The sequence below is a fragment of the Molossus molossus genome, unplaced genomic scaffold, assembly GCF_014108415.1.
Source record: "Molossus molossus isolate mMolMol1 unplaced genomic scaffold, mMolMol1.p scaffold_m16_p_5, whole genome shotgun sequence".
NCBI classification, from domain to species: Eukaryota; Metazoa; Chordata; class Mammalia; order Chiroptera; family Molossidae; genus Molossus; species Molossus molossus.
In genome coordinates, this window is record NW_023425388.1 from 103348592 (window position 1) to 103492770 (window position 144179).

The following is a 144179-nucleotide window of genomic DNA, read 5'->3' on the forward strand; positions in this document are numbered from 1 at the left end:
TAGACAGTCAATTAGAAATTTTTCTTGTTTTTTGAGGTAGGCCTGTAGTGCTATGAACTTCCCTCTCAGAACTGCTTTCGCTGCATCCCATAGATTTTGTGTTGTTGTGTGTTCATTTTCATTGGTTTCCAGGAAGTTTTTGATTTCTTCCTTGATCTCCTCGGTGACCCATTCATTGTTTAATAACATGCTATTTAGCCTCCATGTGTTGAAATGTCTTTGCATGTTCTTGTTGCAGTTGATTTCTAGTTTCATGCCATTGTGATCTGAGAAGATGCTTGATATGATTTCAATCTTCTTGAACTTGTAGAGATTTAGTTTGTGTCCTATCATGTGGTCTATCTTTGAGAATGTCCCATGTGCACTTGAGAAGAATGTGTATTCTGTAGTTTGGGGGTGTAATTCTCTGTAGATATCTATTAAATCCATTTGGTCTAGTGCTTCATTTAGAGTCTCTGTTTCCTTGCTAATTTTTTGCCTAGAGGATCTATCCAGTGCTGTCAACGGGGTGTTGAAGTCCCCAGCTATGATTGTATTGTTGTCGATTTCTCCTTGGAAGTCCTCCAGAAGATTTTTAATATATTTTGGTGCTCCTATATTGGGTGCATATATGTTTATCAAGGTTATATCTTCCTGTTGGATAGATCCTTTCAATATTATGTAGTGACCGTCTTTGTCTCTAGTTATGGTCTTCATTTTGAAATCTATTTTATCAGATATGAGAATTGCTACCCCAGCTTTTTTTTGCTTTCCATTTGCTTGGAAAATTTTTTTCCATCCCTTCACTTTCAACCTATGTGAGTCTTTTGTTGAGAGATGGGTCTCTTGTAAACAACATATAGATGAGTCATGCTTTCTTATCCAATCAGCTACTCTGTGTCTCTTTATGGGAGCATTCAGTCCATTTACGTTTAAGGTGATTATTGATATGTACTTATTTATTGCCATTTTTGTTTAGTGTGGTTCTATTTTTGTTCCCATTTCTACTGCTAATTACAGCAGTCCTTTTAACATTTCTTGCAGTGCTGGTTTGGTGCTAATGTATTCCCTTAGCTTTTTTTTGTCTGGGAAGCTCTTTATTTGATCTTCTATTTTGAATGATAGCCTTGCTGGGTAGAGTAGTCTTGGATTCAGATTCTTGTTTTTCATAACTTTGATTACTTCATGCCATTCCCTTCTGGCCTGTAGTGTTTCTTGTGAGAAGTCAGCTGAGAGCCTTATGGGGTTCCCTTTGTAGGTAACCTGTTGCTTATCTCTTGCTGCTTTTAGGATTCTCTCTTTGTCTTTAATTTGTGGCATTTTAATTACTATGTGTCTTGGTGTGGGCCTGTTTGGGTTCTTCTTACTTGGGACTCTCTGTGCTTCTTGAACTTGAATGCCTTCTTCCTTCACCAAATTAGGGAAGTTTTCTCTCACTATTTTTTTGAATATATTCTCTATCCCTTGCTCCTTTTCTTCTTCTTCGGGGACTCCTATGATGCGAATATTATTACGTTTCCAGTTGTCCCATAGTTCTCTTAAGCTGTCTTCCTGTTTTTTAATAGTTTTTTCCTTTTGTTTTTCTGATTGGTTGATTTTTTCTACCCTGTCTTCTAATTCGCTGATCCGGTCCTCAGCTTCCCCTACTCTGCTTTTTAAACCTTCCAATGTGTTTTTCATTTCGGATATGTCATTTTTTATCTCTTCTTGTTGGTTTTTAATTTCCATTTGGCTTATTTCAGTGTCTCTATGTCCTTACTCATGCTGTTCAGCTTCCTCAAGATCATGGCTCTGAATTCTAGCTCTGTTAACATGCCTAATTGCTCCACATTGATCTCATCTTCGGTGGAGGTGGTTTGCTCTTTCATTTGGCTTCTGTTTCTGTGTTTCACCATTTTAGCTATCACTCTGGGCTTTGGAGCCTGTCAAGTTCTCCCTGTGGGTGTTGGTGTTCTGCTGTTTGTGGCTCCCTCTCCTGTGTTTAGATGAGCGAGGGAGGACCCGCGTTGAACACCACTGTCAAGTCTTACTTTCCTGGTTAAAGCTGCCAGCCCAGGAAACGTACTGTTATCCTCTAGCTTTTTGCCTGGAAGCTAGCAGTCTAGGTTAATTGATGAGTTTTGGGTTGTCAGTTGATTGAAAAACTCCCTCTGGTGCTCAGCCAAGGGGCTTTCACGAGGGTGGGGCAGATGCTGGTCCTTAGTGAGCCTCAATTAACACTTCAATGGCCCACAGGGTGGGGTTGGATCTCCGAGGGAGGGGCTGCTGCCTCTCTCAGAGCCCTGGGAAGAAGCAATGTGGCCACCGTCCTGAGTGGCTGCACTCAGCCAAAGCTCCGAGAGCCCTCCAAACCCCGAGTGTCCCGACACAGTTCCAGTCCAGTCTGCCCTCCCTCTGCCGGAGCCCAAGGTGAGTGGCTGTGGCTGTTTCAGCCTCTGTCCCGGCTGCGCTGTGGGGCCGCCTGGGAGTGTAACCCGCGGGCGCCGCTTATAGCTAAGGCCGCTGCTGAGCTGCCGACCTTGGGCTCCCAGCCCCGTCTCGCGCCTTCGCAAGCCTACCGGGATGGAGTCAGTGTCCCTCGTTGTATGGTCCTCGCAAGCTGCTTTTCTGTTGGTTTTTCCCGTCGATTTGTCTGTGTTATAGTTGTAATTCCAGTTTGGTTCTGGGAGACGGTCTGTGTAGCTCCGTTCACTCCGCCGCCATTTTTCGGTCTACTTGGTTTCTTTATTTCTGATATATACATGGAAGATTAGTTAGATGAAACCTTTAGACATTTTAGAATTTGTCATATTACATATTTAGTAATCAACTTAAAAGACATTTCTCCCCAGTTGGTGTGGCTCAGTGGTTGAGCATCGACCCAGTACCAAGAAGTCACCAGTTTGATTCCTGGTCAGGACACATGCCCAGGTTGTGGGCCAAATCCCCAGTGGGGGGCATGCAGGAGGCAGCCAATAGATGTTCTCTCTCATCGATGTTTCTCTCTCTCTTCCTCTCCCTCCCTCTCTCTAAAATCAATCATGAAAAAAAATTTTTTTTAAAGTTGTATCTATATTATGATGAATATGAGCTCTTTTATTTTATTTTATTTTTTTGGTACAGGCCCTTAGCGGGAACTGAACCCGGGACTCTCTGGTCCGGAGGCCAACACTGCTGAGCCAAACCGGCCAGGGCGAATACGAGCTCTTTTAAAAAATAAATTAAAACTATTAGTTTTATCACATAGGCATCATAGCAGAAAAAGCTTCTTACTGGACTAAATCTTTCAAGCAGTTGCGTTGAGTGCACAGAGAAATGGCCAGCGCGTCTCTTCTCGCAGACTTGACGAGCAGCTCGTGTGAGCGAGGCTCTGGATCTACAATCCAAATGCAGAAAGATTACTCACAGCCCTACAATACCAACAATTATCATGATAGAATTATAGGTGTTTATGTCTCCTACAACACTTCATAAATATTTTACCTGTATTTTAAAACCTGTTTTGAAATGAATCCAAGTGACTCTTAGAATCTCTCCTTGAAACTACTCACCTTACTATTATGACATTTTACTTTTTTAAAAAAGAGGTACATTTCTAGTCTTATAAAAAATTATGCAGGAAATGGCAGAACAGTCAAGCCGTCTGGTCCATAACGAGCTGTATTAACTGAAAACTGAAGATTGATGTTAAACGTTGCACTTCACCTAGGCCAGGAGGCGAGTGTGAAATCTCAGAGCCCACCTCCGGGCCCTACTTTTGTGTTATAATGAGTCACTCTGAAGAGGAACACTGCTTGTTCTGTTGCAAAAATCTTCTGTGTGCATATTTTAGCCTTCTTTACAAGGTGTGAATTGAAACTCAACTAGCTGAGAAGTTTTTAATAACTTCAACCAATTAGGTAATAAGAGAAGATATTCAGAGCAAGCATATGAAGCTGCAATCCTCCTGAAAAGTAGGGCACTGAGAATGTTCCCTGAGAAACTCTTCTGACCTCTGAAAACCAGTTTTGATAACTTTTCCCAGAGTTGTCTACTGAGCCGACTAAATAATCCAACAGAGAAAGCGCCCCTCCTGACCGCCCATCTGCTCAGCTGCAGGTGTGCGTTCCACCATCCTGATGGCCCTCGGAGCCATCTGGGCCATCCACTGCCTGAAGAGCGCGTTTTCGGGGAAGCCTTTCAACTGATCTGGGGAGTGTCCGCCTTTAAATCGAAACTGATGAAAGAAACGTAAAAAGAGTTGAGATGAACGAATGTGAGATATTGTGAGTTTAAATAAAAGAATCAAATAAGTGAAGAGAAATAATAGTGTAAGGACAATAAATTACCCACCTTAGATTTCTCTTGGGCACTGGCTCACAGAGATCATAGTTTCTGACCACTGCTTTTTGCCCATGTTTTTACTCCTCTTTTACCTTTCAAAATACCTCTTAGCTCATTCTAGAACATATTACTAAGAACTTGAAGCTGTCTGTCAACTAATAGGGAGAACAAATTGCTTCTGTGGGTCTGACAGTTGCACTTTTATTGTTTCCCTTCATTTCAGGGCGATAAACCCAAGTGCTGTCAGGTGGTAGCTTTTCCCTTGTTAACGTGAAGCAGAGGAACAGAAGCAACAACCACATAAGACTCGTATATCAAGTTAAAAACATTGCCTTGTCAATTAAAAAAAAACGAACAACTATAACGCTTATTTTCCTGTCTTTTTCAATAATAGCATACTGCAATATTTAATTTGTCTTCTTTGTATAATGAAATCATTGCCAGGTTTTCTCTAAATAGTATACTCTCTATAGCAAGTTGTAGTTTTGGCAAAGTAAACTTGAAAATAGTTAAATAGACTAGAACATTCCTCACTGAAATACCTTATTTTTGAGAAGCCAATTAGACTCTGGCTGAGAGTCAGACTGCTCTGTATTTCACAGTTGTAGCTGACACCAGTCTCACACTCCCGCATTCGCTCAGGCTGACCAGGACAGGCAGGGGTTCCTATCAAAACAGAAAAGTCTAGAAGAGGCCGAACAGTTGAGATAAAAAAATTACTACAGAATTTTTCTCCTGTGGTTGTTATTGTCTGATCCATCTTCTTCCATGACTCCATCCATTTCTGAGATTCAGTGGGGCTTTTGAACAACCACCTTGACTTGTCCTTGGTTAGTTATTTCCTCCAAGTTTTTTATTCTGGTCTGGACCTCTGACCCTCTAATGTCTCCTGCTGTGTGATTTATTCGACCCTGCTGTTTCTCACGGTCCGTTTTCAGCCCTCACCTTTGGGACAGGGGTCTTCCTTCCAGCTGACGTCCGCCTGACTCCCGAGCAGCTCTGGGAAGCTCCTGAAGGTAGCGCAGTCCCCGGACCTCGCCTTTGTGACTGCCGACCTGTCTTTGCTTCGATAGTTCTTAAACTTTGGTATGCTTAGGTGAAGCTCCTTAAAAACATGTAGTTTAGAGCTACAGCCACAAACATCTTGGTCTGTCTGACTTGGTTCCCAGAAATCTGCATTTATACCAAATGGAATGGTTCTGTGATCCAACGACCACGTTTTAACAAGCATCACACCCTCCCCCTTTGTATATACACTATTCTCCTTAGGTAAGGAAAATGGATGAAGGGTTCCGGGCAATGCCAAGTGGTTTTTGAATTCAATGGCAGAAGTTTACTTAGTCTGGGAGCCCTGTACTTAGAATTAGCTTTTGTGGGAGTGTCTCATGCTGCCGCAGGCCTTGCCCGCCTTCCTTGACCGTTTGAGGGGGGAGCTTGGTTCATGTCTTAATTCTGTCTACTCTGAGCACCTGCCTTCTTCCCATTCTTCCAGAAATCGGATTCAACCTCTCTCCCTCTACATGTGTGTATGTAAGTATTTTCCTGCCTGTCTATTATCTCGTCCACTGCTTTCCTGCTTCTCTCCTTCTATTTCCCATCTCTTTTTATACAAAACCTTCAATATTCTGGGCAACAATGGCCAGGAATGCATTTATCAGGTAATAACTTCTTTTAGGCTCCACAACAGAAACTCCTTCCAACGTCACAGACACATAACGTGGAACTATGTCTGGATATCACACTGGAGGGGAAATAATAAAGCAAATAAAATACACATTAGTATGATATGTATTTTAGGTAAACATCAAAGTGTTTTTCTAATAAAATTGACCAGGTATTTAAATCTGCATGCTTATTAATGTGTTTGTTTTAAACATATTTAAGTGTTTTATTTGTTATTTTGATTGTTAAATATTTCAGTCATTCCCATTTAGTATCTACTGTGAGCCAAGTACAGAGAGAAAATAAGAAAAGACAGACACAATCCCTGTCTTTATGCAGGTTAAATTTTAGTGGTCACAGGGATGGTCAACAAATTATCATAAGAAAAAATGTAAAATGGAAAGTACAATATATGTTCTATTAAAGCGAGACGTAGAATACCCTCGACCGCTCACACTAGCATATAGATTAGTGAGAGCATAAAATCCGAAACCATGGCCTGATTTCAAATGCTAGTTCTGTGACTTTTAACCTGTAAGATCTCAGGCAAGTTGCTTAACCTTAGTTTGCTGGAATATAGTTGTCTTTATTTACTTATTTATCCTCACCCGAGGACATTTTTTTTGTTGTTGTTTTTTGTTCAGATAGAGTGGGAGGGAGAGAGAGGAAGAGAGAGAGAGAGAGAAACATCGATGTGAAAGGGACACATCGAGTGGCTGCCTCCTGCAGGACCCAACCAGGGCCAGGGACAGACTGCAACCGAGGTACCTGCCCTTAGCGGAACCGAACCCGGGTCTCTCCGGACCGCAGACCGACGCTCCAACTGCTGAGCCAAACCGACCAGGGCGGAATATAGTTGTCTTTAAAATGGAGCTAATAGCCCAGCTGGTGTGGCTCAGTGGTTGAGCATCGACCCCTGCACCAAGAGGTTACCAGTTTGATTCCAGGTCAGGGCACATGCCCAGGTTGTGGGCCCGATCCCCAGGGGGGGCATGCAGAAGGCGGCCGATCCATGCTCCCTCTCATCAATGTATCAATGTTTCTCTCTCTCTCTCTCTCTCTCTCTCTCTCTCTCTCTCTCTCTCTCTCTCCCCCACACACACACTTTCTCCTTCTCTAAAATCAATAAAAGAAAAAAAAAATGGAGCTAATAATTGTACCTACTTCATAGGGTTGCTTAAGTGATAAATGACTCAAAATATTTAACGTCCCAAGAACGAGTACTTAGCTGATTTTCCATGGTAAAGATATTATTAACCATTCCATTTTTTAATAGTTTTTTTTTTCTTTAATATTAGAATATACTTCCTTCTCTTGCACATTCCCCTGTAAAGCCACTTACAACGAGTGCAGCACTCGGCCCTGGGGGTGGCCTTCCGGTGCTGGAAATAGTCCCCACATCTCTCCGCAGTCTAGACCAGTCTCGTTCCCTCAATCTGCCTCGGAACGATTTCATGATCTTGCTTTGTCTTATCACTTGTTTTTGTTTTCAGATACCATCCAGTTTGGTCAGCATTCATACTGTTGTAAATGATCAACTCTTGTTCTAGACTGTATTTTCTTCTGTTGATGAAACCCAAGATCAGATTAGTTTCATTTTCTTTGCATTTGTTTCACTGTTGACTAAAATTAAATTCATAGTCAGCAATAGCTCCTAAGTCTTGTTCCCTTGTGTTGACATGCATTTTTATCCTTTTTTAAACATGAGCAGTTAATATTTTAGGTGCATTTTCAGGATTTTACATTACTAGCTGCCATTTGAATTTTCCTCTCGTGCTTTCTTGGCGACCTGCTGAGTAGGTGTACATAGGAGTCGATATATTCCTCTAATCTGTTTCCACTACAAAATCATATTAGAGTTATTGTAGGAAGGTTTTAAATTGAGAAATGCATGATCAACTTACATATATATTTTGGTTGATTTAATATTTATATATTTTCTTTATTTTAAAAAATGTAGAACCGTTAAAAACGTGTTTTGTTTTTATTCTTAAGCCAATTAGTCTAAATTAAGAGAGTAAAATATCATCTTAAATGTAATGATATTGTACAAAATTTATAGTTTTATAGCCATAATCTATCTTCTACAATTTCACTATGGCATATTATAAAATATCACTAGCATCCATAAGAGCAAAATATACACCATAATTTATAAACACATGTTCTCCAAAAAGAGTTTGACAGCTTGTTGGAGGAAAATCCTTCATTTATCATATTTAAATTAAGTTTTATACATATCTTATATAAACAACCTAGTTTCATTATGATCTTATTTATTTCAAAGCACTAAAAATTGACGTTAATGTATGTGGTACCAAATTCAAGGGACTATTTAATGTTATTGTAAAGAACATGTTTGTTGCACAGTAAAATTTCTGGCACTTATTTTAAGAAACGTGATTTGCAATTAGGGACTCATAATTTTGTTTTTGATAAATGAAATATTATGAGATTGTAGCGATTTTGGAAATTGTCTTTTTAGGTTACCCAATAGAAGTAAAAGTTTCAGTTCACCACTAATGTTAAAATTTTTTACAAGAAAACTGAATAGTAAAATAAAAAGGCAAGATGCATACTTATGTCCTTGTACATAACAAAGAAAAGGCAAAATAATGAAGAGAAAACAATTTCTATATTGTTTAGAAAAAAATAGCCACATCAAAAATAGAATATGGTATCTGAAAATTACTATGAAGCTAATTCTACTTATGAATATATAGGGATGAGCAAGACCATTGCTATGACTTTTATGGTGGCATCAATGAAACTTTTTGAAATAAAACCTTTATAAGTGCACTCTGGGGTTAAATAATGAGGTTCAATATATTTATATATGATATACAATATATTAATACTTATTTTATATGTAGGTCATATGCACATTAATTCAGATATGACGGATGTAGATATGTATGATTTTTTTTTTAAGCTAAGTATTGGGCATCAATCAGAAGAAAGCAGGGAACCTTACCAGTTACTTGTCACACAGAGAGACTAAACATTTCTGCTTATTGCCTCTTGGTATTAGAGTTACCAAGAAAAATACAACACAGTCAGTCACTGGCTTGAACACACTTTAGTACATGGAGAAGAGACAGAGCAGGGTCAGCTTTAGTGGTATGCTTAGGTCCACCAGGACCAGCAGGACAGTCCCAGTAAACACTGCAGGGCAGTTTTGCTGCGCACAGCCCACTCCCCAGGGAGGATGATGTAACAGCGGGGCTGGCCAGGTACCCTATGATGCACACGCTTCACTTCAAGCACAGAAAAAAAGCATTTATTAAGCCTGAAACGAAAACATATTTTCACACAAGGTGATAAGCCTGGCAACAGGCTGTGTGGGTCTTTAGCTATTAGTAAAGAAGTGTTGCAAGCACACCCAAGACCTATTCACATATATTTTTTATTTTATTTTTTGCACCACTATTTATTCCCTCTATGCCCTCTTCCACCTTCATGCACCCCCTCCCTGCCACAATCACCGCACTGCTGCCCATGTCCATGAGTTCTCTTTTCCCCTTTTTCTCAATCAGTCCTCCCTCGACCACCAGTGCTAGAGCTGCCTGCTCTCTATCTGAGTCTGTCTCTATTTAGCTTAGTAGTTCAGTTTGTTCATTAAATTCCACATGTGAGTGAAATCATAGATACCTGTCTTCCTCTGATGAAAAACAAGGATCTACAACCAAGGCTACTTGACCCAGCATGATTGTCAAGACCTATTCATCTTACATGGCTGAGTTGGAGCCCAGAGACTGCACTCCCAACATTTTGTACATAAAAAAATAATAATGAGTGGGGCTCCAAGGCTGAAATAACTAGATAATAGTTGGTCTCCTATATGTGTTTAAGTAACTGCGATAAGGCAAAGGAAATACAATACATCTGACAATAATAACACAGACACTACTGAGGTTATCAACTAAAGAGGTTAAAAAACCAATCATTACCAGTAAATTAGGATCCTCCCCCTTCACATTCTTTGGACAACGTCTTCCTCACTCACCCCTGCCACAGTGGGCAGCACTTTTGTTGTTGTTGTTAATCTCTCTCCTGCCGTTTCTAATACTAGCTTTGTTGTAGATGAATTATTTACTTTGCCAGTGAAACTTAATATGAATGGACACATATTGTAAGTGTATTTCCGTGACTCCTTCCTTGCTTCTGTATTACTGATATTTATTTATGTTGATGTATACAGCATTATTTAGTTTCTGTCATCTCTGTATGTTTACATTTTACCATTCATGGACATTTTATTTGCCATTAGTTTAAAATAACGAAGTGTAAGCAAGGCTGTTTGAGTTTTTTAATATATTTATCTCCTGATGCTTATATTTATGAATTCCTTTGGGATGTAAATCTGGGAGTGGTATTGTTTGTAGGACACATGAATGTTCAAATTTCTCAGGTAATGCAAAAATCTTTCCAAAGCTGTGGTTTAAATAACACTCTTGCCTGCAGTGAATGAGAATGTCAGCTTATCAGTGTCCTTGCAAATGTTCAGTACTGACTAGCTTTTATATTTTTGCCAATCTGGTAATTTTGAAATGGTATCCTGTTGTAGTTTTAATGTGCATTTTCTTTACATATTTATGGGTTATTTGGATGTCTTGTTAAATTAAATATTTATTCAGAATTTTGCCCATTTAAAAAAATGTTTTTGTTTTCTCTCTTATTTTAGATCATCAGCAGTCCTTACATTTAGACTTAGTATTATTCTTAGGTCTGTAATATCTTCTGTTGGTTTGTGATTTCCTTTCTCATTCTTTTTATGATATCATTTCATAAAAATAAGTTATTAATATAGTTGAAATTAACACTATTTCTACATAATTTGTAATTGTGTGATTATTTATAAAAATTATTTTATCTCATGGTGTGGTCTTCTAACATTTTATCATTTGGGTTTATGTTCAAATCCTTAATTTACCTAGAATAGATTTTTGGGATTGGTGTGAATTAGAGATTCAGTTTAATTTTTTTTCATATGGACCACTAATTTTTCTGCTTTTATTTACTAGAAAGTCCATCTTTTCCTTTGCATTGTCTACTATCATATATCAAGATTCCATATGTGCCTAATTATTTTCCTGTGTTCTGTATCGCATTCCATATGGAAGCTTTTTTCCATTTAAGGAGCAAAACCGTTGTCTAAAATGGAATAAGTTTTTATATTTAGTAGAGTAAATTCCCCACCTTGTTATATTCTTTTTTTTTTAATTTATTCATTTTTTATTAATTAATTTTTGTTACAGATGTTTCTCCTTTTCCCCCTACTGATTCCCCCCTCCTCCTCCCTCCCTGCCCTGTCCCCAGTTTTTTGTCCATGTCCACTGTTCATGCACACATGCATATAAGTTCTGTAGTTTTCCTCTTCCCCACCACCCCCTCATTTAGGGGATTGTCAGTCTGTATCCCACCTCGGCGTCTCTGGGACTACCCCCTTCCTCAGACTGTTATGTTCATTATATTCCACAAATAAGTGAGATCATATGAAACTTGTCTTTCTCTGTTTGGCTTGTTTCACTTAGGATGATACTTTCCAGGTCCCTCCATGTTGTCTCAAAGGATAAGAGGTCTTTCTTTCTTACAGCTGCGTAGTACTCCATTGTGTATATGTACCACAGCTTTTTTATCCATTTGTCTACTGATGGACACTTGGGCTGTTTCCAGATCTTAGCTATTGTAAATAGTGCTGCTATGAACATGGGGGTACATATATTCTTTCTGATTGGTGTTTCAGGCTTCTTAGTGTATATTCCTAGAAGTGGGATCACTGGGTCAAATGGAAGTTCAATTTTTAGTTTTTTGAGGTAACACCATATTGTTTTCCATAGTGGCTGCACCAGTCTGCATTCCCACCAGCAGTGTACTAGAGTCCCCTTTTCTCCACACCCTCGCCAGCACTTGTTGTTTGATGATTTGTTGATGGCGGCTATTCTGACAGGTGTGAAGTGATACCTCATTGTTGTTTTTATATTCTTAACCCTTTGTCCATGTGTATTTTAGAATAAGTTTGTCAAGTTCAGTGGAACATACTAATGAGATTTTTCATCGATATTGTATTGAATCTTAGATCAGTTTGTTGAGATTTTATACCATTGTAATATTTATTATTTAACCAAAAAGTATGCTGTATATTTTTCCATTTTCTTAGATATTCTTTAATATCTTTCCATAAAGCATTTTTATTTCTTTCATAATGGTCACGTATATTTTTCTTTAAAAAAATGTATTTATGAACTTACTGATTTTTATTATTATTGTAACTGGTGCTATCAATATTTTTGCTGATGTTGTGAGTATATTTTAAAGGGTGACTTTTTAAAAATTCATCAGTATTGCTAAGCTACTATTCTATCTAAATATTAATTTATCATATTATTCATAGGTTCTTTTGGCTTTTGAATTTTTCTAAAATGTTAACAGTACAGAAAATAGTTTTATACACACATAGCTCTACTTCATAAAAATATTAATATAATTTTGATTTCCTTAAACTAGTGTCCCTCAAATGTATTTAATAAGTGACTTGGGTGCTGCAAAAGCAGGACCTACTACCAAAATACAGGGTGTCCCCCAAAATGTATTCGCACTTTAACAGCTGGATAGCTTAATTGATGTTTCTTTCTATTTACATTTAACCCACTGGAATTTATAATTATTTAAAGTGTGTATACATTTTTTGGGACACCCTATATATTCCATAGGTCCAAGCATGGGTAGACCAAATTGACCCCTTAGCAATCCTGTATTAAAATATAAATAAAAACATGATTAGTTACATTATTTGCAAAGTCTATGAGATAGATAGAAACCAGATACACAGGAAAAGCCTGAGAAATTTCCACCAAAATTCTTCATTAAAAGATACTCAGAAATATATGAGACTGTATGTTTTATATTATCACCGCCATACTGTGATATATTATATATGAATTTTCTTATGTCTCTACTCAGTTCAGGTAGATAGTATTCTACCAAAATGCAATTCAGGGAAAGAAAATGTATTAGAAGACTAAAGAATGCTACATGGATAACTCTTAACAGTTTGAGGTAATCCTAGGATGTCATCTAGAATATAAAGATTAGGATGGACTGCATATATTCAGGCAGTTCTCTGTGAATGTGATTGATTGATTTATATTTTTTTATCTTGGCAAAAAAAAAACAAAAAATGACTGAAGCAGCTGAGAGATTATATTTTCCTTTAAGGAGCAGGACTGCCGTCATTCTATGTTGTGGACTGAGTGTGTAATAATAAACCACTGAAAACTGGTTCAATGACATTTTTTTCTCTTAGAAAAATAGGGTTTTTTTGGTGTTTTTTTTTTAATTTTCATGGACGTCAACCTCTGAATTCACTGTGATCAGCATAACTTACTTGGTGAAATCAAATTCTGATATGCTTATAGCAGATACATTTATAGAAGTATTGCTGTGTTAAATACAAAATCATTTTATGTTGTGTTAATAAATTCAACCAATTTTAAAGTAATCTCTGGAGCCCAGATTCAGACCTTTAGAGTGTCCTACCTATTACTACTTCTAAATCATTTTAGGTTTCTTTTAACTTTCCTTTACAAGCAATTTACAGACTCTAGGAAATGAGATTTTTTTTTCCTTTTGACATACTATATACATGTGGGTGCACCAGAGCCATATCATTATATCTAGGATGATCAGTTTATTATCTTTTTTCTGAGACTAGTAATTCAAGATGTGGTTATTTGAAGGACTAAGGAAAGTAATAATCAATTTTCCCATGCTCTTATTCTGTTTTCTTACTGTGAAAATATATAAAACATCTCTAGCTCCATAGCTTATTCCATAGAACTGAATCATTAAAAGATGCTACAAAAATAATATTTTTATTAATTTTAAAAATAATTGGTTGTGATTGTAATAAATGATAATTGGGTCTCCATAGAGGAACACATAGATAGTTGAAATCATACAGATACAAATAAATATACAGAAAGCGCCAGAAAGAATGACAAAATATAGCCTAGTGTTCAATACACCAAAAATACAACTCACTGATTCATTAATTAGAGTTCTGTTTATAGTTAAAAACATCAAGACTCACTGAATGCCATTTTATGTTAATTATTATGTTAACAATTTCCTTTTAAAAAGATGGTTGACATTGTCTGTTACTAATAAATATAATTTACTCTAATAGGTTTTTTGAAATTCAGTCTTAACATCTCTTATTGAGAGACTCAAACAACCATATTTAAAAAGATTTCCATAATAACATATATGCTTTATGGTTGGTTGACAACAAAACAAACATAACTTTATTTAATACATGCAAGATGAATTGTTTTCTGTGTAAAACTCTAATGGAAATGAATATTCCCTATTTAGTATTTTAAAATATAAAATACATCATTCATCTCTTGAAAATTTGGCCAGAATGACTGTGAAAATAGACTAGAGCCCTAACTTCCTATGTTGCCCTTCTAAGCCGACATCGGAACACTGTGTTCACCAACCACTTTCTTCACTATTTTAAAAGCTCCTATTCCTCTTCTGGACCCCAACCTTGGCAGGAGACCAATTCTTAATTCCCCCTAAGTGTCCGAATTTTCTCATCTCTGTGCCTTTGCTCAATTCATCCTAGTTTAACAACAACCCAAAATAAAACTCCTGTTTTGTATTAGATTCTAAGGGAAGAAAATCCAGGCCAGCCAGTAGCCAAGTCCAGTGGAGACACCAACCGACAACTCAATTGCTGTTCGAGCTCAGAAGAGCGTAGGGTAACGTGTTGAGGACAAAGATATCCTTGTCCTCGAGGGGGAGCAGCAAAGGCTAATGGATCAGCAATTTTAACCTTACTTTAGTAACAGCTTCCTAGCATTTGCAATTTTTTTCCAGCTGGTTTTGAAGTTGAGTAAAAATAATGAGCAATATTTATAATGAGCGAAAGGTCATCAGACGGAAGATGAAGCCTAGACTAGATTATGATGTCTCTGGGAAACTACAAGTCGATTGGCATGTCTTGGGTAAGAAGAGCAAGTCAGAGGAGATGGGGCTGGAGAGAAACTGAGTGCAGTTGGCGATAAACTGTTCTGTGGCATACTAAAGGGATTTTATTGTACTTTAAATCAGTGTGGAGCATGACTTTATGCTATTTGTCTCCCTAAAAGATGACTCTCACATTAATGTGAAGGATGGCTTGGGTGGGGTTCAGAATGAAGACTCTGGTGGTGAAATTAGAGTATTGGAAATATTTTCCATTCACTTTTCCATGCCTGGAATGCACGCTGTCTTTCAGTTCACTGTGTTGGAATCTTGTCTATCTTTTCATCTCTGGCTCATATGTGACCCCTCAATAATATCTTCGTAGATCTTTCCTGCATCAAAATATTGCCTCTCTTGATTATTCCTGTATCCCTTTCTTCCTCCTCCTCTCCCTCCTTTTCTCTCTTTATCTCTAATCTTTATTGTAGCTCTTGAATTAGAATTGTTTAAAGGCTGTCTCTCCATTTAGACTTGAACAGGAATAGTCACACAATGACTATTTTCAGAACTGGAACTTTTCATTTGGTTTACAAAAGACATAAATTTTTGAAATCTGAAAATGTTGTATTGATATAAAGAGAGGAGAGATTTTGGAAACCATGTAAGTAAAATTGATTGTAATAGTTTATACTGTAACTATTAAGTTTGTTTCTGTTATTACTTCATCAGCTCTGGTGTACACCGTTTGGGAAGGAACTTCCTTTTATATCAAATAATTGTTGATTTTAGAAAGTAAAAACACAAACTGTCCTCTCAACTTAGCATTCTATATTCGTAATACCCTTCATCTTTCAGTTCAGTGTGTTGGATGCCTGGCTATTCTACTGATAGTCCAGGTTTCTAAACTCCCTGAGATTGCAGTGACATAATGAGGGAAATGAATCAATGCTTAAGTTAATGGTTTTGTAGCCATTTAGAATATTAAGAAAGAGCTTTCAGGCATCATTGGAATTTGCCAGACCTATGAATTACTTTGAGCTACTTACTATTTCCTCAGGTAGCAAACACCAGAGTCAAAACTCTTGTGGAAGGAAAGAAAAAATAAAAATGATCTCCTTGGTTAATAATATTTTTACATAGCCACATTTTAAAATTTTTATTTAAGTGAAAATAAAGGATTTTGATCAACATAATGTAAGGGAATACTGGTGATAATTTTGAAGAAAAAAATACAATTTGCTATTATCATTCTCCATAAAATGGGAAATGAACTATTATTGTGTTCCCTTCCCTGGTTTCTATACGGGTACTTAAAAATTCGCACCAAGCGAATCTATATTTATAAGTACCAGTGACCTTGTGTAAGAATGCTTTGTTCTATACTGATAAGAATATTTTAAAACATAAATATTCCAATTTTTGTTTTCTGGGTTTATTTTCTCATCCACATTTGATTTAAGGAACTTTAAATTTTAATAATGCACATTTGAATTTTTAAAAACTGCATTGGGTGTAGATAGACATTGTTTTGTACTGTTTTTTTTTTGAAAATAATATGGCATAATGTAGTGTTAATATAAATTGAAATAGAAACTTTGGTTGCCAATATCAAGAATCTTAAGATTAAGACTCTAATAGTTATAAGAGTATGTCTTTGGATCATGAATTAATCTTCCAAGAATAAAAAGGAAATAATAAATAGTAGACATTTATATGATGGAATATTAAAAATCATACTTAAAAGACATGTGTAAATAGTTTATACAACCTTAAGTGAAATAAACACTGAGGGATGGATTGAGAGATAGATTTCCTCATTTATGTGTCTGCATTATATTAGCATTTATTTTATTTCAAAGACTGGAAAGAAAAACACCAGATGGTTTATAGTAATTATGGTTGTAAGATTCTGATTGTTATTTTCCTTCTTTACTTTTCTTAGTTCTGTATTATCCAAATTTTCTTTAAGGGCATGTGTTTTTTTTTGTTGAAGTATAACATACATATAGGAAACTAGACAAATCCCAGTTATACAACTCAATGAATATTTGCACCATAGACAAACCTTCTGTGTGTTCAATAAATTGAACATTAGCAGCTCACCAGCAGTGCCTCTCATGCCCCACCCTAGTTACTAACTCCCCCTAAATGTAACGACTATCCAAATGCCTGTAACTGTGGATTCATTTTGCTGTTTTTGCACCCTGTAGAAATGAAACACAGTACGTATTTTTTGTGTTCAGGGCTATTGCATTCAACATTTTGTGTTTGAGAGTTGTCCGTGTTGTTGTGTATAGTATTTTATTGTATGCATGAGTCACAACTTACACATTTTATTTTTGATAATTATTTGTGTAGTTTTAGTATTTGACTACCAATATATCTTCTATGAATATTCTTACAAATATAGTTTGGTTAGCATATGTATAAATTTCTAAAGGTAGTATATTTTTGGGATTATAGGATATTTTGGTAGATAATGTCTGTGCTCCTTTTTGTCAACAAAAGGAAATAGAAATGAGGGGGGAAGGGAGAGAGATGGAGAGAGAGAGGAAAGGAAGGGAAGGAGGGAGGGAGGGAGGGAGGGAGGGAAGAAGGAAGGAAGGAAGGAAGGAAGGAAGGAAGGAAGGAAGGAAGGAAGGAAGGAAGGAAGGGAGGGAGGGAGAGTTTGCTACATATCCAGACAAACTTACTATTCACATTAACTTAGGTACTATTAACTTGTTGATTCCTGGCTTGTACTTACCTTAGACTTTTTCACTTGGTCCTCTTCTCCTGGGAAGGTTGAATTAGTTGATGGCCATTTATCTGTATTAGTTATACAGGTAGATCTGCCTTTGTTGATTCCCAGTACTCTGATCTCACCATAACTTCTATTATCCCCGACTAACATGGGAGGGACAGTCTGTGCCAATATTGTGATTTGAAGATTAATGGTGACATATAGATGAAAATGTATAATGCATATTTTAAATGCAGAAAATTACGTTTCTTTACACTAAGACAAAATCAAGAATTCAGAAGGGGAAAGCTCAGAGATTTACCAAATCTGGAAATCAGAGTATAGGTCAAACAAAACCAAGATGCATGATTCGAGAGAAAATGTAAATAAACATTCTAAAAATAATGTTAAGGGCATGGGATGAAGTTTTAATTTTTAAAGCTAATTTTTATAGCCTCAAAAGCTATAAGCATCTTTTTATAACTACCCTCACTTTTCACAATGCTTCTTTTGATACCAGGAAGCTCAGCCTGAAGTTTTTGGAATGATCAAAATTAAGAACATGATCTTCATTTTTGTTGGCCCAGATATGCGCTTTAACACTTCAAACACTCTTTTAAAATATCTCACACTGTATCAAAAATAACTTCTCTTAGCCACAAGGAAATCTGAGCGCTCTGTCAGTCAGTAAGCCCGTATGTGAGTGGGAAAGAAATGTGCTGCTGAGTTTACGTGACAACCTACAGATCAAAACAAAGTAAATAAATAGCACTGAGTCAACTAAGTCTTCTGTTTCTTTGTGAATAAACACTGACTATAAATACTTTGAAATGGAAGACTCTAGACTGCAACTATCAGTGCTGAAAGAAGATTGAAAATAAAAGTCCTTGTTAAAAGGAAATTATATTTTCAATATAGAATTTTAATGTTCACTAAAAAAAGTAAAATCAAGCATGGTACAGATTGGTGGACAAAATAAAAGGCTTTGTGCATCGTTGTAGAAAACCGAACATTGGTGTGGAAAATAATTTAGGCTGTGACTTGTTCGGTTTCATTTAAAACTTTTTAAAATGGCCTTTTATTCATCAGCAAACATTATTAACATTTAGTCGAAGCCATGATTTATAGGATTAAAATCTAAGTATTTTTTTTTTTTTTTTTTTTTACTGAAGAGTTACTATTCTTTCTTTAGAAAGGTCAAATAGCTTTTCCTGGAATATAGAGCTATTAACTTTTACACAAGGTTTTATCTCTGATTTCACCATGTGATCTGATCCTCACAATGGTTTTTTCACTTCTTTAGGCTTCAAACTTCAAGACTAATCAGCTTTTTAAAAGAAACATCTGAAGGAGGAATCTCCTCCCCTCGGAGAAGTAAGCCCAGAAAGCAGTACAGGTTATTCAGGGAGGACTGAGTTATCTTAGATTCACCCTCCTCGTGGCTACTTGGAAGCTACCAAAGGAAGAAAGGATGATCCTCTGATAAAGTTTAACAGGAAGCTTGCTCAAATTAAGAGGATACCCACAATGTCAGGAAGCCTGAATTTTACAACCCAATTCCTTTATTCAATTCGATCAATAATTTACAGAATTTGAATTTTGGTTGTTCATTGTAGAAATTCAGCCCTTTTGGGGGCTAAACCCCTGTGCATATACAATCATTCCTACATGGATGCAGCTTCAGTCACTATAAAAATTGCCCTTTGTTATCTAGGAAAGAGAAGAATACAGTTGACGAAGAGTGTGCCTGCTACTCTGGTGGGCTCAAAACTAGTAGAAGGCAGTTCAGATTTTTAGAGGAAAAAACTATACATAGAAATAAATATGATTGAAAAACGTTTTTAGAAACAACAGAAAAAATTTACCCCAATTAATTTTACTTTACCAAACTTTCATTTTTGGAATATACTAACTCTTAGGAAACAGCTTTGGATTTAATATCAAGGATAGAGCTTTCCACTATTTTTAAGCCAGTAATAATATATAGCCTACATAATTATACATGTGTTGATAATATTTAATCAACCAGCATGCCATTAATAACCTCTGGGTAAAAATAAATATTTTAGCATTGATTTAAAAGAAAACCAGCATGGTTCATGACAGTCTGATCATAATCAGAACTTTGTGGGGGATGGACATGCGTTTTGCAGGGCAGACATTAAGACAAGAGCCCTGGCCGGTTTGGTTCAGCGGTTAGAGCGTTGGCCTACGGTCCTGAGAGACCCGGGTTCGGTTCCCGCTAAGGGCGCGTACCTCGGTTGCAGTTTGTCCCCGGCCCTGGTCGGTTGTGCGGGTGGCAGCCACTCGATGTGTTCCTTTCACATCGATGTTTCTCTCTCTCTCTCTGTTCCTCTCTCTCCCTCCCACTCTACCTGAACAAAAAATGGAAAAATGTCCTCGGGTGAGGATAAAAAAAAAAAAAAAAAAGACAAGTGTGTGCTCTTTCTCCCTCTGTTTCTCTTACTCAGACTATGATTAGAGCTGGCAAAACTCATTAGGAAGCACCTGATAATGTGCAATAGAATTAAGTAGCTCAACATAGTTCTGGGTTCTCATGTCAACTCTATTATGTCATAACATTTTTAAGTGCATCAAGGTTAGGACTGTGCATGGAAGTACACATCTATTTGTTTAACCTGATAATGTAATCTTCATTTAGCTATGACATCTCTGAGTGATCCAATGTTCTCAAGTTTATTCCCTACACTTGGGGCCACACGTCTATACCCATTTCACAAAGAAACATCAAAACATTTATATGGCAGTGAAGAGTGAACTGTTGAGAATCTGGAGTATCTCTGTGCAGTTTGGTTAAAAATAAAACACATAACCTTTTATGTTTTTTATATTATTACAATAAAACACAAAACATTAGAAAAATTTAAAAGTGAAATTGTATAAACTGTACAAATAAAATACTTCTTATATTCCATTTAAAAAGAGCTTGCTTTTTAAAATAGAACATTTTAATATGTTCTATATCCTTAACATAGCTACAAGGAATTTTAGACAGAAGGGTTTTAATAGTGATCTTTCATAGTCAGAACAGTCTCATGGGCAAAATTTGAGCAAATGAGTAAATGTTAGCCAATGTAGGAGAGTGTTTATCATTTATTTTCCATTTAGCAAAAAGGGCTTTTATACTTTTAACAAGTATTCGGGTAATTTGATCTCTTTAAATGGTACTTCAAGTGTGATTACTTTTTAAATGTAAGAACTCTTTCATTTCCTTCTTAACAAATACAACATTAAAGTAAAATTTGAAGTGGAAATTTGCAGTGATAATGCTAGAGGATTTTGAATTCAATCACATTTTTTAGTCAGATATTGCCAGAACAAAAGCTATAGCTCATAATAATACTTTAAGGTTCAATAAGTTTATTTAGTATTTATAGAAAACAAACTATTTTTACCTTCATTTCCCAAAATTGATTTTTCACCTTGACTCCATAAGCTTCATTACCACGTGGCTATGTGTTTACAGGGCAACTCACATTTTTAATTAATTCATTGTGATGCTGAAAACTATCAAAATAAGTCTTTGTTTAAAGCCAAAAATGATCCCTCAATTTTTTCTTTCAAGTTCTTTGCTCATAATCTCTTAATAAAGCCATTTCATTTTTTGTTTGTTTTCATTTTTTTCTTTTTCTTTATTGATATTAGAAAGAGAGAGAGGAAGGGAGAGGGGAAGAGAGATAGAAATATTGATGAGAGAGAACATCGATTGGCCACCTCCTAAATGCTCCCGCTGGGGATCAGGCCCACAACCTGGGCATATGCACTGACCAACAATCGAACCAGGACCTCTTGGTGCATGGGTGCTCAACCACCGAGCCACACCGGCTGGGCTAAAGCCATTTCTTTGATAATCAATATACTTTGGTGTGAATCAACAGAGCTTTCTGGTTTCAATTTTTTTTTTTTTTTGGTACGTGCCCCTAGCGGGAACTGAACCCAGGACTCTGGTCCACTGGCCGAAGCTCCAACTGCTGAACCAAACTGGCCAGGGCTGGTTTCATTTCTTTATATCAAATTCAAAACAGAAATGAATGGAGTAACCTAGATAACATTAGATGAACTATTTTGCTGTTATTACTTAATGTGAATTCAGATAGACAAGCTTGTTATATATAAGAGTTTCTCTGAGAATAAAACATGGTGTTTAATTGAATGGAAGAGTTTCTATCAATATCTAATTTATTCCATTTTTGTGATATTTCATGTATTTCAATATGATCATTTACCACTTTGACTATTTCATCACTGATATTTTTATTTTGCTACTTTTTTGAAGAATGATTCATGTAATGTTATACTTAAATTCTAACTAAAGATATTAGCTAAGCATGGCAATTAATGTATATAGATGCATCAATAGGCAGTGATAATTTTCTTTTTCAATTCAATAATTATCATTTTACACATTGCTATTTTATCTATTAAGAGTGCTATTCAAGTGTAGCATGTATTTTAAAATAAATTTTGTTCTTAGTCCCAAACAGTGCAGGCTAGGAAATGAGTAAGTATGTAACTGTGTAACATTTGGTTTCCACTATAAATTGTCAGAATTTGTAACATATAGTTCTTTAACAGGTCTTGTTGGAAGTCACTCAAAGAAGATTCAGATAGTTTAAGTTCATTGATGTAAACATTCTTTTCCTGCAGAATATTTTGCTGTAAGTTATCTGCATGGCATTTTAGCTTCATTGTGTGAGTTGTTATTTTCTGTATGTTCTTACAAATTAAATATTTATGCTAGGTAAAAGAAGAATATTAAGGTACAAAGTTTAGTTATATAACCTGAATAACTCCTACAGATTTATTGTACAACATAATGCATTGAGATGACAATGCTGTATTATATACTTAAAAATGTGCTTCCAGGGTAGATCTCATGTCAAACGTGTGTGCACTCACTCACACATATGCCAATAAATAAAGAGGGTGGGTGGTAGATTTTGTTCATGCTAGGCATGTTTATGGTATAGGTATGGTGATGGTTTCCCAGATGTATACTTATCTTCAAATTAACCAAGTTGTTGTACACATTAAATGAGCACCTATGCACAGCTTTTATTTATGTCCATCCTACCTCAATAAAGCCATTTAAAAAAGAAGAAACATTGAACATTTGTGCAAATAAAATCATATGTGATATAATCCTTATTATAATGCCCAATAAACACACTGCACTCTTCTTTCTGTATCATGTCTTATCTCCTGAAACTGTTGAATTTCTACTACTAATTCTTTTTTTTAAAAGTAGCATAACTGTGATATTCTAGTCAGGGTTCAATAGAGAAAACAGGAAATATTTGTGTTAATTTTTAACAAGGGGTTTAATATGTGGAATACAGTTCTTTGCAAACTTGCTGAAAGAGCTGGAGCAGTGACAATCAGGGCCACCTGGATAATTGGACCCAAGGTCACCGCTGCAGCTCTGACTGAGCCCGAAAAGCAAGGCTGCGGTCTCCACAGCTGGCGCATGCCATGCTGCTGTGCCTGGCCCTGGCATTTGTAGGGCAGAAAGCAGCGAATGGAAATATCTACCCACCCTTGTTTGTAGTACCCACAGCAGCAGAAAAATGCATGCCAACTCCTTTCACCTCCCTAAGCTCATTCCAGTGGCTGTACGTGGCAGAAGCCGGCATATGCAGAATCCCGGCTGCGAGGGAGTCCGGGACTGCGGTGCCTCCCACCTCTGCCGAGAGAGCGCGCGCGTTGGCGAGGAGAGAGGCAACCTGGTGGTCTTCGGCAGCTCACACCTTACGCTTGTCACCATCCATTCACATCTTTTTACAAACAATTAACTTTTAAGCAGCAACTAGAACAACTTGCCTAAGTTAAAATAATGCAACTGACCATATATACATGTTTTCATTCTCTTCCTCACACTGGACACCCAAAATCCCACTGGTAACTGAAGAAACTTTTGGGTTCTATTCAAATCCTTCTAGTTCAGTTGTAATCCCAATTTGACATCCTATAATCTTCTTCTCTTTTTTTTTTTTTTTTTTTTTTTAATGTAGAAAACGGAGAGGAGGAAAAAAGGAAAAATATATATATAAATACATGTAAACAATGAGAGGCAAAGTAGGGAGATCTGCTATATCCTCTCATTTCTGCAACTGCTCGCATATTGTGATCAGCTTTTATAAATTTTAGATTATTTCTGTGCTGCTTTTGCCCTCAGCTAACACTTCAACTATTTTTAGTTTTGTACATGGTAGGGTAACCCAAACCTTAATTTCTTAAGGATCTAACCAATTGGGACATACAATTTTATATAAAATAAAATATATTTTATTTCAGTATTTTCTATTTCTTTTCTTTATTGATTTTGAGAGAGAGGAAGGGAGAGACAGAATCATTGATGAGAGAGAACATCAACTGGCTACCTCTTGCATGCCTGCAGTCGGGATTTAGCCCACAACCTGGGCACGTGCCCCGACCGAGAATAGAACCAGTGACCTCTTGGTGCATTGGTCGATGCTCAACCACTGAGCCACATCAGCTGGGCTAAAATAAAATCTATTTCAGTTTAAAATCCTTAAAGAGACTGTCGGCCTTTAGAACTTTGATAATTTTGTTTGCTTACTTGTTTGTTGGTATAGATTGTCTGCATTCTTACACCAAATGCTTAAAATTAAATTGCATAAAATTTTTGAAAAAATAAGCACAGATTAAAGAAAATAAAATTATTCATCTTGTTTTACTTAATAATTACATTTTAGAAAATTTAGAAATCCTAAATCTTATGTATAATTAAATGATCAACATATTTTGAAAATTCAATTTTCTATAAAAAAAATTTTATTGAATTTTTTGAAATGATGCTAGTTATAATTATACAGGTTTCAGGTACACAATTTCACAACACATAATCTGTACACTGTATTGTGTGTTCACCACCCCAAGTCAAGTCTCTGTCCATCACCATTTTGCCCTCTACCCTTCCACCTACCCCTTTACTCCCCCCCTCCCCACCCCTAGCACCAATTCAACTTGTTTAAGCTCCTTGGCCTGTAGTATCTTAATGCATTTCTTTCTTACATTGTATTCATTTTTATTTCTTTTATAAAATTATTGAATGCTGTTAATCCCTAAAAGTTAAAATCTATTTTAAGATTACTTCACAAATCGGACTTTGACCAATTATGACCATCAAATGCCAAAAATGAAATAACAGAAAAAGAAAAGAGAAGAATGTAAAATAAGAAAGAACACTACAACAATTCAGAAAATTTACAAACACAAACACAATTACAGGAACATTTGCTATATAATAACAAGAATAAAATAAATATACATATCTTGGGCCCGGCCAGTGTGGCACAGTGGTTGAGCATCAACCCATGCACCAAGAGGTCACCAGTTCGATACCCAGTCAGTGCACATGCCCATGTTTTGGGTCCGATCACCAGTGGGGGGCATGCAGGTGGCGGCCAATCAATGTTCTCTCTCTTCGATGTTTCTATGTCTCTCTCCCTCTCTCTTCCTCTCTCTCTAAATCAATAAAGAAAAAATATTATAAAAAAAATAAAAAATATATATCTTGTGTTTCAGAATAAAAATGAAATGAGTATAAATTAAAATTTTAAAATTGTGTATAGTTTGCTAATTGCTAGCAAAAGAGATCTTCCAAGTACAAAACAAAATAATAATGAAGCTAACAGACATAATTCAATAAGAAAGCCTAATTAGTGCTATATTGATTAGTCAGTTGAGAGCAGTATCTGATCCCAAAGTTTATTGTTTTGAGTTGCTAGTACAATACTTATTGGGATGTTGCCCAGTGTAGTTTATGAGTTTAGAGCCAGCAGGCTTTACTTGCGGTCAGAAACTCCCTTGCTTAGCTCATGCTAGTTAACCGTACTTTTTTGACCCCTTCAGGCTGCTGAGCTGACCCTTGGCAATAACTCTGTAAACTGGAAAAGACTTTGCATCTTTCACGTTCTCCCTCAAAAGTCAAGTTCTCTGTCTCAAACCCTGAGGACTAAGAAGGACTTAGACTTATAGCAGAACTAACTTTACAATCTGGCTGTGGAAACAACCACTTAGGAATCATCCATAAACTTTGTGGATATAACTTGATTGTGACAGAAAGGTTTAGTATGAGCTAGAAACTCCAATATTAGCCTAGGTTTTAGATCACAGAAGAGTATGTATTGCCCTTGAAGCCAATATTAATAGTTCTAGTTATTCCTGTATGGTAATTTGACATGCACATATTCCTAGCTCCATTTTTAAATAAGTTTATAGAAATATACATACATTAAAAGTCACTCTTTATAGTTGTACATTTTATGAGTTTTGAACAATATAGTAATGTGACCATCACCATAATGAAGATAATAGAATATTTTCATCATCCTCAAATGTTCACTCTTGTTTGTTTTAGACAAATCCCTACCAAATTTAGATTAGATTTCTATCCTGAGAGTTTGGCCTTTTATAGTGCTGTGAAGGCCTCACCAGGTAGGGTGGGGGTGGGGAGGTGGTGGGGGTCAATGGCAAAAAAAGGGGGTGGCAACTATAATAATTTTAACAATAAAAGTAATTCTTTAAAAAATGTACGTATGTCTTTTTCTTTCAAGATTTATTTTATTGACCATTATGAGTTTTAAAAATCCATTAATGTTATTACACATATCAGTAGTCATCAATTTATATTATTGAGTAGTATTTCATTGTATGATGTGCCACAATTTTCTCATCTACCCAGCATTTGATGTACAATTGATTTGTTTCATGTTTAAAGTGGGTATAAATAGAGCTGATATTAATATTCACATACAGTCTTTGTGTGGGCGTATGTTTTCTTTTCTCTGGAGTAAACACCTAGGAGTGGAATTGCTGTATCTGGAATGACAGTGTGTTTAATGTAATAAGAAATGGCTACATTACTTTAGCATACTGTCTTTGACATTTTGATTTCCTCCAACAACATGTCAGTATGTATTGCTTGATAACAAAAATAATTCTAACAACAATAACAATCTCAATGAGCACCTGTTCAGTATCCTGTGCAACAAGCACTGTGCTAAGCACTTTGCACATTTTTAATTCATTTTTTTTTATACTGGGAAACATGAGACAGATGCTATTATTATCATCTCCATTTTAAAAGTGAGAAAATTGAAACCTAAGAAATGTAATGTACCCAAGTTGTCTCAGCCCACATATGGTAGAGCTATTCCGGCTTAGACAATTTGGCCTTGTGATTGTCTCCCCTAAACACATTGTTACTCAACATTTACTGGTTAAATAGACTTTAGGAATAATAAAGGGTTGGCCACCCTAAAGAGAAATAGAATTCAAAAAATTACATTCTTAAGGAGGGTGTTAAAAGGCATTTTGAGCAGAACATAAACTGAAGAAGTTAGCATTCAAGAACTTAAAACATGCCATTAGTATGCAGGTACAATAGCTATTCATATGTTCAAGTTGCCTTACTATTCTGCATTATACAATTTCTATTCGAATAGGAGCTTTTCTCTGCAATCAGTGAGGTTTGGATTGAATGTGAAAGGTCTAAATTTATAATCAGAAATAAAAATAACTTCAATCTTGGGGAAAAAAATAAAGAAGTTGAAAGAGACTCCAATACTCAAATAATTCTATTTAATCTGAGAAAGAATAGAACATGACATATTTTGTTATATAAATGCAGGAGAAGAATTTAATGGAAAAATTTCAATAGACTTTACATTTTTACTTGTAAGTTACATAAAACTACTCATGACAACTGACAAACATTAAGTAGTTTGACAACTCTATGTTGCTCAGAATTACTTGATATGATGGGCATACTATAAAAGAAAAAAACAGGTGAGAGTCACACTGATGTCTACAGAACCTGAGCATCTGTATACTATGTGTATTGTTTGTGTTAAATCATACCATATAAAAAGGCATTGCATCATCTCCCCTACTTTGATGTTTTTATTTATTTATTTATTTATTTTATAAAAATTCAGAGGGGATCCCTGGCCAGTATAGCTCAGTTGGTTGGGCTCGTCCCATGCACCAAAAGGTTGTCGGTTTGATTCCTGGTCAGGGCACATGCCGAGGTTGTGGGCTTGATCCCTGGTGTAGGGAGTACTGGAGGTGTTCGATGTTTCCCTCTCACATCAGTGTTTCTCTCTCTCCCTAAATTGATTGATTTAAAAATAAATTTATAAATCTCTTTTAAAAGTTCAGAGTGGAATTTCAAATATGTGCTTATGTAACACATGTTGTATCTGGACTGAATTGTGTCAGATGTGGCAGCTACTTACATCTTCAGCTCACTCTGGGTACTAAATACATTCAGTCAAGTAGGGGCTACACTGCTCAGATTTCTGTGAGTGATTTTCAAATCTCTGTGAAGATTTTTATAAATTATTTGAGAATGGCTAAAGCTAAATGTGACATAAGAATAAAATAGATTCGTTATCAGAAAACAAATTAATATAACCAACAATAAGTAAGATCATGTGAAATCCAGGTTTTTATTTCTAATTTTCTCTTTACCAAGATTTATGGCTCAGAAAATGCTCTCACAGTCTTCTTGTCTGTCTTGTTTCACCGAGATATAGAACTGTGTGTGTGTGTGTGTGTGTGTGTGTGTGTCTCACACTGCCCCTATTCTATGTTTTTTGTGTCTGTTATTCTCTATGGAGATTGCAAGTCTTTGTTTTATGTAGACTTTATCTAAATAAAACTTCATGTCTGGCTTAGATTTTTTGTATCTATTTGTTTGGTGTTAACCAGGGGAAACATGGAGTCTCTAGCAAGCCGAGCCTCTGGTCTTCCCCAGCTTCTATTTCTGCTACCTTGTACTATTGTGGAGCAAACTGAAAAGAATCCTAAATCAGATAAGAACCAGACCTGTGATGACAGTTTCAATATCAGCCCTGGTTCCAGAGAACGGGAATTTTTAAGCATTTTGTTCTTAGTGTCACATGACCAACATTTATTTATAAAGTTGTTTTGCTAACCTCCTGAAAAGACTGATTGCAGTCATTATTAAAATGCTTACTGTGTTATCAAGGAAGTTGTGTTTATTTTCTAACAAGATTTTTAAAGGACATTTTTCTCCATGTGATTCAGTATAAATGCACATCTTAATAAATGAATGGAATTTGACCGGTATAGTTGGGTTCAGACGGAAGTTAGCCCCAGAATCTCAGGCAGCGTTAAGTGTCACGGAGCACGTCTCCAGCAGCTGGATTTTCTCAGCGTCTACTCTTCTTAGTCCCAAGGCTTATGCTTTCCCATCTTCTTTACTGCTTCCTAACATGAGCTCTGTGTGCTTATATAACCTCTGTTTGCATCATTTTCTTTCAGTCTCTGTTCTGTGTTTTTTGCATTGTCTCTGTATTTTAAATGTATATCCTCAAGTTAAAATCTAACTTACCCACTACATCTCCACAGAAAAAATTATTGGCCAACCTTAGATCAACTTCCCATTGGATGTCCAGGGGTAGTTCCATAGTATAAAACATTGCTTCTCAATGCAACTCCATCATGGGAAGCACCAAGTTTAGACATTTTGTACATCTGCATGAAAAGACAAAGGAGAATGCAAACTTGAGTTTCACAAGAACCAAGACTTTTTTCTTTTTGGAACATACTGTTCCAAGAAGAGTGTGTAACACACTGTGAGCACGCAAATATTTACTGACGGTATGACTAAACAATGACTAGTGGGTCATCTGGTTTTCTTAAGGAAAATGCAAGAACTTCAGCATGCACCAAGGAATCTGACCGGACCTGTTCATTGTGAACCAGTTTCAAATGGTTGCTTAGGTGTGGATTCAATGAATGAATGTGTGCCTGATTAAAATGAGAGAAATGTCACACTCCAGTAGGCCAGAAAACAGAGGGTAACATATATCTGAATGTAATTTTTAAATTTTATATTATTATTTAGAGTATAAAAGGATAATAAGAGTTGCCTAGCTCGTGTGACTCATTGGTTGAGCATCTACCCAAGGACCAAGAGGTCACCAGTTCAATTCCCAGTCGGGGGACATGTCCAGGTTGCAGGCTCACTCCCCAGTAAGGGCACGCAGGAGGCAGCCAATCAATGCTTCTCTCTCATCGATGTTTCTCTCCCCACCCCCCCTTTCCTCCCTCTCTAAAAAAAAAAAAAAATCAATAGAAACATATTTTTTTAATAAAACAGATAGTAAGAGCAAGAACATGGACTTTGTTCCCTTGTGGAGCAAGTGCTGTCTCTTGAACCACAGGCAGCCATCTATCAGAAACATTGCTTTAGAGACAGTTGTATGAGAAGCAAATCCAAAGAAAATCTTACGCCTTGGTTATGTAGTGCAGTTGTGCAGAGCATTGTCCCGATATGCCAACGTTGCCAGTTCAGTCCCCAGTCAGGGCACACAACAAGGGTCAACCAATGAATGCATTAATAAATGGAAAAACAAATCAATGTTTCTCTCTCTCCCTTTCTCTCTCTCTAAAAATTCATAAAAATAATCTTATTAAAGCTGTAAATAAGCCATTGCAACTACACAGAAACAAAACTTTAAAAAATTTCTATATTTACAAAGTCCAAGTGACACCCTAACCAAGAAAAAAGAGAACTCTGGTGAACAAAACTGTATGTTAATATGGGAGAATTATAATAGAACCATTTTCAGCATTTCTCCATCACCCGTGTTCGTTTGTACCCTTCTCCTCCTCCCCACAATGCCATCACCAGAGCTGTCCACGCACATGTGCCTAGGGCCCAAACTGGATATTTCCTGAAAACCCTCTACATTTTTCATCAAAATGCTAAATTCTAGATCATTCTGCATTCTGCTGTTAAGAAAACTAATGAAAAGTACTGCTTTGCCTATTTACAGTCATAAATCTTTTGCCCACATGTCTCAACTAAGCCACAACAGAAATTCTATGAACCAAACATTAACATGTACATTTCACAGATGAAAAAAAAGGATGCTTACCTAGGAAGAATGACCTTCCCAGATCTATTTATCTATAAGTGGAATTATGATCTGAATGTGGCCTTATAACACCATAAATCTGTCTCTTGAGATTTTGCAAGTCATGAAAATATTATAATATTTTAACATATTACTACCTCCTATGAATATTTACGCTTTGCTGTGAAAGTGAAGATACAATGTTTAACCCAAAGTTTACTTAAAAGTAAAAAATAAAATATTTTGACAGCTCTTTAGAGATTTTATGAGGAGGGTTATCTTCCCATTTCCTAAAAGTGAGGTTGACTGAGCAGCCTGATTAATCCCATTTATTTCCAAACTGCCTTTTAGTCTGCAAATGGGGAAACATGGTGCTGATTTTTATAAAAGTTAATCTACTTTTATTATTTTTAAAATTTTGGTGTTTTCTTTTTTTTTCATTTTTAATTAAAATATTTCAATGTTGACGTTTTTGCAGGTGTTCCCCTATTTCCCTCCTTTTGCCCACCTCCACCTACCCCTGCTTCCCTCCCCGCTGTTGCCCGTGTCCATGGAGTATGCGTGTGTGATCTTTAGTTAATTCCTTCACGTTCTTTATCCAGGCCCCCCACCCCGCCCTCAGGTGTCAGCCAGTCTTCTCCATGCATCCGTATATCCATGCCTCTGGTTCCATTTTGTTTATCAGCTTATTCTGTTCATCAGAGACCACATATGGTGAGACCACATGGTATTTATCTTTCTCTGACTGGCTTATTTCACTTAGCACAATACTCTTTGGATCCATTCGTGCTATCACAAAGGGTGAGAATTCCTTTTTTTTGTTTTTTGTTTTTTCTTTATTGATTTTAGAGAGAGAGGAAAGAAGAGGGAGAGAGGGATGGAAACCTTGATGAGAGAGAACATTGACTGGCCGCCTCCTGCATGCCCCCCACTGGGGATTGGGCCCACAACCTGGGCATGTGCCCTGACCGGGAATCAAACCAGTGACCTCTTGGTGCATGGGTCAATGCTCAACCACTGAGCCACACCAGCCAGGCAAGGGTTTCTTCTTTTTTGAAGCTGCATAGTATTCCATTGTATAAATGTACCACAGCTTTTATTATTCACTCATCTGCTGATTGGTTCTGTGTGCTTTTGAAAACTTCATTCTATTATATTCTATAAGTTTGTTTCAAGATATAGTAGACACTTGAGCAAAATGAATAATCCTTTAAAGTCAATACAAGGTGTTTTCTCCTGTACAATAGTCGAAATTTACTAAATAAAGTTATATTGAGAGATGATTTGTACCAGAAGATAATATACACTGAGCTCAAGGCAGCACGATCCAAAGAGAGGGAGAGGGAAGGATTCTGGGTGAGTGGGGATTTTATCACAAAAATGAAAGTGAAGAAACATGAAAAACTCTTGATTCTACTCCAATCTTACTGCCTCACATGCTTGTTTTGCCTTATTTAAGAATGACACAAATAGTTTTAAGATAGTTTGAGGACTTAGTATGGTATCTGCTAAAACCTAAGCAAATTGCAATTCCAACAGCTAACTTGAATTTAAATAGAGAACATTTATCATCATATCATTCTTATTTCTAAACTCATTGAGAAATCTGTTTCTTTTTTTACTATTCTGAACCCTCTTTAAAGAAAGGCACTAATTCAAGCATTTTAAGTAATGTGCTAAATTTTTTTATAGTAAAATATTCTATAGTACAGTCAACTGTACTATAGACAACTCTTCTAAAGATGATTAACCTAAAGTAATTAGTACACCAGCTGAAGTACATAATACTATGAAGTACATAGTAAAGGTTTTGAATTTAAATGTTTAACAAACTCCCTTGGAAAAGAATTATATGTTATGCTACTAACATATTTTTCAGTTCTTTTCATTCCTTAATCAATTTAAAGCCAGACGTAGCCTCACTAAGTTGTTTGACTCTAATGAGATAGGCACAGTTTTTGTTACTGGCTAAAATGGTTTTAGTGACTCAAGTGCACTATTTCCTTTTCAACTTTCAAAAAACTTACTGGGGTAATGGAGGGCAAATTCAATGTGGACCAAAGTACATTTATTACCAAGATAGGTGATAGAAATATACATTGGACATGAATTCAAATAAAATGTATAATTGTAAAGTTTAATTTATGCAGGAAATCACTTAATTATTTATAAAACATCAAATAAATGCAGTGTTAAGGTAAAGCATTACCATTCTCTCTGTGTGTATGTGTTATTGCAAGTTGGGTGAAAGTCTATTTCTGCTTCAGAATCAACATTTTCTTTTCTGCACTGGCTTCATAAAATAAGCTACAAATGCTAGTTTTAAACTTTTATCTATAGTATTTATTTTTAAACTGTTTTTCCATTTGGAGAAAAAAGGATATAACAATATTCTGAAATTTCAGCCATAGAACTATTTTTTTAGGTCTGGAAGGATGCATAGGTCTGTATATAGCTTGAAGCACAAAGTCTATGAATGGTATGCTGCTCTTTCTCCGTACCAAGGGGCTTGAAACTTAGAAACCCACTGGCTTCTATTGTGTTGAACAAAGAAACTGAAGCAGGAAGTAGCTGAATATTTGATAGAAATGGGCTTGTAAAAGCTTTCTTAAGAGTGTTGATGGAATGTATAAAGTTTCACCAAAGTGAAGATATGAATATGAAGGTAAGAAATGCAATGATATGCCCATATTAGTGCGCTAACACTAAGGACTTTTTTTCCTCATGCCTAAATGTCATGATTCAATAATTCCATTTATTATATCTTAAAAATAAATATATACATGAACATATATCCACATACATATGCATATGTATAAATATATTAATATGTATACTGACATGTCTATGCATACATATATACTACATGTACATACATTTTAAATTCTATTTATAGTATTTTAACTTTTAAAAATTTAATCTTTATTGTTGAAAATGTTACAGATGTCCCCCCTTTGTCCCCCAATGACCCCTCCACCTCACTCCCACCTCCTCCCAGACCTTCACTGCACTATTGTCCCTGTCCGCAGGTAATGCGTACATGCGTATAGTTCTGTGGCTAATCTCTTCCCGCCCTCCCTCCTCCTTTCCTCTGAGATTCACCACTCTAGTCCATGCTTCTCAGTCTCTGGATCCATTTAGTTTGTCAGTTTATTTTGTTCATTAGATACCACATATAAGTAACATCATGTGGTACTTGTCTTTCTCTGACTGGCTTATTTCACTTAGCATAATACCTCCAGGTCCCTTCATTCTGTCTCAAAGGGTAAAAGATCCTTCTTTTTCAGCTCCATTGTGTATATGGACCACAGCTTTTTTTATCCACTCATCTACTGATGGGCACTTGGGCTGTTTCCAGATCTTAGCAACTGTAAATAGTGCTGCTATGAACATAGGGGTGCATATATTCTTTCTGATTGGTGTTTCAGGCTTCTTAGGATATATTCCTAGAAATGAGATCACTGGGTCAAATGCCAGTTCCATTTTGATTTTTTTGAGAAAACTCCACACTGTTTTCCACAGTGGCTGCACCAGTCTGCATTCCCACCAGCAGTGTGCTAGGGTACCCTTTTCTCCACATCCTCTCCAGCACTTGTCATTTGTTGACTTGTTCATTGTAGCCATTCTGGCAGGTGTGAGGTGATAGCTCAGTTGTTTTAATTTGCATCTCTCTGATGATTAGTGATTTTGAGCATTTTTTTCATATCTCTCTTGGTCATCTGGATGTCCTCTTTGGAGAAGTGTCTATTTAGGTCCTTTGCCCATTTTTTAATGGGATTGCTTGTTAAATTGTATGAGTTCTTTATATATTTTGGAAGTTAACCCCTTATCAGATGTATCACTGGCAAATATGTTCTCTCATGGGATCCCTTTTCATTTTGTTGATGGTTTCTTTTGCTGTGCAGAAGCTTATTATTTTGGTGTAGTCCCATTTGTTTATTTTTTTTCTTGCCTTGGTGATGTATTTGTGCAAATTCTGTTATATGAGAGATGTCTGAGATTTTGCTGACTGATTTTTTCTAAGATTTTTACGGTTTCATGACTTACATTTTTTTTCTTTTCTTTTTTAAATCCTCACTCGAGGATATTTCTCCATTTATCTTCAGATAGAGTGGGAGGGAGGAAGAGAAAGAGAGACGTGAGAGAGACATATCATTTGGTAGCTTTCTGCATGACCCTGACCAGGGCCAGGGACCGTACTGCAATCAAAGTACATGTTCTTGACTGCAGTCGAACCTGTGACTCTTCAGTCCGTGGGCTGACACTCCAACCACTGAGCCAAACCAGCAAGGGCACATTTAAGTATTTTATCCATTTTGAGTTTATTATTGTATATGGTGTAAGTTGGTGGTCTAGTTTTATTTTTTGCATGTACTTGTCCAATTTTACCAACACCATTTATTGAAGGGACTGTCTTTACTCCACTGTATGCTCTTGCCTCCTTTGTCAAATATTAACTGGGTGTAATGTCTTGGGTTGATTTGTGGGGTCTCTCTTCTGTTCCATTGATCTATATGCCTGTTCTTGTGCCAGTACCATGCTGTTTTCATTACAGTGGCTTTGTAGTATAACCTGGTATTCGGTATTGTGATCCCTCCTACTTTGTTCTTCTTTTTCAAGATTGCTGTGGCTATTCGAGTTCTAGATCTATGAAATATGCCATTGGTATTTTAATAGGGATTGCACTGAAGCTATAGGTTCCATAGGGTAGTAGGGTAATTTAATGATGTTAATTTAATCCTTCCAATCCATGGACATGGTATATGCTTCCACTTGTTAACTGTAATCCATGCTTTTGAAAGATCAGACCTGTTCAAGAACAAACAAAAAATCATAATAAAATAAAATAATGGAGACAATAAGATCTAAAACTATTTTGTTGGTATTATTTGTTGGTTTGGGTCTTTTTAAATAGATTTGCATTGTTCATAATTGTATGATCAGAAATTTTGTCTTGGTGGGCATATGTTACTATACATACTAAAATTTTATATTATTATTATAAAAAATAACTATTAATTATTGCCCTGACCAGTTTTGCTCAATGGTTAGAGCATTGGCCTGCAGACCAAAGGGAAACCAGTTTGATTCCCAGTCAAAGGCACTTACCTGGGTTGCAAGTTTGATCCCCGGTCCCAGTCGGGGTTTTATGGGAGGCAACCAGTCGATGTGTCTTTCTCACACTGATATTTTTCTCTCTTGTCCTTCTACTCTCTAAAATCAATGGGAAAAGATCTTCAGGTGAAGATTAACAATAAATAAATGTTATCATTTTGAAGATTGAGTGAATATATCTTGATGCTAAACTCTATCTTTTATCTGCTAACAGCTCTTTATTCTTATAAATGTTTGGGCTCTGTAATAAATGTGCTATTTTTGAAACTTAAATAATGTGCATAGGACAATAGAAAAACATACTTGACCTCTCTGACACGTGAACATAATAAACTGAGCCGAGCTTCATTTATAAAATCTTCCTTAATGATAATTTCTACAGAAAACGGAAACTTTCATATTCAGTGCATTTTACATATATGGATGCAATTCATCTTCATGCTTATTTAGATGCACACACATATATGGCTTCTGCAATACAGCTGTTATTTTCCTCACAGAGCTTAGGTCACTTGTCCAAGACTGCAGTGCTAACAAGTGATGGAGTTGAGATCTGAGTCTGGGTCTGCCTCTCTAAACACAGGCTTTTACCCTAAACCATGATTCTCCTCTAGAATCTCAAATAGCAATTTTCATCATAAAACATCAAGAAAGAAATGAAAACACAAACACAAGAAAGAAGCACAGGAGTCCAAATGGTATGCATTGTACCAGAAGAATACAATTACCAGTGAATAATCATCGAGGTCCAGGAGTACAAAAACAAATCAGAGTCTTTTCCTATGAGCTCACAGTCTAATGAGACAGACGTAGGTACACGAAAATTTCCACACTGTCATTTCTGCAGTAACGTACCGGCAGGGCTGTGGGATCAGGCAGAGTGCCTCACAACCTTCCAATGAGGATGACATGGATCTGCACTGGGGAGGAGATCTGGAAGCAGAGTCTTGTAGTAAACGTGACTATAACAGTTGCTATGGAAATGGGAGGGCAGGGGCATCAGAACCAGAGAGGACAATGTGCACACAGGAGCAGGGGAAGTACATGCTGAAATCTGGGGTGACGGTTTTGGAAGGAGTCATGTAAGATCATGCCAGACAGGGAGGGAAGGCCTGGCATGTTGTGCAAAGTCATATTAAAATGCTGAATTAGTTACACTAGGCTCAGGAAAACATTAATAATATTATATATGCGAACACATTGACTGCAGTGGCTGGCACAATGTGTCCCCGGATTAGTCAGTCACGGGGTGAATACAGAAATGTGTGGTGCTTCAGAACCTGGACTCGGGAACAAAAAGTTTGTTTTTGGATTCTAGGTCCGCACCTCTGTGGCTTTGGGGAAAACATTTAATCTCCCCGAGTCTTAGTTTCCTTCTCTGAAATAGAAAAATAAAAAATTTCAGCAATAGCAATATAAACAACAATAATGTTGTATATTGATATTTTATTAATGCTTCCTTTATCCCATGTCATATTTTAAGATATTTAATTGCATTTGCTCATTAAATATTCTCAACCACCCTACAAGTCAGACAGTATTGTTACCCTCATTTTACAGAACAGAAAACTGAGGCTACAAAGAGGTTAGGTAAGGACACAGAATTGAGCATGCATGGATTCTGCCCAAAGAGTTCCACTAAGAGCACACACCACTGTTAGCGGCGGGGTGGAGGGTCCGTGGTGCCTTGCTCGTATGTCTGCCAGGGGTACAAGCTGTCCACTGCAGGGCCTCAGTCCCCACGTGGCCTCTTATCCTCCCGGACGGAGTGGATCCCTTCTGTGGCAGTCTCTGGGCAGGGAAAATAATAGCCAATGCTATAAACCAAATAAGGTCAGAAGTCAGACATGTCACTTCTTCTGCACTCTATTGGTAAAAATGAGTTACGAGTCTGATCCAGATTCAAGAGCTATTGAAATATACTCCACCTCCTCATGGGAGGGTTGCCCACCCACGTGTAAATGAGCCTGTGGGGTGGCAGGACCCACTATGGTCATCTTTGCCAACTGCAGCCCTTTCAGACCTACCTTTACCCTGTCAATACCACAGCAAAGCTCTGTACAAGAACATGGATGGGATTCAGGTGTCACAAAAGCCTCCACTGTTGCTGGAAAACTAAATTTGGTATGCAAGACTGAGTATTTACTGGTGAAAGGTGTTGTAGGGAGGTTTTACTAATAATAGTTAACTTTCTAGATTAATTTAACCAGGATATTAAATTTAATAAAACATTCTCTTTTCTCATGAATATGATTACTCAATGTCCACTGTATATAAACCTCTCAATTTCTTCTGTCAATGGTAAAATTAGGTCTTTGTTCTAAAATGTTACAATCTTGTGAATGCTGAAATACCTATTCAGGTAGGAAAATAACAATACTTTAGAATGGATTAAATACAATCTGGTGTCATACAAAGTAGCTCATAGTTTATAGCATCGTAAGTATTTATATTAAGTTCTAGCAGAAGACTTTATTTTTTTTCTGTCCATGCTGGTATATTTTCAGTCGTTTATTAGAAGGTTGGTAGTACATTTCATGGATAAGAATTGAAAATACTGGAAACTGAGTATCTTGTGGGTAGTCTGGACTCTTCAGCAAGATGTTAAGACCACATTTTAAAGGTAAGTATTAAAAGCTTAGTCTTTCTGAAAATTACTCTTCAGAAAAATCATAATCAGTGATGTTCAGACCCGATGCCAGCCGCGCTGTGAGCGTGAGTGACCCTGGGCAGTGAGATCCCGGCACGTGGTGACTCAGTCCTCTTTTCACGTACATTTTCCAGGGAAGTGGCCAGGTGGACATCAGTTCCCTGTCCCCGGTTTCCAGATTGGCCCACCGCCTCTCTCAGCATTCTCCTTGTAGGAAACTAGACCACGTGCTCAGAATTCAAAAGAAACCTTTCAGGTTGCTGCGGTTCCGCGAGCGACCCGCCCAGGAGCGGGTATGGAAGTGGAGCTCAGCAGCCACGAGCTAAGCACCCGCCACTCCTGTTTCTTGCTAAGTTCTAATTGCAGTTCTTCTTTTACACAGACACTACCTTAGAATCTGCTTGAAAAAAATGACTTCTCACCCTTTGGAGGGTGGAAGTTGTGATGCTGGCGGGGGAGCTGTGACACTGTAGGTGACTGTGAGAGATCCTCCTGTTTGTCTATTAAAGATAAAATCTATCAGCTTTCCGACACTGCCCTCCTGTCTATTTATAACAGTAGTGGGCTTCTTCCCACACAGCCTGCTCAGAACTTGTAACGTTCCTCCGTGGGTCTCAGGCTGACTCCATGCTCCTCACGTCGGTGCTGCGTGTTGTGTGGCACCAGCCTGCCTTTCCCCACGGCTTCCCTGCAGATGCTCCTGGGTTCCCTGCAGATGCTCCTGGCTTCCCTGCAGATACTCCTGGCATCCCTACAGATGCTCCTGGCTTCCCTGCAGATGCTCCTGGCTTCCCTGCAGATGCTCCTGACATCCTGCACATGCTCCTGGCTTTCCTGCAGGCTTTCCTGCAGATGCTCTTCCAGCCACAGGAGCTCTCGACATGGCCTTCAGGATGCATGTCTGTGTCTCTTCTCTCATCTCTCTTTTTTAAAAATATGTTTTCATTGATTTTTTTAGAGAAAGGAAGAAAGAAAGAAATAGAAACATGATGTGAGAGCGAAACATCAATCGTCTGCCTCCTGCATGCCCCCCACTGGGGATGGAGCCCACAACCCAGGCATGTGCCCTGACCGGGAATCCAACTGGGACCTCTCAGTTCATGGGACGATGCTCAATCTACTGAGCCACATCGGCTGGGCTCGTCTCTCATCTTTTACTCCTGTACTGAGTATTCTGAAACTGTTTAGTCATCATCTGCCCTTGACCAACATTTAATTGTAGTCTGCTTAACTCAAAACTTCTCACATGCATGCCCTTGAAATGTAATCCATTTCCTACATGTTTTTAGCACTGATTTTTTCTTTAATTCTCTTTTTTTTTTATCCTCACCCGAGGACATTTTTTGCATTTATCTTCAGATAGAGAGGGAGGGAGAGAAGGGGGAAGAGAGACAGAGAAACATTGATGTGAGAGAGACACATGGACTGGTTGCCACCCACACAACCTCACCTGGGGCTGGACACAAACTGCAACCAAAGTACATACCCTTGGTGGGAACCGAACTCGAGACTCTCTGGTCTGTGGGCTGACGCTCTAACTGCTGAGCAAAACTGGCCAGAGCTTCCATTAATTCTTTAGACCCTGATTTATTTGTGTTTTAATTATTCTTATAAGTTTGCTAGCTGTCTAATCAATGAGATACTGAGTTTATAGTCATGGTTATGTCTAATAACTGTTTAGCCCCTAATATATAGTCTCTTTCTCTCTTTATCTATCTATCTACCTATCTATCATTCTCATATAGTTACTAAAAATTTCAGGCCTTCTAGTAGCCTATTTAGTATACCTATGTGCTCAATTTAAAAATTGGTGTTAATTAGTCCTGGCCAGTGTGGGTCAGTGGTTAGACTGTCGGCCTGTAGACCAAAGGGTCGTGAGTTCAATTCCCAATCAAGGGCACATACCTAGGTTGCAGATTTGATCCCTGGCCTCAGTTGGTTGCGTGTGGGGGGCAACCAAAACGATGTTTCTCTCTGCCCCTCCCTCTCTTCCTCCGTCCCTTCTACCCTCGCTAAAAAAATCAATGGAAAAGATATCCTCAGGTGAGGATTAACAACAACAACAAAATTGGTGTTAATGTTATTTGCATAAAACATTTCTTTTTATTTGCCTGTTAATTTATTCATCCATTTAAATAATTACTGTGACTATGTATAAATTGCTGTTCTGATTACCGGTTAGTGATATTTTGGAAAGTTATTTAAGAAAAGAACATAGCCCTGGCCAGTTTGTCTCAACAGTTAAAGCATTGGCTCACAGACCAAAGGATCTCGGGTTTGATTCCTGGTCAATGGCATGTAACTTGGTAGCAGTTTTGTCCCCAGCCCTGGTCAGGGTCCTGTGGAAGGCAACCAATTGCTGTGTCTCTCTCACATCGATGTTTCTCTCTTTCTCTTTCTCTTTCTCTTTCTCTTTCTCTTTCTCTTTCTCTTTCTCTTTCTCTTTCTCTTTCTCTTTCTCTCCTTCTCTCCTTTTCTCCCTTGCACTCTATCTAAAAAAAAATCAAAGAAAAAATATCCTCAGGTGAGGAGTAATAACAACAACAAAAAGAACATAAAGTTCAAAAGATTGCTGGTCGCCCTTCTCGTCATCCTTGAGCCTCAAATCTGCTTCGGTAAACTCCACCCCAAGGTGTCCATCCCAGGTCCTGAGCAGCCACCTTGGACCCCTTCTCCTCACCCGCTGTGCAGTTCGTCAGCCAATCTTGTTGATTCTGCCTCCAGAATGCGTTTCTAATGGATTCACTTCTTATTTATTTTTCTTTATTTCTGTCACTGCTGGTATAAATTTCTCACTTAAATAATGAGATGGTCTTCTAATTAATTTTCCAACTTCTATTTTGACACCCTCCAATTTATTCTCTCTATTGAGAGAATAACCTTTTGTTGCAAAAATCTATTCCTTCTTAAAACTTTAGAGAAAGTTCAGAATCCTTAACATAGCTCCCAGGGCCCAAGCTGGAAAAGTCACTGCCTATCTCTCTAGCTATTTTTTCATCCTAACATGTACCAAGCTTTTTGGTGCCTGATACATTTTTCATGAGCTTTCTGTCTGATAGAACCTATTTTCTGCTTCCCTACTTGTGGACGTGCTTATGCATTCCTCCTCAAAGCACCTTTATGTTATGTTTCCTTGTTAAAATCTCTTTTTTGAAATCTTTCCTTCTACTTCATTGCAAATGCGATTTAAATGTATGTATCTAATGGTGGTGTTCTATTACATGGTGTCTATTTCCCCTCACTAGGATATCTGCTCCACGAGGGCAGCAACAGCATCTATTGATTGGTGATGATTCCTCAGGAATTAGACTAGTGCTTGACACCTGTTGGATGTTCAGAAAGCATGTTTTGAATGAGTAAATGACAGGTGACTTTTGACTGCTCCCATCATCATATGCGAGTCGGGGTTTATTTAAGTTAGTTGACATGATGGTATTGGACTGTTCCGCTAGAACTATGAGATCGCTCCACTGCACGGTTCGGACCCGAGTGTGCTTGCGCAGCGAGGGTGAAGAGTGGCTGGAGCGGGAAGGAAAAGAGGGAGCAGACGTGTACTTTGCCTTTAAAATGTTTTAAGTTGAAATAGCTATGAGCATGTGACATTTACTGCCAAAAAACTGGATTTGTACCAGTTTGTATTTGAGAGCAGACTAAACCCATCTGCTGATAATCTTCAATGACTTTATGTTTAAAGGTTTGCAGATTTGAAGGCTGGTCTTAGAATGTAACTAGCATTTCCTGTTTATTGGTTAACATCTTGGAATATAGTGGCAAAGGACAGCAGATAAATAAGTACACATCCAGAGTATAAAAGAAGTTATCCTAGTTGTTTTAGAGTCATATTTTAATTTTAAAATTTACTAACACAAATCAATATCCATAACATAGGGAAAATATATGATCAAGAAACTTTTGATGATTTTCTTTTATGTATTGCAATCACTACTTAGTTCAAGGATATAAGAAAACATAATAGAACCAGCCTTACAATGACCCATACACCTAGTGCTGAACACACACATGCACACACACATACCCACACTTACCCTTTAAAATGATGTGCTGAGTTCTCTACTTCCAGGTAAATAAGTCATGAAGAATGGATAATTATCCCTGGAAAATCCTGAAAAGATAAACTTCTGTTAAACTATTAAGCATTAATTAGATTATTTGAAGTAGAAATGGGAAAAGGGTATTTCAAGGAGAAAGATAATAATATGTAAAAAACCCCGATAGTCTGGAGGTTCATGTTCTTACAGAGAATAAAAGAGTTTCCCAGTACAGCTAGATTTTGTGATGACGCCTTACTTAATGCCCTTGAATACTGAGATACTTTCTCCTCTGTGCAAAAATTCCATATGGATTTTCATTGCATTTATCATATCACATGAAAATTATTTGTTTAAATATGTCTTTCTCTTTAAACTATAAGCTTATATTATGGATATTTACCATTAATAATATATCTGATTTTAGGCACTCAAAGAATATAATATGTCTTGAATCAAAGCGTCTGGATAATTTAAGTTGGAACTAGCTACAGAATTCTCTGCTTTGTATGACTACTTAAGACGTTTAAGAGTTGTGGTGCGTTTCCTTTAAATAGGAGGAGATTCCCCATAATAATCTGAATTTCTAGCTTCATTTCAAAATTTGAAACATCTGGCAACCTAGAATTTGCATCCAGCTGGCAGCATCCAACTGAAGTTTCATGTCAACTGTTACCTTTCACAGGGCTTTCTCTGCACATGGCCACAGTCCCCACCTCCCCCTCTTGTCTTCTACCCGGTCTGTTTCAGCAATGTATGCTCTCAGCTTGGATGCTGTAGACCTTCTCTCTCCCTCTCCCTCTCTCTCTCTCCTCTGATGCAGTAGAGGAGACTAACAGTAAACAGCACACTTCCAGGTAAGTGTTTTAGAAACATGTTTTGGCAGATGTGTGAACTGTTTAACCGAAGAATTAGGTTAGGCTGTAGAATAGTATTATGTATTTGTCAGTACCCTAAAATAGCTTATATGGCTTGTTAAGACAAATATGTGTATGTCATTGTCCTGTCATGTTCTTAGAAGCATAAATTTATTTTTATTATTTAAAAAAATAAACTTGGTCCTAAAGTGAAGGCAAGCTTCTTATGTCTATACAGTGTATTTTCAAAATAATCAAGACAGTATTGCGATTTGCCCATGGGAAATTGACATAAGTGTAAGGCAGAGAAGTCTAATTTGCTAAAAAAAAAAAAAAAAAAATCTGCTAAGCTCATGAGGTGATAAAAATTATTCTGCAGAAAATAGGGGAGATGGAATATATGAACTATACCAACATGTCCTTAGAAAGCAAACAAGTATTTCTGATGCAATGAGATGATCTTTGAATGTGCAAAGTACATTACATTTTGTCTGCTTCATGGATTTGGGATATTTGGGGCAGATTGTCTTTTTTACATTATTCTATAAATATAAAAATTGCACCGTACAAGTTAAGTAGGAAACATGATTGTTTACCACTCCGTTTCTCCAGAGGTATTTTTATCATATCTTAGCAGCAGATATTTATATATCTAATCCCTTCTCTAAGACATTAGCTAGAGCTTTGAGACCAAGTGTGTTTTCCTCTCCTAACAACCACCTCTGTTTGAAATGAGGTGTGTTTGCAGTGCCCGAATTAAATATTCGGGTTGGTCGAGTACTATAATCTGTGGTACAGAATGGATAGGTGGGAAAATGCTGAAACCTCAGCTTTTTCTTGTTTTCGTGTTATGAAAGATGTTGACAAACAGTTGGAGAAGTGCGGTTGGCAGGAGCAGGTTAGGAACTGGGAGCTGCAGACAGACTAGAGAAAACTGTCAGCTTATCCCTCCTGACGTTTGCTTATGTCTGGAGGAAGGTTTTACATCCCTTTTCATTTTTGTAACATTCTCTGCATAATTCAAATGGAAAACCTGATGAGAAGATACCTGCTTTTTAAAAATTTATGGGGAAAACAGCATTTTTGCATTTCTGCTGAATAAAATGACAGGATTGGCTTCAGGTTTCTCTCCCAGGAAAAAGCCTTCAGGTCCGTCGGTGACGGGACTCACAGGGGTTATTTTTACCTGGCATGGCTGTGCTGGTACTGACGCTGCTGCTCTGGGGGACAGAGATAACTGCTGCGGGTGTCTCGGGCAGGATGCAAGCTGGGGCAAGGTGGAGAGGTGAAAAGAATCGTGAGTAACCAGGGTTTTTTAATCTTGGTGCATTTCTTTCCTCCTCCTTTACATTTAGGAATGCACAGGTCTGCCTGGCTTTGCAGTTCACAGCAATTCTAAGAGGTTGTTTTTAAGACTTAAAAATAATTTTACACGTTAAATATGCAGGCAGGATAATTGGGCTCCACCTTCTGTAGGCTCCACACATCTGCAGTGCTGTTCTGGATTTTACTGCAAGACTTTTGCTTGGCTTCTCTGGTTAACTCTTACAGTTCCTGAGATTCTGAAGACTGAGCAGGTAGATCCAAAGACCATGTACGTAAGTTCACATTACCTCCTCTGCATAAAGTTCAACTATGCTGCTGACATTTGATGATATTCAAATGCTAGCCATGCTTAAAAAATGTTTACATCAGGCATTTTGTCCGGAGGTAACAAGAAAGAAAAATAAGAAATAACAATATTTTAAGAACACTGGTTTAAGTAACTTAAGAGTTGATGCTTAACAATTGGGAGTTGCAGGTTGATAAATATTTTACTCTTCAGAGTCATTATCTTCTTTATTCTTTATTCTTTTTCTGTGGAAATGCAAGATCTCCACAATTTCGCGGTCAGATGTGTTCACGTATTTCAGGCATAAAATGTTTACAATAATATTTTAGTTATAGAACTGAATCCATCTCTGGTATTGGGAGAAGAAAATAGTTTTGCCTGTTTTCTGCTCAGCTAACTGACCCGATCCAGCCACTGACTGTCCTCCTTTGACTATCCCATCGGCCACCATAGTGGAAAGGCCCTGAGTGTGCCTGTGTGTGTGTGTGTGTGTGTGTGTGTGCATGTGTGTGTGTGTGTGTGTGTGTGAAGCTTAAATGTAGATACAACCACCTACTCCAAGTTTAGAAGTGAACACATTTCTCTTCTCTATATCTTTAAAAAGAGATATAGAAATGGACCCAGGAGTCTGGAGAAGTGGGATCCTCTTTCCAAATGTCTGTGGAGGTTCAGAGGAGGCACACCGATAACCCAATTTTACTGGAACTTCCTCCTCTTTAAGGTTAAGATTCAAAGTAAACATAAAACTGCTTGCTATGTCTATGACTCTCACTTTAACGTGGCTGAGGCCCACGCACGGCTCTGTGCCTGGCCTGCCTGGGGCTGGCATGCTCTGGGGGCCTGGTCAGGGGGGCTGGAAGCCATCCAGCTGGAACATTGATCCATCTAACTGGCTCCGCTTCCAGTCGAATTTCTTAGTAATCAATCAGTACTGGCCTTTTATCTTTCTTTCTCTCTTTCCCTTTCTGCATTTTCCTTTCATCTCTTCTTTTTTCTTCTCATGATTCAGAAAAAGCCTACCTGTAGGATTGATTTTTATATGACACAGAAACTGGTTGATGGTATTGACCATTTCTTCCCTGGATGTGCACGTTGCCTTGGTGTTCGCCCTCACTGTTCTCAGGGGAACCATAGCGCATGGATTGTGCACCCCTGGAGAACCCCGAGGTAGGAATCCCACCCTCCCCAAAATCCGAGACTCATCAGTTTTACTCTGCACTTTGTTCTTAAATCAAATGGCTCCGGTCCGTGATATTTGTTGTTTTTTTTTGCTCCAGAACATTCACCAAGTTACTTGATAGATACTGCTCAGTAATAGAAGCATTTCGACCTCGAATTCTGTGTTCTTCCATTACCTGAAGCTCCCTCAGAGAACAATCCGATTCTGAGAAACCCTGACCCAGTTCCTGAATCAGTTTTGGGTCCATTTTTAAAAACAATAGCCTCAAAATAAATCAGTTTGAGGATACTCAAAATGTTTTTGTTCTTGTTTTTTCACATTCTCAAAGTCTTCCTTCTGGTTGGACATAAATAAACACCTTTAAATGACCAGTTCCAAGATAGAAATATCAACTTTAGAATTTCCAAAGTTTAAAAATATATATTTTCAAGGAAAGAATGCTTGGAAAAAAATTGGGGATGAGATGTGGTGAGAAAATGGGTGGAATTATGATAAGCCAACTGTTCTTAATGTAGAGAAAAATGTTTCTGTTTTTAAATTATTTGACTCTGCAAGAGGTGACTGAAGTATAATTTCTTATATTGTGATCTCTATGGTGGTCTTCAATGCCACTAAACAGCAGGGGAGAGGGTAACACAAAATCGTAACCTCTTGTGTTCCAACCTTTTACTTTCCCAGTAAACCCGTGGGAAACACCGAAATGAGTAATCCAAGAACACCCTTGCACTGAAGAGTTTGAATAAGAGCAGAGACAATTCACTGGTTATTTCTTAATTGAGATTATTCCTTTTGGGATACAGATCAATTGATTCCCAACAATGAGTAAATTGTGAAAGAGAACATATATTCAACTTAATAGGTAGCCTTTGAGGGAATTTGCAAAATATATTTAGAGGGATAGTCAATTTCCTAATTAATTGAAGATTTTATAATATGCTTAAAGTGACTGGGATAAAAATCAAGGTAAGAAATGTCAGTCAGAATTACAAGTTTTAAAAGATTGTTAAATCACAGTTTTTGGTATGGATCTGAATGTCTAAGAAAATTTATATTTTTTGTTGATAGAGTAGAGACTTTATTAAATTTTTTTTAGTTATTTACTTTTTGGACTTCTGAAAACAAAAAAAAACTTTAAAAATTGTGAAGGCTATTTCTCTACTTCAAAATAGATGATATTTATGTTCTTTGAGAGACTTTATTGCCTTAAATGTTTCCTTTGTTTGCTTTTTTTTAGTAACTAGAACTTGATAATTTATTTTGGTATTTATCCAACTTTTTACATTTGTTTATAATTTTGCCTCTTTCTTGAGGAAAAGACTGTTATCATTTTTAGCATTTCATAGAATTCCTCATGTATTGTAAAAGCTTGACTTTTTTGCTTAGATAAATGAACTTTCAAAAAATACCTATCAAATTTGAGAATATAAATTAGTATAACATTTAGGTAAATTCTTTGAAATATATAAAATTACTGAATATAAACTTTTTCTTTGACAAAAGTATTTATATACAAAAAATTACATAAAAATACATTTTTACAAACTAAAGGCCGTTATTGCAAAAAATATATAAATTATATAAATATATAATAATTTCAAACATATATATCATGACTCAAAAAATAATTTACAAAGGCCTTATCAGATTAAGAAGCAACGCATGGCATATAACTCTGAATCATCTAGTTGTTCTTTTGTTTTTAATAAGTTTTCATTGATATTTTAAAGAGAGAGGGACAGAAAGAGAGAAACATCGATGTGAGAGAGAAACATTGATCAGCCCCCTCCTACACGCCCCCTACTGGGGATGGAGCCCACAACCCAGGCATGTGACCTGACCAGGAATCCAACCGGAACCTCTCAGTCCATGAGATGATGCTCAATCCACTGAGCCACACTGGCTGGGGCTATCTAGTTGTTTCCTATAGTAATTATTATTATTTAACTTTATGTCATATATTTATTTATATGTGTATTGATCCACTAATAGAATATAAACTCCAAAAAGGCAAGAACTCTTGCTCTCTTGTTAGTGTTTCTTTCCTCAGCTTTAGCAAAGTTCCTGGGAAATATATTTATTTAATGAATATTTATTGATTAAATAATATATGAAGAGATATTCAATTAAAAGAAAATATACCAACCCCAGCCAGGTGGCTCCGTTGTGCAGTGTTGTCTTGTACACCAAAAAGGTTGTGGGTTTGACCCCTGGTCTGGGCACAAACTGAAGGCAGCCAATAGATGTTCTCTCTCAAGCAATCTTTCTCTCTCATTCTCTCTCTCTCTCTCCCTCTCTCAAATCAATAAGCATATCCACAGGTAAGGATTAAAAAAGAAAGAAAAAGGAAAATCTGAAAGAAAATACTCCAAATTAAGAAAAGTTTTTATTGGGTATTTTGATTATATATAATTTCAATATTTTAAAAATATTTTTAAGGCTTTTCCCATTTTGTTTTTGCAAAAATGAACATATTAGTTATTTTTGTTTTCTTTTTTTTTCCTTTTATTTTTAGAGAGAGGGGAAGGGAGAGGGAGAAAAAGATAGAAACATTGATGAGAAAGAACATCGATTGGCCATCTCCTGAATGCCCCCCCCCCCCCACTGGGGATTGGGCCCACAACCTGGGCATGTGCCCTGACTGGGAATTAAATCTGCAACCTCTTGGTGCATGGGTCGATGCTCCACCATTTTGCCACACCTGCCGGATGAATGTATTAGTTTTTATACATTTAAAGACAGTTTTTTACCCAATGAAAAGGTTGACATATAAGCATAACATCTATGTAGCTTTTATTCCTTAGATTAATTCACTTGATAGCTTTTAAAAAAAATAAAAACAATACTAGTTCACAGAACACTCACAAGAATATGACAAGGAAAATAAAAGAGACAGAACATTAGTAATACATTATAGTCATTTTACTGTATATCAATAGTTAATGATGTATATACCTTAATGCTTATTTGATTTTGGTTTATAGAATATGCTTATCTTTATCTTCCTTGGTTTTTAAGTACATGATAACAGCCTTTCTGGCACGGATGGGGTGATACATTATTGTTGTTTTAATTGGCATCTTTCTGATAATTAGTGACATTGAGCATTTTTTCATATGTCTCTTGGCCATTTGTATGTTCTGTTTAGAAAGATGTCTATTCAGGTCCTCTGCCCATTTTTTAGTTGGGTTCTTTGTCTTCTTTTTGTTGAGTTGTATGAGCACTCTATATATTGGAAATGAATTCCTTATCGGATGTATCATTGGCAATTATGCTCTCCCATACAGTGGATTCCCTTTTGATGCTGGTTTCTTTTGCTGTGCAGAAGCTTTTTAGGTGCTGGCGAGGTGGTGGAGAAAAGGGAATTCTAGCACACTGTTGGTGGGAATGCACACTGGTGCAGCCACTATGGAAAACAGTATGGTGTTTCCACAAAAAAATTCAAAATGGAACTACCATTTGACCCAGTGACCCCGCTTCTAGGAATATACCCTGAGAAGCCTGAAATACCAATCAAAGAATATTTACACCCCTATGTCTATAGCAGTGCTATTTACAATAGCTAAGATCTGGAAGCACCCCAAGTGCCCATCAGTAGACGAGTGGATAAAAAAGCTGTGGTACATTTACACTGTGGAATACTATGCAACTGTAAAAAAAATGTTTTACCCTTTGAGACGGCATGGAGGGACATAGAGAGTATTTATACTAAGCAAAATAAGCCATCCAGAGAAAGATAAGAACCGCATGATGTTACTTATATGTGGAATCTAACAAACAAAATAAACTGATGAACAAAATAGACCCAGAGACATGAAAGTAGGGAACAGACTGACATACCTCAGAGGAAAGGGGGCTGAAAAGGCAGGAAGAGATAAACCAAAGAACTTATAAACATATATCCATAACCAATGGACACATACAACAAAACTGTGAAGGTGGGGGAGGAGAATGGGAGTGGGGAGAAGCGTGTCAATGGGGGAAAAAGGAAGGACAACTATAACAAAAATAAAATAAATAAATAAATTCAAGAAATAAAATAGATGACATATTTAGAGTAAATCAAATATTATAATAAATATCTTCTTTATTAGTTTGCAAAATATTTATGAAGGAGAAGTTATTGATACTTTTATCTATTAGAAATTAAAACAAAACAAAACAAAAAATAACTCCAGTAGTGGGCTCTACTACGAAAAGAGCCCAAACTTAGTAAAGCAGGGAAGAACACAGAAAGAAAGTCACTATCAGAATAAGTCAAGTATGCAATAATGACTTGGAGAGAATTTTACTAAGGAAGTAATGTCTGTTCTTCAGATTCACACAAGTGAAACTGAAAGCAAAAATGTCGTAAATTTGTATCACTGATGTCTTCCCAATGTTTACATAGGCAGAATTTCAATATATTATAAGAAAACAAAGTTTCTAGTGTCTTTTTAAAAAGATAAAGTCACAAAATTGTGAATTTCTGTATACCATCCATTTACTGGTGCCTCTGAAAGGCTACTTGAGGGTGTAAATATCCACATTGTATTTTCTATCATGTAATTTCACATTTTAAGAACTGTGTTTATAATTCCACATTTCTACCTTTCTCTCTCAAATTTGCTGATAGAATTCTACAAAGCTATAATGAAATAAGAAAAAAAAAAAAGAATTGTACACAAGGAAAAAAAGAGCTGGGTCACATTATTAAAACTAAACTTAATCAGAAAATTCCCAGAACCTTTATAGAAAAGCTCTAAATGTGAACTTTATTCTTGCCCTTAAACTCGTAAACCTAAAACACATTTCCAGGAATAACTCGCTGTGGCTAAAACACCTTGTGTTAAACTGTCCCATTCATTTATGGAACCCTCCACTACCACTGCCAGACACACACACACACACACACACACACACGCATACACGCACGCACACACATGCACACGCAGCAACTGCCCTTTAACGTTGTCAAAACTTATATCCTTGGGGAAAAATAAATGCCCATAAATACACCACAATGCGTTTTTTTTTATATATATATTTCACATTTAGCCTCTCATCTCAACATTTTCAAATGAAGTCCCTATGGTTATTTCTAATCATCTGCCCCTTTTCTTCTGTCACTGGCCACAGGTCAAGTGTTTCTTGTAGAAAAATTGTGAAATATTAGTATTATTCAAAGCAGCTCTTTTAGAGATGACCTGAATTATTTAAAATAAAATTTCAAAAGCTCTTCACAAAACCTTAGCTGCCCTTGGTCTGCCCCGGTCTTGTTTTCGCTGCGCCTCTATGACGTCACCCTGCTGACCCCCGCAGCTCCTCTGCAAATCGGTTTGAACTCCTTTCCGAGTTTGGCTCTTAATGCTAAGAGCCATTTGAATAGACGCGTAAAATATTTTTTATTCAAAAACAATGTTTCACCATTTACTCTTTGTCTCTTCTAATCTTTCCCAACTCTTCACATATTATGCATTTTTGAGAAATACTATTCATAAAGAAATGCCATACTCAATAAGTTAAAATTGTGCACAGTTTTAATCTACACTATAAAGATACACAAGAAAAATCTTTACTATTTCTCGTTCTTCTTTTATACCCAGTGAGAAAATATTTTTGCAATGTTGATCAGATAATAAGGTTGATACCAAAGTCAGTAGATTTATGGTGAACTAAAGTATAAGTAGTGCATTACCTAGAGGCAAAGATTAGTATCCAAGATACACTAAACCAGCCTGAAGTCGACAGAGCAATGCCAACAACTGGGAAACCGGAGAAGCTGTTAGGATTTATGAACAGCCACAGGGGTGACTGAGCACTATCAGAGAAAGAGCATAGTGTGCTTCCTTGAAAAGAAAGAGGCAGGACTGGATACCTAACATGAAAATGACATTGTTTCCTCTGCAGAACAAGCCCTCCCTTCTGCAGCCAACGGAGCTGGTGCAGTCAGAGAGCAGAGGTCTCAGGCACTGCATTATTAGCAAAGTCATGCAGCACAGAAAGGTTATTCTTATATCATGACACCTTAAAGATATACAACACGGCATAGTGAAACTCTGGAAAATGCACCAAATTTCTTTTGATGGGGAACAACGTAGTGCCGTATGTCCATGATCATTTGTGGAGTGATATTTTCAGAAAAGCTAATGTGTTTTCTATCACTGATTTTCTGTCAATTTAGCTGAAATTAATTAATTAAAAATAATTTCAAATGGGACAAAGCAGGCACTATCCATTCAAACTCAAGATAATGAAAAACAGACTATTTGAGCTATTATTTTTTTGCACAAGAAAGTTCGAGAGACATTTTAATAATTATAGGAAAAAAAGAACTAAATTAAATAAAATTGACCACATGTGTCTCTTTTGTTTCTTTATTTAATCTGATGGCATTTAAGATGTATTAAAATGATAGTTTTAGAAATACCAATGATTTTATGGTACTATAGTCTTATTAAATGGTCATGGTAAGTTTAAGCTTTATGGACAATGAAATCATTAATGCGGCAACATAGCCTGTTCTGCCCGTGTCCCTTCCCATTTGATCAATACTTGAGCGTTCAGAAAACCAAGTTCACCTGATGTCAGAAAATGAGCCGCTTTCAGTGGTTGACATCAAATCATTTTATCTACTCCCAGGGAACTGTAGGACTATGGTAGCAACTTGAAAGCAAATTTGTTTCATTCTGTTTCTCCAGATTGCTATGCCTATTGTCTCAGAAGGAATACAAACACCAGATAACAGATAAGGGATGTACAGTTAATTAAGTTTGTTGGATTGAAACTTCAATTCTGACCTTGCCAATTTTGTGTTTTACATTGCACTGAGCACCTAACACACGATTATGGTGGATATAACTCTGTTGCCATATATACACATGTAGAGAGGACAAGGGTTATAGAAGATGATTTGCCCATAGTTGTGCCACAAAGGTCAACAACTTAAAGCTGTAGCAGATGAAAGGAAAGTAAATGTCTTGATCACATACATTCCAGGGTAAGTTGTTGCCTCAAGTTCCCTTCCTCTCAAATCTGAGGACCAAGAGAAAGCACCCAGCTGTTCTTTAAACGCTGCGGGGGCCAGCTGGGCTCAGCTGTCACACACATGAATAGAAAAGCAGCTTCTCAGGGAACCCCTCTCAGACCATGCCACATAGAAAGGTTATAATTCTAGAGAAGCAGGATTTCAACAAACAACAACTTTGATTCCACTTTGGTAGAAGTGATAGAAATTAAATGTGTACAAGTATTATAAGAAAGGTGAGTGATTTAATGAAATGAAGAGGATGATGTTTCTAACCTCAGATTTGCTACAGAGAAATGACCCTAAATTATTCCAACATGATGAACTTAACTATTTCTCCTATATTGATTTCAAATATAGTATTTTGGGTCTAACTATTTTACTAATGAATTTGAAAAAGACTGAAAGAAAAGGGGTCTGTAACAGCTTTTTCTTTCTAATGGTACAGATGTGAACCAACAAATTTGGCTGTGTCCCTTCTTTCTTGACTACTATTTTCCAATTGACTTTGATTTTAAAATTAGAGATTTGAACTCATAAAAAGTTAGCCCAAGGGTATAGTAAAACCACACCTAAGAATAGAATGTCTTTGAAAACTTGTTATTTTGAAAAAGAGACAAGTTCGAAATTTTATGTTCACTAGTCCTCCATAGAAACCACCTATTATTTTCCATTTGAAATTGTTCTTAGGTTACAGAAGTGTTAAAAAAAAGTTTTACGTGCTAGCGCTTAGTTAGTTTTGGACAGTGTAGTGCAGTAGACTAGTATGCTTAAGGAAATGTGGTGGTGAATATATCACTGCTGTGACTTGTCCAAAATCCCTGCCAACATAGCCACACGTTTTTATGAATCTGTGTAAAACTCGCCATTAAGCTTTCCGTGCTCTGTGTCAGTTTGGGGAGGTTTAATGAATGTGAGTAAATGATGAGTGGACTCAAAAGTAGGATCTTGTTTAATCTCTCATTTTTGTCATGAAAAAATAATCCACGAAATTATTAGCATTAAAATGTCTAGTTTTGTTACAACATTTTGTGAATCAGAGTTAAGGAGTCAGGGTTCTTTTGTGATGCAAAACTCTGTAATTTAGATGTGGACTGAGGCAGAGTGAGCGATGATTTGAAAACATTTTGGCAGCCTATTAACCTGAAGCATGTAATGGTTAAATCGCCACAGAATACCATCATAACCTGAACAGAGTTTATGGGCAAGAAGGCTATGAGCCCTGCCAGCAATTTCATCAATTACTGCCAAAGAAATTTCTTCTTCAATAAATGAAGCCATCACAAAACTGATCATCAAAACTATTTCCCCATGAAAAGTACTACTTAATTTACAGTTAAACGATGGCCAGTCCAACCCCAAATTTAATTTGGGGATAAAACAGTTAAGAAGTTTCCAATATTTCAATATAATTATATCTTCTGGAATCTATAAGAGCAGGTACCCTGAAGACAGACATTCCAAGATCCATATCCAATCTTTCCACCTATACGTTGTGAGAAATGACTTAATTTCTCTGGGTCTTTTTATATCTGTTAAATCAAAAATCAAATATGTTTTCTCCTACAAGTTGTGAAGATTAACTACACTGACCATACATTGTTGGCACATAGAAGCTCAAACACTGATGGTTATAAATATTACTGCTGTTGTGATTATTAATATTTCATTTTTCTTCATAAAATGGCACTTTATTTATAGCACATATCTCTCTGTATCATTTACCAATAGGAAAACAGCTGTTTCCTGGAGCATATCACATGGCTGGTACAGAACCCACATCTCTGTATGCAACGGGCAAACATAAATAGAGATGGCAGTTAAGGAAGGGTGATGTGTATCTGCTAGGGTCTATGGTACCAGGAGAATTATTGGCAACCTTTAAAGACAATAAATTGGGGGATATATATATATATATATATATATATATATATATATATATTTTTTTTTTATCCTCACCTGAGGACATTTTTCCATTTTTTGTTCAGGTAGAGTGGGAGGGAGAGAGAGGAACAGAGAGAGAGAGAGAAACATCGATGTGAAAGGGACACATCGAGTGGCTGCCACCCGCACAACCGACCAGGGCCGGGGACAAACTGCAACCGAGGTACGCGCCCTTAGCGGGAACCGAACCCGGGTCTCTCAGGACCGCAGGCCGACGCTCTAACCGCTGAGCCAAACCTGCCAGGGCGGGGGATATATTTTTAATAGAATAAGAAAGTCTCTCAGATTAAAAAAAAATTACATCCAAATCAAATTACAAATCTAATCTTATTTATGTTTATTTTCTCTAATTCTCACATAAATTTATATGGTACTGTGATAAGTACTGAGAAAGACAATTATCTTGTATTTTCAGATTTACAATCTCAAAACTTATTATAAAACACATATAACAATAGGTTATATATTATGTCAACTAATCGTAAAAGAAATCATTGAGATCTCTTTAACAAACATAAATTAATAACCAGTTAAACAATGTTACATATATGTGTGTTCTTGCATGCACACACAACACACCCACATAAATTCTCCAAGAATAAGCATGGCTAGTTCTCTTTGTAAAATTGGTTGAATGAGCATCTAAGGTTCTTATAAATTATGCCAGGATTAAATCTTGAAGATAATTAGACAGATTTGAATGCTTTGTTTTTGTCAGTAATTTATTTCATATGTATTGCTATGTAGTCTCATTTTATTATTATTTTTTTTTAATCCTCACCTGAGGACATTTTTGTTGTTGTTGTTCAGAGTGGGAGGGAGAGAGAGGAAGAGACAGAGAATGAGAAATATCAACGTGAAAGGGACACATCGAGTGGTTGCCACCCACACGACCCAACCAGGGCCGGTGACAAACTGCAACCGAGGGTCATACCCTTAGCCGGAACTGAACCCAGATCTCTCTGGACCGCAGGCCGACCCTCTAACCACTGAGCCAAACCGGCCAGGGCTGTAGTCTCATTTTATATGCTAGAAATTACTAAAGCTCTCTTGGTTTTATTTGCAAAGTGCCTGTATTTATCACCCCCTCCTTTTTTCCTGCACTCATGATTAAGAAGGATATTGACTATACTGATCACTGATGATACACATTGAATAAGCAAGAGTATTAAAAGTCGCTTAAATTCTATCAGGTACTTAATTAAAATGCTTCAAACTTAAGGAATTCTATTTCTTCCTCTTCATCGTCTTAAATGTTCAAGTATACAACACTGGCCATTTACTAAAATACTTAATTTTCCTTTCTATATTATTAAACATTTATATGAGGAAGAAAGCAGACCCAATTCACATTTAATAATATCTCAGAAAACTTTGCGTGCTTCAATCAGCAAATATAGAAAACTAAAAATCAATTATTACATCTTAAACCTTTAAGTTTTAACTAGTATCTTCATATTAAAACACAATTCAGTACATTTTAAAAACTGGTCATTAATAAAAAATAAATAATGAATGAATGAACAAATGGATAACTGTTCTGCGAACGGTTAGAGAAAATAGGCCAATTTAAAAAAAAATTGACAATTCTTAGAAACTAACCACAGATATAAAAATAATAATTTCAAGTGATTAACTTTTTTTATAAAGAAGGGTTTTTTTAAAAATCCTCACCTGAGGATATGTTTTGCTTTGCTTTTTGTTGATTGGAGAGCGAGAGAAAGGTCAACGTGAGAGAGAAACACTGATGGCTGCCGCCCTACGCCCCTGAGCAGGGACCGCAGCCTTTTCCTGTAGGGCACATCATTCCGGCTGACCGAGCCACTGGCCAGGTGGTAAGTGATTAACTATTGACTAGAAAGCCAAATTTGGGATTTTCTTTGTTTTATGTTACACCAAATTTAAATATGGTTATAAATATATATTTTTCAGCTTTTAATCTGTGCTCTGCCAAGAAATCAATATTCAGCAAGTAGTAAATATTGATGATGCCTTTTGTCAAATTGTACTTCTAAAATTAAAATTAAAATTAAATGATATATTACAAGGTGAATAGGCCCATAAAACTTAAAGAAAACTAAGTGGGTAACTTAGAATTACCTTGACCAAATCACTGACTTAATAAAACCTATCCATTTGCACATTTAGATACCAGTTAGCCAACTAGTCAAAATTCTAGCAGTGTCTTTATGTCTCTATTTAATATAATACATTTATTTGAAGAAACATTTATTTAGAATATATATTATTTAAATTGTTTTTTCTTTATTGATTTTAGAGAGAGAGGAAGGGAGAGGGAGACAGAGATAGAAACACTGATGAGAGAGAACATCGACTGGCCACCTCCTGCATGCCCCCCACTGGGGATTTGGACCACAACCTGTACATGTACCCTGATCGGGAATCAAACCGGTAACCTCTTGGTACATGGGACAGTGCTCAACCACTGAGCCACGCTGGCAAGGCTAGAATATATATTATTTAAAATGCACATTTTTCCCAATATGAAACCCATCCTATATAAAATCACATGTGGTATTCTAATATAAATAATTTAAAATCAAGTTCTCATCTGTAAATTCTAATTTGTTATCAAATTAGAGATGAAAAAAAAAAACCTGGAAATTATTCTTATTATGTATATTTGCCTTGAGGTTTATAAAATGAAACTTTTGCCCTGGCCAGTTTGGCTCAGCGGTTAGAGCATCGGCCTGTGGACCAGAGAGACCCAAGTTCGGTTCCCACAAGGGCGCGTACCTCGGTTGCAGTTTGTCCGCGGCCCTGGTTGGTCATACGGGTGGCAGCCATTCGATGTGTCCCTTTCACATCGATGTTTCTCTCTCTCTCTCTCCTTCCCACTCTATCTAAACAAAAAAAAAGTCCTCCGGTGAGGATAAAAAATAAATAGAATAAAATGAAACTTTCAACGTAGAAGAGAACATGTTTAGTGTGCTGGAAGGTGGGGTAGTGAACTCTTTTCACATAAAAGGAACCTAAAATGTGAGGATAGTCTTTAAGATTAATATACAATATTTTTTCAGATTTCTGCCAAATATAATGCAATATATTTCCCTGATATGTTCATTTGTTACATATGCAGCCTGGGGTGTGTGTGTGTGTGTGTGTGTGTGTGTGTGTGTGTGTGTGTGGTGTGTTTTGGGGGTTGTTAAAGATGCATTTTTTATAGTGAGTCAGGAAATTGATAGAAAAACTTGGAAAAATATTTTAACACTTTGATTTTTATGTATAGGAAATAATGCAAACTGTTGAATTTATTTTAATGGATTGCAATATTTTTCTAATTTAACAGTTTGGCTGAGAACTCACATTTACTGTATTTTGAAATGAATTTACATTTGGTGACATAATTTGGAGAACTAATCAACACACAGCAAGCTTTTCTGAATAAGTAATTAAATATAAAACCAGGAGTAAACGTGCACCCAATAAACCTAAATATTATGAGTTCTGCTTGGCGAGACATGGATCTCCTGTGAGTGAATCAGCCCAACTCGGGTCTTTAATGTCATTTTTGGATCATGTTTGGAAAACACCTGTAAAAAGCCTGTCAAAATTTTAAGACTAAAGAACAATGTCAGTATATTTCATAGTCACATTTATGTAATGTTATATAAATAGAAAATGAAAATATCTACATGTGGAAAAATATGAAACACCTTTTATTTATGCTCAATGCAAGGAGCCCATGCGCTCCATCAACCTGAAGGCATCAAGGTTGCCTTTCTTTTTTCTATTAATAACAATCTTGATGTTTTTAAGGCAAATTTTATAGGGTGTTAGATGTGTGGTAATTTTCAGTTTATAAGTAATTTAAAGTATTCTGGCAGTCCTCATAAGTAAACGTGTACATACTAGAATGTAAATAATCACCTTCGATTTTAAAATATATATTTAATCGGTATATATTCACTCCTTGAACAAATTAACAGATCTGAAAGAGGTAAGCAAGTAGGCTCAGCTCCTATCAGAGGGAAGTGTTTCAAAAAGAGGGCATAATAAATGTAGAGCGTTGAAGATTAAGAATGTGGTTGGCTTGTTCCTGGGAGTGTGCTCAGAAGTCATTATGCCCAGAGGTCAGAAGGAGGTTGGGGGTGGGGCAGATCCTGTGGAGCTTTATAGGCCAATGTAAACCTTTGAGATTTTAATCCACATGGAACATGATGCCACTGGAGGGTTCAAGTAAAGAATGAAATGATCCGACACGTTCATAGAACCACTCCTGTATATGTATGTACACAAATTTACACTATCTCACATTTCTCTGTTGACTGGTGTCTCGGAGGAGCTGTGCGCACACAGCCGGACATGGGGAGAGCTACTGGTCGGAAGCCTCCAGCAGGCAGGCCAGCAGCACTCTGGAACCCCGACCTGTTCTCTTTCAGCACGAGCTCTGGTCTCCCTGTGCGTGGGCCCGCCCTCTTCAGAAAGACACTCTCTAGGCGGAAGTTTGTACTCCCAAGGGGGAGAAAATTTGATCCTATGATGTGAAGAAAATTGTACTTTTTTATGTATAAAGCATACTGTACCTGTGCTATTGAAATTTCATTGAGGGAACACCCTTAGGATAAAAATGTCTTAAAGGCTTCTTGAAGGTAGCAATAAAAAATTAGAAAATGGATATTATTCTTTTTTAACTCGTCGTTATTGTTGAAAAAGAATAATATCCAAAGGACTATTTAAAACAGCCATCTATTTTCTGTAAAATTGATTGATGTGGTTCATTTGGCAAAGCATTTGAGGGTTGAAGCTTGAGGACGCAAGACCATGCGGAGAGGTTCAAGCTTATAATTATTTTGTCTTATTACAGCAACAATAAATAAAGATTCTTTAAAAGTTAAAAAGTAAATAAAAATTCTAAAAAAAAAAAATTAGGAACTGCGGATCACGCTCTTAGGGATGGTTTGGAGATCTGCTGAGGCATCGATGGCTGTAGTTACTGGAGACGCTCTGCACCGCGTGTGGGCGGAAACCAGGGATGCCGGCACCCTGCAACGCCCAGGGTGCTCCTCCCAAATGCATAACTTGCAAAAATCCCACTGAGAATTCTTGTAGGCAAACACTCTGTCTTTAATGATTCTACTGTCCACAGTAATGCTTGTTACATAACTACCTTGTGAAAGAAGGGAGGATTGCCTTTTATTTGCTCAGACGCTGCGAGAGGAAGGTGTCTCTTTTTGTGTGGGAGTCAAGAGTGCACACACTCTATCAGTCTACACTCGTAGCTTTCACATTCACAGTGATTCCACATGTGGATGCAAACACAAGACGATTTTTATATGGTAAGTATTCAATTTATGTAATAGCTTAATATGTACATACTTATTTTATTTTGAGAATCATACAAAGAGTATGTTTAGGTGTGCTGAACTGAGAGGAAGAAAAAGAAAAGAAGAAATATCTCTTGATTCTTCAAATTACAAAACTGAAATGATTGAAAATCTTTTTCAATAAATCTTGTTTTAACACTATGAAGATAGAAATTTGGCAGTGGATAATTAATAATAATTAAAAGCTAATATTACAAGGAGGAGTGAGAATTATTATTTTTTAAACTGATAAATAACTGCTAGTTGCTAACTATGTATGATTTTTTAAAACTCATTAAGTGCTCATTCTTCACCAGGCCCTGTTGTAAAATACTTAGTATATTTTAATTTATTTAAAATTCTCAATAAACCCAGAAAGTTTTCTCTGTTTCGCAGATGAAGAATATAAGGCGCCTTGAGGTTAGGTAATAGTTCAAAGACACAAAGTGGTAGAGCCAGGATTTAACTACAGAGTCCTTGGTTCACATTTCATCGTTGTCATTTGGCTGGTGTTAGGTTTCCATTATCTCTGAATATTTGTTTTGATTGACTATTCAAGTGCACAATACCCCAGGCTTACTGACTGCACAAGTCATGGTTAACTTGTCTGACTGTTGATTGTCTGCTTATTTGATTGCTTGTTTTGAATTTAAGGTTGAAGTTGCTAATTTTTGTTTCTTAAATAAGTGAGGGTCTTTTGTCTATTAGGATGTGTCTGATCACTTATTAAAGTCATTTCTTAGTGGATCTTGCTTATCCAGTGTGCTGATCCTTTCAGATGATTCTCCAGAAATAAAGCATCCTGAAAAGGTTTGCCAGAACCACAAATGGAAAAATATATACCATCTGAAAAAAATTATTGATCATTGCCAAAAGTAGCCAGTGAGATGGTTTAGCTTCTGAACTTAAAATTTAGCTGTAGTCTTTGGAGACTATTGACTAATAATTATAGCAAACACAACAAATATGTATGTACTTTAAGGCTTCCAAAATGCCCCTAAAATTTTATAGTCTATATGTATTCTCATACAGTAACTTTGAATAAATTACTATTTCATTAGATAGATATTTATTCACAGAGTTTTTTTTCTCTTTGGTAATTAGAGACTATTTTGAATAAATGACAGATGAACTAATAATGTCCAGTGATAGAGGGTTGGTTAAATAAGTGAGAACATAATTCTGAAATAGAATGCTACAGCAAATAAAGTGATGTTTATGAAGGTTTATTTTTTCTTAATAATGTCAGAAAAGCTCATGTTATAATGCTACACAAAAATGATCGGATGTAGAAATTTGTTTAGTGTAATTTCTACTATATAAATAAAAATACGTGCCTATGCATAGGATAGAAATACTGAAAGGAAATATATATAGAAGTTTACAGTGGTTGAAATTATAAGATTTCTTTTATTTCCTCCATCATATTTTTAGACTTGATACAATGAGTACAATAAAGTATATGTTATAAATAAAATTAATTACTTTTCAGGTATTTCTGCATATGTATTTCTTTTTGTCAGCACTCTATTTAATATAAAGATAATATTTTAGGACCAAAATGTGCTTATTTTCCTTCATTTTTTCCCAAATGTATCTTTTATGTCAAGCAGCTTTAAGCTAATTAGATAGAATTTGTATTATATTCTACTTCAGATGTTGTTCCTTTATCCTCTCTGTTAGGTTTGTGGCTTTTAAAATATCTTTCTTTTAACCTACAAACTCTCCTCACCTCCCACTCTAGCCTTTGTTCTCCTCTTCTTGGAGACATTGCCCAATCATCTATCATTTCCTTAGCTACAATGTCTTCTGTTCTCTTAATTATCTTCTAATCATATATAGACACAGATTTCTTAGATTTTTCAAGTTTGCCAACAGTTTTCTCCCACCTTTCTGGTTCCTCTTATCTCTCACCAATGACACGTTCAATCCTCTGATACCTTCACTGCTGTCAGGTGAAATGACCCGCTATGATTCTTGGGTGATTTCATTGCATCCTTTGACCATCATGTCCTCTCAAAACCTTAAATCAATTCAAATACTATTTCTAGATAATATAAAATTTTCAGCCTATATCTTTCATTGGAAGAGACAGGAAGAGAGAAGATAAGTATCATTTTAACCTGTCTTGCAATCATAAATGTTATTATGAATCATTTTATATAACATATCAGGTTTATTATAAAATTTCAAATGGCTGTGCATATTGCAATGTTTGAGAATTTTGATTGAGAAATTCTTTATAGACTAAAATTTTGAACTGCTATATATATGCATTGAATTGTAATACAACATTATTTTTAGCTATTAAACTGGAATGATGCAGTTCTTTTGAAGATTTGACATTCTAAATTTTTAGGAAAGTTGAGTTTATTTTAATGCAACTCTTTGCTCTGTAATAAATAAAACAGTTGATTCCAGATTAAGACATATAATAAAATTTTCTCTCATTAGATAAAAGGTTAGTGCAACAACTTACTACTTTGGAATGGTATGGGGTATACTGATATAATGAATTAAAAAGCAAAATCTCTTATTTTTATATTTATTAATTGCTTAATTTTTATTCAAACTTGTCATATTTTATTCAACTTTCATATAAAAAAATTAGACTCTTGTTCATTTTTTTCCTTTCAAAAGTCATATATAACCTCATATAATAACATCTGTGGGTATTGTGAAATATTTTTCAAAATAATTTTTAAAATTTTATATATTTTTATTGATATTTTAAAGAGAGAGGAAAGAAGAGAGAGAGAAAAACATCGATCAGCTGCCTCCTGCACAGCCACTACTGGGGTTCAAGCCCACAACCAGGGCATGTGCCCTGACTGGGAATCAAACCAGGACCTCTGAGTCCATGGGATGATGCTCAGTCCACTGAGCCACACTGGCTGGGCTCAAAATAATTTTAGTCTGCCAAAATGCTAATGTTAATAAAACTCTTTGTTTTCACAAAGCATTAATAAGGCTTACTTTGCACATGCCAGTTCATAAAAAAGCTGTGATCATAGGTCACCTGTTTGTCAACATCATAACCACGTGGATAGTTGTCATTATTATCTTCCCCATTTCCAGATAAGGAAACTGAACTGTTAAAGTTTAAATAACCCGTCCAATCACACTCTGTATTTGGCTACCATAGATAACTGAGCTTGAACTGTCCTGCATCTCGTAATTTTTTTTTAATCTTCATATAGAGTGGGAGGTAGAGAGGGAGGAAGAGAGAGAAACATCTATGTGAGAGGGACATCAAGTGGCTGCCACCCCAACCAGGGCCGGGGACATACTGCCACTGAGGTACGTGCCCTTAGCGGAACCGAACCGGGTCTCTCTGGCCCGGGCCGACGCTCTGACGGCTGAGCCAGGCCGGCCAGGGCGTGTAAGGTGTAACTTCATGTTCTTCTCTCGGAGACTCGGAGGCGAAGACAGGTCCTGCATCGCGTGGTGACCGGTGCTGCAGGGCAGCTGTGTGTCCTGGGGACGCAGAGACGCAGCTTGATTACAAAGTGGGATTGTCTGAGGAGTGAAAATCACACCGAAGGCTTATCTTCAGATGAAACTAAAACTGCTCTCTGAAATAAAATATCTGAATCAGGACGTTATCCTGGACATCCTGTGACCTTATTCCTTCACCTCAGTGTTCCCCCTAGAAGTGCCGGTGCCGGCCCTTCAGCGAGTGGCACCGCAGGCAGGCCCGGGAGCAGGTGCTCCGCCCGCCCCCCCCCCCCCCCCCCCCCGTCCCTGGGGCTCCCCAGATGCGTCCGCGCATGCGAGCCGGCTTGGTGTGAAATCCGCGTGTCTCTGCACTTGCTCCCCAAACGTTCTAGACTTACGTATAAATGAAACACCAAACCTTTTATACCAGACATTACATGAGATCGATACAATCACGTAAGTCATAAGTCCAGTCATCAGCACTTATTATTGAAGTAATAAACTATTTTAGTGCTTGATGTGTGCGTAGATCATCGTTGTCCTGTCATTCTCTTCTCAGTGCTCCGGTGGCGGCGGCTGTCATCTTCTCTTGCGTCCTCCATGTCATTGTATAGAAACTGGCCTGCGGGTCAGTGCCCTGCTGACGACTTCGCTCTGAAGGGCTGCTGGGCCCTGGGGTTTGGCCCGGTCCGCTTCCCGCTGCCACTGTGCTCGCACTCTGTCCCGCACTCCGTCCCGCACTCCGTCCTGCACTCCTTCCCGCACTCCGTCCCGCACTCCGTCCCGCACTCCGTCCCGCACTCCGTCCGGCACTCCGTCCCGCACTCCGTCCCGCACTCCGTCCGGCACTCCGTCCCGCACTCCGTCCCGCACTCCGTCCCAACCGGGAGCAAGGCAAGCGGGTGTGTCCGCTCAGGGCGAATTTCACTCTCCCCCTCCCACTCTATCTGAAGATAAATAGAAAAAGATCCTGAGGTGAGGATTAAAAAAAATAATAATAATAGTAAAAGGACTACTAGATCCAATGCAAATATATCTTTGGTTATGTAGATCAATTAAATCTTCTTTGTTTCCCGTCATAATTACTACTTTGAGTCATTTGACCTCAGTTTCTTCATCTATAAAGTGTTTAGACCACTTTTTGACTGTTCAGATCTCCTTCAGCCTAACATTTTCAAGTATTTATGACTTTATCAGCTAAAGATTCCATAAAATTGATTAATGATGAATGTGAAAATAATTGTGAAGTTACTGTCTCTGAAATGGGTCTAATTTTCTTCATGAAACATAACCATGTTAGAGAATGTTTCAAATTATTTCCTTCTTGAATTTTAGACAAGATTTAAATTACAAAATTACTTATTTTAAAAGGCCTTATTACAACAATCTGTCCAAAGATCAATAAATGTGTATATCCTAGAAGAAATGAACAATGTTAACACTACACCATAAAGAACTAATAAAGATTTCATTATCCTATTATATATACCCAGTTAAATATTATATTAACTTCCTTATCCATAAAATAGAATTCGCTTAAATTTTTATTTTCAAGTTTACACAACTTGTTCTAATTTGTGAGAAGATTATTTAAATGCTCTTAGCCAGTACCCATTTTCTATTTGGTTGAACCAGAAGGAATTGTTTATATTCAACTAACCTTATTTTAAGAAGACAATTTACTATAGTTCAAATTAGTTCATGTACAAGTGTCTGGTCAGTAACCCCCAGAACCCAGCTTGTGAACATACCCATGCATGTAAATTATGAAAAAATATATATATTGTATATATTTGTATATATAAACATTTATATATTTATATACACATATGTGTTAGAGATCCTGAAACTTAGTGATTTTATTGATCTTGGTGTTTTCTCTTCGTGATTATCCATGGTTCTGAGCTGTCATTTTAGAGGATGAGGAGTATACTTTGTGTACTTCATAGATCATTGCTCCCTGGAAGTCCTGGTGATAAAATGTGGACATATTTCTGATGAGTTATCATTCCACCCAAATATAGTTTTAAAAATCTGGCAAGTAAATCAACTGTCTATAAATTTGTAAAATGTAAAATCTTAAAACTTTATATTAAGGTTTACATTTAAGGATTTTGATCACTATTAAAAATGGGGGAAATATAGGTCTTAAATATATATTATATTATTAAAAAAAGAAAAATTTGTAATGAAATTGTCACAAAATTTACTTTTTAAAGAATGCATCTTTACCCTGTTTGGATTGCAGTGATGTAACTTGAGTATTTCTATTCTTAACAAAAACACCTACTAATAATAAATGCATTTAGCTTGGGTGGAAAAGAGAAAAATAACAGTAACAATAACAGTAGTCAAGCATTGTGCATAATGATTTCAAAAATGCTCATGTTGTTTTTTTTTTTTGTTTTTTTTTTTTTTTTTTAAGGTTTGCATTCTGCTCTCTTTTTTTTTTTTTTTTATTGATTAATTTTTGTTACAAATGATTCTCCTTTTTTCCCCCAGTGGTTCCCCCCTCCCCCTTCCCTCCCCGCCCCTTCCCCCGATTGTTGTCCATGTCCACTGTTCATGCCTATATGCATATAAATTCTGTTGTTCATCCCTCTCTCAGCTCCCCACTCCTTAGGGGATTGTCCTCAAACTGTTATGTTCATTATATTCCAGAAATCAGTGAGATCATATGAAATTTGTCTTTCTCTGCTTGGCTTGTTTCACTCAGGATGATACTTTCCAGGTCCCTCCATGTAGTCTCAAAGGACAAGAGATCTTTCTTTCTTACCGCTGCGTAGTACTCCATTGTGTATATGTACCACAGCTTTTTAATCCATTCGTCTACTGATGGGCACTTGGGCTGTTTCCAGATCCCACAGGTATTATTGTAGAAAAACTTACTGCATGTCTACTCTTTATTTAATTTATATTATCATATATAAAACCTCTAATACAAAGCCAATCTTTGAATCTAAGGTAACAGGGTAGGGAATTAAGAAATGGGAAATAGCCCTGGCCAGTTTGGCTCAGCGGTTAGAGCCTCGGCCTGTGGTCCAGAGAGACCTGGGTTCAGTTCCCGCTAAGGGCATGTACCTCGGTTGCAGTTTGTCCCCGGCCCTGGTTGGTCATGCGGGTGGCAGCCACTCGATGTGTCCCTTTCACATCGATGTTTCTCTCTCTCTCTCTTCCTCTCTCTCCCTCCCGCTCTATCTGAACAAAAAATGGAAAAAATGTCCTCGGGTGAGGATAAAAAAAAAAAAAAAAGAAAAAGAAATGGGAAATAGTTAATGAAGTTTCTGGAGTTTCTGTTATGGGGAACAGAGAATGAAAATCACCCTGAAAGGAATAACAATACTAGACTGAAGTTTAAGAAGATCATTCAGTAGTCATATGGAAAATGTAATTATCACAAATATATTGGAAACAATGATCTTTAAAAAGATTTTTTATGACATCCAGAAAGAAAAAAAGAAAAGGAAACTTGCACTACAGAGAATGGGAAGGAATATCAAGAATCCGAGGATGATTGTGAAGTGGATTTGATGCCTAACATAAGTAGGATAATCATGTAATTTAGCGTCCACACCAGGACCCTTGGAGAATGAAAGAGGTTTTGTTAATAATGGAGATGAAATGACAGTTATAAGCTGGAACTATTTCAAACAAAGAGGGATGGATTGTCATTTAAGGCCTGCTGGAAAGAAGAATCAAAGAAGCCTTCGAGAATTTCAATGGTATAGATGGAGATAAAATTTAAGATAGTAAATTTGGGGTAAATTAACTGCAGGAAAATTCAGTGAGTTCTGGTTTCTCTTTTCACACATTAAAATAAAAATATACAGCATGCCGCCCTGGCCGGTTTTGCTCAGTGGTTAGAGCGTCAGCCTGCAGTCCAGAGAGACCCATGTTCGGTTCCCACTAAGGGCACGTACCTCGGTTGCAGTTTGTCCCCGGCCCTGGTCAGTCGTGTGGGTGGCAGCCACTCGATGTGTCCCTTCACATCGATGTTTCTCTCTCTCTCTGTTCTTCTCTCTCCCTCCCACTCTACCTGAACAAAAAATGGAAAAATGTTCTCGGGTGAGGATAAAAAAAATATATATATACAGCATGCCATTTGAAATTAGGTCTGTATCTCTAGAGTTAGATAAATACTAGAAATATACATCTGAGTCTCTCGCATACTGGGAGTGGTAGCCAGCTATGAAGTAAATGATATCATTTAAAATACTTACACAGGGAAGAAAGTAATGGTCTAATGTATAAAGTGCTAGGAAAAGGGAGGCTTTGCAGAAACCAAAAGATGAGAGAATTTCAAAAAGTGAGAGAATTTGAAGAAACTCAGAGAGATGAAGTGACCAGTGACGAGGAAGGTTGGTATAGAAGTAGAAGAGACCCTAAAAGCAGGCCACTGAATTTGTCATTTAGTTGGTCAATAGTGATCTTTGTGAAGGCAGGTTCAGTTGAATGACAGAGCAGCCAGGTTTTAACAGGATGCCAACAGACTGAGGAGTTGAATATGCTCACAGACATAGTAATAGCCCAGCATTTAGCTTCTACCATATGCTCATTTTTATTCTCAGTGCTTACACAGGTATTCTCATGTAGTCTTCACCTGATGAGAGAGACACTGGTGTTAGTCTTCAGTTTGTCAGACTTGGAAACTGAAGCTTAAGGGGCTTGAACAACATGCCCAAGGTCACTGCTAGTGCCAAATGGAACCTGGATTCAAACCATACAGCCTATTTAGGGTTTACTCTTCTAACCACTGTTAACCTATTTTCTCATCCATTAAGAGTAACCAGCACATACTGTTAAGAGACAGGACCCAAATTTCTCACCATTTTTTGAGTTATTAGAGTGAGAGTCTCTTCAGGAAGTGGTTATAAAAATTCATTTTCCCAACTCTCGTGTACACCCCAAAACAGAAAAACTAGAGTGACTTCTATAAAACTAGACAGGCGTTCCTCAAGTTACTCTACCAGGCAGACTCAGGGCATTGGAACGACATATTTATTCTACCGAGGACCAAATGATATATGGGATCAGTTCGGAAGACAGGCCCAAATGGTAGTAACTTGAGGGTCCTGGACGGAGAAGAGAAGTCGAGCGATTTGTCATAGGTGGACACTGAGCGGGGGAACGAGAAACAGTCCGCTAGGAAGAGTGGAGCAGATTATGTTTCAAAGGGAAAGGAAGAGACTTTCAGATTTGACTGGGTTCAGCCTGATGTTAACAGCTGCCCATGATTTGTGACTTTGAGCAGGTCGTTTAATTTTTCAGCCTCAATTTTCTTGTTTGTAAAATGAGAAGTTTGGGCCAAGTGATCTCTAATGTGTCTTCCGGTTGTAACTCCTTTAAAAATAACTTTAAATGTTTGCTAAGGCTGTTTCATTATTTTATTTGATGGTATACGGTCCGTGGGAAAAACAAAGACCCTTTTATTGCCTAAGAGCAACACCACATGAAAATATTAATTGAGACATATAATGAGTCCTAGGATTTGAGGTTTCATATGAGATCTTTTATTTAGCCATGCTGTAGACGTGTATTTTTACATTTGATAACCAGAAATATCATTGTCCATTAGGAAACAATGCCACCCACTTGTAGAATATTGTTCTTCCTGAAGTTAAAGTCTATTCAAATAATTGCATGCCTAAAGCCTATATATCATTCCTATCATTCTTCCTGTAATGTCTTTCCCTTGGAGTGCTGTCAAGAGAAGTTTACAAGAACAACGGATTCATCTGACCTTGTAATTATGTGGCTTATGGCACTCTCTCCAAAAACAGTAATTATTTCTTATTAAAGGTCACTTGTTCTTCAAGCCTTATTCTTCCAGTGAAGCAGTGATACACAAAATGCTTTCTTTGACTAAGAAAATCTGTTTGTTTAACCGATTATGGCAAAGTAGTGCGGGGCAGATGAGGTGGCCCGTTTTGATTATCGGCGGGACTGTGCCAGGTGATTTGGGTGTTCATCCTGAGACTGCTTCTTGCCACTTCTCAGGGCCAAGTCCTTGAGAGATAAATGATAAATGAACCACTTTCTTTGGACCTACTTTGATTTTTCCTATTTCAGAGAGATTTCTGAAAAAAGAAATCTGGGCTTCTGGTTCTATGTTTCTGGCTGCTTTGTAGTGATTTGAGCTTTAAGTAGGTGGTAGCACACCTCATATCTGGACACACCAATTGGGGAGTTTTAAAAATTTGGATATAGGTTAAGGGGGAAAAAGTGACATTTGTCTGTGGAAACCACAGTTTTATTTTAATATCCATTTATCTTTTATCTATTCATAACAACTTTGTTTAAATCCAAACTGATACATCTATTTGAAAATATAATAAGTATACAAAAGCAATTAAAATTATTCTTAGTGATTCTCACTTATGTCGTAGGGCTATAACAGCATATATCTCTGTTACTATTTGGCAAAAAATTATCTTATTCCTCAATTTATAATTGGACTAGGAGCCACCATTTGCTGAATCTGTCATGGTTTCTACTGTTTATTACCCTTCAAAAAAAAATTCAACTTAATTTAACTTAAAAAATGACAATAATGTCTACAGAGTTGTTGGTCCTGCATGAAAACCAACACAGGACCCATTTGTTGAGAAATGCGTTGCGTGGCTAAGACAGTGCTGTGGGGGTATTATTAAAGGGCTCTGCCCCTCTCTGTCTTTGAACATGTCCTGTGTCAGGTCTGCACCACCGCTGCCCAGCTTTCGCCCGAGGATCCACTCCTCGGACGTACCCAGCGCAAGGCACGGCTTTGTGAGCGGGCAAACATACCCTGAACAGCTGGCCTCCGGTCCTGCTGCATTTTCCTCGAGGGTTTCATCGCCCATTCGCACTCTCCTCTCCTTCCCAGGGCCTCCAAACCTCCCTTCACCGTACGCCTCCTACTTCACTGAAAACTGAAAACTCACCAGTAGTAATTAAGTTCATCTTGCCATTGTCAAATCCACCAAACTGCATCCATAATTTACCTATATATTCTGCCTTTGTTTTTAGTACAAAATACCACTATTTTCATCAAAAGCCAGTATTGCTCTAAACTGATATCTCTCAGCTAAATGAGAATATGTTTTCTGCAGTCATTTTACTTTCCATCATCATTAATATCTCTTTCAAATATACCATTTTTTATGCTCTAGTATACTCCTCCTAAAACAAATAAACAAGCAAAGGTGTCCTCATAGAACGGTGTCCTCCTCCATCCTGCCTGTCTCAGCACAGTCAGAAGAGCTTGTTCTGCTTCCCCTGCCCCTTCCTCACTACGGTGTCTCCTCCTCTCGTTCAGGTGGGCGCCCACACCGAGTACTCCATGGAAACCCTCTTGCCAAGAGCATCAGTATCCACATACTGTCAAAAACCACAGTCACTGCTTTCTTCTCATCTTACTCTTGCTTCTTAGCATCACTTGCCAGTAGTTCATTCCACAGAATATAAACTTCCCGTGGCTTCCGGGACACCACACACATCTAGTTCTTCTGCCTCATCATCTACTCTCTTTAACTCTCCTTTTAATATTTCTTCTCTTTTTCCTGTTCTCTAAATGTTGGAGTGACCCCTGGATTTGGAGCTCGTTTTCTATTGTCTCCACTTGTCACCCCACTACATAGCAAAATTCCTACCCTGTTCCCAGAAAGCTGTGCCTTCTCATATGTGACAAGTGACCACTCTGACCCATGCTGGCTGAAGGGGTCAGTGTAAATCTGTGCAGTAAGAATAAAGCTTAATTTTTCTTGTCTTTCTGATACACATAAAGAATAAAATAGGTCTACTGTTAATTTTCACATGCCAAAACAACTACCTTTCATACTTCGTAAGGTGGTGTACTGGGCTGTACTGAGGATGTCAGCTCAACGTCCTTTGGCCTCAAAATCCTCTGTGACATGCTTCTCATTTATTTTTTTAAAATAAGTTTTTATTGATTAATTTTACAGAGGGAGGAAGGGAGAGAGCTATATCAATGTGAGAGAGAAACATCGATTGGCCACCTCCTGCACACCCCCCACTGGGGATCTAGCCCACAACCCGGGCATGTGCCCTGACCAGGAATTGAACTGGGACCTCTCAGTCCACAGGATGACACTTAATTCACTGAGCCACTCCGGCCAGGCAAATGACTTTCATCGATTTATTTTAGTACAGACAGTATTTTGTGGAAGTGTTGTTCCCCATCTCCTGATCAGGCTCACTGTCCAGTGTCTGTGCTTTGATCCATGTTATGCTTCTACATGAATGCTATTGCCAAAATGCGAGAGCAACAATCACCTCTGTCTCTCACTGCTGCACTCAGCATTGACCTAGTTAGTGCATTGGCTGACAGTAAGCTCTCCATGATTTCAAATGAGTGAGACTTTTACTATATTATTTACGATCCCTTTTCATTCTTGCACGGAGCAACCTCAATATAACTAGTATATAAGGCTAGTTTATTTTCCATTTAAAAAATATCCATTACATTCTCAGTGAGTTTATGTAAAAATCAAAATTATTTGGATAAATGAATCAGTAGGTGAACAAAAGTCTCTAGAATTCTATAAAAACTGATATTCACAGTAGTTTTTCATATTTTTTGTTAGTGTAAACCACACATTCCAATGTGCTGTATTTGTTCCTAAGCAAAACATCCTCAGGTAGCTCAAGTAAAAACAGTCTTGAGTAAAATCTATTCCTGCAATGTCACATAATACAGCAATTTTGATACTGGGATTTGTTTTCCAATAAATTGAGGACCAATGTAATGATGACCCCACAATCTGGAATTATTTTCCAAAAGACTGTTAGAAGCAATGAGCTCACTTTTGACTTAATATCATGCACTGTTCAATGTCTCTCCAAAGACATGATTTAATATGTAATTTGTAAAGAACACTTCAGTTGTAACTGTAACTGTGTACCGTAGAAGCTGACTCATCTGCACACTTAAGATTTGTATTTCTGGATGCTCTGTCCATTGATACTTTCTGTTTCTTCACTAGTATATTTTATATCTGTTTTCTTTTTTTCCTTCTTTTATACCAGTCAAGTTATTTTTATTTATTTCATGTTTTGCCAAGTAGCAACAGCTTTATAAGGACCAAGAAAGATTATTTCTTTTACAGAAGTCTAGCATCCAGCCCATGGGCATTTCACAAGAAGTTACAATTTCACAAATAATTATTGCATTAGGGTCTCGGGTTCCACATTTTTATCCATCAAGCTGTATGTCGCCTTTCGGATTAGCTGGTCCTGTGGAAAGATAACCCATGAAGGCATGGAGATGCTTTGTTCAGCAGTGTAATATTACAGAGATGATACTGATTTATTTTTTTAAAATCCTGTTTAGCAAGAGTTTATCTTCATCAACATACCAATCCCTGGACTCTTAGCTTCAGGCGCCATGGTCATAAACTTCTTGAATTTTCATCCCTAAATAAAACATTTTCTAAACATTTGAGAAAACACTTACACATGAGACAATATAGAATTCAGGATTAGATATATACAGACAGCGTGAAAATAACTGCAACCATTTAATATTGATGAAGTAAGCATCGGGTTTCTTTTTCTTTTTAATTCCAACTCAACTTCAAGTTCCACAATTTAAGAAATGACAAATGGTCCAAGTACTAACAAGTAAAAATTATTCTTAGTGATAGTTGGGATAAATCTTTCTGAATACAGGACTAGAGGCAAGCATGCTTATTTTGTGGCACACTTCATTTTACAGTAGCTAACTTTAGTTTTCAGAACATTATTGTAAATCTTTCAGGATCACCAAAATGAAAATATTCTGTCTATGACATGTCCTACAGCAGCTTCCATGTCACTGTCCCTGTGGGAGAAGGCAGGAGAAGGTGTTGAGCTTCCCCATGTTGGACAGTTTCCTAAACGATGACTCAGCCTCATGCCTTCTCTTCTTGAATGGAATATTACAAGGCCATCTTATTCTTAATTTAACAGATTCATAGTGTTTACTTTCATGTTATCATGACTATGTGCATAGATAATTAAAATAATTATGTGTTTAACTCTCCATAACCTAGACACAAATAATCTTAATATAAGATTTAGGTCATGATAAGTGAAAGAAGCCAAGCAGAAAAAGACAAATACCACATGATCTCACTTATATACAGAATATAATGAACATAACAGTCTGAGGAATACAGTAGACCCAGACACATGGAAGTAGGGCACAGACTGACATCCCTCAGAAGAGGGGATGGGGGGTGGGGGGGTGGGAAGAGATAAACCACAGAACTTATATGCATGTATGCATGACCAATGGACATGGACAACTAAGCCGGGGACAGGGTGGAGGGGGGGTGGGGTGGGGGGTGCCAATGGGGTAAAAAGGTAAAATATCTGTAACAAAAAAATAAATAAAAATTCATAAAAAAAAAAAAATGGAAAAAAAAAAAAGATTTAGGTCATGAAATCATATTTGACTTGCTAAAAGTGATTAGGCAGGCAAGCATAAAAGGAAGCATTTAAAATCAGTCTCAAGACAAATACCACATAATTTCACTTACACATGGAATCTAAACAATGGAATCTAAAAAACAAAATAAATGAACACACAAAACAGAAACAAACTTGTAAGTACTGAGAACATTTTGACAGTTACCAAATGGGAGGGTGAAAAAGGTAAAGGAATTAAGGAGTGAAAATTGGCAGTTACAAAATAGTCATGGGGAAGTAAAGTACCACATAGGGAATGTAGTCAATAATATTCAAATAACTGTACAGGTGGGCACTAGGCCACCGGGTGATCTCTTTGTAAAGTGCACAATTATCTAACCACTCTGCTGTACATCTGAATCTAACATGTTATATGTCAACTGTAAATTAAAGAATTAAATAAATAAATAAAGTCAAACTCTATTGTTCAGTGATAAACTTTCATTTATCTCGTGATTTAATACTTTAAAAAATTTCTGTGCAGTACCAAATTGGATTTTCTCAACTTCACATGCTCTCTTTCTCTTAATTTCTTAGTTTTTTCCAATTTTTTATATAATTGCTTTTTATTCCATAACATACACATCTAGCAGATAAATGACTGTTTATATATTGCCATCATCGCTGTTCATATTTGGTTTGAAATATATGCCATGTTTGTTTTTTCTATGTATTTTTAAGACAAAAAGTTTCAGAAAATAATTTTGATGATTGTGCTTTCTAGTTGTATGTTGGATTTAAAAAAGAAGAATTTTTAATTTAGAAGACACCATGTGACAAAACTGAAGAATAACACATTCAAAATGGTCATCAGTTATAGAAATAGTATTAACTTTAAAATCAAACTAATAAAAATTTAAGATTTTTTTATAACTCTAGAGTATTAATAAATTTTAAGCTAACACACCAATATTTTTTTTGGCATTAGATGATTGTTCTCAATGGCTTGTTTAAAAATGCATGTTTTGATGCACTACATATATGATAAATCCAGCCCATCTGTTACGAAAAACAAGTAAAATTATCTCTAAACTACATCAATAGTTATCAAAAAAAAAAACCTAGTTAAATAAATATGCAAAACTATTACTTTGGTATATTGTCTAATTTTTTAAAAAGACTGACGACTAAGCATTTACACTGTAAATTACAAAGAACCATAACACTCAGAGTTAAAGGGCTAGCTAGGTGAAATGCCTCGCTGTGTTATACTGGCAATTCATTTAATGAAGCTTAACAAATGAAAGAAGGAGAAATTATGAGTATAGCAGCCTTGTAGGACATGGGTTAACTGAGTGTCATGGCTATATTTCACATCTGGATTTGCTATAGATTAACAGACTAAAAGGTTTTTCCTTTGGGGAAATGTATGGCCAAGGAAGAGAAGGGGGGAAATGTGGTTTCATTCCAAATGCCCCAAAAAAACAGAACTGAAAGGAACAAAGATGTGAGACTATCATGGGCATGTTTATAATATACCATCCTTAAATTAAGAATCACAATAGAACTGAGCTTCCTGGCCCATTTTTTACTTAGTTGATAACAGTTCAAAGTCACTGGTTATATTTCAATTTTTAAAAAAGATGTTGAAAACATTTATTCTCACATTTCTAAACATGGGAAATCTAATGGAAATTTTTTCTCACTCAATTGCCAACTTTTCAGGGCTAAACAATAAACAAACAAACAAACAAACAAACCAACAAACAAACTTACAGCTCCCCAGTGGAATAAAATCAGTGCAAAAGCTCTATGCAGCATTGGTGGGACTCAAAACGAACGACATGTTATTGCATGGCATTGATCTTGCCTGCTTTAACTTTGATTGAAAAGGGAATCTTGGCAGGCAATTAACCTACATGTAAAGATCTGTATAATGGGAAGTTCTTTTTGAATTGCTAATAGGCAATTCCTTTACTCCCCTGCAGCCTATTGAGGACTCCTCTTTTTAAATGTGAACTATATATTCCATAGTTTATTAGCATCAGCTCTTTCAACGGTCCTTGGTGTCTAATGTTACGTGAATACGCCACAGAGCTGTTCCTCTCCCTTGTCTTAGGAGATTGACCTGTGTAAGGGGAAAAGCTGAAACACGCGGGCCTGCCGAAGAATGCCGGCCCCTAAATCCACGCCTCGGCGCCCATGCGGCTTATCACGGGAGCTGATTACAAGGAAGGGAGAATGGAGGTTATATAATGAGATAAAACACAAATTAGATATTATCATCTTAGAAAAACAGACATTGGATAGCAAGAAAGATGAGTTATTGATCAAGAAACTTAAGGATGTAAATTGAGACTGCGATGAATCTTGTTTCAATGGCCACTTGTCTAGTAGAAAATGTTGGGAAAGTACCAGTCTTTTTAAGAATCATGCTTTTAACATAAGTTCCATAATATCTGCCCTAGGACACATTAGATCCCTCATTATATTTTAAGGCTGTATTTGATATTATCAAAACTTCACAAGAAAATTGTTTAATTAACAGCACCTGTTGTAACTCTGTCCAACATCTTTAGCCCTGTATTCAAAACCTTTGAAAATCTGGTCATGCCACATATTTGAAAACCTATGTTTCAAACACTTCCCTATACAAATCTATCTTAGCCAAATGAGTCTATTGATTTTTCCTTAGGTGTACATTTATTACAATTTCTACCTCTGTTGCCAGATGTCTTCAATTCTAAATTGTACATTTGGGTTATTGGTAAGTAGTGCATTGTTTGTCAAATATACTCCTGATAAAGTTTATTGCAATAGTTTTAATCCATTACTCCAACATTTTAATGTTTAGGGGAAAGAGATAGGGTATAGCATCCTGATCATGTGATTCAAAAATGCTGCCTATTTCTACAAATTAATGTGAGATCTAATTTGGTAATCATGTTCTATCTTCACACCTGATGAATAATGCTAAAATTCAGATGGTATGTGATAAGAGTTTGAGTAAACTGGTGGTTGTAGAAAAGGAGATTAAAGATACCTAAAATAAAATAAAATAAAAACATTAATTAACAACTAAAAAATGATTGTGAAGCTTGAGAACAATATTGCTGTGGGGATAAAGGGAGCTGGTTATATGGAGAAAAAGTGAGTTCCATTTTAACACATTAAATTTGAAAAGATGTACAAAATTATATTTGTCAAAATTACTCTTGATAATGTGTATATCACTATAATTATGTATTTACACATGCATACTAATATATAGATTTCAAATTCTTTTTTTTTCATGTAATAAACCATGAGTTTTCTACTTTATAGTCAAAGTAAGTCTTCAAGGATGATGTGACTGCAGTTTTGCCTTATGTCCTATTGTTGACGCTAATTATAATTTAAATGCAATTCCATCATATAAGGCTAGAGCTTAGGTAAGATATTAGAGCTAAAGATGATACCATAAAGTGATACTAACATAGAAATGGCCACTGAACACTTGTAGGACACAACGGCACAGTTAACAAGGAGGGAGAAACAGTGATAGTAACAACTAGAATTATGCTATTGAAAAAAGTCTTATTTTTGTATCAGTTATTGTAGCATCACAAATCATTCCAAAATGTATGGCTCACAACAACACATATTTAGTATTTTACAAAAGTCTGGAGTCAGCTGGGTGTCTCTACTGATCCAGGTCACACTTGCCAGAACTCAGCTGGGCTCACTCATGCATCTACAATCAACTAAAAAGTCACCTGAAGACTGGCTAGTCCAGTAAGGGCTCAGCTGGACATTTTGACTCAGGTCCATATGGTTTCTTTCTCAGGCAGGTGCTCGGGCACGTTATCATGGTAGGAGCAGCATTTCAAGAGAGAGGGAGCAGCCCTGGCCAGTTTGGGCTCAGTGGTTGGAGTGTCAGCCCCTAAACCAAAGAGTCATGGGTTCGATTCCAGCCAAGGGCACGTACCCCAGCCCTGGCCGGGGTCGTACAGGAGGCAACCAATTGATGTGTCTCTCTCAAATCGATGTTTCTCTCCCTCCCACTCTGTCTAAAAGTAAATGGAAAAATATCCTCAGGTGAGGATTAAAAAAAGAGAGAGAGAAGGAACAGAAGTGCTAAAGACTTCTTAAGGCCTTGACTCAGAAATGGCACACTGTTGGATTTTATTGGCCAATGCAAGAGGCACAAGGCCAGCCCAGATTTAAGGTTGGAAAAATAGACTTCACCTCTTAATAGAAAGAGCTACGAGTCATGTTGCATAGGACAAGATAGAAGGAGGCCATCAATTGGGGCCATCAGTGGATTCACTGCATGTTGCACATTATGGTAGATTATGCTAGATTATGTGAGGACAATTTCAAGGAGATAAAATTGCTTGATAAAAACCTAACAAAATGCAAATTGGAAATGGCTAAAAATGTAACAAGAACCTCGTGAAATTACAATTTTCTAGAAGAGTGATAAGAATAGACATTACATAGCAAGAAATTTTGAGTATACGGTAACATATTGAAGCAATGCGTGCTAAACACTTCATAGCTGGAAAGATTGCAGATTTCACCATATTGTTGTTGTTTTTAAATATTATGCATTTGAAAATAAGGGCTAGAAGAAGGGAAGGAAATACATATGAACAATTCATATAGATTGTATACACTTGGTGAGAATGTGGCCTTAGAAAGAGATATGGCAGTCTATACCTATAATTGAAGTAAAGGAATGAAAGGTAGCTACAGAGAAAGTAATATACTGAACAAGAGATGGTAGCCCTGGCCAGTTTGGCTCAGCAGTTGGAGTGTTGACCTGCGGTCCAGAGAGACCTGGGTTCAGTTCCCACTAAGGGCAGGTACCTTGGTTGCAGTTTGTCCCCGGCCCTGGTTGGGTTGTGCGGGTGGCAGCCACTCGATGTGTCCCTTTCACGTCGATGTTTCTCTCCCTCTCTCTCTCTCTCTCTCTCTCTCTCTCTCTCTCTCTCTCCCACTCTATCTGAAAAAAAAATGGAAAAATGTCCTCGGGTGAGGATAAAAAAAAGTAAACATTAAAAAAAAAGAGAGAGACGGTAAGGACAGGGACTCCTTTTGTTCTTGAATAAAGATCAGATGATATATGGAGGTAACAGGATGAGATTGAGAAGTGAAGAAAATTGAAACAGGATCTAAGGGAGATAAAAGGAGTTGAGAAAGCATTTTGGTGCTGGTCATGATTTGTAGTGGAACAGATGTGCACATCTTTTTGTTTTAGTAAAATAATGATTAAATGATTGTATAAGCATTGTTTCTTAAACTTAATCAAAATCAGAGCAATATATAAGGCTTGATAAAACCATGTTACTGGATCAACCCCTATGGTTTCTGAACTCAGTAGGTCTATGGTGGGCATCAAGATTTTATATTTCTATTGAGATCCAGGTCATGCTGATGTTGCAGGTCTGGGGGCAATACTTTGAAAACCTGTTATATAATGCACTGATTATTGGCCTTGATTTCTATGACTGTATTAGATATTTAATAAATATAAATACAAACATAGTTTTATTCTAATTGTTAGCTTATAAGAAATAGTGTTACTCTCATCCATATAATTAAGTCTAAATTATTATAATAGGCAACAGAAATATAGCATTGAGATTTTTAAAGTACAAGGTCAATAGCAATTAATGGTAAACATTAATGGAAATACCCTCTAGGTTTGATAGCAGATTGCAGACAGGGTCAGACTACTCCACATCCTTACATCCTGGGTCTGATTTCAAGGGGCATTGCCTACCTGAAAATCCTGGGCTCGGAGATATCACAGCAGTACACAGCATGTCAAACCTTAGATTTACTTTTTAATTCTCTGCTTATGTCGTCTGCTAACATCCCACTGGCTAAAGAAAGCCTGGCCGAGCTCAAAGGGTTGGGAAAGAACCCTCTGCCACCCTGAAGCCATGGCAAGCATGTAGATATGTTATTTTATCAAGAGAGGAAGTGAAAATGTAATCGGGAGCAATAACAGTCATTAATCAGTATCTTGTGTGGAAAGATATTTTTACTCTTTTTATTTCTTTATTTTTTGTTGATCCTCACCCTAAGATATTTTTTTCATTTATTTTATTTTTTTTAGAGAGAGTGGAAGGAGGGAGGGAAGAGAGGGGAGAGGGAGAGAAACATGGATGTGAGAGAGATACACTGATTGGTTGCCTCCCACATGCACCCTAACTAGGAATGGAACCTGCAACCAAGGTACGTGCCCTTGACAGGGAATCAAACCTGAGACCCTTTGGTGCAAGGGCCAGTGCTCTAACCAATAAGCAACACAGGCCAGGGCTATTTTTAGTCTTTTTATACAATCATTTTCTTATCTATAAAGGATTGGCTTGATCTATAAGATCCTGTCCAATTCTATTTTTTGAGATGATTCTGCTATTCTGATGGTAGCTGAGTTACAAAGTACTTGCATGTGTATGGTGTTGTCCTAAATAACCTATACAAAACCTATGAAGAGATTTCATCAGGTATTGCCCTTCTAAAATTAAATTATTTGTGGGGAATGTGCTATATTAATTATTTTTACGTTGATATAATGTCTTCAAAGCACATGTGAAACATTTGGCATTCTTTGGTCCTCGCCGTTAGAGGTGAGCAGGGAGACATGACAGAGCTCACTTTGTAGATAAAGCTCAGGGTTCAAGCCGCTTGCTCAAGTTTGCACAAGAAGAGACAGAGCTGGGGCTAGAACCAGGCGTTCCCATGCTCCATGCTGTCTTCATTACCTTGTGCACCAACAGTCACGCTGCCTTGTGTGAGGGTGCAAAAGCCTATGACAAGTAGTCATTTCTGCAAAATGCTTACTTATCCTCTGAGCATATAAAATATAAAGACATGGAAATAAAAACTTAATGCATGCAATTAAAAATAGGGAAATAATAGAAGAGCTCTCTAATGACAGCATCTGATTAACTTCAATAAGTAATAGAATTCTACAGAGAAAGAGATTAGAATAGTTGGATAAAATGCCCCTAATCGGTGTTTTAGACTAGTCTTTGGAACACTTGTGAAAATGAGAAGAAAAGTAAATACATTCTCAGAAATAGTCATGGATTCTTCACCCCATCAAGAGAATTTATGTATTAGACGAACACCGAGCAACATCTTGAGGACCGAAGCCCAGGCACAGTAGGTGGGGGTGGGGTGGGGCAGCCGGGCTGAGGAGGGAGGCCGCGGGGCAGGCCGCCTGCTGGGGGCCGCAGTGCGGAGCAGAAGCAGGGGCAGCAGGGGCCTGGGAGAGGGTTTCCCAGGCAGTTTCCTGCTTCCGCAGCTAAGGCAGGGCCTGCTCAAGGCCTGAAGCCGACAGAAGAGCTTCGACAGTGTGTGTAAGAGCCAGGTTGTTTCTGTATGTGCTTTAAACAAATCTATAACTCAAAATTACGTTAAATACTAACTTTCTCTGCCATCGAAAGAGCAGGTACATATAGGAGGGTGAAGCGGCTGGGAGGAGCTGGGGCTGCCCAGGCCTCGGACGTGCAGGCCAGAGAGCACAGAGCCAGTGTTTTATCTTGATACGCAAACCCATCTAATGTGCTTTGTTAAAATAAGCAAGTCCTCTGTCTGTATTATTTGGATTTTGAATCTTAAACACTCTAAATGTTGTTCGGATGAATCTTCCCTGATGCGTTAGCAAGAACGTGTCACTCAATATGCAATGAAGACGATAGTCGAGGTGGCTGGGGCACATGGCATGTGCAGGGGCTCTGAGGAGACACACTGCATATTATCAGGTGAACAGTGCTAAGCTGCTCTTAACCACCACCTTCTTCATCAGGGCAACCTCTGATGAATGACTAAGTGAAACTATAGTCAGAGTGATATACGGCACTAGCATAATAAAGAAGATAAACATATGTGTTGGGCAGAAACTACATATAATAAATTAATTAGAAATGAAGTAGGTGGTAATATTTTAAAATAAAAGAGATGCAATTCCACTAATGGAAAGTGGTTCTGCAGTGGTTTTTCTGCTCATTGCTCAATTAGGTCCCCAACTACTACTAAAAATAATTTTACATTAGAATAATTGTTTAAGTAGAAACATTATCTAAATACCCTTGCTGTTTCCTCAAAGATATTTGGCAGGATTGGATTATTTGTACAACGCTATATTCCATCAAGAAATTACTGGAGAAAAAGCTGTTAAATTTTTAATTTCTGCCAGAACACTTTAGGTGTCAGAATAATGAACTTTTTAATACCCCTGGCAACAGATTAAATAACATCTTTAAATATGGTTCGACATTTATTTGAGAGAGGTGTGTATTTTTCCTCTTCTTATTAAATTATGGTTGTCACCACATAAAGATGAAAAGAATATATTTTTAAAAGGCCACAAAAACAATAAGCAGACGTCAGGTCTGCTCAGTTGGTTGCAAAACTTGCTTTTCTCAGCAGGTTGACTTCTTAATTATCTTAGCATTTTAAAGCTCTGTAATATATTTTGCTTAATGATCTAATTGTATATTTTTATTTTCCTCCAACACTGCTGTTGTTGCTTGCATGTCTTTCTGGATTCGATAAATTGAGGTGGGAGTAGTAGGCAAAGATTACCTTAGATCTTGGTCACTTGTTCTTGATTTCATTGGAGAAAACCTCCTCATCCACTTCGATGCTCTCCTCAATTAAACATAAGCTTGAAAAGGAACTATTAAACTGCCCTGGCCAGTGTAGCTCAGTGGTTGGAGCATCAGTCCTCTGACCTAAGGATCTCGGGTTTTATTCACAGTCAAGGGCATGTGCCTGGGTTTCAGGTTCAATTCCCCTCCCCCTGAGGGGGCTTGTGCAAGTGGCAACTAATTCATGTGTCTCTCTCACATCAATGTTTCTCTCTCTCTCCCCACCTCTCTCCCTTCCTCCTTTTCACTCTAAGAATCAACGAGGTGAGGATTAACAACAACAGGAAAAAAAAAAAAAAAGAAACTATTAAACTAATTCTTATTAAGTTTAAAATACTACGCGTCCCATAGTTTCATTTTAACATGGAGCAAATGAATGGATTTCATGTATGGAACTTCAGGTATCTATAGAACACATGAAAGAAAGAACATAAGAGACGAAACTGCAGACCAGCATCGTGAGTGCCCACTGTGATGCCAGCCTCTACCAACCCTTCCTTATGAACTCGATGGACCAATACTACATGTAATGCAGAGTTTTGGGAAGTAAAAAGGACTGTAATTTTTATACAATTTCCAATAGGCTGAGTATTTCCAAAATGAATTATATTCAAACAAAGAGAATTAAGATATTTTTAAAATATTTTAAAGATTGAAATACTATATTAAAATAGCACACTTTTAATTATTCAAACTTGAAATAGTCAAGGTACATGGATTGGAAAGATGTACAGTGTAGCCTTGACTACCTCAGCAAAGAGAACCCGCCTCAGGTTTTGATGTCAGCTGGCCTCTATCTTCTGTGAAAATGCACAGTGCTAGGGCCAAACCTGGTCTATAATGCAATGTGTACTTGCAATGTACTTTTTAAAAAGCTCTTAACACTTTCATATTTATTTTAAAGCTCAAATACAAACTAGCTACAATTCATAGTTTCATATTTTTTTATAGTTATTTCTGTAATAATACTATTATCATCTGGTAGAATGAAGAGAAACATCTGAAATGTCCATCAGTTTTCAGTTGGGGTACTTAACTAAATCGTTCAGTTTTTCAGTAGCTACTTCACATCTCGTATAAACAAATCTAAACGTGGGTGAAAATGCTGCTTTAATAGATAACTGCCTATCTGTGACCCTCTGTTGAAAGCCAATCAGCTTTTAAGCTCTTCACCAGCAAGTAGCTTTACACCAGCAGGTCCTTTGCAAACTTGATCTATACATCTAATATTCCAACAAATTTATTTCACATTAGTTGGTTGTGAATATCCAACTTTATTTGGAATGAAACAGGATTTGGGAAATAAAACGGTTGGGATTAAGTCTAGTTCTATCATTTTTGGCTGTGTGATATTGAACAATTAACTCCTCCTAGCTCCAGTTCCCTGGTCTCAACTGAGCTGCAGCCCAGGGGTCCCTAAGAAGCATAAAGTTTCTCTGAAAGGAATAAACCACTAACTGGTGACTGTTTCAGCTCTGAGATCTAGAACCAAAGCATAATTTTTGTTACTGAGCTTTTTGCTATTGTCCTGGAAGAGGCAGAGATGTGCCCTCTTCTGGCTAATCAACAGTAACGATCTTGCTATAGATGAAGAAGGACTGATTTCAGCCCAGCCCGTTGGCTGCTGATTATAGTGCCGCTTGGAGTCCATTTCCCTATTGACTCAGTCCTTCTAGCACTACTGTTGCCTTTCCTCATCTCCCCCAAAATATCTGTCTTGTGTCTATCAAGTTATATGAGCCTTAACAAACCATAGGAAACAATGAAGCTTCCACAGTCCCTCCTACTAAAGGATGTCTTTCCCATATGTGACCTCTAGATCACAGCCAGTTTGTGCCACTTACGTCACTGTCTTTCGTGACGTATTTGCTGAGTTCCTGAATTTCCATTATAGATTTGAAGACCTAAACTTTGTTTTCCTGTGATGTTTAGGATTATGTTTTGAATCCAGATAGTGCTGATAAATAAATTTGAAATGAATAAATAAAAAATGGATAAATACAAAAATTATACTGCAAATGCTCTTTAAAGGTCTTTTTTATTTCTTCTAATTTTCAATCTTCACCTGAGGATATTTTTTTATATTGACTTGAGATAGAGATAGATAGATAGATAGATAGATAGATAGATAGATAGATAGATAGATAGAAACATTGATATGAGAGAGAAATATCAATCAGTTGCCTCCTGTATGCACCCCGACTAGAGGTCAAACCTGCAACCTAGGTATGTGCCCTGACCAGGAGTCAAACCCACAACCTTTGTTGTATGGGACCATGCTCAAACAACAGCCAGTTGGCCAGAGCATGTACCTCTTCTTTGAGAATAAGAAGGCATACTTTTAAATGTACTGCCTAAAGCTAACCTCCTGGTGTATTTTAATTCTCCTAGTTACATGTGACCTTAAAATGTTGGTTCCCCTAAAAGCTATTGGAGAGTTTGACAGATTCTTGCCAGGGAATAAATTTAACTTATTTTTGACTACCAAGCAAGGTCTGAAATAAGATAGGTTAGGCGCCCTGGCCAGTTTTCTCAGTGGTTAGAGCATTGGCCTGAGGTCCTGAGACACCTGGGTTCGGTTCCTGCTAAGGGTATATACCTTGGTTGCAGTTTGTCCCTGGCCCTGGTTGGGTCTTGTGGGTGGCAACCACTCAATGTGTCCCTTTCACTTTGATGTTTCTCTCTCTCTCTCTCTCTTCCTCTCTCTCCCTCCCACTCTATCTGAACAAAAAAGTGGAAAAATGTCTTTGGATAAGGATAAAAAAACAAAAAAAAGATAGGTTAGGCATCACTTCTATTAATATGCATTGTTAAAAATCAATATACTTGCCTAACTGATATTCCAACTAAGAACTGTGTACAAATAACTTCTTAAATATTAAAATTTTAAACCTTTTAAAAATTGATTTCAGAGACAGAGAAACATTGATTTGTTGTTGCACCTATTTGTTCATTCATTGGTTAATTCTTCTGCATGCCCTGACCAGGGCTCATACTGGAAACCTGGTGTATCAGGATGATGCTCTAATCAACTGAGCTACCTTGCCAGGACTTAAATTGTCAATTTTTTAAATGGCAAAAATAAAAAAGGTGTAAGTTTTGCGTTTGAGATGCTACATTCTTATATAAGACTGAATACTAAGATTAAGCAGTGATACCATTAAAGTATTTTACAGGTGGTCAATGCTTGTGTATCAAATACCAGATTATGACAACTAATCATTGTATGCATGCCCATTTAAAATGCGCACACATCTTACTGTTCAGATAGTATTAAACGGGGCCAAATTATTTCTATTTTAATGACTGCCCCTCCAAAAAAAAAGTGAAAAATAGATATGATGTTTTGTTTTGTTTTTTAATTGTTTTTATTTTCACTGGTCAATGTTATTAGTAGCTGGGGGATAGGGTTTCTCTTTCTAAAGAAGAGAAAAAGTCTTGCATTTTAAAACATGTACCTGTTGGTTGTTTTTTTTTAATAAATTCATGTAGCCCTGGCCGGTTTGGCTCAGCGGTTAGAGCGTCGGCCTGCGGTCCTGAGAGACCCGGGTTCGGTTCCCGCTAAGGGCGCGTACCTCGGTTGCAGTTTGTCCCCGGCCCTGGTCGGTTGTGCGGGTGGCAGCCACTCGATGTGCCTCTTTCACATCGATGTTTCTCTCTCTCTCTCTGTTCCTCTCTCTCCCTCCCACTCTCCCTGAACAAAAAATGGAAAAATGTCCTCGGGTGAGGATAAAAAAATGAATAAATAAATAAATAAATTCATGTAAAAGAATGTCTGAGATGTAAGAATATTTATTTCATCATATTTTTAATCCAGGTATGAAATCCTTTTCAGAATCTTAACTAGACACTCATTTATGTGTTTCACAAGGGACTAACATATGAAAAACTGTCATTGGAATTGGGTGATAAATTCAGCTAAAACATTGGCCTCTGTGCAGTGAAAGAACAAGCTGCAAATTTCAGCCCTAAGAGGCTCCATGACTGATACTTTTTCTTTTGTTCCACTTTTTTAAAAGCCCTTTTCTTTTCATCAATTTTCTATGCAGGTTTTTAATAGTTAACTAAGACTTGTGTTTCCTCTTAATAAAAACTTATTTTATAATTACTAAATAAAAAGAATGATGGTCCTATTAACTAGTCAATATGAAATATAAAGCCAATTAAACCCTCAGATAGAAGTGATGCATAAGAGAAAATAGCATAAATGGATTAGGGTAATTAGTTGATTGCTTTATAGATTTCAAGTTTCCCAAAGGATGATTTAAATGCATATAGTGGACCAGAATCCTGAATTCTGCATTTGGGAGCATTTATTGAACTAGAAGATCCCTAAAAGGCTATGCTCCCTCTTGGCTTTATATCCAAGGAAGACTCAAAGGTAAGTTAATTCAGTCAGGGTCTGAAATAAATTGTACACAATAAATTCACTTCAGAGAAATTTTGTTGAATGAGCTGGAAGCAACCTTATTGTAAATACTGAAGGTCAGATACAAAGCCATAATTTTAAGGAAATGAAAGAATTTCAGTGGCTCGCTCTTTGACGATACCTTTATTGCTCGCTGTAGAGTTGTAGTCATTCTGTGTGTATCTGGCGACTACAGAATGTGCAGCTCCCCTGACGAGGGCTGCTTGTGAAGAAAGACAGCAGAGAGATACTTGTGATGTGTTACTCCCTTCTCTCTAAGCTTTCAGAATTAACAGTCTTCCAAGTATTATAAAAGGGAGCATAATCTACAGATCATCTGCTACACATATTTTGTGTCAGAGCAAGACATAATAAAAAAAAATAAAGGGTAGATGGGGATCCAGTCAAAATATACATAGTTTACATATAGGAACAAAAACAGTTCACATTTTAACAATAAAATGCAATACTTTCGGAGTCAAGCAAATTGAAGCAGACATCATTAGCTTTGTTTCTTACTAGTTACAAATATTGAACAGTTGTCTGTTTTTATTAATAAAAATGAAGGATTTAGGATTTACTTGTCCATTAAAAAAATATATAAACCTTAGTACTAAACATACTTCAGCCTCTGCTTCTGTCAGTTCAGATTGCTATAACAAAATACCCCTGACTCGCCCGGCTGCTGTGGCTCAGTGGTTGAGCATCAACCCATGCACCAAGAGGTCGCCAGTTAGACTCCCGGACAAGGCACATGCCCAGGTTGTGGGCCTGATGCCCAGTCGGGGACATGCAGGAGACAGCCAGTCGATGTTCTCTCTCATCAGTGTTTTCATCCCTCTCTCCCTCTCCCTTCCTCTCTCTCTAAAATCAACAACAAAAAAAATATTCAAAATACCCCTGAGTAGCTTAATCAATAAATATATATGTTGTCACAGTTCTGGGGGCTGGGTGTTCCAAGATCAAGGTGCTAGCAAATTTGATTTCTGGAGACAGCTCTCTTTCTGACCTGCAGATGGTCACCTTCTTGCTGTGTGCTTACATGACCTCTTATTTGAGTATAAGCAGAAGGCCCGAGAAAGCAAGCTTTCTGCTATCTCTTCCTATAAGGACACTAATTCCACTGGGTCAGGGCCCCACACATCTGACCTCATTTAACCTTGATTACCTCCTTATGGGCTCCATCTCTAAATACAGCCATTAAGGGTTATCCGGTTCAACATACAAATTTGGAGGGGACACGAACATTCAGTTCATAAATGCCTGAAAAGACATTAATTTTTTCTCCTGTACTTTCTCAATCCTCAGTGTTGGTGCATTACCCCTTACGCCTCATATTTCTTCAACATATATTGTTTCTATATTTGCGTTTGTATGTTGGTGTTCTCTATCTTTATATGAATTCAAAATTTCCTAAGCCCGATTTATATTTACTACGAATAACCTGACTTAGCTTTCTCTCATGCATCATTTTCCATCTTCCACATAAATGGAATATATTTACACAATAGATATTTAATTACTTTTACATGTCTCTCAAGTCTCTAAAGATACATTGACTTTTATTCCTTTGAAACTTTTATTCTATCTTCTTGGAAATAGATATTTGAATATATTTCCAGAATATATATCTTGCAGGTTGATTAAACATCATTTTCATTGAATATAATGCATAGCACTCTGTTAAAGAAATAGAGTAGGCAAGAAGTAATTACTATAGTACATTGCAAACACTTGGATGTCATTCCCAGGGGTGCCATTTTATGGATATATGACCCTGGACTGGCTATTGAGCCCACTGAGTTTCTGTTTCCATTTCAGGAAAAAAAAAAAAAAAAACATGGAAGTTATATAGTAATATATAATAATTGTCTTAACCATGTGTAGGTCTGTTGCAAGGAGAAAATGAAAAATTGTATGAAAAATACCACATAAAAGTTACTATTCAAAGAAGCAATTGAGCGTAAGAATAGGATTTAAAAACTATTTCCCTCTTCTTAAATATAAACATAAAAAATGTAGAATATGAACTTTTATGTGCTTATAAAATTAAGCATGACAGGATCCTCTCCCAATTCTATCAAATGTTGAAAATTTCCTCATATACTTTTTAAGGTATATTTTTACCTAACTTTCAAATTTAGCAATGATATGCAAAACTTTAGAATGACCAATTTAGTGAATTATTTTTGGTAAAAATTTTTATTCCACCTGAACAGATGTAAGGAACACAAAGACATTCCGTCCCACACCCTTGGCAAGGGGCTCTCTGCAATGGCATGGTGTTAGAGAGGCCTTCAGGCCATTCGGCACGTTCATTTAAGACCCACCACCACCACAAGGAAAACACCCCCTTCAATTTTCAAAAAGTAAGGGATTATGACAATGATCTTATATTGGTTAAACAAAAACAGTTTAATAAAAAATTTTTCTGAGAAGCTTGCTCACTGACCCACAGATGACACAATAATGTAGCAAATAAAAATAGGCATGTTCTCATTGTATTTGTGAAAATCAAAACAAATGATTATCAAACTACCTCTGTGAGCATTAGATGAGGTCCAAGCAGGGAGAGTCAGGAAAGGAAGGAGCCACTTCTGGTTGTATTTCTTCTCTGTGGATTTTGATAGACCCGATCCTGGAATCTTCTCTACATTGAAAGACATTGCGAATTACACTCCGACTGGAAGCTAGCACTCAGCAAGTGCTGCGAGCTGACTCTTCTCACAACGTGTGAGGGAAGCTGCCCGAGTTAAGTGGGTCCCAGGGACTCACACGTGGGACTCATTGGGTTTTCCCAGATTACATTCTTTCTACATGGGGAATTTGGGTTTTTATATGACTAAGGATCTGCAGATTTTTTGCTGTCTTTTAAAGCAGAGAGAAAAAAGACAGTATCTTCCTGAACTGAGATTTGTGGATTTCTTGTGTCTTTGCATTAACCTATGTGGTTGGTTTAAAGCACATTGCTTTGGGTGATGCAGACATCAAACATGATTTTCTAATTTCCCCCACTATGTAGATGGCCCAGTAAACTGAAAGCTCACTTCTCTGAATGTTGTAATATGCCTCCCGGGGTATTTGAAGGTGTTCTTCCAAAGTTTTGCATAAATTAAACATGTATTATTTAAAATTACACAGGAGTGGGTATTAAGTAATTACTGCTATGAGTCTTCTTGAAAAAAAATTTTGTAAGGGAAAATAATCAAACAATATTTTCATCTCTTTGGGGTTATCTAAATGCTTAAAAGCAAGACCTTCCTGTATTTCATTTCTTTCTGGATTAGTGAGGAACGAAGAGGTGGAAGTGGGCTGAACTCGCCACAGTCAGAACGGGAAGTTGAAACCACTCTGCGGGGAGGAGCCGGCTGCGGGGAGGAGCCGGCTGCGGGGAGGAGCCGGCTGCGGGGAGGAGCCGGCTGCGGGGAGGAGCCGGCTGCGGGGAGGAGCCGGCTGCGGGGAGGAGCCGGCTGCGGGGAGGAGCCGGCTGCGGGGAGGAGCCGGCTGCGGGGAGGCGGGCTCAGGGGCCTGAGGACCTCGCAGCCTCAGAACAAGGCCCAGTGGCCAGGGCCCAGGCAGCACAGCCGGCGGCCACAGCTGTAGGAGGTGCTTGGTGGGAGCTCTGAGCCCCCAGAAAACTCTGCCACTGACCGTGGGGCAGGACTTGAGACTACTGAGTTTCAGTTTCCAGGAGTGCAACACAGTCTAATCTCTTTTAATGTGCAGATGGTGGTCATAGTACTTACCGCTTTCATAATAGTTCGCAAATATTTTTATAAATTTATTTTCCACAAGCTCACTCTTGTGATCCTGGGGTCTCTAGGACTTTAGTATGAATGAGTTTATCAGGTGACTGAAAAACAGATCGACTATCTGGTAGTGAAGAAAGACAAAAGAATGGCAAAGAACCCTGGCGGGGCAGCTTAGCTCAACCGCAGTCCAGATACACCAAGGTTGGGGTTCAGTCCCCAGTCAGAGTACCCACCAGTGAATGCATAAATAAGTGGAACAATAAACCAATGTTTCTCTCACTCTCTCTCTCCTTTCCTCTTTGTCTCTAAAATCAATAAATAATAATTTTTAAAAGGCAAAGAGAAACTAAAGAAAAGAAAGTTTATATCACTCATTCATCACTTATTCATCCATCCAGAGTTCTCTGTGTCCAGGATTGGACTGGCACAAAACAGGCACAATCCCTGTCTACTTTCCTAAAAGAGCTGTTTTAAACCAATAAACACCTGACACTCACCACTTGTGAGAAGAGTGGAACGTGTTGATCAAGGAAGGCCTCTGGGGAAGGGGTGTCTATCTCATGTAGACTTCAGTAGTATGTCCTCACTAGGTGCTTAGATCCACAATAGGAGGTGCTGTTATCACCCAGTTATTGTTCCGTATACACCCATATTTCACAGATGGAGAAATAAAGTTGTCAAGAAGTTGAAAGACTGTCCAAAGTCACACATTCTAGCAAACAATGAACTTAGCCCGGACACCGGCGGGTGTGCTTTCCCACCCACTGCACACCGCCTCCTCTCCAGGAGGGGGGCAGACAGCGGTCTGGCATGTGTCCAAAGCAGAGAAATCTGAAGATCAACTCCCAACTCTCATTCTTGCATAAATTTGCTGGACCCTCAAGCAGTACAAAATACCAGACTCAGCATCATTGCAATTGATCTACTAATTATAAGCTTCGGGGACTTGAACTGTGCGAGTTGCCGGAAAATGTGCTCACTGTAAGGAGAGAATGGCTGTCGCTGGCCCCTGAGCCAGAGGTCGCCTGAAGCTGGAAGTTCCCTTATCCCATTTCAGCGGAGCCAGCCTTCGTCTCCTTGTGATAGAGATCAAAGACAGGAGAGAGAGAAAGAGAGAGAGAGAGAGAGAGAACAAAAAATTAACATACTCTATGTGACACTTCCTGCATGTAAGATTTTTTAATTGTGTTCAGCTATTTAGAATAATTACACCTAATCACATAATTCCTGTAAATTGATGAAGTGACATAATGTAGATGTTTAACAAGAAATGTAGATTAAATAATTATAATGTATAGCTGTAATTTATGGATAATGATAGGCAAATTTTAAACTTTGCAAAATAGCGTAACCTGAGCCTTTGTGGAAATGGGTCTCACCATCTGTTTCCTATGGCTGACCAAGGGCAACAACTTAGAAAGCTACATAATGTAAACTTAAGGGCTTCCCTCTGTTTCTAGGACTTCCTAAATATAGAGTATTCTTAAGAGACTAATGTGGTTTTGGCCTCTTCCTAGGAATCTCAGAGGAAATTAACTGCCTTAGAAGGAATTCAGGACTTCAGCTGTTTCTTAAGTGAAGTAACCATCTAGAAGACACAAAACTGCAGAAATCAATGGCGAATTTGACCCTGGAGCTTGCATTTATGCATGTGTTGGTTAAGTCATGCAACACGTATTTCCAGTGGCCACATGTGCACATGTGCCCGCTGAGTACCAGCACTCCATAGGGAGCAGAGTCCAAGGAAGCCAAGAAAAGGGAGGAGATGAGTAAGCAGGGCTTGTCCAACACTGTGAAGTCTTAACAAGAGATAAGGGTCCTTGAACAGGGAGCTGATGTTGGTGACTTTTGAAAAATATATTTTTATTGGTTTTTAGAGAGAGGAGAGAAAAGAGAAACATTGGTGTGAGAGCAGAACATCCATCGGCTGCCTCCTGCATACCCCCAACCAGGCACCAAGCTGGCAACTGGGGCATGTGCCCTGACCAGGAATCGAACCAGCAACTTTTTGGTGTACTGGACGATGCCCAACCAACTGAATCGCATCAGCCAGGGCTGATGTTGGTGACTTTCATGAGGACTTGTGGTGGAGTGAGGAATGTCCAAGCAAGAGGTGAAGTGGACAGAGTACATCTTTTAAGAAGGTTCATTGTGAGTTAGAAGAGTGAAATCAGATAAAAATAGAAAAAGGGGTGTTGGGCTGGAGGCAGTCTGCTGTCCCCTCACACCTCTAATGAATCCTGCTGGAAAGTGTAATGGTAGCAACACATTATCAAAAGCTTTCAGCCAGGTTTTTACCTTATTCGTTATTCTCATTTATTTATTACCCCGTTCCTGTGAGATATCTGCTATTATGTTCCCATTGCACAGTTAAGGAAACCGAGTTTTACAGAAGTAAAATATCTTACCCCCTATTGCTTGGCTCCTCAACATAAGACTGTGAACACCAGGTGAGTCTGCCTGGAGCCAGCAGGAGCAGCTTTTCTGCAGAATTCCGTGTAAGAGGATGAGGGCGTGCAGGGGTAGGCGCAAGTTTACAGCTGTTTATATGAAAACGTCATGCAGGTTATGATTATTACAGTAGCTTCATTTACACAAAAGAATGTCACAATGCAACTGTACCCCTAGGTTTGCCCACCTGTGTATAAAACAAAAGTTCCAGGTCCCAAGAAGTCTGGAGTAGATGTAATCCAATGGAGTAGAGGGAGAGGACACAAATTAAGATTATTTAGGAAAATATTAAGTTATCGTGAAAGAAAGTGCAATCACTACCAATAGAAGGGAGAGAGAAAAATGAAAATACAGATGCAAGTTGATGGAATCAGTGAAGGTGGTTGGTGGCACTTACATACCATGGCTTCTATATGTTTATAAAATTGAAGGTCCGTTATGATAGAGCCAAGAAGTGAAGGAGCCAGGAATTCAGGCTGAGTCCCCAGATGGCGCAGAGTTTTAACCACGGGGGACGGGATGAGAAGCGCCTACAGAATTGCATCTGCTTGTCCTCATTCTGTGCCAGGTGAAGTCGCTGACAGTGAATTTAGAATGGCTGGCTGTTCAGGCGTGAAGGCCAAAGGCCACAGTGATAGGGCTTGTGGCTTTGCCAAGCAAGTGAGAAAGGATATCAAGAGTATACTGGTGGGATATACAACTGAAACTCAGGAACACAAACAGCAGTGTGGTGGTTGCCAGAGGACAGGGGGTGGGGGAGTGAGGGGTGAAGGGGGCCTAATATGATTTGACTTTGGGTGCTGGGAACACAGTGCAATATACAGATCTTGTAACATAGAAATCCACACACAAAACCTATATGATCCTATTAACCATGGTCACCCTAATAAATTTAATTTTTTCAAAAGAATACTATTATGGTTATGGATGAACCTTGGCCTTTATTCATGAAAGGAAATGTGAATCGAGGAGGTGGCCGACAGACAAGACAGAAGTAAACAAGTCTAAGGACTGGAAATTCTGATTTAATTCATATTCAAACATATTTGGAAACTGGGTGAGAGAACGGAAATATAACAGAGGCCATAAACAAGTTAGAGTGAAGAGGGACTGAACCTATAATGTGAAAACTCAGGCAGAGTGGAAGTTGCCTCCAGGTAGCAGGAGAGAAAATAGACCCTAATGGTACTATTTCTACAAAAATGGACTCTCATGACTTTCATATATATATTTAATGAATTGACTGTGGTATCTGATATACATATATATTTATTTATTTATTTATTCTGGCGGTACACATGTTTATTAAGCACGTTAAACTAAAATCAGGTTTTCTGATATAGGATTAACATGAATAGTTTTAAAAAACTGCTTTGTCTGCATTCTTGATGGCAGCACCTGTTTAGGTAATGAAAGCATTCTGTGTAACAGAGAAGAAAGTCTGCCAAGAACCAATCAATACAATGACTGAATGGATTGATCCTTCCTGTTGCCAGTCATACAGGAAAATAGGGAATAGCTAGAGAATAAAAGATTGGTCAAAAATAAGTAAATAAAGCTGAAATTAGAGGAAAGGAGAAGAATTCAGAATATGGTAAATATATATGAGTGGCATAAAAAGACAGTAATTAGTTATTTAACTAAATGGAAATATTTCTCTAAAACAAAGGGAGTTCAAATGATGAAATTGAAACTATTGCCAGACTATCATTGAAACGGAGAATATATAATTAAATTATGACAAAACTACATATATATAATTGTAAATGACTTAGAAATTCTGTTTCCTGGAATTTAATAATTCTCCATACTTAAGTGAACATAAATTCTATTTATTAGACTTTATCATAGTCTCAACCTTCAGAACTTGGACAATTGTCTATATGGTAAAAATTGCTTTTTGGCAATTGATCATTGAAATAATTATTATTTTTATTGTACCCTCAATATTGTGGCTTTCAACTAGTAAGTCAAGACAAAAAAAGAAATACATGCGAAAATATGTCTGTGTATGCATGTATAAGTGTTTATATGTGTATGGGTCTGCACATGTGGATATGTGTGCACATGTGTGCCTTACTTACATATACGTGTGTGTTTCTGTGTAGGCCTTGGAATCAGTGACATGCTGGTAGCTTTTGTTGCAAACTGTCAGTAGTCATGATTTAATTTCACACAAATTAATTATATGGTCTTCCAGGTAAAATTTGTTGAGTAATCATAACCATATAATTCTCATTTGTACCTGATATATGACATGTACTCCCAGGATAGTCTATGTAAAAATGTCTTTTTAAAAGTTATAAAAGTGTTGGCATCATCAATAAGATAATTCAAAATAATTTAAATTATAAAGCACAGCATTTCAGTCCCCTACATTTTTTTCTTTCTTCATATTTCATGGTCATGCTAATCAAGACCAGAAAGGAGCAAAGTGCAACAATGGAGAGAGTGGTTTAAGTCAGATACAGAAAAGGAAAGACACTCCAGCTGTTTCTGTGTTTCAGGACTGGCCAGCAGTAGCCATCATGACAGACCGGGGCCAAGGAGGGCCGGCTGGCCTTGTTCCTCCCTGTGTCCCGCGGCCTCGTTGCTCCCTCCGAGTGGCTGAGAAAGGAAGGCTCCCTCCTGCTAGCCCCTTGGGACGTGTGAAAGCCTGCCCATCAGGCTAGGCCACATCACTGATGAGTCACCCACTGTCTCCTTTGGATCCTAGGCTCTAGGTAGAAAGTGTGGCATTTTTAGACGTTAAGACTATTTTGGATTCTTTTGAATTCCTCTAAGAGCAATCAAGTCTGATGTGATGTTTCCCCCTTATCTCCTGGGCTACGAAGAGCTTTTATCAGCCCAGCATTGGAGCTGGCAGAGTCCCTGGAATAGGTCGGAAGAATCTCCTACAGAGATTTTTATATTGCAGCATTGTTAGCTACATTAATCCTTCTGCCTGGATTTTCTCTCATGAATAGAAATTTTGTAAAGTTAATTAAAGTCTCAGGAAAAGCACTAGCAAAAGGCAGAATTTCAGCTGGGTCAAACAGTCATGTTATCTCAAAACCAAAAAGATGTATTATGAGAGAGGATGCTTGGCTTTTAATACAATTAAAGCCTGAAAGGAAACTTAATTTCATCCAGTCCAATCCTTTTCCCTCAAGGTAAGACAGTTCACGAACATTTCTAGAGGGATGTTTTTTAATCTTATTATTCCGGATCTACAGTGAAATAAATTATATAACTTTTCATAAAAATCTCATGGTTATCAAGTATTTTGCCCAGTGACTGCTCTTCTTCTCTATATTAGATATCATATTCTGGAATTTTATCCTTTTTTTTCCCCCTTAATTCATCCTATAAGAAAACAGAAAAAGTCTTTCTTCATTGTGAATTATTAGTCATCCTATTTATGATAACCTTGAGTACAATAGTGACACAGAAAACATACTTCGGTCTACTTTAAAAAAAAAAAACCTATTTGATTATCCTTTCCCTGAGTGAGGTCTTACTTATCCATTGAAGCTACATTCTTGTACCTTTCATATATTGTCTATTTCTCAGACAAAAACTACAGAAGCACATACTTTCCCATTCCCTACTAAATTGTTTTAGTGGAATTATTTTATGTTTGTTTTATTATTATATATTAAAGTACATTTATTTAGGAAGTAAATGTACATTTTAAAATTCATACCTAGATAAACGTATCATGTAGCTGTGATCATAGGCACTCTCTACCTACTTGATCAGAAAAGATGTTAAATAGTTTGGCCACTAGATGGCACTGATCTGCTTTTGGAAGCTGCCACCTAGACAGACATTTGCTTAATTGAGAAAAAAAAAATTAAGAAATTTCTCACTTTTCTGAATCCATAAACATTTAAGTTTACAGTGTGTTATTAATATTTGCAAATATTTGATGTTGCTTAACCATAAAAAGTTAAGAGGTCAGACATAAAATATTTGCTCATTCCTCTAGAAACATTTTTATTCCTCCCACTCTGTAGTGTATGCAGGAAAAGTAGAGTTCAACATTGAATTTTAAAATTTTCAGCCTCACCAGTGATTATTAGAATCTTCTTTAAAAGTTGCTCATTGCTTTTTTCTAATTTTAAGTGGCTATTTTGGGGGGACTTAAATTCTTAAGTTACTTAATAGGCCTGGTTATGCAAATTTGTCTACCAACTTCTTTTTTGAGAAGTATATTTTTGCTTTTTCTCATTTAGCAACTTAGAACACATCTCATAGTAAAAGTGATTGTTTGCTTGTTTCATGTTTAACTGACTCTGGTTCAATCTGGATTACTTTTTAGGCAGCAAGTTCATTTTGATCTAACACAAAGATGCATAATAAGAAAATTATATTATTTAAAAAAAAACATTTTATCCCCTCAAAATTAAAATTCATTGTAAAGTATATTGAAAGAAATATTAGAAATGTTTGTCTCAGTTCATTCGACTTTACCTGCTTTGTGGACTAGGGAAGGTGCCACACAAAAGTTAGTTTAGGACATGACATCACGACATGTCCATTAGATGCCACAAAGCTTCAAACTAACAAATAATCTCTGTCAAGGTTCAGAACTCCAGAAGTGTGTGTCAGAGTTATCTGTGGAGATTTCTAAAACTACAGAAATACAGACTCCACCACAGATCTATCGACTGTGTCTGGTTAAAGGCCATCTGGCTAACGGCTTCGAGGACGGCTCTCATGCGCAACCAGACAGGAGAGTCACTGGTCCTCAGAAAGGAGGTTCGATTCAAGAGCATCCTTTTATTTACATCCTGCACCATGGCTCAACACTCAGGAAGGTGGAGCCAGCTTACCCCCAGCATTTACAGTGATTAATTCTGTGACCTAAAACAAGTAACTTATGTTGCTATATCTCAGGTTTCTTTACTATATAATGGTGACAATAAGAGCATCCACCTTACACATGAGTTGTCCTAAGAAATATAAGTGCTGCCCAGCCAGTGTGGCTTAGTGGTTGAGTGTCGACCCCTGCACCAAGAGGTTGCCAGTTCGATTCCCAGTCGGGGCACATGCCCAGGATGTGGGCCCAATCCCCAGTGGGGAGCATGCAGGAAGCGGCCAATCAATGTTCTCTCTCATCAATGTTTCTATCTTTCTCTCCTTCTCCCTTCCTCTCTAAATATAAAGGAAAAAAGAAATAGAGGAAGATATAAAAAAGTAAAAGCACATACCATGTTCATGAATTGAAAGAATTAACATCATTAAAATGTCCATACTACCAAAAGCAATCTACGGATTCAATGCAATCCCCATCAAAATACCAATGACATATTTCCCAGAACTAGAACAAGCACTCCAAAAATTTATATGGAAGCAAAAAAGATCACGAATAGCCACAGCTATTTTGAAAAAAAAAAAAACAAAAAACAAAGTAGGAGGGTTCTCATTACCAGATATCAAGTTATACTACAAAGCCACTGTAATCAAAACAGCCTGGTACTGGCACAAGAACAAACAGATAGATCAATGGAACAGAACAGAGAACCCAGAAATTGACACAAGACATTATGCTCAATTAATATTTGACAAAGGTGGCAAGAGCATACAATGGAGTCAAGACAGTCTCTTCAATAAATGGTGTTGGGAAAATTGCAAAAAAATGAAGCTAGACAACCAACTTACACCATACACAAGAATAAACTCAAAATGGATAAAAGACTTAAATATAACTCGTGAATCCATAAAAATTCTACAAGAAAATGTAGGCAATAAAATATCAGACATCATACACAACAGAATTTTCACTGATACCACATGTAAGGCAAGAGAAACAAAGGAAAAAAATGAACACATGGGACTACATCAAACTAAAAAGCTTCTGCACAGCTAAAGAAACAATTATCAAAATGGAAAAGGAACCCACCATATGGGAGACCATAATTGCCAATGATGCATTAGATAAGGGATTAATTTCCAAAATATATAGAATACTCATACAACTCAACAAAGGAAGACAAAGAACCCAATTAAAAAATGGATAGAGGACCTAAATAGACACCTCTACAAACAGGACATACACATGGTCAAGAGACATATGAAAAAATGCTCAGTGTCACTAATCATCAGAGAGATACAAATTAAAACAATTATGAGGTATCACTTCACACCTGTCAGAATGGCCACCATCAACAAATCATCAAACAACAAGTGTTGGCGAGGGTGTGGAGAAAAGGGGACTCTAGTTCACTGCTGGTGGGAATGTAGACTGGTGCAGCCACTATGGAAAACACTATGGTGTTACCTCAAAAAGTTAAAAATTAAACTGCCATTTGACCCAGTGATCCCACTTCTAGGAATATACCCTAAGAAGCCTGAAACACCAATCAGAAAGACTATATGTACCTCTATGTTCATAGCAAACTATTTACAATAGCTACGATCTGGAAACAACCCAAGTGTCCATCAGTAGAAGAGTGGATAAAAAAAGCTATGGTATATGTACACAATGAAATATTATGAAGCTGTAAGAAAAAAAGATCTCTTATCATTTGAGATGACATGGAGGGACCTGGAGAGTATTATGCTAAGCAAAACAAGCCAATCAGAGAAAAATAAATATCACAGGACCTCACTTATTTTTGGAATATAATGAACTAAACAAACTGATGAACAAAATTGACCTGGAGACATAGTAGTAGGGTACAGACTGACAAACCCCAGAAGAGAGGGGTTTGGGGGTGAAGAGATAAACCACAGAACTTATATGCATGTATGCATAGCCAATGGACATAGACAGCAAAGCTGAGGAAGGGGGGAGGGAGGGGGAGGAGAGTGTCAATGGGGGAAAAAAGAGAAACATCTGTAACAAAAACAAATTAATAAAAATAACTTAAAAATTAAAATTAAAATAAATAAAGGGGGAAAAAAAAGAAATAAAAGTGCTAACCCATGAAAGTGGCTGAAAGTGGCCCTCAATAGGGGAAATCTATTTATTATTATTATTTTTTTCCTTTTTCAAAAATATAGCTGTTCTGTATATTAATAAGCTATAAATTTATATGTTAGTATTACTTTTGCTATATTTATTTTTGTTTATTAAACATATTTTTTGCTATATTCATTTATACTTTTGTCCAGCATTGGCTGAGAGTCACATGAAATACAGTTTATAAAGAGAAAGGTTGGAAAGTGTGGTAACAACGTCTAAAACAACTCAGATTCTTCATAAATCATTTTACAAGCTTCTGGAGTCAGTAAGAAATTGGGCACATAGAACATTTACAGTTTGTCAAAAATTGATTTCATGTCTCTTTCTTTTTTTATATTGGCATCTAAGATTTATTTAGAAAATCCATTTATAAAAGTTAAAATATTACATACATTTTATGTATAAGGGACTTATATTCTGATATGATCATCAAGACATGCGGCCAATTTCATTTAATTAAGACTGAACCAGACTGTTTTTAAAAGAAGCACTTGGTAATTAAACCTTACTGAAACTTGAAGTGGGGAACGTTTGAACTCCATCCAAAGCTTTTCAGAGCACATGTATTATAATCTCTCATACTGTTGTCTTGGGTGCTTCTGCCATAGAGTTCAAAGAGTATTCCACAATATCCTCTCCCTAAAATTATCTTTCTTTTATTATCTGCTTATTAAAGTTACCCTTGCCTTTCAAATTTAGCTCAAGTAGCACCAACTCCCGAAATCCTGACTCTAGATTATTCTCCCTCTAACGGACCTGCAATCCACTACTCTGAGGTCCATCCCTCAGACAGTCCTTAGGCCTCCTGAGCCTTCGGGCTACTGCCCAGTACTATTTAAGTTCTTCATATATAGCTGTTAGGTCCCCAACTGGGTTGTAAGCGTTTTGAGAACACAAAGGCATGACCCATATAGTTTGGTATCTTTAGTCCTAGCATCATGGTGTCTTTAATCAGAAATTTACTACATTGATCATTACTTGTTTTCTTTAAGATTTTCTTATAAGTCTAGATATGTTTATAATAACAAAAATAAGAAATTCTAGACTATATGCCAAATGACCAAGGCTTGTAAAATAGTTTTCATTTTTTGTTTAGTAGGTTGAGCAAAGAGTGAGCAAATCCAGCGTTTGGAATTAAATAGAACATTTTACCCATCAGGATCATAGCAGTTTGATAACTAGAACCCTTGAAATGAGAACAACATCAACCACCAGTCCAATAACAACAAGAAATATTATGGAAACAATTTAAGTACAAACAGAAAATGAACCAACTTTAATTTTTGTATGTGTATGTATTTATATCTATGTAGTGTTAATAATTGACTATAGATTATCTGTGAATGGAGACGTACATATGATATGATGTTATATGATATCAAATATAGTAACATTTTGTTTGGGATCTTATTTAATAACTGAATTAAGCAACTTTTTTTTTTACTTTGTATGCAAAAAAAATTTTTTATTATTTTTATTTTTCAAAATTTAGCCATATTTAAAAAGCAGACAGAATAAAAGAATGGAGGCTTATTTTGACTTCATAGATTATTGGAGCAAAATGTGTTTTTTATTATTTATCAAATAGTTAATTGAGTGATTCACTTGCTGTTTCATTATATTGTTATAGCATATTGATGTGTTATTTAGTTTCCATTAAGTGTTGCTAGAAGATTAATCTAGTTTAAGATGCTGACTAGGCAAGCAAATGTTCGCCCACTGCAAGCACTTTTATAATTAACTTAGCAGCATAGATAAATAAAGGCATAATCTTATAGTAGCACAGAGAACATGATTTGACTGATCTCTGAAGAAACACATTTTAAAGAGCAAGTCATTGATTTATAAGTACATATTTGTAGAGGGGAAAAAGCTTCTCTCTTGATGTTCAACGGCGATGTGTTGTCCAAACTTGCAATATTTTGAATTTACATTGAAAAAAGTTTGAAGACAATAAAATACATTTGAAATAGTGCACTATTTTACTGATTTGTAATGGCAAAATGTGTGAATGGTATAATTTTATATAATCATTATGTCTTCCCACATGCAGGAAGGAGAGGCTGCTCCACTCTGAAAATTATAGATCAGGTTTGAGAAAGGGGATATTTTGTTTAAATCCCCATATTTCTGGAGTTTGTCTCTTTTTTTCAAATGGAAAAAAAAAATGTCTCCAATATGTAAGTAGTATTAAATGCATAGTGAGACTTCTGTGATGGGAAAATACAACTAAAGCACACCCAGACACACCTTGGATTCCAGTACATGTGTTGAAATCTCAAGACAGATTTATAAGAACAAAAAGTCTTTTCTGGGGAATCAAAATATGAAAGAGAGCTTCCCCAGCTACAGAGTGCTATTATCTCTTATTATCTTTAAACTATTTCTGCAATAACCAGTTATGACCCCTTAGGACAAAAGTCTACCCACACCAAACCCAGAGAGGATACAGAGATTGTTCTCAAGTGGAATCTTTCCTCTGGCCTTGCTTGTTCCCTTGGACCTCTGAGACTAACACAACTGAATTATACGACATTTCCCTGTACCAATAATAATAGCTGGCATTTATATAGTGCTTCTTTTATGTCAAATACTATTTTTTGTATTTTACAACTACTAGAATATTTAATCCTTGTAACATGTTTATGGGGTAGGTAGTATTATTCTCAGAGGCTCATTTTATAGATAAAGAAACAAAGGCTAAGAGAACAGTAACATGACAAAGGTCATGCAGCTGTATAAATGATGAAGCCAGAAGTCTGCTCCAGAGATTATCATTCTAGCTAATATTCAAAACCACCAAAAAAACACACAGCAAACTAGTCTTGCTTATATTTCTTCTGGGAATGCAGAGAAGAAACTGAAAATTGTATATGTAGAATGCTACTGCCCCCCCCCCCACACACTTCATGTTTTATTTCTTTCTTGCATTGAGCTATAAATGAAATTTGGTTCCACATATTCAGCTTAAGAAAGTCAGAACTAGATTTCATATTTCATGTGTGTAGAAATGCCTTCCAGATCCACAACCAGAGAGTGTAGTGTTAGAGGTTAGCAATTATATTTAAATGAGACTTATTTCAAAGCAAGTCAAAATTAAGGAATCTGATTTGGCGATATGTTGTGTTGTTAGAAGCCTTGTGCTCTTTCCAAACACCCTGTCCTGAGGGTGTTCATTAGCTTACAACTGGGCTTGTAGCAGACCCAGTTCACACTGGTGTTTTGAGTGTGTTTGCAAGACCTCACCACAGTTGCAATTTTCGGTTAGGTAAATACCTTGGGTAAACAGCTTTATTATTATTTTTTCTTTATAACTGAAGATAATTTATAACTAAATTTTACATAAACTATAATCTCCTTGCAATTATGTCAATTAATGTTTTTAATAGACATAATGATTCACTTTTTAGCTTAATACCTCAGGCGTTTCCATTAACTCTCTGACATTAAACACATTAAACACAGGCTCATGAGGTTTATCACGTTTTGCCCCTTAAGTAGCTATAGATGCCTCTTGACTTACAAAGAGGGTTGGTTCCAAAAGGTGCTGCCACCCTCTTTGTAAATCCAAAGTAGCATCATTCAGGTGTGTGATCTCACTATCTGTTACAGCCGGGCGAAAACAACAAAACAAGTAGAGCCTGTTTTATATTTTTTGAATGGTTTTTAAAATAATTTTTTTGAACTTCTAGGGTAAAATTCCTCATTCATTCTATGTAGTATGCATAGACCCTGTACTGGTGATTATAAAAACAAACTCCCCCAGAAACAGAGATAGAGAGAAAAATTAATGAATCTAGAAGTTTGACTGCCCAGCTCATATGAACATACAACAAAAAAATTACTTCCTTTGTCCAAAATTGAAAGTGCCCAGAAACAAAGAACTTTTTTATTAATTCAAATAAATAAATAAATAAATAAATAAATAAATAAATAAATAAATAAATGGTCTAAAGCCAGAGTTCAACTATAGAGGAGTCTTAGAAAATCTATTAACTTGGGGGAATTCTGGTTTCCTGGCTGTTCTAATGAACTCCTCCGGATGCTCTGAGAATCTATTCTGGTCATTGGTTTCCTTTGCTGATGGAAAACAAACCACAGACTAGCACATTCACTAGCAAACTTACCAGTGAGAGACGTTGAGACAAATTCAGACATTGGTATACACAATGACATAAATGTAGAAACAAAACAGTGACATGAGGTTAAAAAGTTGAGGGATACTGAATCATAAGCCTCCTTACAGATACACCATGTCAGATATGTGTTAACTTATGAATCATATTTTCCTGAGAAAGATTAAATCCCAGGGAGAATACATTTATTTACTGTTGAAAAGCCCCATAATAACAATAAGGTGAATAGTAAGAGGGGGATATTAATACTTTCATCAAGGCATTTATGGATTTTGAAAAGGCGTTGGTCTTCATGTTAAAACTTATTCTATTAATAAATGTTAACTAGCAGTGATGTAAATTTGAGGTCAAAAATCCATTTTGTGAGTATTTTTTTTGGAAATAATAATGTCTCCTCTTCATTAAATACTGTAAATGGTGTAGGCATGGGAAACTGGATTTCTGATTTCTCAAATTTAAAGCATAGAAATAAACTTATGAAGTACTACTCTGATGGGTACTGTTTATGACATTGCTATTTATGGCTAGTATTTATGAAAATAAAAAAAATTTATGAAAATGGTGATTCCACTTACACACATGGTTTCCCCTAAGATCTATATGCTACGGACTCCACAATTGGCATCTCTAGACTTGATCTCTCCTCCTCCTCCTCCTCCTACCACTCCTACTTCTAAAAAGCTTTAGGTAGAAGAGCAACATGATGAGGTCTAGTAATTTTACTCTTTTACAGTGGTGACCATGACCTGTGTGAGTAGATGCCTCATGCACTGTGGCAAATGTATCAAGATAGACAAGCAAGGCAGCGAAAGGCCGAGCTGACAGCTCTGTGACGCGGGTCGTGGCGCCGAAAGCCTGCTCTGATGGGAACCTGGGGTCGCCATTGCGCCAGGCGCAATCTGAGGCCGCGTCCAGGACACTCAGCCGTCCGGCTGCAGAGCAGAGGCTGGGCTGCAGCATGGAGTGCAGGTTGGAATTCTACTGGGAGGCTCCAGTGGAATGACAGGGACACAAAGTAACTAAGGTATTGGTGTGAGAACAGTGAGGATGGTGAATCAGGCCTTGGGGAGGCAGAAGAACAGAAAAGAAGAGGCGGAAGTTGACTAAGGTGAAGGAGGCAAGGGCCTGGATATCTAGATGAAATCAGGTGGCAGGTGCAGAATGCAGAAAAGAACGGGGAAAATAAGAAGTTCTAATTGTCTCTTATCATTCTAACAATTTATCTCAAGGTCGCAGAATAGTACTTCATATCTACTATTGACTAACAAGACATTTGGAGAATAGTGAATGCTAGCTACAGTCTGAACATTAAAAAATAATAATGCATTCAATTAGCTACATTGTCTTCATGGGCTTTTGCTCTGATCTCACACCTTTATTATGGCTAGACACTTTTAGGAAAATAGTTTGTGGGGAAACAAACCGCCTGTGTTACTGAAGTGTTAAGGTTATCCAGATGTACAATTTTAAAAGTTAAGATTGATTCTTAACTCTTTTTACAGTAAATTGTCAATAGACCGACCAATTTAAAACTAGCTTCGGTTCTCTTCACTACATGTGATAGTTATATTCTGTGTTTGTGGATTTAAAACTTGTGTATTTACATGAAATTAATCTGTCAAATTTATAAAAAATAAGCATTCATGAATCTTTTATAGTTGATGAATTGAATAGTAAAGAGAGAAGAGAAAAGCCAGCTATAATTGTCTAGACATTGGGCAGACTTTTCTTTTTTTCTTTTTCCTCTATGACTTTCTGCCGTGATTAGAGTTTTCAGGGGCCGGTGCCCCAAAGGAAAGTAAGCCTGACAGAGGGAAGGGGCCCTTCCCTTCCTAGCCAGTGGTCCTGCTGTTCAGAAGGAAGAACTCCGTGAAAGGAAGCAGGGTGCTTGGTTCAAAATTACTTTTGTTGGGATTTTTGTGTAATGGAATTAACTCAGCAGGGCCAGAAAAATGCTTTAAATGACAGTTAGCTTCTTCTGTTGCAAGGACAAAAGCCTTTGTTTGTAATTACCAGAAAAACAGGTTTATATACTGTACTTTAAATCATATTCCCAGCAATGGGATCTAGTACAGACGTGTACAAAGGACACACCCTATCCTCCTTTTAATTTTCCACAAGTTTTTTTTTCTATGAAAATGCATTTATTCTCTCTAAAAATACTGTCCCTACTAGGTATAAAAATTCTAAGTGATACAAAGTCACTCTGTGGTGACTTGAATTTTTTTTAAACTGATCTTTATTGTTGAAAGTATTACAGATGTCCCTCCTTTTTCCCCACTGTCCCCCTCGTCCCCCTCCCACCTGCCTCCTGCACATCCCACACTGTCGTCTGTATCCATTGATTATGTGCGTATGCATGTAAATTCTTAAGTGTTTTTTTTTTAAGATCTCTTTCATTAGACAGTATATTTGCAGAGTTAGTTAGCTTTTATATAGCTTTGTTTTGCACTGGAAAAAAAACAAGATATAATAAAAATAGACATCATATTTCATCATTGAATTGAAAAGGGATGAAATAAATACCTGCTAAAAATCTCATAGGGAAAGAAAGAACTCTGGTGAATGTTATCCTAAAATGATTAGGAACTTAAAGGAAACAAAAACTTTACTTTGCAAAAGTAAAATATCATTTTGGCCTTCTCTTCATCATTTTTCAAAAGCAAGCAAACAAATTAGGGGGCAAAAAGACTTTTAAACTTGGGAACATAGCCAGAAACTTGTTGACTGCGTAATTGTTATTTATCATGTAGACAATTTAAAATTATTTATAGAAGATTTTAATATTTAAAAGAATATCAATTTACATCATTGATTTTTTAAATTAAATGTATTGGGGTGATATCAGTTAATGAGATTATGTGGGTTTCAACTGTACAAGTCTATGATACATAATCTGTATATTGCATTGTGTGCTCACCACCCAAACCAAACCTCCCTTCTTCAGTAGCACAATAGGTGAGTACAGGACGCATATCATAGATTTTTTCAGGTAAACCTCTGTATTAAAGGTGGGTGATTATTGCTGGCTCCTAAGCTACTATGTAGTTTGATATTTTTTTCTCATGGTTGTCTCTGAGATCAAATAAGATACTACATTTGAAAATCATGAGGTAATATAAAACTGTAAAGCAAAATTATTTTATTTAGCTATAATATTTATTTGTCTGGCAGAGGCCTCAAATCTGATGTATAATTTACCTATCTTGCAATTCACCCATTTGAAGTATACAGTGTAATCGTTTCTATAATACTCATGTACAGATTTCATGACAGGCACTTTTAGAATATTTTCATCAGTTCAAAAAAAAAAATCCTGTGTTTTTTAGCTATTGCCAACCTATCCTTCAATCCTACCAGCCCTAAGCAATCAGCAACTACTTTCTGTCTCCGTAGACTACCTATTCTTGATTTTTAAAAACATTAAGGAGCAGAGTGACAAACCTCAGACGGAAGAGGGTAGGGGGAACAGGAAGAGATAAACCGAAGAACTTAGATGCATATATGCACAACCAATGGACACAGACAATAGTGCAGTGAAGGGGGTACAGGGAGGAGGGATCAACGGAGGACAAAAGGAGGGATATCTGTAATACTTTCAACAAAAGATAAATTTAAAATATAAATTAAAAAATTTTATTGAATTTATTGGATCAACATCAACTAATAAAATTATATAGGTTTCAACTGTACAATATAAATATAGTAATATAACATATAATTTTTTTTCACTTAGCATGTTTTCAAGGTTTTTTCATATTGTAGCATGTATCCATACTTTGTTCCTTTTTATGGTCAAATAACATTCTATTGTATGGCTATACAACATTTGTTTTATCCACTCATCAGAGGATTAGCGTTTGGGTTGTCTCTCTTTCTCTCTCTCTCACTCTCTGTCTCCCTCTCTCTCTCTCTCCTCTTCCCTCTCCCTCTCCCTCCCTACCTCCCTTTTTGGTCAGTCTACCTGAAGTCTTGTCAAATTTGTTGATCTTTTTAAATAACAATTTTTTTGTTTTATTTATTTTCTGTTCTCTATTTCAACACATTCCACTTTAATCTTTATTATTTCCTTCCTTCTGCTTGCTTTAGTTTGCTTTGCTCGTCTTTATCCTGTGTCTTACATAGAATGTCAGGCCATTGATGTGAGATGTTCTTTATTTAGTATAGGCATTTACAGCTGTAAATGTTCTTCTGAGCATTTCTTTAGCTGCATCCCATAACTTTTTGAATGTCGTGTCTTCATTTCTACTCCTCTCAAAGTGTTTCCAATTCTGTTGATGATTTCTTCTTTGATTTGTTTAAGAGCATATTGTATAATTCCTCATATTTGTTTCCCAAATTCCTTTCTGTTATTATTTTCTAATCATATTCCATTATGATAGCAGAACATATTATTTCTATTCTTTTTACATTTAATGAGGTTTGTTTTATGGTCTAGTATATGAAATGTCATAGGGATAGTTCAGTGTACACTTGAGAATACATAGTCTTATGTTTTTGAGTGGAATATTCTATATACGTGTTAGGTCCATTGGTTTCAAGTGCTATTCAAGTCCTCTATTTCCTTGTTGATGTTCTTACTAGTTGACTATCTATTAAAAGTGGAATATTAAGATTTCCAGCTATTGCTGCAGAGCTGAGCCTCGGTAAACATTCAGCTAGTGTGCTGTTGGAGGAGTTTGGGAAATGCTCTGAGACTCAGTGCCCTCGTGAGTATGAGCATTTACCTCCAGCTGGTCTTCATACTGCTAGTAGACCTAGGTCACAAATGAAATAAGTTCATAATTTGTGATGGTTTATGCTAAAATATCACAGACATTTTACTTTCTTTTGAAAAGATTTTTCAAAGTTATCTTCTCAAGTACCGTCAGAACTGGGCATTGTGAGCCATCAATAGAGAAACGCAGATTTGACTAAATTGTTAGCCAACTATCATGCTATAGTATGTTGCTTGAATGTTATTAAATCAGTGTAATGTTGATATTTAAACTCAATTAATATTATTTTTCAAATTAAACTTTGGGATTTTAAATTGAATTATTATTGACTCATAACCAGGTGTGTTTTAGAGAAGAGCCTTGGAATTTTGGTCCTAAGTCACCTATATTCTGTCCCTATGGGAACAAACATTAGCTTTGTCATACACGTACAAAACTCCTAAAATATTTGTCTCTTCTTACACTCAAAGATCTAAAATATCTGATTCACCGGTAACTTTTGCTGAGAAATGTACCATACAACATCAGCAAATGCCTATCTGAGACAGTTGTCTCTGGAGAGAGAAAACTGTAATTCAAATGTAGCACAAAAATGACCTCAAATATGATGCTTTCCCCATACCACTAATAGAATTAGTTTCTCAGTCTTCTGCCTCCAAATCTCTTTGTACACACCTATATCACGACATGTTTTTCCCTGTTGTGTTTCCAGTCTGCCCCCTCCCTCCTCTGCCTTGCAAAGACTGAATTTTTGGAAGGGACACCTTACCTCATTGCTACTTGTTACCACAGAATAATACTTCACATACATGTAAAAGGTGCAAATAAATGCATGTATTTTACTATTAACACAATTTATTGACTCTTTGGCCATGTCCAAAGCTGTTTCTAATCTTTATGTTGTTACCCATGTGTATCCCAATGTAACAATCATAGTCTCCACTTCATGCTCCCGAGTCTCTGTGAGCTTTCCTACTACATAGGGCATCTCAGCTCTACTCGCAATATACTACTGCCCTTGGACTGAAGGACCACGGCTCATTCAGTACTGTTGTTCAAAATGAACCTCTTTATTTCTGATTAAGATGCTCAGGAGAGTGGGCAAGCTACATTTTTTTCTTTACATTTGAATGTAATATGCTACAATTGTTGATACACTTTAACAAGACTTCAAAACAATTCTATTGCTCCGGCTTGTGGTGGCTTGGCATCAATTCACCTGTTTGCCAGGTATTCTATGGTCCTGACTCCTCTACAAATTTTCTAAGATGGTTTTGCCCATATCACTGCGTTGCCATTTATGGTCTGTAATTGAATATATTAAAATTGTTTGACATGTCTGATGTCACTTTTGTTGCAACCTGACCCAGAACCCGGTTGCAAGTTAAATCTTTTAATTAGCCCTGGCCGTGTTTGCTCAGTGGTTAGAGCATTGGCCCTTGGACCAGAGAGACCTGGGTTCGGTTCCTGCTAAGGGCACGTACCTCGGTTGCAGTTTATCCCCGGCCTAGGTTGGGGTCGTGTGGGTGGCAACCACTTGATGTGTCTCTCTCACATAGATGTTTCTTTCTCTCTCTTCCTCCCTCTCTCCTTCCTGCTCTATCTGAAGATAAATGCAAAAAAAAAAAAAAAAAAAACTTTAATTAACCTAGTGACAAATATTTATTTATCACGTAATCATTATTTGGTGCAGTACCTTGAGAGGATGATTTAGGCTGTGCTGCATGCAAGCTTAATCTTGACCTTGACTGTCATCAGAAATATTTTTTAGCCAACAAATATGCTGACATTTCAGAGAAGTTTAAGTTCTTTATAGAACCCTAATATCAAGCAGTTTAAGTGTTCAGTGGCTTTTAAATGCATGCATACGCACATTGCTATTTAATGCATGTGATTGAAAAATTACAAACTGCCCCCATTTCTTCTGTATTATCAATCTCTGGGTATGAATATTGTTAAAACTTTGAGTATATTTCTTTTCAGATTTCTGTTTGTCCATCTGTCTATGCGCACACGCACACACACGTGTTTGCTATAAAAAACTATGTATTATTTTGTGTCACTTTTTTATCTTATCATATTATGAACTCCAAAAAATGGTAAAATTAAAGTGAATATTTTGACTATCTACAATTTAAATTGTCATGATTATGGTAGCATCAAATAAAGTATTGATTAGAAAAAATTTCCACTCTAACTTTAAAAAGTATAACTCAGCATATTTTCTGAATAATTATTTAAAATAATCATTAGTGTAATACATGTGCATTAGATTTTAGAATATGTATAATTTTGCAAAATGATAAATTTAAAATGCATACATTTCAATGATCTAAGATGGGAAACACATTTATGAAGCTCTCTTAATAAAATAGAGTTCACAGTGGAACCCTTTTAATTTGGGAAATTTCATTGGAAAAGTCAAGCTTAATTTGGAAAGTTGATGTTAATATAACATTGTAAAAGTTCTGAGAAGTGGTTTCATCTCTACATGGAAAAAATTAAAGCTTGGAATTATTCACTTAGATGATAAGTATTCAGTTAGACTACTGTGCTGAGCATATGCATTCATACATTATATATATATGTGTGTGTGTGTGTGTGTGTGTGTATAACTTTCTTGAAGAATTAATAAAATCCTTCAGATTCTAATAAGAGTCATATATATTGAAGCCAAGAGTCAGCCTGCCTGTTTAAGACAGATAATGATTTTTACATCATCTTAATTGCAAAATTAGAAATCAATTCCAACATAGAAATCATCCAACCTGGGTTTCAGACCTCAGAAAAACTGCAAATATGAGAAAACAGCATCTATAGAGTCCTCAGTTCTAGCCTGAAAAATATAACATATCCATCATCTTGTCATAAGGCGCCATTTTGTTAAGCCCTGTTTTGTTAAAATGTATTTTATTCTCATTTTAGCTAAAAAATCGGGTGACAGTATGTCTCTGTGATTATATAGTAACCAATATACAGCCATTTAAATCAAAAGCAAGAAAGTAATTTTAGTGAATTTATATCTCTGCATCTGTTTACCCAGGATCTGATTTATGTGAAACTTACTTTAATTAGACTCTTTTCAGAATTTTTCTTGACCTAATCTTATATGAATTCCTTCCATCTGTAATATTTCAATATGCTGACCAGTTGTGGAAAATACAATATTTCAAACTCGGGCTCTATTGAATCCTCCAGTAACTAGGAGCATCCCAGTATGCAAGGTACTGTAGCACACTGAACAAATCTTTTTAGATGTTTAGCAAGGATGTCTTTAGTAAAAGTTGCAACAACTTATAAATGGCCCAAAGCTGAAAGACCTACTTCAGCAGCATTGTGGATCCCCCGGAATGTATGGCGGGGAAGTGACAAGGCAAGAGAGACAACCTCACCCCGGTAGGAATCCGGGCACTCGAGCTATCATATCACGATTGGAGTGGCTGTGCGAGGGTTCAGATAGCTGGAGTCAAACAAGGCGTGTGGCTCTTTAGCTCTGTCCCCGCTGTGTGCCTGAAAGGAGAGTTTGGGGAGCTACGGTCGTTTCCCACTCGCAGGCACCGCGCAGTAACGAGACCCAGCAGTGGAACCGAGGGCTTCCCTGCAGATGGGCATGGGGGTGAAACAAACACGAGAGACGTGAAATAAAACACTGGCCAAAGGTGTTGATTCCTCACTGAGCACCGTGTCAGATGCCCCAGCCGGCATCCCCGTCAGCAAACCTCTCAGAAACGTTAAAGAACTAAACACAAGGACCAGTGAAAATGGCCTAAAGCAGTAAAAACGCTGCTCAAGGGCAATTTCAGCATCTAATCGAGTCCAAGGAGCTAGTCTGTCCAAATCCAAAGCATAAATTGTTAAAATACTTATAATGCCACTTTCCACAACGTTTTAATGAACAAATTTTAGACCCACTGAAAAATTGAAATAGCAATAAATATGTATATACCCCTACCTATATTAAAAATTGTTAATATTTTATCACACTTATGTTATCTCTCTCCAGAAGTATATATGCACATGTGTATACATTGTTTTCTTTGCTTTATCATTTGGAACTAGGTTCAGACTGCAGCCTGCATATCCAAAGAAAAACATTAATTGCTTTAACCATAATAACATCACACCTTAGAACAATAACAATAATTCTGTAGTGTACACTAGCTACTCATGTACAAAGTTCCCACAACTGTCCTGAGATTGTCTTTTATAGCTGCTGCCACTAATTTTTAAAATTTTAAATTATAATCCAGCCCTGACCAGTTTTGCTCAGCGGTTAGAGCATCAGCCCACTAAGGGCACGTACCTTGGTTGCAGCTTGTCCCCGGCCCCGGTTGGGGTCATGTGGGTGACAACCACTCTATGTGTCTCTCTCACATTGATGTTTCTCTCTCTCTCTTCCACTCTCTCTCCCTCTTGCTCTATCTGAAGATTGATGCAAAAATAAATAAATAAATTATAATCCAAACTAGATGCATAGATTACATTTAAATATTGTTGCTCTTTATTTTATGGTTTATCAGTCTTAGAATTATCAACATGTTGGTCCAATAATTCTTTGCTGTGGGAAGGGGAGGGCTGTCCTTTGAACTGTAAGGTGTTCAGGATCACTAGTCTGCACCCAACAGACTCAAGTAGAACTCCCTACCCAAGTTTGTAACATTCAAAATTGTCTCCAGATGTTACCAAATGTCTCCTAGGGAACAAAATCACCTTGGATTGAGAACCAGTGCTCTATTTTATTTATTTATCCTCACCCGAGGACATTTTTCCATTTTTTGTTTAGGTAGAATGGGAGGAGGAGAGAGGAACAGAGAGAGAGAGAAACATCGATATGAAAGGGACACATGGAGTGGCTGCCACTCGCACGACCCAACCAGGGCCGGGGACAAACTGCCACCTAGGTATGTACCCTTAGTGGGAACCAAACCCGGGTCTCTCTGGACCGCAGGCCAACGCTCTAACTGCTGAGCAAAACCAGCCAGGGCTATTTTTTTTTTTAATTGATTAATTTTAGAGAGAGAGGGAAAGAGAGGGAGAGAGAGATAGGAACATTGATTGGCTGCCTCCTGCATGCCCCCCAATGGGGATAGGGCCCATAACCTGGGCATGTGTACTGACTGGGAATTGAACTGGTGACCTCTTGGGGCATGGTTTGATGCTCAACCACTGAGCCACACTGGCTGGGCCAGTGCTCTATTTTAATCTAGAAAAGTACCTCTGTCTGTACTTTATGTAATGTCAGTTAGCTATGCCTGAAACAAGTCCATATTTTGTATCTGTATTATCTCAGCATACACCACCATTCCTCTGTGGACTGTTTGAGAATTATGAATCTCCAAAGGAAATGATCAGCCTCTGAGCAATCATAAAAATCACCTGAGAAACTTGCAAAATACCAGTTCCTGCACTTTCATCCTAGAGATTCTAACCCTGTTCTGGATTTTGACCTGGAAGTCTGAGTTTTTCAAGTTATGTCTGTCCCAAGTCAAGTTTGAGAAATAAATAACTATGTCTTATGATGTGAAATCCAAGGACCTTAGAGAGGATACAAATCCTTCCTCTCTGTTTTAATTATTTTAAATGTCTCCTTCCCATGTTTCTCGTATATCAGTCATAGGTTCTTTTCTACATCTTTGTTTGCCAGTCTTCCTATTCTGCTGAATTTTCTTCTTTCCTCAACTTAAACTTGGGGTCATCTATGTCTTGGACCCTCTATTTTTGTATAAAGCAGCATCCAGCAATTACTGGTTTAAATTTTATCAAGTGCAATATTTCCAAATGAAATAATACAGACCTCACACTAATTTTCTCATTGTATCAAGTCAACTTCTATGAAGCATTTGTCTTCATTTTGATTCTAACATGTTGCAACACACTTTAGCATCTGTTCTATAACAGTTGCTCAGTTTATTTCAAATTTCTATTTTCATACATTGCTGGTGGGAATACAAACTGGTACGGCCACTTTGGAGGATGGCTTGGCAGTTTCTTAAACAACTAACCATACTCTTACCATATGATCCATCAATCATGATCTTTGTATTTATCCAAAGAAGTTGAAAACTTATGTCTAAACAAAGACCTGCATGCAGATGTTTATAGCAGCTTTATTCATAATTGCCAAAATATGGAAGCATCCAAGATGTCTTCAGTGGGTGAATGGGTAAAGAAATTGTAGTACATTCAGACAATGGGATATTATTCACTGCCTAAAATAAATGAGCTACCAAGTCATGGAAAGACATGGAGGATGCTTAAATGTGTATTACTAAGTGAAAAAAACCCAGTCTGAAAAGGCTACATACTGCAACTCTATAACATTCTAGAAAAGTCAATACTATGCAGACAGTAAAAGAATCAGTGGTGCTAGGAGTTCATGGGAAGGAACAGATGAATAGGCAGATCACAGAGGATTCTTAGGGCAGTGAAACTACTCTGTGCCATAAAATAATGGTGGATACATGTCATCATAAACTTTTTAGCCCACAGAATATACAACACTAAGAGTGAACCCTAAAATGAACTATGCGCTCTGGGTGATAAAGCCATGTCAGTGCAGGTTCATCAGTTGTAACACGAGTACCACTCCAGTGAGGCTGTGCATGTGGGGGAAGGCAGGGACACATGGAAACCCTCTTTACCTTCTGCTCAATTTTGCTGTAAACCTAAAATTTCTCAAAAAGGTAAGATCTATTTTTTCCCCATTAGTCTCTCTATCACTCTTTCTGAGCCCTAAACTGGCTGCCATGTAACCACTGAATTCTTTTTTCCCCTTCTTCACTCTCAAGTAGAGTCTAAATGCTCTCAATTCTTCCTCCAGAGAAGAATGTTTCAAACATGTAAAAAAAAAAAATGATCACATAGAGAACTTATTAAAATGCTTGTTCCCAGTCCTTACCCTGAAAGGATGACATAAAAGAGCTTTGCATGTAGTGCAGGAATATGAGTTTTTAACAAATATCTCAGGTAATTCTGAAATAGATGATCTAACCACGCTTTGGAACCTCATTCTTCACAGTGTCTGATATATTCATCATTTTCTCCCTTTTTCTATGACTTCAGCCTATTCAATTTACTCAAGGGTTACAATAGCTTCTTTGCTGGTGATCCTAATTCCAGTCTCTTTTTGCTACAATTATTCCTTTGTAAACTGCCAAAATAATCTTCTGCAAATGCCATTTTTATCACATCACCTTCCTGCTCAAGAATCAGCTACTCCTACTCTATCAAGTCTAAACTCTTGGCCTATAATTCAAGGTCCCCTGTCAACTGGCACTTTTGTACCTCTCTTATTTTATCTTTTCCCAGTACAGACTGACTCTCCCCTCTAGCTAAATCCAGCCAACTTTCCATTCCTCCATGCTCCTTATTTGCATGCCTTTGAGTTTCTCATTAGTTGGAATGCCTTCCTTTTTCATTTCCCCCAACACATAATAAACATTTATTCCCAACTCACCTACTTCAGGAAAATTTCCTGATTAAAATTTTTCACCTAATTGTTGTGTTGATGGAATCAAAATTAACATAGTAGATAGAAATAGCAGAGGAAGCCTGTAATGTTCTAGAGATATGCTATTTTTCCAATTGACTTATGAAAACAAATTACTGCAACAAAAAACATCTGAATTTTAAAGATAACATATGAAACAAAATAGTAAAAATAAGTGGACTAAATGTTTAGTGTGAATCTAGTTGTTGGCATAAACACTACTGTGAGACAAAAAGACATAGAACCAATAAGAAATAAGTGAATGGAGATAAATAAGATAGGAATTGCTAAGGTACAAAATTAATGTGGTAGCAAGGTACAACATCAGATGGAAATAAGGCAAGAAAGCAAAGCTCATTGCCTATTAAAAAAATAAATAAATTCTTTCCAGAAGCAATTTTGGTGGTGTGTGGGTATTTGTTTTATTATTTTATAGCCCTAGCTCCCACATCCAACAAACTGTAGGCCACTTCAAAGCAGTCATTCTCTGAGCCTGTGTAGCAAAAACACTTCTATCAGAGATTCCATTCCAGTGACATGCTACATGCATACTTAATTCATTCAGTACCCACAGATATATTTCCAGATGGCTCTATGCATTAGGAATTTATGAGACTTTGTGGTTTTCCATACCCTGACCAACACTTGGACTTACTCATCTCCATCCAAATGGGTGCAATATGATATCACATTGTGATTTTTAATTGAATTTATATTACTAAGGAATTTATGCATTCTATAAAATAGTTGGGGGCCATTGTGGGCTCTCTGTCTGTGTACTGCCTGATCACATCTGCCAGAATCTTGTATTCCCTCCATCACTTCCCCAGACTCTATCAGCAATGTGAAATGCTAGAATTCCCCCCAGAAATGCCAGGTTATTGCTAGCAACTTCCAATATACTTTCTGTGCACACTTCAACTGTAGCACTTTACAGATTTTATGAAAATTATTTAAATCTACATTTTTCTAACAAGATCTGGTCTTCAAAAACAGCAAAAAAAAAAAAAAAAAAAATGCATTCCTAGCCAAAGAAAGTCAAGCCATGCTATCATTAGGTCCCACTCAAGACTATTAGGTGACCATCAGACTATTAGAATGGTCTAGTCTGGCCAGTGTGACTTAGTGGTTGAGCGTCGACCCATGCACCAAGAGGTCGCCGGTTCAATTCACAGTCAAGACACATGCCCAGGTTGTGAGCCAGGTCCCTATTTGGCGGCATGCAGGAGGCAGCCAATCCATTTTCTCTCTCATCGATGTTTCTATCTCTCTCCCTCTCACTTCCTCTCTCTAAAATCAATAAAGGAAAAAAAAATTTTTTTTAAATAGTCTACAACTCACGGTCACATCCACCCTGACCCCAGAGGTCTCGCATGTCCTTTTCCTGCTAACATGAACTCTGAGCTCCAAAAGTCCTCTCTCCCTCATTCAGGCCAAGATCCAATCACCTGAAATGGTTTGTACCTGAGAAAGTAAAAGATCATAAAAATGAGTCAGGCACCTAGGATCTTGAGACATAACTGGGGACAATTGCAACAGTATGAAGCCTGGAAAAGGCAGAGAAATGAAATCAGACATGCTTTGGGCGGTGAGGCAGATACTATCTTTTCTGGGGCATCTGAATGCAAGAGAGACAAACCATTACAGTGACTGGACAAAGTCCTGCCGAACAGGCATAAATTAGTGTAGAGAAACTCAGGTGACAGACACCGGCTGGTGGGACTGCAGTGACTTTGGGCGAGGTCAGCAGAGCAAAGAGGCCGTCTCACCTGCCAAGTAGGTGGGACCAAGATGTTCGAAATCTAGAAACAAGACTGTGCAGCGTTGGAATTAGATTGGCCTGTCATTAAATTATAAGATCAAAGTCATAGCAGTAGAATTTAAAGTCAGCCAAAAACAAGAAATTCTCCAGACCTACAGAGACTGGGTGGTGAAGACACAAAACAGGAATCAGCATATGTTCTTTAAATAACTACATGAGTTGCAAACTTTTATTTATTTATTCACTTCCATAACATATTTTTGAGTGCTTTCTAGGGGTTGGGCCCTGGTGTTTATCTAGATGTGTCAATGAACAAACAGATGGAAATCTTGGGCTCATGAAGCTTAATATTTTAGTGGGAGAATATAGACAATACAGATGTAAAATTAACACATATAGTATTTCAGATGTTGGTAAGTGTTAAGGAGAAAAACAAAGCAGGGAAGAGACACAGGGAGCGTCTTCAGGGAGGGGAGGGTTAGGTGCAACTTCATACCAGGTAACTAAGACGACAAATGAGCAAATGCGTGCATACGGGCGGAGGGAGCCATGTGTTCAACAGCAAGAGCAAAGACTGCGGCCACAGATGTGTTCATGCCGTGCTTGGAGAAGCAGTGAGGCCAGGGGGCTGGGAAAGGACGAGTGGGGGTCAGGAAAGGGCACCCCGAGGAGCTGTAAGGGGGCGGGGGAAGATCAAGTAGGGCTTGTGGTCCACGGCCAGGATTTGGGCTTTTACTTACGGGGAGACACTGGGAGCAGAAGAGTGATGAGCCGGCCCACAGGCAAACAGGATCCGTCTTGCTGCTGTGCGGAGCAGAGTGGGGTGTGGAGCCAGGGTGGCGGCAGAGGGAGCCGTCAGGGGCCATCGCAGCGACCCGCCGGGAGGGCTGGCTCAGGTCGGGTGGCACCTGTGGGGCGCATGGGAAGGCTGAGAGTCTGGACACATTCTGAAGATGTAATCAGTAATCTTTGCTGTTGAATTGGAGGATTGTGTGTAGGGAGAGAGAAAAATTGAGTCAGTTTATTTCAAAATGTGGGGCCTGAACAAGATGAAGAAGGGAGTTTCCTCTTACTGAAAATGGAAGGCTTCAGAGGGGCAAAATCCGAGTTCAGTTTTGGCCGTGCGGAGACTGAGATGACTGTTAGGCGTGCAGTGGATAGCAGCTGATCCCTGCAGGCCAGAGTGACGTCCAGCTGAGAAATCTGAATGGAAATTTGAGAACCATTTGAAAACATTTACTTGGTATTTAAATTCGTGAGATCAGAGGAAGTTACAAAGCTAGGAAAGATAGAGATAGAACAGAGAAGAAGTCCAAGAGATGTTTAGAAGTTGAAAAGCTACCAGCAAACGTGACTGAAAAAGAGCCAACAGAGATGTAGGAAGAAAACCAGGCGAGACACATGTCAAGATTCAAGTGAAGAAACATACCAAGGGGAGGGAAGGATCCAAGAACTGAAAATTAAACAGTGAATTTAGTAACATGAAAATTCCTTGTTTGAGCAGAGTGGGGTGTGGAGCCAGGGTGGCGGCAGAGGGAGCAGGCAGAGGCCATGCAGTGACCCGCCGGGAGGGGGTGGCTCAGGTCGGGGTGGCACCTGTATTGTTGTTTGTTTGTTTGTTTTGTTTCTGATGGGGAATGTCATTTTTGCCAAAATGCAAGAGATATTGGTAATATGAATTGTAAATAAATTGAATAATCAAGCAATATAACACTTGTCTGCAAAAATAAGCTGTGCCTATAGAAATAATACTGATTTTTTTTAATGCTTATCCTAAGGCCAAAAGAGTAACTGTTTATATTATGGAAACAATGACAACATTATTCAATTATTTACTGCTTCCTGAGATAACCAAGTTAAGATAGAATATTTATTCAAATTTTGTCTCATGATTCTATAGACTTCTGAAATATTTAATCTTGTCTATTTTATTTTAATTTCCCCATAAGATCGTTAAATATGACTGCAATTTATAGAGCAAAGAACTGTACATGAATTTAGTCATTTTAGGTCAATACAGATAATAGCATCATTACTTTCAAGGGAAAACTGATTTAGGCTATTCTGGGTAATAGCATTCTGTGCGAAGCTGACACATGTAACTAACCCAACAGAGTAGGATAATAGGTTTCCTTGAATGAAGACAACCTTTTTTTTGTTTTTGTTTTTAATTTTGTATTCACATAATACTGGCCTTAATACTTTATTCACCAAAGTCCTCAAGCATGCTTGCTAAATTATATTAACCTAAAAACGAAAGCACACCTTGGAATTATACAGTTGGCTCCAAATCTGGTAATTAAGTGACACAATTTTATGGCAGAAAAGTTAGAAATGGGCACATATGTTGTGCAAAGTGATCGTGCTCTGTGTGGTAAAGCGATCAGGTGGTGGGCAAAATAGGCAGTTTGAAGCTGGAAATTTCCCAAGAATTGTTCTTGAGAGTAAAGTAACTCTATTTTGAAAATATGACTTGTGTTGTTCGACAGAGGCAAAAGCCAAGTAAATGCTGTCTTTAAAGGTAGTCTTTGTAATTCATGCTTGAATTTTATAAGTAAAATTGCTGCTATGTCGATTGATCATTACTTCATCAAAACTCTACATAATTGTCTAACTGTAGATGTAAGTGTTCTCAGCATATTTAAAGTAGGCTAGGCTAAGTTATGATGTTCAGTAGGGTTTTCAACTTAGCATGGATTTATTAGGGTATAACCTTGTCATTAAGTCAAGAAGCATCTGTGTATAAAAACTTTCAGGCTAATTTTTGTGATTATCATGTCCCTTTTAAATATCCTCTAAGTCCAGCCACTGTGGCACCAAGAGGCTGCCTGTTTGATTCCCAGTCGGGACACATGCGCAGGTGTGGGCCTGATGGAGCCCCTGTGGAGGACATGCAGGAGGCGGCCGTCCATGTTCTCCCTCATCGATGTTTCTCTCTCTCCTCCTCCCCTTTCCTCTCTCTCTCAAATCAATGAAGAAAAACATTACAAAAATTAAAATAAAATAAAATAAATATCCTCTAATATTTCCTATTCACCTTATTGTTTTCTTTTTCTTCAGTATACCATATAACCTAACAATACATATTTAATCGAGTTTAAAGTAGTTTAAGTTCACAGGACAGCAGAGTGAAAAGTACAGAGAGTTTTCATGTACCCCCTGCCCTGAAACATGTTCAGTGACCCCTTATGAACATCCCACGTAGAGTAGTACATCAGTTACAACTGATGGACCTAATTGGCACATCATTATTACCCGAAGTCCATCGTTTACATTAGAGTGATAATGTATTCTTTATTTATGTCCTGACCTCCCCCAGTAAAATCCATTGCTTTTTCTCCAGTTCCTCGAAAACTTGCAAATGACTGATACTCAGAAATTATTTAGGAGTTAGTTAATTAACTCAAGCAGGATCTTACTTTGTTACCAGCAAAGATCTCTCTTTTTTTTTTAAAGGAGTCAGCACTGTTCAGGAAAAAAAATTTTTTTTAATTAATTTATTTTTGTTACAGATGTTTCTCCTTTTTCTCCCACTGATTCCCCTCTCCCTCTCCCTCCCCGCCCTGTCCCCAGCTTTGTTGTCCATGTCCATTGTTCATGCATATAAGTTCTGCGGTTTATCTCTCCCCACCACCCCCTCCAGGAAAGATCTCTCAAGGCAATAGGGCAAATATGGCCATTTGCCAAATGCTGACGTAATGTAGAGTTCTAGGCTACTTGAGTCGAATGTACAGTCACCATTGCACCCCTTGTTTATCGAACAGCCAGTCTTGCTACTAGGGGCAAGGGACACGGGAGTGGGAAAGAATAGAGATCCAAATCAAGTCATGTAGTAAGTGTTCTTGTGGAAGACCTTTCACTCTAGAGGTCGAAGTCGGGGGCTTGCATCAACCCTCTCATCTCCTTTCCTGTTCTGTTGTTTGATGGCAAGCAATGAAGTGTTCAACAGCAAGGTTAAAATATTTGTGTTTGTGATATAAACTCATTAGCACATTGGCATACTCATTTCTAAGGTTCATTTTTGACACTTCATATACATGTTTCAATTGCATACCTCAGGTTTTCTGAGAGAAGCCTGGCATTAGATATGGGTTTTTACGTGCATTAGCTCTTGTTAGAACATGCATGTGAATATTTTCTTCTGAAACTAAGTCACTACACAAATACAGTCACATCTCAATGTCTGAGAATGCTATCCTCCCTCATTTTTACCAACAAACTTTAGTCACACAACAACTATAAGGCAAGAGAGAAACTGCTAACCGATTGTCCTCAAAGACTTTATTTAGATTCCAACTGTTCTTCACACAGAATGGGGATTTCCTAGGCATCTGGAAAGTCTACCTGTATTATTTGGCACTCGTTCCCTGTAATACTTGTACAAGCTGTAACTGCTTCGGGTGAAATGTCTTAGTCACCATTGCATGCTTTCTGCCAGAAGGTCTACGATATTGGTTGCTACTGTTAATAAATTAATCTAAAGAAATAACTCAGAGTGTTAAAATCAGCACACCTGCTTACTAAAAACACAAGGAATAGATTTCTATTTATTGAAAAAAAACAGAAGTCTTATAACAGGCTTGCTTTTAATATTATGTTTTGTACTATACTTGCTTATGTAACTATTTTAGTCTTAATTATTTTTCCGAGCAAAACACAACTGAGTAGGTAAAACAAAGCTAGATACAACCTTGAGAGCTTTGGAGAAATTTTTGTTATGAGATTTTCTAAAAGGTGAAATAAACTTTATAGTATCAAGATGAAATTGTTGATTTAACGATAAATTCTATGGTATTTAACTCCTCGTTAAATTTAGGTTTACATTTTTATGGTTTTGGAAGTCATAACTTATTTATGCTGAAGCATTCATTTTTCTAAATTGCGGTTCTGTTCTTTCAAGCATAACAATTTGAAAATACATTTCTTATCCTTACACTAAATGGTGCCTACTGTTTTATCAATGCCAAGATTTGTTTTTATTATTACTGTAGTTAGTTATCTCGGCAAATCTAGAAAGACCCTTTGAACTGTGTATGTCTTGTTCTATTTGTGGTACATACGTATTAGATGTATTTGTATATGCATGGCACACTTAAGAAGTATAAAACGAAAGGACTTTGAGTGTAGTGGGCTAATCCATGCAGTTGTCATCATATTGCAGATGTGGAACTGGAGGACCCGAAACTGAAGGTAATTTCCAAAGTGAGAGACAGAACTAGGACTGTAGCCCGGGGCTCACACTCTGAGTCCAGTGTCCTAACTAGATAGGTTGTATTTCCATAGAGTGTCTCCATAATTCTGATACAAGTAAAGTTTCTTTGGTCTGCAACAGGGGTCACAGGTTTTTTTTCTTTTAAATGCCATATTGTAAATATTTTAAGGTCTATGGGCCATATAATTTTTGTTACAAGCAATCATCTCTGATTGTAGCATGAAAGTAGACATAGACAAAGCACACATGCATGCACAAAATGAGTCGGGCTTTGTTCCAATAAAACTTTATAAACAATGAAATTTGAATTTCATAACATTTTTAAGTATTAAAAATAGTATTTGGGGGAATTCTTTCAACCACATGACAATATAAAAATCATTATGGGTTCATGGACTATATAAAAATAGGCTGTGAGCCAGATTCGCCCTTTGGGCCTTAGTTTGCCCACCGCTGCTGGAACAGTAAACAGGGGAGATGTTTTAAACCATGTTACCTAGAATCTGCCGACACACAGGACATCCCACTGAGAAAATTTTAGAATTTACATTTACATCCTTTACTTTCTCATTCTACTAAGTATATACAACTTCTATGTATATATACATTAGGACATATAAACATAACTTATAAGCAAAAAGACATATATTTACTAAAAGTTTGCTCAATTACTTTGAACAAATAGTGAGGTGGATTCGAGAAAGTTTGAAGTGCATTGGTCCAGATAACAATGATCTGAAATTAATAAGGGAAATTTTTTTTAAAAAATCATGCATATAATCTTGCATAAGTACAGGATGGAGATTCCCTGTTACATAAAATAGAGTTGATTGTACTACCTCCACAAAGTCTTATCAATGGCATAATATATTGCAGGTCAAGTGCCTATACTGTTCTTCTGAGTTACTAGACACTAAATAATAATTAGTACTATTATATGTCATCCAACAAAAGTTCATGAGTAAAAAGTGGATATTCATCTGGATATAATAAAGAAAAAGACTAAATTAATCTCTAAGGGAATATGGAAAATAATAAATATTTACCCCACACTTTTAGAGTGCTTTACAATATTCACAACACTATCAATTATATTTATTTTAAATTTGATACACACCACAATTTTGTGTATTAGGTAGAACTAACATATTTTGAAAAATAAGAAATTAGTATTTCTATTTTGCAAGAAGAAACTAATTTCCAACAGAAAATTGCGGTGTCATTCCAGGACCCAGATCTTCTGGCTTTCACTGGTTAAGGAAAATGATAAACCACAATTAAAATTTTAATTTGTTCTGGGCCACACATAATGAGGAAAATAATCACAAATCCAAAAAGGAGAGAGTAAGTTTTCTGTTACCTAGTAACTTGAGAAATGGTTAAGAGAACTGAGGGTGTTCTACCCAGATAAGAAAAGTCTTTAGTGTGGAAAGGATCACTAAAATTTTTTCAAGATTTGTCATGTGTGAGAGAGAGCAGACATTATTTTATAGTCTGGAAGACAGAACTGGAATGAATAACAAACAGCTTCTGACAAAATGCAAAGAAGGAGTCATAATAATGAAACAATATAACAATATAATTTTTTATCCTTCATAAATGAGTTATTCAAAAACCTGTAAACCACCTGTTAGAGAGGAGATTCTCATAAAACAAGTTAAGTTGTATTGGATTACTTTTATAGGTCCTTCTATGCCTATAAATAATAGTCCTGCCATATTTTTAGGAACATGAATTATTAAACTTTACTATTGATTTTATTTAAGTAAAATTTTATGAATTTTAAAGATTTTGTTTTAAAATTCTGCCTCAGTACAACTCTAACATATTATTTAGATTCAAACACCCTGCCAATATTTTTTGAAAGCTTAAAATAAACAGATTTAAAATATTTCTTGTTTAACCATATAAATTGTTCTTGTATTCGAGATTGGCAAGTAAGAAAAATCAGTATTTTTACAAGTAAAACAAAAATGATTTTTTAATGAATTTTCTGACTAGAGCTGTCAACTGTCCTTTCTTCAATATCATTTTTTAAAAGATGACAATATAAATTAGAGCATACAACAGAAGAAGCCTATTGCATTCATATAGGCGATGCTACTTTTGTGAGACATTTGTACTTCTAGCAAAACCTATTCTAAGTCTTTTGATCTAAAATAATTTATAATATAGCTTTATAAGAGAGATAGTGATAATTACTCCACCAGTTTTGTTTCAAAATAAGGCAACCCATTTAACCACTAAATTGTATTTTACATGTTTTACAAATTTTTGGTTAGTGCATTTGGTTAAAGGCTCTCAATTGTGCACATGATCTAACAGAACATATGTCTACCATAGAAAATTTAAATTGCTGTAGGCCACAGTGCAAATGAAAATGCAGTCAGATCCATGATGCTGCTTCATGCTGAGCTGTGCTATTTCCATTGTTGCATTGTTGGCAGGAATTGAAAGAAGCATATTTTGTCTGTTGGTTTTTGGTTGTAATATGAACATTCCCAAAGAATGAGCCCTGAACTAAGCATTGGTGAGGACTAAAGAATGAAAATATGACTTCTACTGCCTTTGCTTTTGACTATGGAATGTATTGCTCGTCACATGAAAAAAGTAGCAAATGGTGATTTAGTTCCATAAGATAGAGGACATTATATATATTTTTTCATATTTTCTAGTCATATTTTTAAAGATTATTTTGAAAAAATCTACCTTCAGCTATAAAATTCTGATTAATGGCCATGATACATGTTTGTGGGATTTGAGTCTGATGGTAAAGCTGGGGAACTCGGGGACTCTGAGCTTCACGTGAAATCCCGCACTCCACACTCAGCCACTTTGCGATGGGTACCTGCTGTCTTCTCCAGTGTGTGTGCCTTACTTAGGGTCCTTTTTTCAACAGAGAAAAATTTATATTTTACTGTGTAATTTCCTGAGTGAATATTCAATTGTCAAAACATATTTTTATATTTCTATAATATATGTTTATAGACATTTTATTTTTCATGATAACATGTTAAGCACTTCTATTTTATTTGAGCCTATTTATAGTATTTTGCCTAGAATGAAATACTTGCTAATTTTTCAGAGAAAGCAAAGCCCTGAAATGTTAGTATTTCTACTGGAAGAGCTACAACATCACCCTCCATGCTGCTCATGGTGACTATACTTTCTTTCTTAAAATGTCTACCTGTTGCATTTCTTTATTTATGTGTACTGTAAATAAGCTTCTAGCTTCTTAAAACTAATTATATGTTAAATATTATATATAAATGAACTCATTTTAACATCCCAATGCCCCTCTTCACTGAGGAAGAATGGGAGGTTAAGAGAGGTTAGTGGCTTGCTGGTAGTCACACAAGACAGGAAATGGCAGTGTCTGGATTTGAACCCAAAAGGTGGGGCTCCAGAGTCAATGCTCGTCACACCGAAATCATACCAGCCACATATCAGAACCATTTTGTTGAATTTGTCCTTGAGAGATAAACTAATATAGAGATTCTTGGCGTCATACAATAATTCAAAAAGGACAAATTCCTTTTACTTTTATTTTAAAGAACTTCAAATAAATAATATTTGTTCTCTATAATGGAGAAAAATTTCCTGCTGTCCACTATAGGGAGCCCTCAAGGACCTGACAATTAGGTTGATTTTCCTCTTTAGGTTTTTACAGTTAATTCTTAATTTTCCTTTATGCCTAAATTTACAAACACTTGAAACTCTTTTATTATGTTAATATTTATATAACTATTTTAATCTGTTGATGACAAAATGGTACCAGATGTTAGACCCGTAGGGTTAGACCAGACCTTGGTTTAGTAACCTGGGTATTTGAGTTCTGGTGAGGAAAGAATTCAGAGTCAGGACTCAAACTGTAAGAGAAAGTTTATTTAGAAAGTCACAGAGGTAGAAGTGAGTCATAGAAGAAATGGGCTCAGGAACCAAGTTGCAGGGACAAAATAGCTTAGGAGAGAGAGCCCGGAGAACGCGCCCCCAGGGAGGGTGCGGGGGAGGTGGCTCCATGGAGAGCGAGCTGCAGGCCTCCTCTGCTTGGGTGTATCCACCTGGAGGTCTCAGGGAGGATCCCAGTGTGTCCTTGCTGGGTCATGGTCTCCACTGACTGGCCGGTGCCAGGGCAGGGGGTCATTAGCCACTGTAACGGGTCCCGAGGTCAGCCATGGCATAGGTTATCTGGTTTTGCTGCTTTTCTGGGCCTGGAGCTGAAACACAACTGAGTCCTAAATGCATTTGATTAGGGTCAGAACCTCACTGTCCTGGGGGCTTAATGCTTAAGGGCTATTCTCTGGCCCCTTGTTCACTTCCCCCCTAAGGGGAATCTCACCACATAACTCCAACATGCCAGGGGAGAAAGGTCTGGGGAGGGTCTGACCCTCATGACCGATGATATGAAGGGTCAGGAGGTTTAAAATGCATGACCAGTGATATCCTAGGAAAAGAAAGGTTGCCCTGGGCATGAGGTTCTTGTTTGCACAGTTTTTCCTTTTGCTAGACATCTGGGGCTTTCCCACCTGGTGGTCTTCTGAACCTGGCCCAACGCCCTTGCCCTGCTCATGTCTAACTGCCTACCGCAAATCCAGAAGATACTCTTTGATAATGAGAGGATATTGCTTTACATTTTTACATAAAAGTTTTAAATATTATAATAATTTAATTTAGAATTCATCTTACCACCCCCAAAGTGTACTATCTGGGGCTTTTTATTTTAAGGGATGGAGAATGAAATAAAGTAATGCGTGGGATTGTGGCAGATCACTGCAGGGATCCTGCTACGTGCACCGACCAGGATATTCGTGCTGCTTTCTAAGAATTTGAATGTAGGGGCCCATGAGCCTTGAATAATTTTTAAATATTGTAATGCCCAATTCTGTATATTCAAGTATAAATCAGCTTTATGTATATCAAGGTAATAATAATAATAATTGGGTGTGTAGAGTTCCTAAAATTTACACAGACATTCTCATTTGATTCACATAGGGCTCTGAGGGGTCATCAGGATAGTGGCCTCTCAATAGTGTCTCATAAATGTGTTCTCAGCCTGCCCACTCTATTCCCTCCACTGCTGCCGCCTTGCCCAAGCCGCTCCCCTCTCTCACGGGCAGTCTGATCCTCTCCTCTCTGAACTCCCGAGCTGCTCTGTCTCCCTGAGAGCCGTTTTCTGCATGGAAGCCAAGCTTCACCTTTTCAAATACATAAATCAGCCTATGGGCCTCCTGGCTTCAAACAATCCGGAATTTGCCATTGAACCAAGGTGGAAATCCACGCTTTAACTTGGGCTAGAAGGGGCTGCAGGGACATGGTGCTGACTTCTCCGCCCCTACCTGGCGCTGTTCTCTTATGTTCACTATGTCCTGGCTATCCAGCCGTCTCTCTCTCTCTCCAACACTCAGAACCTATCTCTAGTCTTCTGTGTCTTTCCCCAAGATGGGAAATCTTTTCACAGAATTCTCATCATTCAGGTTTCAAAGAGCTGCTTTGCCTTCGCAGCATCTAAAGTAGCTACTTTCCTCCTTCCCGCTCACGTGTCCTGAGGTTTTTAGATCATATAGGCTTAATCACTTTCTGCAGTCACTTTTCAATATATTGAGGATTTTTTTAATCTATTCAATCTACCACAGTTTTCTATTCATCTCTGTGAGACTAGAGGTTTTCTCTAATTTGTTGTTGAATTTGCAGTGCCCAGCGGGTAGTAGATGCTAAATAAATATTCATTAAACTAAACTATTGAATTATTTTCAGTAAGAATCTCCACATGAATCTCTGTGATGCATTATCATGTTGGGAATATGTCAAAATGGTCCTTCTGCTGAAGCTTGATGGCTAGTGGGAGGCCAGCTGAGGAGGCAAGGGGGCCCTGGGTTTAGTCCATGTTTCACTCAAGTACCATTTGTGTTCTTTACTCATTCAATTGGACAGCATCTGTTAGAATTTCAGTTAAAAAATACTTTCTTGACCCTGGGCAGATAACGTAGTTGGTTGTTAGAGTGTTGTCCCAATACAACAAGATTGCAGGTTCAACCTCCTGTGGGGACACATACAAGAAGCCACCAATGAATGCATAAATAAGTGGAACAACAAATCTCTCTCTCTCTCTCTCTCTCTCTCTCTCTCTCTCTCTCTTCCTCTCTCTCCCTCCCACTCTGAACAAAAAATAAAAAAAATGTCCTCGGGTGAGGATTAAAAAAAAAAGATACTTCTGTTTGATACTATATCAAAAGATATGGCAGTTTATAAACTCAAATGGTAGTTATGTATTGATTGACAGTAGCATAGTCTCAACTTCATGTCTGATACTGTGCCATGCTTCACAAATGATACCTAATGGTCTCGTGTGCTTTGACTTTAGAATTGATGATATGATTAGTAAATGTACCCATGACAGATGCATGTACAGATAGTAACCTGTGGAAATGAATGCTTAATAAACTAATGATATGTTTGATTTATCATTTTAATTGGAAATTAGTACAAGTGTACTGCCTCAAAAAAATGACAAGCTGTACTACTTTTATGATCACTAGAGTTTAAAGTGTGTAGACATCTAAGTAGAATATTAGAGATCTGACAGACACATTATACTTCTGAAATTATAACTGAAGGACATCCTAAAACAGAGAGCACATTTTTCCTACACATCTTATTTACCTCAGTCTGAATGCATTTAAAAGAAAAAGAAATTGATGCAAATTTGAAATGCATGTATAATTATTTTGGCTTGATTTATTTTTACTTTGGGAATTGTTATAACAAAAATTATATTAAATGGTATATATTTTAATATCTTTTTCTATTTCCATATTCATGAAAGAATTTTTGAATACTTATATGTCAATCTCTATCTAAAGGAATATGAATAAAAATACACAGTGCTCAGAGAAATTTGACAGGCAAATGGACCAATATGGGGTTAAATGGTCACTATTTTTAGCCTTCTGTCAATAAATAGGAAATGTGATGTGAGCTGTATTTTCTAGTGATGAAATGGCTTTTCTGATGATCCCATTTACAGTCTCCAATCCACTTTTCTTTGCTAGCCAATGCAAGTGTTCATCATGCGCAGTATTTAGAATATGGCATTTTTTCTAGTCTGTGCAATCAACAACTACTTGTCCTACAGTCTCCAAGGCTCATTTCAGGGAGCCTGGCACACCGGATTACACCTGCTGGGTTCCACCTACACGCCACTGCTTTCCCACAGTCCCTGGTACAATACTTGGCATTCGTGTGCCTACAAAGAAATGGCCTGAGTACCTGGGTGAAGTCAGCTTGACTTCAGCATATTTTGTTCAAGTAAAACCACAGTCCCAGAAGCTATTCATCCAAATTGTATGCACATTCTCTAAATCAGTGGTTCTCAGATTGTAGTTCCTGGACCAGCAGCATTGGTGGCATCTTGGAACTTTTTAAAAATGCAAATACTTAGACCCCAAACCCATCATACTGAATCGGAAACTCTGGAGGTTGGATTTAAAAACCTGGTGATTCTGAGGTTTACTGAAGTTAAACCACTGACCTAAGCTAATAAGAATACATAATGGTGAATATAGTCAGTACGCCATATTATATCCAAACTGTGGGTTTGGTTTGCATTTATTTATGAATATGGATATATAGCTTTTAAGGAGAGTATCCCAAACAACCAGCCCTTCTTTCTCTGCTGTGATCCACTCATGAAAAAAGAAGCAGTAGTGCCCGAGGGAACAAAAATGCCCTTTAAGCTGAAAGAGGGCTCCTTGTCTCCAAACTTGCTTGCTGTGGGGTTCATACCGTTCTAGGCTGTAATCATAGCGTATCACTTTCAAAGAAGGAAACCTCAGACCTCGTTGTCCTGCAGTTCTTGCTGAATTTTAGTCTGCAACTTTGAATAAATGAGTGAGAAGAAAAGGAACCGATATATATTAAGTGCCCAGTGCATGATACAGTTTTACACATGTCATTGAATCCTATGGCACATAGAAACAAAACACTTTTCAAAAAAGACGAATACAATCACAAATAAAAGAAAGTCAATAGGAGCACAGCAGATAATAATGTGCAACATCTTTGGAACACTGTCTGGTGTAGAGTAAGTGTTCGATGTATGTTATCTACTATTACTTATTATTACAGATAATTTACATATTTAAAAAATAATCTAACCCCATAGGAACATTATCAATAAATACTTTCAAAATTTAAATACTCCTGTAGTATAATGCATTAGCAATCTTTTACAACTTTAGTCAGTTTTTGTTTTTTTTTTCAGTACATGCTCTTAGAGGGAACCGAACCCGGGACTCTGGTCCTCAGGCCAATGCTCCAACTGCTGAGCCAAACTGGCCAGGGCTGGTCAGTTTTGAACTCAAAAATACAAAATAGTGTTGAATATAAACTGTAATTGAAAAAAAAATTTAAGCTGTCTTTATTTAGTGCTTATTTTAATGAACCTTACAAATTGGCCAGTAATAGAAGGATGAAAATGGACATTATTTATTTCACATTTGCAACTGGCAAAAGAAAAGATGCTAAACATTCTTGCTTTGGAGGATAGAATTTGATAAGTAGTCACATATTTTATTGGAAATTAATATTTAAATTGAACTTAATCAACACCTTTATTTACTTTTACTCCTATAATAGTGTCTACATAGAGAATTTCAGTTCCCAACTTTAAACTCCCAAATATCTATGACATAGCAAATTTAAGGAACTTTAATAATAGAGCTTAAATTTAACCAGGATAATCATGTGAGCAATTCTGCATAAAGTTGACCATCATCAAAATTCTATTGTATATTATTTCTCTATAGGACACAAGTTTTAGCGGGGGCAACACTTTATTGTGTGATAGCCATCATATCTTCAGTACTTAGAAGAATATCTAATGCATAATATACTTAAAAAATATTTGATGAATAATCAGTTGAATGAATGAGCACGACCAAGCGGGGGGGAGCGGGGGAGACAAACTGCAGCCAAGATACGTGCCCTTAGCGGGAGCCCAACCCGGGTCTCTCTGGACCACAGGCCGACGCCCTAACCGCGGAGCCAAACTGGCCAGGGCCTAATTTTATATTCTTTATTTGGAAACATGCTATTATGATCTTGAAAATGTTCAATATTAAAATATTAAATAATATATTAGTATTAAAATATTTAAGTTATTTTTAATATTTTCATATGAAGAGGCGGTTCCATTTTCACAACTATTTTCAGAGCTACCTTGAGGCATAGTTTTCACTTTAGTTTTAAATAAAAATAATCATTAGAGAAATATTTCTGTTGCCCTTAAGTTACCTAATTTTAATTCATTAATTATGTTCAAGTATTTCCCAGCAGTATCACAAGAAACTTGTTAGTTGAACTGACTTAATAAATGTGGGACCTGCTGTTAAGCCCAGCTATTCTGCCTAACCCATAATTCCAAATGAACAATTAAGATTTTCAGATGAATTCCAAAGCTATTTTTAGCCCAATGTTTTCCTTTCTTTCTGTTATGAAAATTTAGTGAGCAGAAGTATGCCCCTATTCACACCTGTGCTGTCCGGTGTGCCAGCCCCAGCCACATGAGTCTCAGGCTCACTCAGACGTGCTATAATGTAAAATGCACACTGGTTTTCAAAGACATACAATGTTTCATTAATAATTTTGTATTTACTTTAGGTTGGAATGTTATTTTATATATTTGTATACTACTACAATTAATTTTACCTGTTTCTTTTTACTCTTGTATGTATGACTGCTAGAAAGTTAATACATATATGTGGTCACATTTGTGTTTCCTTGGCTTGGAAAGGACTTTATACGTGTGTGTGTATACATGTATGATGATTCTAAATACAGCACACACATCACTAAACTGGTAGAAAAATATATATGTATGCTTATTTATGAACGAGTGTTCTATTTGAAAATCCATTGTTGTGTCAGAAATTGACTACTTATTTTGGGATTTGTAACTTATTTAAATATATCAGCTCATTAAAGAAATAACTTTATATGATATCAGAATAGTTTAAGGTGTTAATGGCAGAGACCCCATTCAACTTCATTCAGTAGGGATAGGAAAGGTGTATCCATTCTTCACCTGACCATTTGCAGGTGACTGGAAAGATGGGGCAGATTTACACAGTCTGATTGAGGAAGCACATCTTCCCCCTCAGCCTGCGCCCTCTCCCTCCGCCTCTTTGTCTGCCGCCCTCTCTCCTTGCTACCTCCGCTTCTTCTACAGTTTGAAACCACGGCTTATCTTCTGATCACTCTTGAGCCTACATTTTTAAACATTTTCCTCACTTTTCCTCTATAGCTAATAGCAATTACAGAACTATATCTTTATAGCTGGTAACCTATAGTAAAATAGAACTATTATTCTACTTTATTGACTTAGAAAAAGTTTTGGCAGACTACAGGTGGCCCGAGTCCTAGCCTATTGATTGAACTAACCGTGGTGCTTAGGAAAAGAGAGTAAGATAAGTCTCAATCACATGCCTACATATATATACATATGTGTGTACATGTTGATGTGTGTATATATATTTCACATACATATCATATATAAATATATCTAGAGAGAGTATACATGCACACATATACACTATAAGGAGAACTTCATTTCCAAATTTGAATGCACCTGTGAAGAGAAACTTCGATTTTTAAATTTTTATTATAATAATTTTATAATTAATATATAATTTAATAATTTATATTATATATCATATATAATAAATTTCATGTGACTATACATTTCTCTAGGTAATTAGTTTCATTTAAGAAGTGTAAGTTTCATGCATATTCTCTCTCAATGTCTAAAAAGACAAATAATTTTATTTTTTTATTTTAAAATGAATTATTTATTTATTTTTTTGTTACAGATATTTTACCTTTTTACCCCATTGGCACCCCCCACACCACCCCACCTCCGCCCCGTCCCCGGCTTAGTTGTCCATGTCCATTGGTCATGCATACATGCATATAAGTTCTGTGGTTTATCTCTTCCCACTCCCCACCCTCCCCACCCCCTCTTCTGAGGGATGTCAGTCTGTGCCCTACTTCCATGTGTCTGGGTCTACTGTATTCCTCAGATTGTTATGTTCTTTATATTCCGTATATAAGTGAGATCATGTGGTATTTGTCTTTTTCTGCTTGGCTTCTTTCACTTAGGATAATACTTTCCAGGTCCCTCCATGTCGTCTCAAAGGATAAGAGATCTTTCTTTCTTACCGCTGCGTAGTACTCCATTGTGTATATGTACCACTGCATTTTTATCCATTCGTCTACTGGTGGACACTTGGGCTGTTTCCAGATCTTAGCTATTGTAAATAGTGCTGCTATGAACATGGGGGTACATATATTCTTCCTGATTGGTGTTTCAGGCGTCTTAGGGTATATTCCCAGCAGTGGGATCACTGGGTCAAATGGAAGTTCAATTTTTAATTTTTTGAGGTAGCACCATATTGTTTTCCATAGCGGCTGCACCAGTCTGCATTCCCACCAGCAGTGTATTAGAGTTCCCTTTTCTCCACACCCTCGCCAACACTTGTTGTTTGATGATTTGTTGATGGCGGCCATTCTGACAGGTGTGAGGTGATACCTCATTGTTGTTTTAATTTGCATCTCTCTGATGATTAGTGATGTTGAGCATTTCTTCATATGTCTTTTGGCCATTTGTATGTCCTGTTTGGAGAGGTGTCTATTCAGCTCCTCTGCCCATTTTTTAATTGGGTTCTTTGTCTTCCTTTTGTTGAGTTGTATGAGCACTCTATATATATTGGAAATTAACCCCTTATCTGATACATCATTGGCAATGATGTTCTCCCATACAGTGGGTTGCCTTTCCATTTTGATGATTGTTTCTTTTGCTGTGCAGAAGCTTTTTAGTTTGATGTAGTCCCATGTGTTCATTTTCTCCTTTATTTCTGTTGCCTTAGGTGATGTATCAGTGAAAATTCTGCTCCGTATGATGTCCAAAATTTTGTTGCCTACATTTTCTTCTAGAATTTTTATGGATTCACGGGTCACATTTAAGTCTTTTATCCATTTTGAGTTTATTTTTGTGTATGGTGTAAGTTGATGGTCTAGTTTCATTTTTTTGCATGTAGCTGTCCAATATTCCCAACACCATTTATTAAAGAGGCTGCCTTTACTTCACTGTATGCTCTTGCCACCTTTGTCAAATATTAATTGAGCGTATTGCCTTGGGTTCATTTCTGGGTTTTCAGTTCTGTTCCACTGGTCTATATGCCTGTTCTTGTGCCAGTACCAGGCTGTTTTGGTTACAGTCGCTTTGTAGTATAACCTTATATCTGGTATTGTGATCCCACCTACTTTGTTCTTTTTTTTCAAGATTGCTGTGGCTATTTGGGGACTTTTTTGGTTCCATATGAACTTTTGAAGTATTTGTTCTAGTTCTATGAAATATGTCGTTGGTATTTTGATGGGGATTGCATTGAATCTATAGACTGCTTTGGGTAGTATGGACATTTTAATGATGTTAATTCTTCCAATCCATGAACAGAGTATGAGTTTCCACTATTTTATATCTTCCTCTATTTCTTTTTTCAATGACCTGTAGTTTTCTGCAAATAGGTCCTTTACTTCTTTGGTTAAGTTTACTCCTAGGTATCGTAATTTTTTTGGCGAATGGTAAATGGGATTGTTTTTTCAGTTTCTCTTTCTGTGAGTTCATCATTGGTGTACAAGAATGCCGTCGATTTCTTGACGTTAATTTTGTATCCTGCTACTTTGCCAAATTCATTTATTAAGTCTAGTAAATTTTTGATGGAGTCTTTAGGATTTTCTATGTATAATATCATGTCATCTGCAAATAATGACAGTTTCACTTCCTCCTTTCCAATTTGGATCCCTTTTATTTTTTCTTCATGTCTGATTGCTGTGGCTAAGATTTCCAGTACAATGTTAAATAAGAGTGGCGAAAGTGGACATCCCTGTCTTGTTCCTGTTCTTCATGGAAATGTTTTTAGTTTCTGTCCATTGAGTATGATGTTGGCTGTAGGTCTTTCATATATGGTCTTTATTATGTCGAGATATGATCCCTCTATTCCTACATTGCTGAGCGTTTTTATCAGAAATGGATGCTGGATTTTGTCGAATGCTTTTTCAGCATCTATTGATATGATCATGTAGTTTTTATTCTTCATTTTGTTTATGTGGTGTATCACGTTTATTGATTTGTGAATATTGTAGCAGCATTGCTTTCCTGGGATGAATCCCACTTGGTCATGGTGAATAATTTTTTTGATGTATTTCTGGATTCGATTTGCTAATATTTTGATCAGGATTTTGGCATCTATGTTCATCAGGGATATTGGCCTGTAGTTTTCTTTCTTCGTAGTGTCTTTTTCTGGTTTTGGAATTAGAATTATGCTGGCCTCATAGAACGTGTTTGGAAGTCTTCCTTCTTCTTGAATTTTTTGAAATAGTTTGAGGAGAATGGGTGTTTGTTCTTTTTTGAATGTTCGGTAAAACTCCCCCGTGAAGCCATCTGGGCCTGGGCTTTTGTTTGCTGGGAGAGTCTTGATTACCTCTTCAATTTCCTTAGTTGTTATTGGTCTGTTCAAGTTTTCTATCTCTTCCGGGAATAGTTTTGGGAGACTGTGTGTTTCTAGAAATTTGTCCATTTCGCTTAGATTGTCAAATTTGTTGCCATATAGTTGTTCATAGTAGTTGTTAATGATCTTTTGTATTTCCATGGTGTTGGTTGTTACTTCTCCTCTTTCATTTCTGATTTTGTGTATTTGGGTTCTCTCTCTTTGTTTCTTGGTGAGTCTAGCTAAGGGTCCATCAATCTTGTTTATCTTTTCGAAAAACCAGCTCTTTGTTTCATTGATCCTTTGAATTGTTTTTTTTGTCTCTATGTCATTTATTTCTGCTCTGATCTTTACTATTTCCTTCCTTCTACTTGCTCTGGGGTTTTCTTTTTGTTTGCTTTCTAATTCTTTAAGTTGTGAGGTTAGACAGTCAATTAGAAATTTTTCTTGTTTTTTGAGGTAGGCCTGTAGTGCTATGAACTTCCCTCTCAGAACTGCTTTCGCTGCATCCCATAGATTTTGTGTTGTTGTGTGTTCATTTTCATTGGTTTCCAGGAAGTTTTTAATTTCTTCCTTGATCTCCTCGGTGACCCATTCATTGTTTAATAACATGCTATTTAGCCTCCATTTGTTGAAATGTCTTTGCATGTTCTTGTTGCAATTGATTTCTAGTTTCATGCCATTGTGATCTGAGAAGATGCTTGATATGATTTCAATCTTCTTGAACTTGTAGAGATTTAGTTTGTGTCCTATCATGTGGTCTATCTTTGAGAAGGTCCCATGTGCACTTGAGAAGAATGTGTATTCTGTAGTTTTGGGGTGTAATTCTCTGTAGATATCTATTAAATCCATTTGGTCTAGTGCTTCATTTAGAGTCTCTGTTTCCTTGCTAATTTTTTGCCTAGAGGATCTATCCAGTGCTGTCAACGGGGTGTTGAAGTCCCCTGCTATGATTGTTGTTGTTGATTCCTCCTTGGAAGTCCTCCAGAAGATTTTTAATATATTTTGGTGCTCCTATATTGGGTGCATATATGTTTATCAAGGTTATATCTTCCTGTTGGATAGATCCTTTCAATATTATATAGTGGCCTTCTTTGTCTCTAGTTATGGTCTTCATTTTGAAATCTATTTTATCAGATATGAGAATTGCTACCCCAGCTTTTTTTTGCTTTCCATTTGCTTGGAAAATTTTTTTCCATCCCTTCACTTTCAACCTATGTGAGTCTTTTGTTGAGAGGTGGGTCTCTTGTAAACAACATATAGATGAGTCATGCTTTCTTATCCAATCAGCTACTCTGTGTCTTTTTATGGGAGCATTCAATCCATTTACATTTAAGGTGATTATTGATATGTACTTAATTATTGCCCTTTTTGTTTAGTGTGGTTCTATTTTTCTTCCCATTTCTACTGCTAATTACAGCAGTCCTTTTAACATTTCTTGCAGTGCTGGTTTGGTGCTAATGTATTCCCTTAGCCTTTTTTTGTCTGGGGAGCTCTTTATTTGATCTTCTATTTTGAATGATAGCCTTGCTGTGTGGAGTAGTCTTAGATTCAGATTCTTGTTTTTCATGACTTTGATTACTTCATGCCATTCCCTTCTGGCCTATAGTGTTTCTTGTGAGAAGTCAGCTGAGAGCCTTATGGGGTTCCCTTTGTAGGTAACCTGTTGCTTATCTCTTGCTGCTTTTAGGATTCTTTGTCTTTAATTTGTGGCGTTTTAATTACTGTGTGTCTTGGTGTGGGCCTGTTTGGGTTCTTCTTACTTGGGACTCTCTGTGCTTCTTGAACTTGAATGCCTTCGTCCTTCACCAAATTAGGGAAGTTTTCTGTCACTATTTTTTTGAATATATTCTCTATCCGTTGCTCATTTTCTTCTTCTTCGGGGACTCCCATGATGCGAATATTATTATGTTTCCAGTTGTCCCATAGTTCTCTTAAGCTGTCTTTCTGTTTTTTAATAGTTTTTTCCTTTTGTTTTTCTGATTGGTTGATTTTTTCTACCCTGTCCTCTAATTCACTGATCCGGTCCTCAGCTTCCTCTACTCTGCTTTTTAAACCTTCCAATGTGTTTTTCATTTCTGATATGTCATTTTTTATCACTTCTTGTTGGTTTTTAATTTCCAATTGGCTTATTTTCAGTGTCTCTATGTCCTTACTCATGCTGTTCAGCTTCCTCAGGATCATGGCTCTGAATTCTAGCTCTGTTAACATGCCTAATTGCTCCACATTGATCTCATCTTCGGTGGAGGTCTCTTGCTCTTTCATTTGGCTTCTGTTTCTGTGTTTCACCATTTTGGCTATCACTGTGGGGCTTTGGAGCCTGTCAAGTTTTCCCTGTGGGTGTTCGTGTTCTGCTGTTTGTGGCTCCCTCTCCTGTGTTTAGATGAGCGAGGGAGGACCCACGTTGAACACCACTGTCAAGTCTTACTTTCCTGGTTAAAGTTGCCAGCCCAGGAAAGGTACTGTTATCCTCTAGCTTTTTGCCTGGAGGGTAGCAGTCTAGGTTACTTGATGGGTTGTGGGTTGTCAGTTGATAGAAAAGCTCCCTCAGGTGCTTAGCACAAGGGGATTTCCCAAGGGTGGGGCAGATGCTGGTTGTTAGTGAGCCTCAATTAGCACTTCAATGGCCCACAGGCTGGGGTTGGATCTCCCAGGGAGGGGCTGCTGCCTCTCCTCAGAGCTCTGGGAAGGAGCAATGTGGCCACTGTCCTGAGTGGCTGCACTCAGCCAAAGCTCTGAGCGCCCTCCAGATCCCGAGTGTCCCGACACAGCTCCAGTCCAGTCTGCCCTCCCAAGGTGAGTGGCTGTGGCTGTTTCAGCCTCTGTCCCGGCTGCGCTGTGGAGCCGCCTGGGAGTGTGACCCGAGGGCGCCGCTTACAGCTGAGGCCGCTGCCGAGCTGCAGACCGTGGGCTCCCAGCCCCGTCTCGCGCCTTCGCAAGCCTACCGGGATGGAGTCAGTGTCCCTCGTTGTATGGTCCTCGCAAGCTGCTTTTCTGTTGCTTTTTCCCGTCGATTTGTCTGTGTTATAGTTGTAATTCCAGTTTGGTTCTGGGAGACGGTCTGTGTAGCTCCGTTCACTCCGCCGCCATTTTTCAAATAGTTTTAAATCAAAGTTTTATTATGTCTAACTACAAGAAAATAACAAATATCATATAGTGGATTGTATACAGATAGAGATTAATCAAGTGACCTCAGTGTATGAAACCCATTATTTCCCTTCACTTAATTTATTTTATTTCTATGTTATATTTGTCTTAGATGGATTTTCTAATGCAATTGGTCCTTCTTATTGCTGGTTAGCTCCGTAGACGTTTTATGAGAAGAGGAACTGAAGCCGGCCTTGGGCGGAGAGCCCGCGCTCTCGGGACTGGGGACCGCTCTGGGGACTGGGGGCCGCGCTCGGGACTGGGGGCCGCTCTGGGGACTGGGGGCCCCTCTGGGGACAGGGGGCCGCGCTCGGGACTGGGGGCCGCGCTCGGGACTGGGGGCCGCTCTCGGGACTGGGGGCCGCTCTGGGGACAGGGGGCCGCGCTCGGGACTGGGAGCCGCTCTGGGGACTGAGGGCCGCTCTCGGGACTGGGGGCCGCTCTCGGGACTGGGGGGCCGCTCTGGGGACTGGGGGGCCGCTCTGGGGACTGGGGGCCGCTCTGGGGACTGGGGGCCGCTCTGGGGACAGGGGGCCGCGCTCGGGACTGGGGGCCGCGCTCGGGACTGGGGGGCCGCTCTCGGGACTGGGGGCCGCTCTGGGGACTGGGAGCCGCTCTGGGGACAGGGGGCCGCTCTCGGGACTGGGGGCCGCTCTGGGGACAGGGGGCCGCGCTCGGGACTGGGAGCCGCTCTGGGGACTGGGGGCCGCGCTCGGGACTGGGGGCCGCGCTCGGGACTGGGGGCCGCGCTCGGGACTGGGGGCCGCGCTCGGACTGGGGGCCGCGCTCGGGACTGGGGGCCGCTCTGGGACTGGGTCTTCCTGCGGCACAGCGTCTCCAGGCAGCTTACCTGCACTGCGCGCGCCTTTCTCCCGTCAGGGCCTTCGGAAGGTATTACAGAAATTCATATTAAACAGAGATTGCTCTATAAAAGAAAGAATACCAAAAACCACTTGATTTACCTGAATGAAAGAATGAAAGGAAGAAGAAAGGGAGGGAGAGAGGAGGAGGGAAGGAGCGACAGAGGAAGGGAGACAGTAGCAGCTGGTGTGGTAAGAAAACTGTGACAAGTACAGTTTTTGAGATTCTTCTTCTGAGTTTGGTTGTAGCCAGACACCAATCAACATTTGTCCATTGTGGGCTACATATTAGAAAAAGTGAACATACAAATGTATAAAAAAATAAATAAAATTAATACCACTTATTCAGAGCTAAGTATATACCAGACACTATTTTAATCCCTTTAATTTTGTTATTCATTTCAATACTCGTAAGAAAATTAAGTTAAAAACTACTATTCACATTTTGGAAAAGAGTTCATGGAAGTTAAAACATGTTCACAAGATTACTGAGGTGGGAAGTAGAAGTATTTGGTTGGTCAATTTTCTCACTGCACAAACATGCACGTGCGTGTGTGTGTGCATGAAAGTGTGTTTTAATTCTGAAGTAATGAAAGCATGCACTAGGGCCTACGAGAAAGGGGAACGTACCAGAAAGGGCCTGAATGCAGACAGTCTGGCTCCAGGGCCCATGGCATTGATCTCTGTGTTGTTTTCTGAGTGACCAGAAAGCTACCTACCCCCTCAGAAAAAATAAATAAAGAGTGGGAACATTTAGCTAGTGACATAAATAAGGTATGCTGTGAGGATTCAAAGAAGAAAGTTGTCACTTACACTGTGTGATCTGGGAAGAAAACATATGATCAGGAGATAGGAGAGTACTTGTGATTACAGATTTTATGTGGATTTTTGGACAAACATTATTCTGGGTCTATCGTTAGATGTTTTCTATATGAAATTATTCTGTGAATCGGTACACTGAGTAGATTGTGGGTGGGCCTCATTCAATCTGTTGAACAAAAGGCTGACCCTCCTGTGAGTAATAGAAAATTCTCCTGCTGAACAGCCTTCCATCTGGGACATCTGCTGTTCTTGGTTCTGCGGGAATCAGCTGCCTCGGGACTCAGACTGAGCCATTAGCCACAGAACAGATATATGCACATACATTCACACAGAACCTATGTCGAGACAGACAGACAGTCAGAGACTGACAGACAGAGACAGACAGACAAATAGATAGAGAGATGTCTTATTGGTTTTATTTCTCTAATGAAAATAGTACTTAAAAGCTTGATAAATGATGCCCAGAGGGAATATTTAGTCATCTCAAATGAGGACATGCGACCAAAGAATCATGAGGTAGGGTTCTCTGTCGCTCATACTACACATCCTCTCTGTCAGAAAACCCTGTCGCCTCCACCATCAGAAGATTGTGAGCACGTTTACTCCTGCCACCGCTCTCATCCGACTGGCGTCACCATGCTCTCTGGGTTATGGCCGCAGCCTCCAAAATGACCCCGGCTTCCACTCCCTTTTCAGATTTTCTCAGCACCGCAGTCTGGAATTTCTTGTTTAAATGTGTGTCTCTTCACGTCATTATTCTGTTTAAACCCACCACAGCATCTGTCATTCCCAGAGTGAAAGATACCCCAAGTCCTTAACGGTGGCCCATACAGACCTGTGTGATCTGTTCCTGTTACCTGTCTGTTCTCATCTTTATTCATCTTCTCGGTGACGAATCCTCAGCCATCTTCTGTAAAACTGCATTTACTAACTCTGTCGTTTCCTATGCTTCTGCCCTGTTTAATTTTACTTTTCACCTTAACATTTACCACTGTCTAACATACTACATGTTTTCTTCTTTATCTTGCATGTGTTGCTTCCACAAAAATGTAATCTCTCTGAGGTCAAGGGTTCCTATGTTTTCTTCAGTGCTCTGCTAACAGCACCTGAAGTGTGTGTGACACAGGAGAGTGTGTGACAACTCGCGTTGCACAGTGAGTGTTTATTAAAGAATAAATGGGCAGAACTTACAGAAGCTGGCATCACGTTTTTAAATAGGAAATATATCATCCTTATTAAAACCAAATAAAAAATATAAATCCGAAGGGAAAAATTCAAGTATAGATAACATGGCTCTATTTTCAGGCTTTTATGGGAAGTGACTTGGGCAGAATCAGAGAGCTGTAGAAGGGCAATCCACACTCTTAAAGTTTGTGAAACAACAAAGCTTCTAACTTTCTAATGAATCAGCCTAACATCTGAAGTTCGAGCTGCCTCTTATTCTAATTTTAGGTAGACACAACCAAAAGGAGTAAGAGCTTTATAAATAAGACCTGTGAATTTAAGCTGCTGAGATTAACACCACTGTAGCCTCCGGTATTTTTTTCATTTATCTTCATTTCTCATCCTCAAGTATCTAGATTTCTGAAGTAAGCAGTAAATAGCGTTATATGATGCATAAATGCATACTGCAGATGATATATCACATAGATTTATTTATTTATTTTTGGAAACATTTTTTTAATCCTCACCTGAGAATATTTTTTCATTGATTTTTAGAGAGAGTGGAAAGGAGGGAGGGAGAGAGAGAAACATCGATGTGAGAGAGACACATCGATCGATTGGCTGCCTCCTGTACCACCCTGACGGGGGCCAGGGATGAACCTGCAGCCCAGGTACATGCCCTTGACTGGGAACTGAGTCTGCAACCTTTCTGTCTGCTTGCCAACACTAACCACTGAGCCAAGTCAGCCAGGGCAAAAAGCATTCTTCAAAAATATCTTTTTTATTCTTCTAGTTTTCTTTAACTGGTTGGTAACTTAGCAACAGGTGAAATGAGTTTTCTCAGGTGCCTATTTCCCACCTTTGTATGAATTAAGTTGTCAAAATTTAGCCTAAAGAAAGGATTGTCTCATCTACATAATGACCATGCAATTCTTTCTATCTCTCTACACATAAATCATAATCTCTGAAAGATTAGCAATATA